This window comes from Amphibalanus amphitrite, unplaced genomic scaffold (genome assembly GCF_019059575.1).
Source record: "Amphibalanus amphitrite isolate SeventyFive unplaced genomic scaffold, NRLGWU_Aamphi_draft 001686F_arrow, whole genome shotgun sequence".
NCBI lineage: Eukaryota > Metazoa > Arthropoda > Thecostraca > Balanomorpha > Balanidae > Amphibalanus > Amphibalanus amphitrite.
In genome coordinates this window covers 1-127,964 of record NW_024883179.1, presented here as the reverse complement: position 1 = coordinate 127,964, position 127,964 = coordinate 1, and the positions used below count along the sequence as shown (strand labels likewise).

Here is a 127,964-nt window from a genome sequence, read left to right as displayed (position 1 = left end):
GATGAACCTACAATTTTGATACAATTTTGATACACAGAAATAAAATATGAAAGGCAAACCATCCATTTCATAATTTATCTGCAAATAAATTTGGTAAATTCTACATTTTAATAAATTTTTGTCGATAAAACATGGGGTTCAAGAAAGACTCGAAATTCAAATATGCAAATAAGGAAACAGTATTACATCCAGAGACAAATGTGCGGGTTATCTGTGGTATCTGGAAACGAAAAATGACAAGATACGTATGCCATTTTTTACCTCACAAATGGCATTCGTGAGTTTTTAAAAAAATAGTTTGACTGTCGTCTTTACATTCCAGGCACACTATGAATTTCATTTTATAAGACTTGGCGTACGTGCAACAATGTTGTCGCATATTACGCACCTGGCCCCACCCCGGTCTAGTTTCAGGGCAGCCGAATAAATACCAATCCTCAAAGCTTACGTCTCCAGTGCATGCTGTTCAACATTCGGCATCGCCAGCTTTTCACAACTTCCATGTGGTAGAATAAATGCATCTGGAAATACGACGTGCTACTGTCTATTCATTATTCCTTCATGGCATGTCAAGGTTATTTCAAGACATTTGAAGCGCCTCATATGATTTAATGCGAATGCGATGGAGAACAAGGGAGGGCAGTCTAGCCCAAAGAGAAGGGGTTGAAAGATCAAACATCCTTGAAATATGGAAAGGTTTGCACTGCTTCGCTTTGAAGTCAGGATATTCGAACGTGATACTGTTGCAGATGCCAACACATTCACACCATTCGAGACGCCAGGTTATCCCGAACATGCATATCAACTGCGATCCCGAGTTATTAATTCAATTACCGACCTCTGCCGTAGCATTCATTGAGATTGATAAGACTTGTGATATTCGCAGGCCTCGACTATCGCGACTTTGGTTATCTGTCTGGGATCCAATGACAATCGATTTGTTTGCTTCGTACTTGCTAACAAGTGTCAGCCATGCTATACGAAACGTTATCATAGACAGTGGTTTTGACTGATGCACGGGGCGCACATGGTCATCATGGACCCATCAAATTAGGTTTGACGAATTTATGTAAGACATGTGCAAGTATGTAAGACATATTCCCATGCATCAAAAAAGTAACCAGCGACTAAATACATGCCGAGGGAAATACATTGCACATGTAAGATAAGCTGATTCACAACAGATATAGATCGAAGCACCACAATCAGTACAATATGGCGTGGAAACATTGTTAAGTGTTTGAAGTGCTTTGGCACATTCGTATTGAATGTCTAAAATGCCTAATGGAGTTGTACCCTCAGGTGCTTCTTCGTTACACATAGGATATAGGTGACAACCACATCACAACCAGAGGCAAATGTTCGGTCTGTTCTAGCTTGTATCAGCAACATCTCCAACAGTGTAAGCAATAAATAAAAAGCACCAATTCAATCATGCTATGCTTGTTGTCTTGCAGTACAGCTGCTTTACAGTAGCATCGCAACCGCAACACCGCTGGACCATCACGGAAACCGAACTACAGGATTATCGATGATTTGGGGTTTGAGACATCCGGAGAGCAAGATTTATCGGCGCCCATTACCGAAACCTTGCAGTAAAACAAACATGCAGCCTGAAAATGAGCCCATCATTTGTTTGCACAATATACAATTTCTACGACTAAGGGGCAACGGCAATGGCCATTTCTGGCCCTTACTAGTCACTAGGGTGTGTCGATAGTCGCAGATTCGCGTTAGACAAAGATATAAATTGGCGCGAGCATGCCAAAACACTAGCCCTGCAGTTGGTTTTGCGTAAAAATGCGATTTGACGAGGCTCGGGCAGGTCGAAGTTACAGCAAAAAAGTCGCAGTCGACGGTGCTGCCACCTACATTGCCAATAACGGGCACTATCATATCGTGATAATTGGGGTAGTTTCAAATGAGAAATGACTTCTATTTTTGTTCAAACTGCTTAAAGGGACTGTCCCACCTTAACATTAGATTTGAGTTGAGATAGCCATCTTGATGGACGTTCTTTGAAAATCAGTGCCGTGAAAACCGTTTCTCCAGCAATTACTTCATCGCAAAGAAATTTGAGTTTGATTTTGACATCTGTGCAAATAAGTGCCACAATGTATTGGTATAGGCACTTAAATCTGATGACGTCATCAGGCTTTCGAACGTCCGTTAAATGTTTGACTAAAACGTTTTGTAGCACGCGGTGGTATATGCTGCGTTGCGCGCAACAAATGCCGCACTTTTAAATAAAGTCGCTAGGAACAGCGGAGATCCCAAAAAGTAAACAAAAGTAAAAGTCTAATATCTTGAAAACCGGTGAATATTTTTCGGTGAAATTTGGTAGATATTCGTTTTCGCTCTTTCTGAACCGAGCGACATCACTTTCATGCCAATTCATAAACTTTTTTAAAGGTGGGAGGGTCCCTTTAAGAAGAAATAAAACGTTTCGGAAACACACTTTTTTCCCAAATATCGCGTTCCATTTTTTCCTGTTGAGTTGTTAGGAAAGTGGTAAATTTCAAGGTTGACGGCTAAAAAACGAAACAGGAGGAACAGAGCAGGAATCACCAAGACGTGTGCCGCGCCGATGCTGTAGCCTGTAGATAAGGGGTGAGCAACAGAACCAGCATACCTAACGATTTTGATTAGTGATAGATATTTTTCTCTAAATGGAAGACTATTAGTAACTCAGGCAAGCCTTCTAATATAGGTATCGACAGGGTTGCGGTAAAAGGTACAATCGATGGCACATTACAATTATTCTGAGTTGGGTAACAACACTCTTCAGATACCTACCATCAACAACCTCGCTATCTCCTATATGGGAGCTATATCATCTGATTCCAGCGCCCTGAAAACAAACAGGTTATTACCAAAAATCTCAATATTAGCGCCTACCGACATACGCTGAATGACGCTATCAATACCCGACATTTGTAAAAGGTGATTCGCCACACAGCCCGCCGGCGTCTGAGGGGTTGAATAAGTGAGCCAGATTGCCAGCGAGTCACCGCTGAACTACCGGGCATAACAAAACGGACGATGCGACATGACTCAGAGATCATCACAGACGCAACGAAAAATGTAACCGAAGGCCATCTGAGCTGTTGTTGTTGTTGTTGTTGTGTGTTCCCTCCAGCCGCGTCACCGCGGTGTAGCCGTGCGGCTCTGGAGGTCCCTCACGGCGGCCGCCAGGGCCGCCACCTCTCCGTCGTCGCGGACGTCTTCCGGGTTCAGGAAAATCGTTCCGTTCATCCGGAGACGCCAGCCCATGAGGGCCGGGCACCGGAAGAAGAAGTGCCGGGGCGTGTGGCCTCCTCCCGGCACACGGTGCACCGGCCCGCCGCACAGTCGGTGTCAGGGCACTGGCGGCAATCATCGGAAGGGTTCCGTCCAATCCGGTGAAGGTATTGGCGGGATCCTGACCAGTGGCCCGCGCGGAGCTGGTGGACGTCGACGGCCGACGATCTGTCCCCCGTCGCGGCCGGCGGCGGCAGCCGGTTCTCCATCAGGGTCCGGTACCAGCCCTCCGGCCAGGCGGCGATGGTGCGGTCGCGGGCCAGTCTGGCGGCCGCGCGGTGGGCGGTAGCGACGTCCACCGGGACCGCCGCCTGGGGGAGCGCGGTCGCCTCCTTGGCGATCTGGTCGGCGCGCTCGTTTCCGTCGACGCCGCAATGGGACGGCACCCACTGTAGGTGGATCCGGCGGGACGGACCGGCCAGGGCCGCTAGTTCGGTCCAGATGGCGGCTCCTAGCAGGGTCTTCTGGGACGCCGGGCCCTCTCTCAGCGTCGCGAGGGCCGACTGCGAATCCGAGCAGATGGTGATCGGCGCGCTCGGCTGGTGCGGGTGGTCGCGCAGGTGGTTCAGGGCCGCGCGGAGTGTGACCATCTCCGCCCTGAAGCTCGAGCAGAGTTGACCGGCAGGGACGCGTAGCTCGTCGGTTGCACCGTCCGGCCACTCCACAAAGGCTCCTGCTCCTCCGCTGCGGACTCCCGCATCCGCCGACCCATCCGTCCAAACCCAGATGGCTTGCTGGGGGAGGGACGCTAGGTGTCTCTGCGCCGCCTGGTGCAGTTCGTCAGGTGGGGCGTCCCGCCGCAACGCTCCGATGTCCAGGGAGAATGTGACGTGTGGGCAGGCGGCCACCTACCACGGCGGCGCGCGGGCGGGCAGCAGGGGCTCGATCGTGAGCACGATCCCAGCAGCCCGCCAGGTGTCGTGCCCCACCCCGCCCCATCTGAGCTCGTGCGGAACCCTCGTTCAGATACGTAATATCGCTATCTGCCACCTCGCGGTTCCCTTGTCAAGCCGAACTCATAGGCGGCGGAACGGGGAGGGCACCGCGGCACCGTGCCCCCTTTGATTTTGGCATTTTAACATTAGCCCTATGGGCGTTGCATGGAATGAATGGGACCAAAAGTCGGCAGTGCCCCCCTTAATTGAAGGTATTCCGCCGCTACTGGCCGAACTGATGACACGCAATGGCCAGTCAGTCACAGCTCAGCTTCCTGCGGAACACAGGAAGACACATTCAGTGAGAGTCGGTGGTCATTGATTGTGTCAATATTATTGACATGGTGACTAAAGAACGGTTATATTGCGCCAATACTGTTGCCAGTAGCAACACCACCAATCTTTTGAACTAAAACCACTTGACATCGGTAAAAAGAAACCCTCTAGCTTTTTTTCAAGCAATCCGTGAAATAGAGGGGATTAGAAAAACCGAAAACCCAAATATTAGCACTAGATAACATAGATCTTAAATTTTGGCCAACATTTTTAAAGCATAGGTACATCAGAGGAGCTGTTGGCGGCTTACCGTCGCGTCTGTGATGATCTCTGAGTCATGTCGCATCGTCCGTTTTGTTACCCCCGGTAGTTCAGCGGTGAGTCGCTGGCAATCTGGCTCACTGATTCAACCCCTCCGACGCCGGCGGGCTGTGTGGCGAATCACCTTTTACAAATGTTGGGCATTGATAGCGTCATTCAGCATATGTCGGTAGGCGCTAATACAGAGATTTTTGATGATAACCTGTTTGTTTTCAGGGCGCTGGAATCAGATGAAATAGCTCCCATATAGGAGATAGTGAGGTTGTTGATGGTAGGTATCTGAAGAGTGTTGTTTCCCAACTCAGAATAATTGTAATTTGCCATCGATTGTACCTTTTACCGCAACCCTGTCGATACCTATATTAGAAGGCTTGCCTGAGTTACTAATAGTCTTTCATTTAGAGAAAAATATCTATCACTAATCAAAATCGTTAGGTATGCTGGTTCTGTTGCTCACCCCTTATCTACAGGCTACAGCATCGGCGCGGCACACGTCTTGGTGATTCCTGCTCTGTTCCTCCTGTTTCGTTTTTTAGCCGTCAACCTTGAAATTTACCACTTTCCTAACAACTCAACAGGAAAAAATGGAACGCGATATTTGGGAAAAATGTATGTTTCCGAATTGTTTTATTTCTTCTTAAGCAGTTTGAACAAAAATAGAAGTCATTTCTCATTTGAAACTACCCCAATTATAACGATATGATAGTGCCCGTTATTGGCAATGTAGGTGGCAGCACCGTCGACTGCGACTTTTTCGCTGTAACTTCGACCTGCCCGAGCCTCGTCAAATCGCATTTCTACGCAAAACCAACTGCAGGGCTAGTGTTTTGGCATGCTCCCGCCAATTTATATCTTTGTCTAACGCGAATCTGTGAGAAAAACCCCTCTGTCGACACACCCTACTAGTCACCACCGCTAAAATGTTACGTACATCATTTATAACATTAGAAGAACATTAGAGACATTAGAAGAACTGAGAAAATACAGGGTGTCTAGCATGCATCTATGCAATTACTTATGGACAAAAATATTGGAAGCATGTCAGGAAATGAAGAAAGCAAGCACACTTGGTGCATGGTCGGTGCTAGCCAATATACGGCGCAGCCCATGTTTATGCAAATAATTACACGAAGTTATCCAGGAATACCGAGCTTAAGAGGAAAAGCGGAAAAATTGGTGACACAGATTGAAGATTCCTTCGGTAATATCCCTGTTAGACGTACCGAGCCATCAGATTGTTAAGTGCCCATCAAACATTAGTTAAACTTGATATATCACAAGTGTACACTTGCAACATCACTCAGCATGATGCAGTTTAGTTTCTTTATGCGACATCTTTTTGGAAAAAAAAATATTAATAAAGCTCAGGATGGTATGTCGATCATGGTGTTTGAGCTTTAGGTGCAACTGGATCGCATCGGTCTTTGTCGTCTTTGGTATGAACACTGAAAATTTATCAGTAGCTATATGCTTGAATGAAAATGCATCTAAATGACATACCCATGATTCGGCTTCACGAAGTGCTTCTACATGATACCATGGTACTATTGTGTGACACTATACGAAAACATGCTAGTTTAGACTAATGTGAAGAAGAATCATTTTCTAGCCCATCAGAATGCGATGGGGATAAAAACGATGGGAAACACGATGGTATTTCTGAACCATCGTAGCTAATGTGCTCGGATGTTCATGTCGAAGGTCACCTGGTGATCCCTGTTACCACACACTGGGGCGTTTTTACGGTGCCGCGTATCATTACCGCCTGCCATCACGTTGAAAATCTCGATCCTGTGGAAGACCTCAGGTCATGAAGTGCAGACTGATCTGAAAAAGGGGCATTCCATGTCAACCGGGACAGCCAAAATCGGCCACCTCTGCGATTTTGTTCAAACTTGGCATACTTATTGGCTATTGGGTGAAACCTCTGAGGGTGAAAGGATTTTGTCATATGCCCTCGGGGTACAGAGATACAAGTCGCTAAACTTCTGCTTTTTGAGCAGAATTGGACGTGTATTGCAATCTTGAAAGATCTATAGCTTCAACATTTTTGAAGCTATTAATTTCAAACAAACTGAAACGTGTACGTAAAGAGTTATGCTAGTAAATTTTGACAACTTTCACATTTTTTGGTGATTTTGAATTTATTTTATTTTGAATTAATTTCTTAAAATGTAATTTGTGAAAAATGGGTACCCTTCGATTTTGCTCAAATTTAGATATTGTGTTACACTACACGTAAGGCACACGTGCTGAGAAAATTAGAGTGGGCCAACGATAACTTTGGATGTTATAGCAACAAGAAGTGCAGCGTTCACGCGCAGTGGAAGGGAGCGGATTTCGCCAACCCCACCTGTTTTTCGCTAATAACTCACACCATAATTATTATATTAATGTCAAACTTTCAGTATCTGTCCAGAATCGAATTGCAAATCCTCCCGTGCAAGAAATAGGTAAATCGGTCCACAACTTGTCTAGTAATAGCGGTGTAAAGTCAAACATTCCTGCCGGAGCGGCTTGGCGGCCGGCGCCGGCCGTTGCCGCCTGAATGGTAGACTGTGCCGGCGCGGGACGGTTCCATCTTTGCACCGCGCTTCTTACCGCTGATTATGATGGATTCGTGTCAAATTTTGTGTGAAGACCTAAAAATGTACAGGCAATCTAATGTTCAAATAAATGCGAAAATCTACTGGTAAAATTAAATTATTAGGGTGCAAACACAATATGTGACTATGACGTTTCCCGCGTTGGCCGATCCCCGCCTCTGCCGGCGACATCTTACTCTTAGCAAGCCACTAACTGCCAAATTTATTGTAAGATTAACTAGAGATTCTCATAACACTACAAATGTCGTATAAAGGAAGAAATAGGAAAATCGGCCAGTATCTCTTAGAGCTATGGGTGTATAAACGCAAAATAGTCACTAAAGCAAATTTGATCACGTTTAACCTCATTTGATCTTGAATATATTGATCTAGGGCCATGAAATTGACACACGTGACACGATAAAGTTCCCCACCGCCCCACCTACAATTCAAATTCCTTTTTTATACCTTTTTTGGGTAAACCGGGCTTTTCTCCCCTAGCGCTGGGAGAGTCAGGCGTATTTTCTTTTTGCAACCAAAGAGAGGCGCTGCCCGGAGAATGCCCAATTTCATCATTAAAAAACTGGCTTACGATGACCAGCTATCTTCGTGGCTTAGTAGTAAGTGTGCCGAGTGTACCCACCTCGAAATCTAAAGGTCGCTGGCTCGCAGTGGGTCAGCCTGAAGTGTTTAACACGCATTTGTTTTTTAAGTAGCATCTGGCCAGCCGGCAACTGTCGTGAGGGCTAATGTTCGTATCTAGGTAGCATTTGGCCAGTCGGCAACTGCCGTGATGGCTGTATATATTTACGCGTGTTAGATTAGGTTAGGTCAGGTCAGGTTAGGTTTGCTTTGGTTTGGGGTAGAAAGAAGCATCTCCGGGTAGCGCCTCTACTTGGTTGCTAAAACGAAACACGCGAGTGCCAGACATTACGAAGTCCAAAAGACAGTTACGTAGACGTCGGCCCATTCTGGATTTTTTATATGATGTAGCTGATGTATAGGAGAATAAAATATGTAAAAATCAGCAAAATCGAAGGGTACCCATTTTTCAGAAATCAAAATTTATTTTTTGAATTTTAATAAAGTTCACTAATTAGTTAATTACGTCAATATTGTTATCCTCAAATTAAAGCCTGACCTATTCCCTCCATTTCACACTTTGTCTCGTGGTGATATGTCTAAAACTTCAATAGTTATGACGCTTTAAAGATGATAATGTGCCTTGCCTAAGTCAATGTTTGATGACGTGTATCTCGGAAACGTGACGTCATATCTTGACAAAAATATGTCTCCTTTCTTTTCACATATAGATGAGTAGTTTCACAAAGTTTCGCAAAAATCGGAGGAAGTGAGGTTCAAAATGATCATTTTTTGTCCCACTTGACGTGGAATGCCCCAAAACGAATGCCATGTATGATGTCATAACAAACTGTTCCATTCGTAAGCTCGGCACTTAAAAACCCACCCCAAAGAAACCAGCATCATCCGACCATCGCGACTGGATGCATCAACCTCAACTTCACCAGCTACGAAGTGTCGAGACAGTCGGAGCGGTCACTTCGGCTGATAGTAATGGTCGAAAAATACTTTGCAAATGACAACGATGCGACATTCCATTTCGTCGCTTGACCTATCAAATGTTCTTACAATAAAAATGTATAAACTTATTTTTATCCTAATTCTCAAGCTGGATACTCTTCAACAAAGTTTTCTTCGATGTCACTGAATTTAATTGCTTTGTGCTCTTTTATGAAAAAAAATCTAGAACAGACCTGACCTGACAAAACAGTAACGTACCAAAAGCCGTTCAAAAGTCAGACTTTTTTTGTCGAATTCATGTTTCTTCTCTTTGGACCGGTACAAGAGAAAGCTCAGGACCCATCCATGGAGGGAGTAAATATTGCCATCTATCCTGAATTTCCTGATCGGGGGGTTTGAGCTTACCTGCAAAACGAGCCGCGTTTATCCAATGGCCCGATTCTAGGCACATTCTCGCCTGATAAAACATCTACACAAAGTTGACCAAACAAATGAAAAAAAGAACAAACGCTCTACTGGGAACTCAGAATGACTTCACATGAAGGGTTGCATAACTGTATGAACGATTCAAGAGATACGTACCAGGTAGAATTCGGCACCATTCTGTCTCGATGCCATGTCTTTACCATTTTTGATTTTACTTTACCTTACGCAATACATACCTCACATCTGAATGAGCAATACTAGTTAGTTACTTCATTCACGCTTTGCAACTGGGGTTCTCTGCTCTCTTCGTACATGGGGGTCTTACGAGAGGGCATAATGGAACACAACATTTTGGTGGTATCTACGTACCTTCAGCATTTTGTTTATTCGGCGAAATGATAGCACACGAATCATGACAATATTTACAGAAGCATAATGCTAGTGAATGCGAGTACTGGATATTACGTCTCGAGGTCTGAAACGCATGACGTTGATGTACCTCATCGTTTTGCACGTATTTGTAATGCACGCTCGTGCCTTAGCTCGTAGCTTTAATTGTAGCTGTCCACCGGTTTCTGGATACTGTTTCATATATCGTGCATTCCTAGCAATTGGAAAGTTCCTCTACCTTATGAGTGTTTCAATAAGTTCAAACAAATGAAAAATGTCACAAAATATGAATAAAAAGTGCTCGCTTCGTTTACGGTATCTCTACCCATCTAACACTGAACATGACACAAAGTCACACCCGGCCGTGGCCGCGCCGGCCGCCGAGACCGTCCCGTCTGCCGGCGGCCGTAGGTCGCCATCAAAAATGTCTGTTAGCTCGCCCCCGGCGGCTCTGCTCGGCATGGCTAGGGCCACCTCTTCAGCCCTGCCTGGTGGGTCTGCACTGCTGTCGCGGTGGCCAGCTCTCAGAACATGCGCGGGCGCTTGTTGGGAAAGTCGTCTCCTTCGGCCTCCCTGCCTCGGCCCCCTCTGGGAGCGCCCCGGAAGCCCCCTCGACCGCCGCGGAAGCCTCCCGGGGCGCCCCCACGACCGCGGCCGCCATAGCCCTGATCCATCCCGGCGCCCTGCACGCGCGGCGGCACAGAATGCCAGGCACGCGCGGGGACGGGGAGAAAAAGAGAGAGAACACGACCAACGTCAACTTGGGGTGACGGCAGCGAGGCCGACCGGAGCGGGTACGGTACATTTCCCCCTCCCCGACTCCAGAAACAGAACAGACGCAGTCGCCATTCTACTCTCAGGGCTTTGCTTTATGTCTCTGGGTTGGACCAGTTGTAAAATATAATAGAAAATAGTCGAATCCAAAATAAAATGTGTAACAGACCTCAGAATGCATTTCACGTTGTTCCCAAGTCACCGTCAATACGTTTTCTTTTTAAGGAATGAAATGTTAATGTGATGAAATGCCTCAAATTGCATACGGGTGGTAATATGGAGATGATCGTGTTGATAAATTGCATTTTTTTGACCCATTGAGGAAAAAACTTTCCATATTTAGTAGTATTTTCAGTGTTACAAGAATTTGAAAGTCCTCCTACTTTGCGCGAAATACATAATCTCACACATGCACCATCTCACAATGTTGCTTAGATATGGAGCGGCATTCGTAGTGTAGCGAGACATGCTTCTTGCCTAAGGAACTAGATAGGAACAACGCAGAAAAATCTGCTTCTTCAGAGGCAGCGATTAAAACAGGTTTCGAGATCCTTGCTCGGATTTCATCAGCTGGTACTTTGAAGGGATAGACATGAAACGAGTAAGATCTAGCCCCAAGTTCCATAATCGTGTTGCTACTATGAGTGCGAGTTCTGCGATGTTCAACGTTCATGCATGCCCAAAAGAGGACGGGTATGTGCGCATGCCTAATAATGCGTCTATACCAAAACCCAGTAATGTTTATATTCGCCCGAAATGCAACCACTGTTCTAAAATATTATTTTGGTTGAGTGAGCTAAAGCAGAAAAATACTAGGATGAGAAAAAAGGAAGTAAAAATATACCTGAAGTATTTCGAAAAAGGGCGTAGCGCCATTTTTTAGGCCAATTAATTAAGCAAGATCTTGATAGGACAGGATAAAGCCGGATATTAGGATCTTGACAGAAGCTGAGAGAAAAGGATGTGGATGCATCAATGCAACCTTGCTGTTCGAATGCATGAAACATTTTTCACAGATGAAATAATACCACTTTTCCTGATTTTCGGTATGAAAATATTGAATATTTTCCTTATTAGGTGATTTCCCACCCAAAATTCTGAAAAATCGAGCAGTATGCAACCGTAACTCCCCAGTAAAGTACATAAAATGGCTACTATAAATATGATCACTTAGCCTCTAAACCCAGCGATGCATGACATTCGGTGTGGACTCTCACTCGAGAGGAAGCCAAAAGAAATAACAACAACAATGAAAAAAGGAAGAAACGGAGACAAAAATGATGCACAGAATACCCAATCAAAACGGTGGAATGGAAAGGAGATTGGCAGGTATAACAATGTGAAGAAAAACCAGGAGCATCGTAATGTTTTACGCTGCATCCAGTAGGTATTGAGTATAATCCTGATACGTGATAATAGCAGCCAAGGTAAGGAACTCTTCCCATTCGATCCAGATAAGACGCTTAAGAAACCTTTTGCCATTAACCCGGCAGTTGCTGGGGTATTTCGCCACCCACCGTTTGCTGGGGGGGGGGGGGGGGGGCGTTAAACGCCCCCAGCCGATAACTCGAGAACCAATAGACGCAGCGAAACGCACGAGGCGGCAAACGAAAGAACGCGACGAGACGCTTCAGATGAGTACTTTAAAGTTGAATTTTGAGGTCACAGGTCAGGTCAAGGTCAGGTCAAACACCTGAAATCGGGCTTTCAGTAGCATGGACTTCAGGACTTCGCAATGGGCGCCTCTCGTCATAAACTCTGTCAAAACGGTGCGCAATCCATCATATAAGGCCTACAAGAGTGTCAGCTCCATATAGGGGTCAGTCAAGCATAGGTCAGGGTCAAGGTCAGGTCAACCGGGCAGGCACATATCCCCGAAAATCAAAACTGATATTCGCATCCTGTGACACATGTTTTATGGGTAATTTGGGGCGTAGAACACGATGGTGACATTCATTTAACCATATGTGTACGTGTTTGGCTAAAAAAGTTCAATTTAAGAAATGCATGTATCATGGTCGTGAAGTAGTCACGGGAAATTGCCAAGATTCAGTTCAAGATTTTGGAAAATTCGGAACGACAATCAACAATCGAAGATATCCATTTGATTGTTCATGGTATTGGCAGTCTAATGGCGTTTACGGCATGTCTGTATGTCTATTCTGTGATTTTATATGATTTTTTGAACATATGCCGTTTTTGGTCGAAAACTCAGAAATCATGACGTCACTAAAACCTCGATATCTCAAAATTTTCTGACCGATTTTTTTGAAACTTTGTCACAATAAACTTCAATTAATTCCCTACAAGTACCCAAAATTTGGCGCGCCTGCGGCGCGCCGTTTTTATGCTATGGCCCGGCGAAAAAAGTGGGGGCGTTTAACGCCCCCCCCCCCCCCAGCAACTCGCGGGTTAAGCATGGCTGATTTGAGATTCAGGGCGCAAGAGCTCATTGAAGAGCGTGATTTCAAATGTCTGACATGCTGGTTGTCATTAAACCCGCCTGTGTCATTTCCCCTTTGGATTATACTTTGTTGAGCCCCGAGAAATATAATGGCGACTGAAGTTCTCAATCTACAGCTAAACCATTTGAAGATGGGCATACAAATAGCCCTTAAGAAAATGTTATCATAAGTCTGTTCTGTTTCTGGAGCGTCATATAACACTGTTATCAGCTGAGCAGAGCACTGCAACATAAATGTTCAGTCAGATTATACAAATACTATGACGTAATAACATACAATGTACGATTCAATACCATAGCATACATTCAAATAAATGAATGTCATTAAACAACATCACTAAGATATATAAATTGTTCAGAGCTTGCAAAGGACACCCTACAGCGAGAAGTATAGTTCCATTGGACCGGGTTAATGTCAATGCTTTGAGTTCTTTAGTCAAGTGGAGGACGGACATGTAAAGACTTCATTAGAACATGGGCCTTGTTTTTCCTTCATTTCCATGTACGAGCGATGCAAGGATGTAAACAAATGTTAGGTTATCTTTCTTTCTTCACTAAGCACGGAATGTAGCGCATACGTTCTCTACCTTTTCTCACCACTTCCACATCATCGTCAATCATGGTAGAGGTTATTTTCACTTTGTGCTTATCTGATCAGTCACATCGTGTCAGACAATTACACGGCATTTTCCTCATAACACCACCATTATAATGGTCGTCGCAAGTGGAGACATAGTTCCACAGTTGTGCATTTCCAGTCATTTCAATGTTGATCAACCCTCGTATCAATAATCATCGCCAATGAATCTCGATAAATACGCCCATCGGGTCCATAAAATAGTTTCACCAGACCTCAGTCAGGGGGTATCAATTGGTCATTTCCAGCCCAGATTCTTAGGAATCAAGTCCACGTTTGTTACATGGACGAAGCTTATCAATGAAAAGACCTTCATGTAAGTAGTTATGTGTAATGCTTTGTTTTCATAAGATAGGCGCTTTCAACCACATCCGATCTGAAAAGTTTCGTGCATCAGTCAAATCCGTGCAGCCATAGCTAAAGGCCAATCTACGATGCTAAACATTGTCGCTCATTTTGGGACCGAACACATTTGAAGCTCATTTATTAGCTGTCAACTATTTTAAGGATAAAAAATAACCTCAGTGTAGCCCGAAACGAATAAGAATCACTACCAGATGAAGCAGGGTTGCTAATTCATTTTGGACCCCTACGAAGTGCCTGTTAATTACTCCCAAAAGCTCAAATCCGATATCATCCAAAATTACACCTAAGATGTGATTTGATTACTGTTGATTGGGATCGGTGTACAAGAGTGTAAACTAAAACAGCAACATCATCTCGAGCGGTGGACGTGTTGGAGTATTTGACAATTCCATACGGTGGCTGCACGGATTTGGCAAAATGCGTAGATAATAAGGTAAATTATGCACGATTCATATCGAGCTTCGTTTTCTTCGCAACCATGGACGTCTGTACACCCATCGACAACCGCGTTCCTGATAGTCATTTCATTTCTCGGAGTAAATGACATCCCAAAGCACCATCAACTTTTCAGGGAGCATATAGTTCATCACCATTGAAAAGCATTCATATGGTTCCATGTCGTGAATAAGCTTATTTGCGTCCCCTAAACGTTGAAGTCATACGTTTGGCCATCACCGCAAAGGGTGATCTGAACCGGCTTGCATCCAGCGTCTCGCTCAATGTCCATTCAGCTCTTTAGGTTTCAGATGGATTGCTTTTCCATAATATAAAGGAGCTCCAAGGAACTATCATTCTCGCTGGCGAATAATAATTATTGACACAACTGCTGGGTACCAGCGCTATGAAAACAACGGGTGTCCTTGACAAGCTCTGCATCCGACATATCGAAGCCCCGCCCAGTTTCATGCACTGTTGCTCTCCATCACAAGGAGACGAAAATGAAACCGGTAAGAGTACACCCTGGTAAACAATTGACTCCCATCCCTCTGGAGTGTCAAGGACGCTCCAAAAGTGGAAAACAAATATTGGTTTATGAGCTCATTACGGATATTTTGCGTACAGTTCCGGGGAGCTGCATCAAAATGCTTTTCAGTAAGGACCCCAAAAAGGCAAACCTACTGATATAATTTGCCTCAGTCAAAGCTTGTAAGAGCTGACGGTTTGTTTGGGTGTGTGGGTGGCACGGCCGAAGTGCGGCCAGTGCCGTTTGGTCTGGGTTGGACACCTACCTGACCGCCTCCGCGACCTCCGCCGCGACCGAGACCGCCACCTGAAACACGGCACAGGTCAGCAGCTGCGACACCAGACACAAGCATTCGTGGTAAGACTAACCTCGGACTGAAACATGGCACACGTCAGCTGCACACGCGGTACAACATAGAGATCCTGTACACGGCACAGGATCGCAGACTGAAACACGACTCGCAGCAGTAGTCAAAACAGAGAATCGAGCCAGAGGCAGCAAAGACCTTGTTGGCTGACCCCAGACAAACTGAATTAGTAGTACGGGATGAACGTATTTTCTGAACAACCATTAAAAACCAATCGCTAGGGTTACAAATGAACAGCCGCCCACCACACATCATTAGACAGCACTCTGAATAGCCGTACCGTGCGCGTCGAAGCCTCCGGGCGCTCCGGCGGGCGGGGTGCCCCAGCCGGGCGGCGCCTGGCCGTAGCCGCCGGCGGCGGGCGGCACCTGGTCACCGCCGGCGGCCGGTGGTGCGCGCTGGTCGCCCCACATGGCCTGCTCCGACTGGTCTAGCAGACTGTTCAGCTCGTTCGCCTGCAACACAGCAAATACGCGGTCACAGTGTGAAAACTCAGAGAATTTGCGCAATGGGCTTTCAACTGGACGACACTGATCTAGGGGAAAACGTAAATGGCCAGTTGTAAGCAGCGTTATTACACATATCTCAGCTGAAAGCTGCAGCAGAACTCACCTGCATGAAAAGTTTGTTCTCCTGCTGGCGGCGCTTCAGGTCGTCCTCGGACTGGCGCATGCGCGCCTGCATCGACTCCTGGCGGCGCTGCATCTCCTCCTCCATACGGCGACGCTCCTGCTCGCGCTGCGCCTGGCGCGCGTCCCAGTCACTCTTGGTGCGCTCCTGCTCCATCTCCCTGCGGCGCAGCTGCTCGCGCAGGATCTCCGTCTCGTGCTGGCGGCGCGCAAACTCCATCTGGTCGCGCAGCTTCTCCATCTCCAGTTTGATCTCCTGGTCGAGCTGTTCGCGGCGCTGCTTCTCCATCTCGTACAGCTGCTTCCAGCGAGCGCCGTACTCTGCCTCGAACGAGCCCTCCTGCCCGAACCGCGGGCCCACAGAGCGCTCGCGCCGGTAGTCGTGGTACTTCTTGGGCAGGACTTTCTCACTGAGTCCCTCCTCCTCCTCCTCTTCCTTCAGAGTCTCCACTTCGATAGGGCACAAACTCCTGAAACGAGCCATAATGCCAATGATTAGAAGTCTCCACATTGACGAAACACACAGCTGTAACCAGCAACACATCGTCAATGAATACGAATTTCCTTTTTTTTCAACAAACCATCACACAAAATTGCATACAAGTTGAGTTCGCACAGCCGTGGTGAAAAAAGGCGATAAATACAGGTAGAGTGAAATATTCTCAGCAACAATGAAAGCTGGAAAGTCTCCAGAAGGATACACAGAAACAGTGTGTCCCGATTGCACTCACTCTGTGATGAAGAAGCTGTTTTCTGTGCACTTGCTGAGGCACGCCTGAGCGCAAGGCTTCTTGGCGAACTCGATGATTCCCTCGCCGGTGGATTTTCCGCGCTCGTCCACGATAACAGTGGCTCGCTCCAGCTGCAATCAAACACAGATTAAATAACTGAGCAACATACATGTAAAGTGGGAGCATCTTGAGAACCTTTCATAGAAGTGAGCTGCAGTGACTGCATGGTACTAGAAACCATGAAACAAATAAGAAAAGGTCACCTTAGATCTCAGACAGAATATAATTGTCCAATGTCCAATCACCAAGGAACCAGCTGGGGAGATTATTTCAAAAGACCACATCACCACAAAAAACCCAAGGCATGTTACTACTAAAACCTCAGTAATATCTTCTCCGTCACGTTACCCCATAGCCGCACGCTCAGTAGTCGCCACTCACCTCGCCGAACACGGAGAAGGCCAGCTCGAGCAGCTCGTTGCTGACCCAGGGCGAGAGCCGCTTCACCTTGAGGCTGCTGCCCATCGAGGAGAAGCGCACCTTGAGCAGCCGGCCGTTACGCATGGTGCCGTTCAGGGCCTGGCGCGCCTTCTCCGCGTTCTCACGGTAGTCCTGTGAAGAGGAGACCGGGACTCAGGGCATTGCAGGCTGACGGTTACAATGCACCCCAACGCACCATTCACGATCAATGTTGAATAGTCAAACAATCAAATTTACGAGTGCTGATAACGATACACTACTGATAACGATACTAGTTACTACAACGGAGTTTACCCGACCGTGCTACTGATGGAATCCGGAAACCCAATGAACATCAGTAACCATGTTTTGCCTGATCCTCTTACCAGCTTGACGAATCCGAACGCCTTCTCCAGGTTCAGGTACGGCTCGGCGATCTCTCCGAAGACCTTGAACATCTCCTGGAACTCGTCCATGGTGGTGTCGTCGGTCAGGTTGCCGACGAACAGGCGGCACTTGTTGGTGAACTTCTTCTTCTCCTTCTCGGCCACAGGCAGGTCATACGTCGGACCGGCGATGGCCTGCAGCTTCTCCATCATACGCTCCTGAAACGGGCCGGCCCAACATCAAACCAGATGCTAAACAAAAAAATTGGATGGATTTTGTCCGTGGTTTCAACTGGTTTGACTCTAGTTGACACTGCCCCCCGTGCAGTGCAGCGATTGGGCCTTTTCATTTTGGTTGTTATAGTTCAGACATAAGGGCAGATAGGAGCAAAGCTCTTGAATCTTTTTTTTTTCTTTCAACAATATCACTATCATGCAGGGCTTTGTGTTAGAACACAACTGAAATGTTTGGGGATAGCCGAGGAAAGGTTAGCATTGGAACTTGGAAGGTACACATTACTCCAAGGGATGTCTGTTCCAGATATTCTGATAAATAAATTGACATGTTTGATGTTGTTGTCAACAAAATGAGAACAAATCTTTAATTTCGGGTAAATATTGATCGCCGGTCCCGTAACTCGTCGGTAGAGATTTGGACTCCGTGTGGTGAGAGCGAACGTACCAGTTGCAAAAGTCCGAGGTTCGAGGCGCGACGGCCGCTCATTGTTTAAAACATTCTGGGCAGGTATGGTTGCAGTTTGTGGCAAGCCACAACCTGTGAGAGTTTGTGGCAAGCCACAACCTGTGAGGGGGCCGGCCATACCTACGTGGCTATGTGAGTGCGAATCATCAGTTATTGTGCATACAGGCTATGTTCAAACTCTAAATTCTGCCATAGACTAGGAATTTTGCGATCAGTAGGTAGAAGGTAGGGCCAACACAACAAGCTGGCCTCTGCTTAGCAGGGGCTCTGTCCTTGTGAATCCTTCCACTAAAAAGGTTCTGACTTATTTGGTTCTGACCAATTCTGACAAATGGATACAAATTTGGTAAAAATTGAATTATGAATAAGAAAATGTTATCTTTTCCATGATATGGAAAATATCTTTCAAACCACCGTAAAAAAAAAAAAAAATCATTTTTTTATTGCAGTTTCAAATATCAACAGTGAAGCAATTTCAAAATTCATCATTTTTAGGTACAGCCTCTGCAAAACATTCCCAAATCATTTTCCATAAATTTTATCATAAGAGCTGGTTCAAAAGTTCAAGAAATAATAATAAGTAAACCTTGGCAGAAGCATGGGTAAATGAAAACTGCCAATATTTTTCCTGCTGTTGATTTGATGATTATGCCTTTATCAATACCAGATAAGTCAGATTTAAGATTATAAGAGTCTTTTTGATTTTGTATTATTGGAAGCTAGCACTGACGAAGATATGTTCTAAACGCGTTTGCAAAGGCTTTCTATAATACAGTACCTTTATATTTGCATCAACTCCTGTAACCAGAGCAATCATTTATCAGACTCCCAGAATTATGATGTACCTAATTGAGCAACAGATACCTAGCTGATCAGCAACTTGCAAGAAAGGCAACATAATTAAAGCTTATTGGAGTGAAAGCTTTATGTCCAGTTTTTAATATAGCCACACTTTTGTGACTTATAATGGATACCAGCCTATGAGGTTAATGAATGATAGTTTTTTTTTAACAGATCATAAAAGCTGCATCACATCATGTCTCAGACTTTATAAATAAGCACTAAAACTCTGGTGTTGCTAATGATGTATGGGCACATGGAACTACACATCTGCACTTTTTAGGGGAGGGGGAGAGCTGTTCTAGAGCAGTTTTGATCCTGATTGTTATTGGTGTAAGGAAGAGCCACTACCTACTTAAGACTTGCCAGATCGCAAAGTATCACAGAAGTGAAGGTGCAGCGACAGCCATAGGAGTTACTCTACACCATCTAGCACCAGCTCAATTGGACAGACACCAGCATGCACCAACTCACCTGTTTAACTCAGGTACAACCAAAACCAAACAAAGCATGGAAATACAAAAGTTTGCTCATTGCTAATAGTTATCCCTTGCAGTGTTCACCAGCCAGCCCTTAGCCCTGCGGCCTGCACGATCATCTCAATGCACAAAATGAGCTTTGCACTGCAGCCAGTAAATTGATGAGAACTGAAAGACGACAGCCTGTGGCGGTATCAAAATGACACCAACTTGAACTGTTGTAACAGTAAATTGCAATTCAATACCAGATGGCCAATCTGAATCACATGCACACTTTAATAGCAACATTATACTCACCTCAGGGTTCCTGGGGCCACCTCCACGGCCACCACGGAATCCTCCTCGTCCTCTGAACTCTCCGCCTCCACCACGTCCTCCACGGTGCTCGCCGCCACCGCGTCCGCCGCGGAAGTCTCCGCCTCCACGGCCTCCCCTGAAATCACCACCTCCTCCGCGTCCTCCCCTGAAATCACCGCCTCCTCCGCGGCCTCCCCTAAATTCACCGCCTCCTCCACGTCCTCCCCTAAATTCACCACGGCCGCGACCTCGTCCCCGGCCGCGTCCACGAGCTGGGGAACCTCCATGATCTCCGTTAGCATTCTCTTGCGGCATCTGAACGTCCGTGTCAGCCATTATTACACAGATAAATAGGCAATAAGTAAATAAAACACCAAATATCAATATTAACGATCACCGGCTTCACCCGCCTCCACCACCGAGCAACGCCGCAAACGAGAGGAAGAAAATGGCGTCGATAAAAGCGATCTACCATTTTCTAGTATAATTTAGTTGAGATTTTGTTTTCAAAAACTTTTGAATATTTCAAATTGAAAGGTACTTTTTTTTTTGTTTTTTTTTTTAATTTTCTATTTTGTTTGAAATTAAATAAAAGAGGGGTAAAGAATGGGTTACGATTTGTAAAAAATATCATTTTGATAGAAGGGCTAGCATATGGCTAGTATAAACTTGGTAGAAGCTGCCAAGTAGAGATGCAACTTTTCATACCCAAGCTTTGCTGCTTGGTATTCCTAGCATTACTGCACCGAGTAGTAAAGTAATCTTGACTGCACCAAAACATACAGCCAAGGCTGAAGGCCCTAACATACAACTAAGATTGGTCCCAGCTCACGCCTCACATATAAGTCGAACATCAAGCGGGCTACCACCACCGTTCCGCGCTTCTATCCTCAGGATACGGAAATCCTTCTCCTCCACGCCGCAACCCCTCCGGACTGGACAGGCAACTTTATCTCACGCGGGCTGCTCCCTTAGAGCGGCACCGCTGCCCCCAAGGCCCAAGGGAGCGCACCCCGTAGCCGAGTGCAGTGAGTACCTTGGGGCTGGGTGGCCTGTCCTGACGGGCTCAGCCCCGCACAGTGATGCAAATAGGGGTCACGAGTGGCCATAAATACCCAAAAGTCAAGTTTACCAAATCGAGTTAATTGCGATATGGCCGAGTAGACGAATGTTTGGGGCATCTGAAATGACATGGTTTTCATGTTTTTGTCAAAACCGGCCTCGTGTATAATCGTCAGAAGTCGTGACATTTTCTATGTCGTAAAATGACTGTCAGACACTCGCAAGTTCAAACGCCGCTGGTTTGCGTTCATTTCGTACAAATTGAAAAAATATGCATGGGAATGATCCCCAAAGTCTTCTGCTTCTAATGCCGGGTCACAAAAAGCCGTATCTCATTCGCTTTGGCGGTAATCTGACTATTTATCATCATGTTGCAATCGCAGTTTTTTACTAAGAAAAAAAAAAATGTTTTCGTTTCACCTACAGCACTTTACACAGTGTGTGCCCGTTAGTCCACCATACCATAGCCTTCCCTAATCATTTCTGAGTCGCATCGTGAAAGAAATAAGGTGCTAGCACAGGGCTGACCTGCGCTACAGAGGGTTTTGTCCGGGCGGGCGGGTGCCGCAGTGGGCGCGCGGTGGGCAGGTGGGTGCCGCCGCGCGGCGTCCGGGCGGCGCGGCGGCGCGGCCGTCCGGGCCGCCCGCTGCGCCGCGGCACCCGACCGTGCCGGACGAAAACTTCTGTAGCGCCGGTCAGCCCTGTGCAAGCGCCTTAATTCTTTCACTATGCGACTCAGAAATGATTAGGGAATGCTATGATATGGTGCACTAACGGGCACACACTGTGTGAAGTGCTGTAGGTGAATTGAAAGCAAATATTTTTGGTAAAAAACTGCGGTTGCAACATGATTACAAATAGTTAGCTCACCGCCAAACCAAAATAGATACGGCTTTTTATGACGTGGCATTAGAAGCAGCAGGTTTCGAAGATCATTTTCATGTATACTTTTTGCAGTTGGTATGACATGAACGCACGCCAGCGGCACTTGAATTTCAAGTACAGTCTGTCTTAAAAGTACCGCGCAAAGTGACGGTGGATCCATCAAGCCTGACTGAGGTAGGGCCTGCTATAATTTGAAAGTCACCGAACCAATTGACCTAGGGAATGGACGAGGATGTCAATTGCTTCGGTGACTCAAATTTAGTAGGCCCTTCCTCGGTCAGGCATGATGGATCCACCGTCACTTTGCGCGGTACTTTTAAGACAGACTGTACCTGACAGTCATTTTACGACATCGAAAATGTCTCGACTTCTGACAATCATACACGAGGCCGGTTTTTACAAAAACATTAAAATCATACTTTTTCAGACACCCCAAACATTTGCCTGACTGACCATATTACGATTTATTCGATTAAGTGAACTTGAATTTTGGGCCTTTTTCGTATTTTTGGCCACTCGTGAACCCCATTTGCATCACTGTGCCCCGGCGACTCACTAGGGTGCCTGCCCAGACCAATGTCTCCCCCTATATCCTATTATCCTTCCGGCTCTGAAATGGTCTCGTCAGACCGAAAGGGCCTAACCCAACAAAACAAACAAACAAACAAACAAACAAACACACGGGCTACCACGGTTATTCGCTGTTGTTGGTGACCGATCTGTTCCATCTTCCGTCGTAACGGTCGACGTTTCAGCAACCATTGCGTTCTTCGATATCAAATCCCCACAAATCACGCAATCTCACCTCTTGATAGCAAGTCTCCGCAGGTCTCTGTCTCCTCTAACGCCACCAAAAACCATTCACTGCCATAACGGATGATAATGGATTTATATTCTGTTCCGGCCACGGCGCCCCTCACAAGAACAGATGAGCACGAATCAAACAGGCACAGCGCACCGTTGCTCAGGTCGCTGGTTTTTCTGCCCCAGCCGCGGCCAGAGGCAAACACCGGGCAGCTGTTGAACCGCCCTCAGACGCAGACACCTAACAGTGGGTCGCGGTCAGATGCGGGCACCCACACTCGCAACCCGCAGTCTGCAATCTGCAGTGAACGCTGTACAGTGCACATCTTCATGGCAGAGTCGGACTCAACACCACACACATCCCGTCGCTCTCAACAGTCAAACGTCCACAGGTACAAAACGGTCACCGTCGTCAAACACGCTTTAGAACGCACTGCCTCTCAGCTCACGTCAGTCCCGACTCGCCTTATCCTTCTCCATCCTCAACCACAAGGCCAACTACAGGTAGAGGCTGGCGGCAAACACGATGTCCCTCTTCATCAGTCGAATGCCCTCGCTGAACTTGTTCTCGAGATCTGTGTTGCCGATGCCCTTAGCGGCCTGTACCATCTGACGAAGCAGCTCCTCCAGGCGACGCATGCAGCGGATGATGCTGCCTGAAAAAAACGGAAAGGGGAAGAGTGAACAAGTGCAAGAGGCGCAGTGAGGCGACCGAGGTTTAGCTGAACAAACGCTGTTATGAAACGGGACAGACGTTCCGCGCCTCGCTGATTCAGATCATTTTCAAAGTATCTGGCTGACTGATGAACCACCCAGGCAGATCAGGGGGCAGTTGCAAGTTGCAACGATATAGCCTGCCATTTTATCGGTGATATGTGAGTAGGTGGTTGTCCGGCCCGTCTACCAAATCATAACATGAAATTGGCCTTTTTATCGAGAGGACACTAAAGGTAGCTTGAAACTGTTTTCCCCAATCCAGCTTCAATATCATAACAGTACCCAAACATAAATCGCCCAAGCAGCCTCATACTTCCCCGAACGTCACGGCCATTTGGCGGTCATCGCCAAATGACCACTGCAGTGGCTTTGGCATGCCCTATTAAGTCCCAATAAGCAAAAGCATGCAAACAGCGCCATCACCAGCGGCCAGTCCTCCCCAAATACCTTCGAACGCGTCTGTCATCTTGCAGAGTTCTGCGAAGCTGGATCCCTGACACCAGGCGTTGACCACGTCCATCATGGCCGGCTTGAACTGGCCCACGTAGCTCTCTTCGTCCAGTTCCAGCTTGGAGTCCACGCTCACCCGCGCTATCCGACGCGCCAGCTCCTGTGGCAAATGGTACATGAGTGAGAGATATTACTACCCTCTAATGGAGCTCATTTCACAGTTTATAACTGTGTGCCAGAACATCCCTGTCTGGTAGTCGAGCGGTCCTATTATTTCGGACAAACACTTTACGGAAACATTGCTGTAGCTTCTCTTGTGCTGGGAATATCATAGCATGAGATACATCGCTACTGCCGCCGCATACTAGGAGCGGGCATACCGAAGTAAGTGGTATTAACCAAAGAGAGCATGCGTTGAAACACAAGCCACTAACGCGGATATCAGGCAATCCCTTTGAGATGCCAGTCACAGTGATCTAACATACCTGCATCTGTCGCAGCGCGCCTGACAGCTGGTCCTGTAGCTTGGGCGCGTCGTTGGACTTTTCGTCGAACGTGAAGCAGGACATGAGCGCTACCGACTGCGGCACCGACAGGTCGTTGAACATGCCGTTGAAGATCATCTCCGTGATCAGCAGCTCGTCGGCACTGTAAATGAAGTAAGAATGAGCTTGAAATGTCGCTTGGAGGTGGATGGTAGCATAATACAGGACTTATTGGATACAGGACAATAAGTCCAGTGGTTGCTGAGATACGAGCCTCACAGAAGCGTGACCACAGTCGGCCATGCTCATAAATTTCGATCAGCCTTGGCAAAGAAGGCTGCTGTCCGATCAGACTAATCGTCCCACATCCTACCATATTATTATTGACGAGGCTTTCGGCCTTGCTTTCGGCTGCCCAAGTCCCTCCAGCTAGTTCTCATCGCCCACTGACCTGCTCAGTTCGCACGCCACGCGGCCCTTGACCTCGATAACGCCTGCGGCAGTGCAGTAGCCGAGCCGGCGCAGCACGCGCTTCCGACACTTTAGCTCGTCCATCTGCAGTAGGGACTTGGCGCGGCGCAGCTCCAGCTTGGCCGCCTTCAGCTCGTTACTCAGCTGGGGGGAGGAGAGGCGGGAGCTCGTCAGTGGGTGGGCGATGATGGACAAAGATTATAAATCAAAACAACACAACGATCTACAACTGTAACTGCATTTGTAAACGAGCCATAGCAAAACAAATAGGTACCAATCACTTCCTCAGCCATGTGTATATCACGATTGCAAACCTTGATTGGTTCAATTTGACTGAATAGAACCTTCGGCCAGTGTTTTTCAACCTGAAGCTCCTGCTTATATATCACCAACCTGCTCTTCTGCTTATATTTTACTTATTTCACCTTTCTCAATCCATCCTCATTGATCCACTCACCTCCATTTTCTCGACATACTGGTTGTAGAGCTCGTCCAGCCGCGGATCGTCGTGCAGTGGATGGGAGAACAGCCGGCGCTCGAACGACTCGATCTTGTCCACCAGCGATACAAACTCGCGGTCCTTAATGCCCATGTCTTTGACGGCGTCCAGGCGAGGGATGCCGGTCGGGAAGCGGCGCTTCATCTCCTGATGGGTGAGAGGGGAGGGGTGAAAAGAGAAACAAGCAACGGTAGATGTGGGGAGGGAAAAGGACACGGAGGGACTCGGAGGGAGACATTGGAGCGGGTCGTAATCCAGGATGTGACACTGGGGGCTACGCTGGTCGCTCCAGTCTCCAGTCGCCACGCGTAGCACCGCGAATAAAGGGACAGCTCAATTCATCTTCACGAATAACGCAGCTTACATCGCTCCGCTCTAAATCACCCTCCCCGCCCCCCAAAACCGTGCACACGCATTAAACGAGCACAGAGCACGTACGGTATCTACAAGCCATCGATGCAATCTCATCAATCATTGACTCCAGCAACTCTATCTACCACAGCGAGTCTATCAGCTTACCTTGATGGTCTTGAGCACGATCATGCGGTTGTCGAGCGGCCTGAGGTCCTGCGGATATTTGAGTCGGACGGCGCTGATCTCGTGGATCAGGTGGACGAGCACCGGTACCACCACCATCTCGCCCTTCTGGTCGGCCGCTGCGGTGGAGAGAGACGGGAGGGAGGTCAGGTCAGAGCGGCGGGAGTGTAAATCAGGCCAGCTGATCAGGTCCGCTCAGCGGTCAGAAGCGTGTAATGTTCGTTCTGCCGTATCACCCGGGAGACTTAGCATTCCTGTAGACACGAACGAAAGAGATGCTATACAATCCCCAGAAGATCGATACAAATTATGTTGTACGGATCAGCTAGCATCGGCTCAAACTTCTCATACTCTTCAATGCAGACTGCCATTATCCCGCATAAAACAAACGAGTTTAAATTCCCTTGAAAAAAGGACCCGGCGCACCACCCAAATGATCTCTCTCAACTCCAAACCCACGAATTGCTCCCATCCCTTCCCCTTTCCCCACGGCATCACTGGCGACACTCACGTGGCGGCTCGAGCAGCGCGGTCTCCTTCAGCTGTGCCGTCTCCTTGGACACGTGCATCAGCACGTCGACCACGTACGTGGAGCCGCCCTCCAGCGGGTTGTCCGTCTTCTTCTGGTCCTCCTTCTTGTAGTTGATGACGATACACCAGCCAAAGTCCTTGTCGTCGGTTTGAACCTGTCGGGAAGATGGCGATTGTGACGGGGACAGGCGCCGGGCTAAGGTGAGCTGAGGCGGAATTATTTGATGCTCATATTCACAGTAAAAAAGCGGACATATTGATACGGCTTCTGAACGAATGAAAACAAGGAAAAATCAGTGCGAATTGGTTGTTATCATCATATTCCACAGAAACGACACTAATCCCACAGAAGCTTCAGCTCAACCAGCCGTATCCCAGTCCACTCAGCCCTTTCAACCTCAGCCCTTTCAACACATTTCTCCTCTGCCCGCGGCCGCCACCCTAACCTCCCCGACCTTTCACACTTACGTGTACCACTCGGCCGGGGTTCAGGAAGGGTACGATATACTTGGGCAGCGTGATGTACTTCTGGAAGTCCTTCTTCAGCATGTCCAGCTGCTGGCGCAGTTTCCAGTAGGCCGCGACCTCCGGCTCTCTCTCTATGGTCATACTGTCGTGACTGAAGCGGGCCTTCTTCACGCCTGGAGGGAAAGGGCGGTGTGGTTAGCTGACCGGGTAGGTGAGGTTGATGGGGGACGGTGGGTTGGATCGAGGAGGGTAGCTCGAAAGGTCACAGACGGTTCGTGTGGGCAAATTGGATGGCATCTTTGCAACAAACAGCTACATGCACCACAATACAAATCCACTGAAAAATCAATGCCATTCGTGTCTGAATCTACACATTTCATTTGCACGATTCGGAATGGGGATAATGACTGTCTGACTCGTCCCAGCCGCGCTACCCTCGTGCCCACTCACGGTCACAGAGTCCCGGTATGGCGGCGTAGTTCTGGAACTGGAAGAAGGAGCGCTCCAGCATGTACTCCGGGTTGATCTCTTCCACTCGCAGCAGGTTCAGCACCTGAAGGTGGGCGAGAGAGGGGGAGCACGTAGGGTCAGACAATGGCTGCGATACTCGTGTTTTGTCACTTTGTGTAGTGAATTCTGCGAAGTTTGGGTCCACAGAGCGGCACCTAAATTTTGAGACCACCAAATTATTATCTACAAAATCTCAATATCAGCTCTCAGCTTCAGGCAACTGCCAAGTCATGTGATGCGATGGTCACGTCATGTTAGCAACGCAACGGCAGACGCAATGGCAGGGTCCAAACTAAAAACTGTAAGATGACAAAAATGCTCAGCCCAACGCAACCTTAACCTATTCCGTTCACCACCACCCGCCCCTCCGCCACTGCTACTCACCATGTTGTAGGTGAGGTGGAAGGCCGAGTTGAGCGGGTCCGCCTGGCCCTTCACCAGGTTCTTGCCCACGGCCGGCGACATGTTCTCGTCCACCATCAGGATGACGATACCCTTGTCGTCCTTACCACGTCGTCCAGCGCGGCCCGACATCTGAATGTACTCGCCCGAGGACAGCTAGAGGCGGGCGGATAGTGAGATGGTCAGAGCACGGGGACGGCGATACGCAGGCACACAGAACAGAACGATCATAAAGAATAACGGAACCTATCTGCAGTGCATACTCATCAGAACGAACTAGACACAAAGCAGTTAACGAACAGCGCAAAACAATTTTTTTTGCCAGCGCCAACATACTCGTAGATAATATGGAGAGACAGTGCCCTGCACATTCCACCAACCACCCCGTCCGCATTAGCGGGGCTGCATAAGATCATCTTCCTCCACCCTTTAAAACAGACAGGCACTCACCCAGCGGACGTCCTTGCCGTCGAACTTCCGGCAGCCGGTGAAGAGGACCGTGCGCGCCGGCATGTTGAGGCCCATGGCGAACGTCTCCGTGGCAAACAGCGCCTTGATCAGACCCTCGCCGAATAAAATCTCAATCGTCTCCTGAAATGGATGGGGCGGCATGTCAGCAGCTGCAGTGGTGCAGCTCGTGGTGGATCCTGACACCAAAAATGCACAGGGATTCCCCATAGACCACATAAGCCCGACTTTGTCGGCGAACAACGGGGGCCGCCAGGCGCCGTAATGGATGAGAGGTGAGAATCTTACTTACATGCTCACTTTCAGGATGGTTAGCTCAGGCTGCCGTGGTAGGGTTAGATCAGCCTCAGGGTCCTATCTACCTTTATAATAGGCAGCAATCTGCCGTGGTGGGGCTGGTATTGTTCCCATGATCCTACCTTCAGGATGGGCAGTAGACCGCGCCCGGGATCCTACCTTCAGGATGGGCAGCAGTCCGCCGTAGTGGGGTTGGCATTTTCCCCGGGATCCTACCCTCAATACGGGTAGAAGTACGCGCCCGGGATCCTACCTTCAGGATGGGCAGCAGTCCGCCGTGGTGGATGCCGATGCCGCGCCGCAGCAGCGGCAGCACGTGCTCCACCTGCGGCAGCTGGCGGTCCTCCTCTGACAGCACGTCCATGGCGTTGTTGAACACCTCCTCCACCAGCTTCTTCTCGTCACCTGGGCACAGAGGAAGAGGAAGAGGTTGCTGTCACAAATGAGACACAAACTAAGATGACGGGATTGGAGGATGGGGAGGCGAACATGGAGGAAATACGAGACAGTCACTTGCTAGCATCGATAAACCGAGATTCTCAAACGCCTCCTAGCACGCGACGCAGGTGTAGCTGGACTTTGACAGTGTGTATATCAAAGCACGGAAGAATAATCTTTCCTCCGTTCGCTTACCCGTGTTGAAATCCAGCTTGGCCATCTGCAGGGCGTACGCCTCGCACTCCTTCTTGCTGAAGCTGAAGACAATGACGGGTGCCAGGTTCCGCTCCATCACCATCTTGATGATCTTGTAGACGTTGGTGCCCTCCTTGGAGCCCGGCTTGCCGCCGGGACCGCGGCTCTTGCGAGCAGCGTCACTAGGCGCCGCGAGTCCGGCCATGGCCGCCGAAAAGTTGTCCTCGCGGAAATTACCCTGAGGCAGGGAGAAAAGAAGGTGTTACCAAGGAGTTCCACGTAGACATAGTTGCGATCCCAGGAGTTTGTATATGCATGAGTCATTAAGTTAATCATTGCGATTTCCAATCATGATTTAATGCTAGGTACCTACATAACAAGATTATACACTGATTTTACCATCCAAAATATCTATGGTAGCTTCATGTCTCCTCAAAAGATCATTTCAAAGACATCGTAAAATGTGCTCAGGGAAAATAACTCTGGCCACTCAATCAACCATCAAGGTCGGAACGCACCGCCCCACTAACACGGACAATAACCATAAGACAGGACGGGAAGAGGGCTCTCTCCAGTCTATCCATAGCTCAGCACGCCTCTCGATCCCTGAGAGCGGACTCTCCATCCCTTCACTCGTGAGTCCACCCCTGGCTCCGTCCCTCCCGTACCTGTTCGTCGACCACCAGGTGAATTCCGTCGCCGCCCGATGGGTAGATGTAGTGCTGCAGCGGCGTCGGTCGGTAGTCGGTGTATACCACGTGACACGGCTGCTTGTGCAGGTATGTGATCCACTCGGCGAACTAGGGACAACAGCAGAGGTCACGTCATTACGGAGAGCATGAGGAAAAAACATGACACGATTGTTCCACCAGTAAATTTTTGGTGAAATGAAATGTTGAATGTATAAATTATTACGAAACCATCTCATTAATATTTTTAATGTTTCATGATAGTGATGATATGAGGGTTAAGGGCGCCCGCGGAAGTGCGGTGGCCATCGGCGCCCAAGGTTTTCAACGTTTCAGTGCGTGATTAAACTTAATATTTTATCTGATACTAACACGTAAGCAAATGCTATAATCGAATACAGTCACTCACGACGAAAATCATCACATTTGTCTGCTTGACATCACGTCCAAGCAATAATATGATGCCGCAGCTATGGCCAATTTTTCAATGTCCAACAACGCCAATCATTTCACACCGTCATTCGCGTTCATGCCAGCTCTTCTCACAATCTCCACTTGGTGCTCACCTGTCTGGCGTTGGGTATGGTGGCCGAGAGGAACACGTAGTGCACCGAGTCGGGCAGCAGGATGATGGTCTCCTCCCAGACGTAGCCGCGCGACTTGTCCCGCATGTAGTGGATCTCGTCAAACACCACCCAGGCCACCTCGCGCATCACCTCCGAGCCGCGGTACAGCATGCTGCGCAGAATCTGACGGGAAGAAACAGGCCAACCAGGCAAGATCAGAAACAAACATTCAGATATCATCTCTGAGCCGCGGTACAGCATACTGCGCAGGATCTGACGGAGAGAAGCGGTTAGAAACAGTCAGAAGAGTCACAGAGGGAAGACAGATGTCACCTCCGAGCCGCGGTACAGCATGCTGCGCAAATCTGACGCGGAGAGGCGGTCAGAAACGATTAGACATAAATAAAAGGAGACGTGGCAAACAACTAACAGCGCATAATTTGACGATCAAACGGGACGGTGACAGAAATCGCTCGCACTCAAACTAGCTCCAGTAACATTACCAACTCAGAGGGCACGGCGCAACACGAAACCTCCCCACCTTCCCACCCACCCCCCCTCTCCAAATGAAAACTATACGTGGCGTGGTCAGTAATGCGCCAAAAAAGTCAAACTGATTTAGGAAAGCTCAAGAATACAAGAAAACTAGTGAACTGACTAAATGACGGACGGCTTAATACAAAGACCGCGGCAAAACGACCTCCGAGACCCCCACCCACCTCCGTGGTCATGATGAGGCAGGAGGCCGACGGGTTGATGGTGACGTCGCCCGTCATCAGACCCACGTCCTGGAACTCTTCGCTGAACTCGCGGTACTTCTGGTTACTCAGCGCCTTAATCGGAGTCGTGTAGATCACTCGCTGTTTGTCGCGTAAAGACAGAGCGATCGCGTACCTGAACGGGAGGAGAGGGAACAGGTTGGTCAACAGCAGGCTTTGGGAATACGTAAGGACATGAAAGGGAAACTGAATATATAACCTAGCGTAGATATCATGACGAAAACGTAATGAAAATGGAACCTATGAGAACAAAATCGGCATTACCGCAAAACAAATTTGAACACATTTTTTTCACTCGTGTTATATTGTAACATCACCCGTAAAACATATCGAGCTGTAGCTTTTGTCAACAATCTGTCACCATTCCAAGTCATCACAAGATCAACAGCTACCCAGTCAGCCCTCTACATCCATCCCCCGTATCCCACCCGCCCTTCACTCACTCTGCCACCACCGTTTTCCCGGCGGAGGTATGTGCCGACACCAGTACCGACTGGTTACTCTCCAGGCACAGAACGGCTTCCTTCTGAAAGGGATCCAGCACGAACGGGTACTGTTTGGGCGGGTCGCGCGTGGGCGCCACCAGTGGTATGTACTCCTGGTCAGGAGGCACGCACACTTCGTGCACACACGATTCTATGGTGTCGATCGTGTGCACCTGGATACGCGGCATCTGCTCTGCCAGTCTGGAACGGTGGGGTAAAGGGGGTGAGTTAGAAATACGGTGCTATGCGGGACCGTGTACCCTGCTAGTGCTATGAGTTCTAAAAGGATGCAAAGTTTATCTGCATTAGCCTAGCGTATGTTCAGACAAAGGTTACAGCCGATACGGCCGATTTAGAGCTAACACAAAAATATATGAATGTTGAAAGGAACAATACTGAACTTAGCTTGAAATAGGATGCAAATCACCTCCCCTTAATATTATTAGGTACTGAGATTGGGCTAAGTACACAAGAAGTCAAATGTTGCACAAAAGTGTGGCCTCACTTGGCATCATCCACTCCTCCTTCCTCTTCCACTTTGAACTTCTTTGTTTCTTCTTCTTCATCTCCACTGGCCTCCTCGGCAGACCTCTTTCCAGAGGTGAGCTGCTGCAGCAGATCGTCCACCGAGGGCTCCCTGAGACATTGATAGGGCACGTCAGCTCCGCAAAGTGTTAAGTGTTTACTGTTAACTGTGCAACACCCAAAGTTTGTGCAGTCTAATTAATGTAACTAAGTTCTAGTTATGTCAACTGAAAAGATTTTTGCAATCAAAACAAACCCTAGGGTACTAAGGCTTATTCTTCACTTGGTCACCTCAAGTCAGGTCAGATAAGTAATCAATTGCTTACATGACCCTGCCAGGCCTACTGGAGCATGCTACACTAAATGCGAAAAACTTACTCTTCTTCTGTAGGTTCTTGTTTTGTCTTCCCCTTTTTAGATGCATTATCTGCTTTGGTAGATGGCTTACTATCAAAAACGGCAAACAGATCTTCATCCATTGTTAAGACTCCCTGAAATGGTAAACATGCCAGCATGTAACTGTCATATGTAAACACAAAATAACTCCTCAGCTGCACGCCGTTTACTCGTGTAGTGAACTAGTGAGGATTTTACGTGCGGCATCACGAGTCCCCACGTGACACTGCACTGGGCTATGAAGCTGGTGCGACGCCGCTTTACCGTGTGAGAGACAGCAGGGCTGGTTAGAGAGCCATCGGCCTATTATGACAAAATTTGTCCCAATGGATAACTGAGCGGCTGTTAGCCTGGGTGCCTCGCTAAGTGGTGCTTGTTGTGAATGACACCCTGGATCAATCAGTAACCACCCGACCCTGCCTGCGCCCGGTTCACCGGTGGATAGGTAGGTAATTAATTGAATCGAAAGTTTTACAAATCCAAAAATGTGTTTGACGTGGCCCCAGTTCAAGACCACCGCGCGCAAGGCACTGCACGCGACTGCACTTGGTGCACGGTCGACTGCTAATAAATTGTAAAATGCATTCGCGAATGAAGAAAACAGCAGGCTATGAAATAATCTAAGCCAATGAATGACAAGAATACATTTTTAGAGGTCAATTGTTATGACAATTTGCTGATATTTGCCGTACAGTCTGCCTTTTGAACAGAAGTTGGAATCTTGATCAAAAGCTCAGTTGCGTAGGAATTGTCGACAAATGAGGCTTATCCAGGAATATTAACACATCATATGATTGATGATTTGTTTTTTATTTTAAAAACTTTTTAATCGCTCAATGAATTAATGAATAAATTAGTGTTAATTGTATCAGAAAACGTTTTCAACAAAATCTTACAAAAAACTAAATTGGCCTCATGACAGTTAACGCTGCGCATGTGTTACATTTCCATTGCATGGTGACTTGCTGTTTACACCTTCAATTTCAATTTACCCCTTGCAATTTCAATTTACCGGCAATTTGTGTGGGTATCATATTTATTGAAATACCGGAAATACATATAGGTAGCCTTCGGAAATACCAATCGGGACTCCCAAGGACCTGCAAAGTAGGTTACATTTGGAGAGTTTATTCATCACTTGCTGTTGCCTGTTGGTGTCAGTGTTGGGTATTTCGATTATTGTTACCAGTTTTTTTTTTACCCAGTTCATTGTCATTATTTGTATTATATGAAAAGTTAACACTGCCAACAATGCCAATATTGTTATGACTTTCACTTATTTGCTACCCATCGGCAACAATTACAAAGGCTATAATATCGTCACGGTTCACCTCAGTAGGCGGAACTATGGTCAAGCGTACCCATTTTCGGGAACGCATTTTCGTTCCCATGTTTGGGAACGATAAACCCAAATATGGGAACGCCATGTAGGCATTATTTAAAACAAGAAAAAGAACTGTTAAATGACGTCCAAAAAATATAAAACGATCGTGAACCGCCTGATAGTTGTCTCAATATTGTTGGGAAAGAGTTTGATATTGTAAGGCCCATCGTAGTTTCAAATCGTTCCCCTATTTCTAAAGCAGTCCATCACCCGGGCCGCGAGCCCAAATTTGGGAACGCTGTCGTACACTGGCGCTGCAAGCGTTCCTTATTATGGGAACGGCGTACCCAAAATTGGGAACGATTTCACCGACGCCTTTCAGGGGCTCTTTTCATTAACAAGCATCACGTCCAACGCCGCAAATTATTGTTAACGCAACAATCATCAGATGACCTTTCCGGCAAGACCGTTGCATGTTTCGCCCGGTCTTCTGCGCTTTTATTCCCGTCGATCTCGCAGCGGGCACGCCCCCCTCTGCAGGATTACGTAATCCACAACGCTCAGCGATGTTCAACAAGGTCTTCCATACCTATATCCACCGTCCGCGCCGAGGGTGGAGACATGTCAAGCACCTGTCTGCTAATCACCGAGAGTTGACGAGCACAAGAAGTATCCAAAAATGGGAACGCTGAATATGTTACACCCTCAAAACACCTAGTCCCAATGAAAATCTAGTTTTTTCCTTTCTTAATGAGTGTAAGTGGCAAAAGGCCTGGTAGGATGGGCACGACGTATGATCGAAATCAGCATAAAAATTATAAATAAGCCACACAGAGCGACCTATATCAGAGAAATTCCCCCAACCGATCATGCTTAGAAACGCCGAAGACAAAAACCACGCTCATGACACTGCTTATAAAACAACGCTAAACAGCTAGCATCCAAATAAAATATGTCTTTCAGGGCTGATAAAATACAGCTGAATGATTTTAAACCACTGAAACTGAGTTTACAACAGTAGTTCGGTAAAATCACTGACGTTCCACGCGGTCGATCGCCCCGACACCAAATGTCAACAATATTACCTCGGGACTGTCCGCGTGTTCGCTTGCATATGTCATCATCTGGTGTCGCTAGAATGAAACTTCATAACCAGGCGAAAATTATTATACTTGACCTCAAAATGTAAAAAATGCTTCATTTTCCTTAAACTTGCATGTTAAATGTCGTATAACCCATATTTCCACCATTCTGTCATTTTTAAAAAATCATTAAAAATATCATTCCACGGTCAATTTCCTTGTTCCACGGTCAGATTAAAGATAACTTTATGGAGATTTAGTAGATACTTAAATCAGCGTGCACTTTTTTGAGACGTGATGCACTTTTGAGTTTTAGTGGGCGAACGGCCGAAAAATTGCCTTCCGTTCTCATAAATGGGAACGCCCGTTCCCATATTTGGGAACTCCGTTCCCAAAAATGGGAACGTTCCTATATTTGGGTACTCATGACCATAGTTCCGCCTACTGACCTGTAAGATGTCAGATCATTGAGGTGATGACATTTTGCAACTGCTGTTATGCATCGTCTGTGATATAAAAAAGAGGGAATGAAGAGGTGAATTGATACTGGCTTTCATAATCATGAGGGGGGTGACAAGGCTTGAGTACAACAAGCTTTTTGAAGAAAACAGGAATGAACATAAGGGCATTGACATGACAAGAAACTGAAAGTAAAGGAGCCAGATACCTACAAACCAAGAACAATGGGCAATGGCCTTCACAATTTGCACAGTACAGCTTTGGAACTCCCTGCTGCAAGATGGGATTGCTACTGAAACTGATCATAGATTCATGAAGAGATGACTGGCACTCAGCACTGGGCGCCGTCACAACCATTCCTGAGCAATTTGTCTTTGAATCAGTGTCTAGTACCTATGACCAATGTGGGCACTGGGCACCAAATAGATCAGTGTCTAATCCTAGTCCACGAAACCTTGAACTTGAACTTGACGGTTTTGAGGAATTGCCTTTGCAACGGCTCCTCCTTTTCTTTTTAAACTTTAACTTAAACTATCGCGCTATGAGTTGGTACGGGGTGCTTAACAAGTATTGAGCTCTTTTTGCCTTTTAGTTCTTAGGGTCCACATGCTGTACAAAATCTGTTTCTTTTCTTCCATATTCCTTCTTTCCTTATCAAATAGAAATCTCATTATAACTTCTTCTTTGTCTTCCAAGTATGGCTGTTGTAATTCACGATGATTCACCCTAACTTCATTTAATATTGGACATTCTAGCAAGAAATGATTAATATCTTCATTTTCCGCTTCACACAAGGCACAGTTCGTTCTTTCTTTAGTAAACTTCTTCCTTGCGTTCAGAGGGAGAGTATCCGTCCTCGCTTGAAAGAGGATTCTTGATTGCGGGGTGTTGTCATAAACATCATCCTCTTTTATCTTCAGCTTCCATCTCTTGTATACCTTCAAACTTGTTTTAGTCTCTACTTCCTCTTTCCATCTTTTATCGTCCCAACTAATCATCTTCTTATTTAGTTCTTCTTTCTTCATGTTTCTAAGGTCGCCTTGGTTTAGATTTAGGGTTTCTAAGTGTGTGATAATCATCCTCGCCCATTTCGTACCCTTTTCTTCTAATTGAGTTTCTATCACTTCCTTCAATAGTTGGTTATTTCCTTGTAGAGTGCTTCTAACATACTGTAGATGTCCTTTGATTACTCTTGTTTTCATCGCCGAAGCTCCAATTTCACCTCGGAGGGCACAGTTGGCTGTGTATTTCGGTGCACCAAGTATCTGCCGATATACTCCGTTTTCTATAACTTCCAGCTTCTTGACCTCTTCTTCTGTTACGTGGAATATATTGACACCATATAATATGGATGGCAGAGCAAGGCTCTTCCAGAAGGTTTTCCCTATCAGCAGTTTGTTGCAACTTCTTGCGACCACCCCATACGTCATATTTGCCATTCTTTGAGCTTTTTGTATCATCTGCCTTTTCTGCTCTTTGAACATATTCCTCTGATTTCCGATCTTCACACCAAGATACTTCAACTTGTCTGCCGTGGGTATTCCTTCTACTTCCTCCGGCTGTTCTTTACAGTTAAATATCAATACAGCACTTTTGTCTTTGTTTATATCTAGACCACACTTCTTACTCACTTCATTTAAAACTTTTATCAGTAGCTGTGTTTCTTGCAGTGAAGCTGCCAGTATCAATCCATCATCCGCAAAGAACAGTATTGGAATGTAAAACTTCTCGTTTCTGAAACCAAGAGTTGTCTTTTGTATTTCTCTGGTGATTATATATGTGACAATCTTGAATAAGGCTGTGGAGCCGGTACACCCTTGTCGGATTCCGCTTGTCACGTCCAACTTTTCTGTTGTGTCATCATTCAAGCTGATAAGTGTTGAGTCGCCTTGGTAAATATCTGCTACGGCATCGATAACTTTAGGATGAATCTTATACGTCATCAAAGCACTTATCATCTCACTTCTTTTCACTGAATCGAATGCTTTTCTGTAATCGATAGATGTAACATAGAGTGGGGTCTTTCTTTTGTAGCTTTCTTCTACACAATAGTTCAGTATGAAGAGGTTGTCTTCAATCTTTCCCCCTTTCGTGAATCCAGCTTGGGTTTCAATTACAGCATCATTTTCTCTCAAGTGTTCTTCAATTTCATTCTTCATCAGGGTCATGAACATTTTGTACGCTACATTTGTAAGTGCTATGGGCCTTAAATCCTTCGCTGTTGGGCGTGGCACCTTCTTTATCATTCTTGTCTTTGATGTCTTCCAATCACTCATTTTCCTGTTTTCTCCCACTTCTCTCTTCAGACAGCTTGTTAGTATCTTCACTCCATTCCTTGTTTTAAGGAGTGCTTTGTACATCTCTGTTTTCAGTCCATCTGGGCCTGCTGATGTCTTGCTTTTCATGTTTTGCACACATCTCTGAACTTTTTCTTCACTTATGATTGGTTCAGTCATTGGCTCCAGGCCTCTGGTAGCAGTTTGGGCCATCTCTTCATGATCTTGTAGTGGTCTTCTGACATTGCTAGATTGCTCCTCATTCTCTAATGCTCTGATATATTCATTTTTGCTTTCTTCATTCCATATCTGACTTATATCATTTGCATGCTTTTGGTATACAGTCTTCCAATATCTTATAAGTTCTTCCTTTTCTGCTTTTTTCCCCAGCTTTTGTCCATCTGAGGTGAACAGGTTTGTTTCCTCATTCTTTTTTAAATCCCTTCTCCTTAGGCTATCAATGTTCTTCCATAGAGCTTTGCTTTTGTTTGTGCTGCATTTTATTTCATTGGTTATCTTCTTCTCATGTATACCCATCTGCTCCTTGATCAGGGATTGTACATGTCTTTTCTGTTTCAGATACAATATTTCCAATGCCTCGACTTCTTCCTGAGATTGGGCATTTCGCTTTTTCCTGTTTATTTCTTTTCTTTTCTTGATTTCTTTTTTTATTTCTTTTGTCATCCATGGAGGTTCTTTCACTTGTACTTGTGAGTTCAGAACTCTCCTTATATATCTGGCTTTTAGCTTGTCTTCTGCAGTATTTTGCATAGTTCTATTTAACATCTCCATTGTTTGCATCTCTTCATCTTGTACCCTTCTGCATACTTCCTCTGCAAACTCTTTCAGTGCCTCTTCATCAGTCTTGTAGTATTCTACTGTTTTTTCTTTCCCCTGGGAGAAATTGAGATTCTTACCATCTGGTAGCCTCATGCTCACAGTGATCATATTGTGATCTGAGAGATCAAACTTTTCTCTGTCTTCATCTATGTTCATTTCTTCAAACCATTTGTAACATTTATCATTTACTATTACAAAATCAATCACACTTTGCTGTTCTTTTCTCTGCCATGTTATCTGTCCCTTGCATCTTTCATCCATGTTTAGTAAAATTAGTGCATGATCATTCATCCATTCAAGAACTGTTTTTCCATTGTCATCTTCTTTTTGCTTTCCCAGTCCACTAATGTGTCCGTTGAAGTCACCTAGTATCATAAGTGCTTCCTGCTCTTCTCTGGTTTTCATAATTATTTTCTCCACTTCCTTTTTCATTCTGTCATTTCGTACTTTGTCTTCGTGTTTGTTAACAACAGAGAAATAAACTATCACTATATACATTGTTTCTCTAGCTATATCCACCTTTGCACAGAGAATATCACTGCTTGTAGTTTGTACCTTCGTTACATTGAAGAGATCTTTGGATTTGTACATAAGGAGCAAACCGCCTCCTTTCTTGTCTTTCATGTCTCGCATACTATCAACTTTATTTATGCCCTTTGATAATTGGACTTTTTCATATTTTTGCTGAGTTTCCGTAAGGCATATGAAATCACAGTCTGTTTGTAGGAGCTGTTCTAGCTCTATCACCTTTGGTTTTGTTAAACCTTGCACATTGACTAAATTTATAATGATCCTTTTCACATCTCTATCTTCTTTCTTTTTTGATCTATCTGTTTTTACTGGCTCTCTCTTTGCCTTTCTCTCTGCACCTCTCCCTCTTTCTTTTGTAGCTTCCCATTTTTTATGTACCATGTGTGATCACCAGCAGCTCTTTTGACCTTCAGTTCTTCCCTCAGTCTCATGTCCTGGTCTCTTTCCATCTTTGTCATATCTCGTGATATGCCTACTCGCTTTTTCCATGGGTTTTCTTCATCCTTCAGATTTTTGGCGCTTGCCAAAATGTTCTTCTTTTCACTTTCATTTGTAAGTTTCACCAGCAGGGGACGTTTTCTTTCACTTTCTCTCTTTCCCATTCGGACCACACTTTCAATCTTGACGTCTGTCACTTTCAGGGATCCTTCAAACAGGTCACAGCACTTCACCATGTCATCGGATTGTCTTTCTTTCGGGTCTTCTTTTGTTGACTCGGGTACATTGTAGAGCACAATGTTGTTCTTTCTTTTGTTCCGTTCTTCAAGTTCTTCCATGTGCTTGCCCATTTCATGTGATACCCTTTCCAGAGTGCATTTCACAGTTTCTTCTTTGAGTTCGGTTTTGAATAGTTCCCACTTGTCTTCCAGCGACTGGACCCTTTTCTTGAGATCTTTGTTCTCTGCTGCCAGTGCCTTGATTCTGTCATCCAGTTGTTTTATTTCCGAGCGACACATCTTACAGAACCATTGCTCTTCTTCATATTTCTTCAAAATTTTGTAGAACTCGGCACTCAGGCTTTGGCATCCAGCGTGATACCATGCGCCACATCTGTCGCATTTGATTCCATTGTCTCTCTCTCTTACAATCTTCTCACATGTTCCACAGTTCTCTTTCTCATTTCGTTCACTGTTATCTCTTTCTCTCATGGTTTATCTCTCATCTACTTCTGGAGTAGTAAGAAGGCTTTTTAACTATTATAAGAGCTCAATACACACCCCTTACCTTTGCGCGATATCCACCCCTCCCTCTCCAACCATATCCAACCTGGCTTAACCTATATCTCTCTGTATTGTGCAGCTCTTTGTCCTGCAGCTCCTGTCTCCTAAGTCGCATCATTTCTTCTCATCAAAGTTCTTTGGAAGTTTTAAGCTTTCATTTTGCTTGGTTTCAATTGTAGCTGTTCTTCCTTGTGTTTTCATTTATTCTTTGCATATTTTCATCAAATATATTCCCTTTAAATTGTTGACTAAATTTTTGTCCACCCAAATCTTTGGCAGCAAAGAGTTGTTCATCCTACCACACCAGTCAGTATCTATGACATACCTAGTCTGTACAATTTGCATTTTGTGACCCCCTCATCCCCCACACCTAGCTTGCTTTTGCAAGCTATTTTGGAATGTCCCAGAGGCCTGCCATCATGGAGTTAGATCCAACAGGATCCTGCCCTCCCCCCTTACTAAGACTATGAGATGGCACTCTCCAGCCTCTACCTTGTGATGATGGGGGTGTGGAAGGGTGACAAGATGTTTGCCTCAACAGTCAACCCAGCCACCAGCATATGAATGAATCCTTATCCCTTCCTCCTAGGTATGTGAGATTCACTACAAGTCATGTCTAACACCCCTTCTAAATGTCCAGTCCAATCACCATGATAGGGACCAACAACCCCAGCATCACTTACCTAACTATATGGAAACTCGGTGTAGGAATGCCAATGACAAAAGGCTAGATGTTTTCCTAAGCCAGGAGCAGACAGCTTATTTTCCCCACGGTCCAACCAGGCCAACCACCCTACTAATAACACAGTTATAAGACTCAAGGGATAGTAATTCAATCCACACTTCTGTCATACTTCACTGCCAAGTTGAGGGCGTCATAGCCATGGGGGTAATGTTGTTATGAAATGGACAAACATTCATGGACGAAGGTTTGCAGAGGAAGATTCGTGCTTTCAAATTTATTCAAAGAAATGCATACCCCTTCGGCTGAACATCCACGTACATGGGTGAAGATTTGGGGTCGTGAAGATCTGCTGATGAAGAATTATTGAAGATCTGCAGACGAAAGATTGCTTAGAAGGAGAAATATGATGGGTGACCAAATGCGTTACGAACAAATGTGGAGATCAGGCCAAGCTATGTGGATACAGAGAAGTTTGGAAATAACAATATGGATACAAAGGCGGGAAGAAGATGAGCCTGTTTCAGATGGCAATTATGATAATAAGTGTCATTTTGAAAGGTTGGCGTTTCAGGCAATGTTTCTGAGATCCTCTCTAGTGGCATTGTTACACATAGGTATCCAATATCATAGGTCGGCGCTATCATGAAAAATTATAACATTTTTGTTTGTTCCTCAGATTTCCTTAGTCTCCGACTCTCCTGCCTCCTCTGTTCCTCTAAAACAGCAAAAGCATTGCTGTTACTCTGAAGTCTTGTTGATGCTATATGTTTTGATATACTGCTTTGATATATTGACGAATATTCGTACTTCTAACTATACACTATCCACTATCGAATCCTTACTAACTGAAGCGCCCGTTTGTTCCAGCGTCAGTCATGTTCCTCACACGCTCTGAATATGACCGCGGCGTCAACACCTTCTCTCCCGAGGGACGACTCTTTCAGGTGAGTTACAGAACGCCGGTCGCGCTGGGCGGGGCGGGCTTCGTGCCGAAGGCGAGTCTATCGATAACTGTATCGGTACCTATATTAGTAACTCCTAGTTGACATGTTTGGAATGATGAACCAGGAGGCATTTTGTGTGTTGTTACTTTATTTTATAGTGATATGATAGCTCACAGTGGTAGCTAGCTTACTTCTCTCGCCTCACGTCTGCTCTGTGACGGTGACTTGCTTCTTTTTCTGAAGATCCCAGCTTTCGTAACGGAGCTTTTGATACATATGTTGAGCGTCGAAGTTAGATTCGGTATCAGATAAGCAATTACCTATTTAACCAAGTGTCAGTGACTGCATTTAACGTTTGACTTGAAGACAAATGTATTTGATCGGTATCGAGTCTTCTTAGAAAGAAGGTGCGACGATGGCTATTGGAGCAAGATTTTATTAAATTATATATTATATCTGCCGACACAAACTTGGTCACACTGAATGCTTCTTCTGTTGCTGGTGTTGGAATTAGCCTTCCATCGCCGGAAACGGGCAAACTTACGATCAACACACACCTATCTATAAGGCGAAGACTCATTGTTCGCAACCTTCAGCAACAGTTTAAACGGACTTGCTCGTATACGCTGGGTAAGGGCATTTGACCTCTCGAGCTCAATAGTTCGTGGAAGATGCTCGATGCGTTGTTTCATCTTGAGATGGTTATGTGGAGGCGTCGGGTAAAAGCGGATATGTGTTATGGTGCGCCCCACATAGAGTGCCCGTCTAATCCAGAAGGCTATGGGTTGACAGTCGTTACCGCCTATTCGGGTGGCTCTTCAGGCGCCCGCTCGAGGTCCCGGCGCGCGATTGTCCGCTGATCTGAAGGAGAGCGACAGTGTTATGTGCTGCATTCAGATGTCGCTCTAACTCGACACTGGTCGTAGGGGTCGGTTGGAAATACTGTGCGCCGATTGTTTGCAAGAAACTTTTTTTGTTTTGCTTAATTATACAAGCAAAACAAAAATAGATGTAACTGAAGTTCAAAGCTACCTGGCATTGAACCTTGCCGTACGCTCATAAAACTATGTGAAATGCACTTACGATGTTTATCGATATCCTTTTCAGTTTGCCCTGGATTATGTTTTTGTGTTGTGTTTCCATGAGTGCGCAGTTCATGCTTGGAGTTCCATGTGGCTTGTTCTAAAACAGTGGAAAGGGACAGGAATGAACGATAAGTAGTGATTGATCAATCGGGCCACAGTGAATACTGTATTGGTCAGGGGTGCGGAGCCGGAGCCGGAGCCGGCACATTTTGCCCGGAGCCGGAGCCGGAGCCGCCATGGCATTTCACCCGGAGCCGGAGCTGTCTGAAATTTCCACGGCTCCGCATCCCTGCGCATAGGGGATGTACTGAGTCGGAGCCGGAGCCGCCGGAGCCGGACCATTTTACTCGGAGCCGGAGCCGGAGCCGGAGCCGCCATGACATTTCACCCGGAGCCGGAGCCGGAGCTGGAGCCGATTTTTTTTTTCTCCGGAGCCGGAGCCGTCTGAAATTTTCACGGCTCTGCATCACTGGTATTGGCTATTTTCTTAAATTTAAGCCCACTGTTCGTCGTTCGCTCTGAATTATACTGAGCGCTTACATACTATCGTTAGCTGCAGTGCCTGCAGTTAGATGCGTAATTATTCGCATGTTGTCGTTTTTAGATAGAAATAATCATTCCCATAGGCGGCGAAAGGTTAATGGCAGCTGGAGCTCAATTAATTCCGTCCATATTATACGTAATCAAACATGCTCAAATATGCCAGGATTAGCTTAGCAGCGCCGATGCGTTTAGAAACGTATCGTCCTTTGATGTTGAACAAATTCCAGGCTGCTTTTCAGGCGTGTTTTCATCGAACTCATCAACCATGCCTTATCAGCTTATTTACACTTACAGCTGCTGGCTAGTTACCGTGCAATCTTATACAGAGTAGATGAAACACGATATGAATCTGGCTGTGATTTCATAAAGTGAATAATTTATTCCGACATTTTGCGACACAAGTATTTATCAAAGCGATATCTGAGCACACTGCCACTGGTTACGATGGAAAGTGGTTTAGACCGTTAACGCGCTGCGTGTAATTGCCGATTCGCTGGTCGTATCCCTTCGGTGTATTGGCGACTCTTGGCCCACTGATCCGCTTTCGAGCACGGTCTTTCCTGCACGGCTCTGCATAATTTATTCCGACATTTTGCGACACAAGTATTTATCAAAGCGATATCTGAGCACACTGCCACTGGTTACGCAGTCCATGGCAGGTGTAGATTGTAGAGCACTAGTCGTGCATCGCATCTTTTACGACATTGGGCGCATCTGTTCCCCGGGGTTATATTTGGCATTGCTGTGTCTTGCCCGTAGACCCCGAGATGTCGTCCGTTGTTTGCAGCAAAGACAGTTGTGTCGTCTGTTCACTGAGTCGGGTGCGGTCTCCCCGTGGGGTTACGGGACCGGTCGGTGGGCACTGGGCACCCCTATGTCGGTCGCGCCCCGAAGCGATGGTGGCAGGCTAGTCTGATCGTACTTCTGTCAATTGTACGGTGTCCTTTTCGCTCGTCTACCGGGCTAGAGAAGCGTTGCCTGTCACACTACTTCTCCAAACCACTAGCAAATGATGCATGGCCGAATAATGGCCGAATAATGGCTCTGCTATCGGTGTGGTATTGCTGTGGATTTTCCTCAAAAACACCCTCGTACTCGCCAATAGAACCTAATCTATATGGAGAACCTACGTTATTGTTTGACATTTGTTTATAAATGCTGATTATGCTCTAGTATTTGGAAGCCATTGCCGTGGCATCGTGCCGTGGTATCGTGTTCGCGTATTCATCTCTACTACAAGTGTATCTTGTTACTGCTGGGCACTGGAACCTGACTGCCGGCCGTAGCTCGATAGCTAGCATCTCTGCTGGCTGATAATGCATATATACTCTGGTTTCCAGTGATATGTGTGATTTGTTCCGAGTGCTATGGGCTGTATCGATTTGTGCGGGGATCGGGCAGGTCGTGCTTACTTTTCTGGTTCGTATGTGGCAGCTTCTATCAGTCGCGTAATAAGCTAGCTAACTACATTCTTTATGCTTAACTATGATAAATTGGTCCGCCTATATAGTAATGACTCCAGGACCTGATCACAACGCCATACTGTTCTCTTTACGAGAAGTAGGGGAAGGTGGGGTAAGACGGCCCAGCGGGGCAAGACGGACCACCAGCCCTCCCGGCTGAACCGCTGCTGGTATCTACTGCTTTATGCACTCACTATGTTTGTTTTCCTTCGTAACAATGGCCACCTTGAGCTCATGCTGCTAGGATGCATAGCTTTTGAGTTATTGAGAAAAATGTTGTGTTTCGTCAAACCGATCTAATATAAGAGGTCTACGGGTGATTCAATTACGGCGCCTCTCTTGCATGATTAGTTTCTATTTTGCACTTAACTGTGAAGAACAAAGTTATAAACTTAGTTATAGTCACACTTTAGGAAAGTCAAGGTCTTGCAATGTTGGGCTATTTGACATATACGTCATGATAATGACAGAATTTAGAATAGGGGCAAGACGGACCACCGTGGTTCATCTTACCCTGTGGTGGTCCATTGTACCCTGCATATGGGAAATTCTTTTCCAAAACATTGACACAAGTTTAAGTAAGCTAATTTTTCAGGAAGGAGTCTTTGTTGCATGTGAGCCATGCCTGCAAGTGCTCAGTTAGCATGCATTCATGCCAAACGACAATCAACACACATATTCCCAGCTTTTAGCTGCACTTCAATCACACATGAGTAAAGAATAAAGGCTCATTTTGTTATTTTACCATTTTGGTTACTTTTTCTTACAAGGGTACAGAGCAGAAGTGTAACACACATGAACGGATAGCAGGCACTGCTGGGTGGTTCGTCTTACCCCACGTTTTTTCTTGTCTGAGTTTTTGACATGTCCCTCTTTAAGAGCATCCACCACCTAGATGTCTTTAATTTGAAATTTAGTCTTTACACATATCAACAGAGGAAGGATTGAGCATTCCGAAGACTATGAATAATATGAATTACGAGAGCAGTGTAGCAAGATATGCGGCCTCAAACCTTAGCTGGTCCGTCTTACCCCACCTTCCCCTACGGTTACCATCACCAGCATTTTGTCATTCTCACGAATAGTACGATCACCACCACCAACCACCATCCCGTCCTTCTCAGGTCGAGTACGCCATCGAGGCCATCAAACTGGGCTCCACGGCGATCGGCATCCAGACGTCGGAGGGCGTGGTGCTCGCCGTCGAGAAGCGCGTCACCTCTCCTCTCATGGAGCCCACAACACTAGAGAAGATCGTCGAGATCGATAAACACATCGGTAGGTGTTCAGAGACGCTCCTGGTTGGGATTGAACGGAAAATATATGTTTTCTTTTATTATCAACGTGCTAGGCTTGTCGTGGGAAATAGTCAGTTAAGCAGTGACTCGCTTTTAGTTTTGAGGATTGGCGTCTTTTCGTATCGGAATGAATGATGCTCTACTCCAAACAAGTTTGAATAGTATTTTCAACTGTCATGTTTAGCTGCCTCATGAGTCTTCAATTAGGTATCATTAGTGATTAAACATACTAAGTTAGGTACGCGCTCAGTCAGAGGAGCCGTGCGCCGTAGCCGAAGCCAGGTGACCCGTACTGATTTTGTTGGCCCGTGCTGATCGCTTTGACCGGTATGCAAGGGTGCGACCCGGTGACCCTCTCTGACCCACTTCTGACCCGCTGCCCGTCCGTCAGGCTGCGCCGTCTCGGGTCTGATCGCCGACTCCCGGACCATGATTGACCGGGCCCGTGTGGAGGCGCAGAACCACTGGTTCCTCTACAACGAGCGCATGAAGGTCGAGTCGGTGGCGCTGGCCGTCTCCAACCTGGCCATCCAGTTCGGCGACGCTGACGCCGAAACTGCCATGGTGCGTATCTGCCCCCCCCCCCCTCCTTCTACAGGAGAGGGTCGAGTGAGTATTGGACAGAGGGTTCATGGGCTATTGGACAAGCTTGAGGCTAGTTTGATAGAAAACATCGTAGGCCGGTTTGCAAAACACGTTTTCTTGCGTTGAATTTGTTCAACAATGGAGTCCTGATTTGCAGCTGGATAATGTGGGAAGCAGTCGGAAATGGCTGATACTCGCATGTGTCTTCGCATGTGACCGATCTCTTGTTACATTCTTCAATACAAATCGTCGTTTAGCCTAAGAATGCTGCTTTTTATTGACACGAAGCGCCTGTTTATCTTTATATATGGAGCCGGTCAAATCATCGTTTTTTGTTGATGCTTCTCCGCAGTCTGCGCTGCCGCTTTTTTGTTAGTCTAAACTGCCCACTGTGATTCAGGAGTAGCACCGGATGGCGCGTGACTGGGCGCTGTGGGCGACATGATCTTCCCCTCTGCCTCTTACCATATGACTTTTTTCTCTTCGTGTGACCCTCGACTGACCGCGCTCCCTGAGACCTAGACTGACCTGCCTGTGAGCTATCCCCTCTTCCGGACCCTTTGACTTAGTTATTATGACGTCTCCGGTCTCATTGACCCTCTGACCCCGGCTGACCTCTCTGTAACCCATCGTGACCTCTCCATGACCTTATGACCTTTTCTTACCTGCCTGAAAGCTCACTCTTCCCTGTGACCTAGTCTTACTTGCCTGTGACCGTGCTCGCTCGTCTAACCTATCCTGACGATGGCTACGTTTCCATGGCACAATCTAAGCCGATTTTGAAAAATGGATTTGCTCCATCATAGCATTTAGGCGTAATTAGAAATGTGAATATAGGATTAGGTGCTAGCTAAAACCATATATACGCTCATTTTTTTGTGAATATAGGATTAGGTGCTAGCTAAAACCATATATACGCTCATTTTTTTGCATAAGGTAAATAGTTTCCGAGAAAAACGTACGTGAAATTTCACTAAATCGATTTAGACGTGTCATGGAAACGTAGTGAATATGTGACTTTGTCTGACTCGCCTGTGCTCTCTGCCAGTCGCGGCCGTTCGGCGTTGCGATGCTGTTTGGCGGTATCGATGAAAATGGCGCCCAGCTGTACCACATGGACCCGTCGGGCACATTTGTGCGGTACAGCGCAAAGGCCATCGGCTCGGGTAGCGAGGGCGCACAGCAGAGTCTCGAGGAGACCTACCACAAGGTGAGAAATATGGAGGGAGGGAGGATTGGAGCTCAGTTGGTAGAGCAGCGGACTCAACGTAGTGAGAGCTTACTTCTCGACTTGACATTTTACGAAACATTCGGAATCGGAGAGGGACGGGTCAGTCTATTCAGTCTGCAGAACACCGCGCCTACTCTTGGCGATAACCTTGTCTAGGTTAAGACATCGGTGATCAATGATCACCCGTTCTTAGTGCTGCTTATTCTAAATCCAAACTACTTGAGGTGAACGGACAGTGGCACGCTCGTCCCTCAACTTGCAACAGTATCTGAATGTTCGGTGGTGCTGAATAGCTTGCCGGTTTGTAAGGCTTTGCTTGTGCTGTATCGTTTTCTTAGAATCCTCAGCTGTCTCAGTTGTGTGTTCTTGTGCACCGATCGCCCTCTGTCAAAGGGCCTTCTGATCGTTGCTTCCATTGGGAGTGTGCAAAGTAAGTCACCTAACAACGGGGAGAGGGTAAGGATGATCCGGTGTATGACACCTGTTTAAAGGGTTCCTCGAATAAAGGATAACTGTTGTAGCTGGTAATGTGCCTGCCCTTTTCGAGTTATTCATCCTTGCAAACACGTAATGTTATAAGCAGTTGGATACAGCCGTCAAAATGCGTTTTCAGTCTTTTCCCCTAATGTGAATGTTTCGGGAGCAAGTTATCAGTACTGTTGAGTTCGTACACCAGCAATGGATTGGGTTGGACTGCCTCAACGTTGTCAGGTCTATATACGCTTCATTTGCCCGTTGACCCTCTTCTAAAACCTGATGAACACCCAGTGGGTGATCTTTTACCGTCTACCTTCGGAGTTTGGGAGTTTTGGAGAACTAAACGTCAGTCTTTGCAGTTGAATGGCGGCGCAGTCATATGAAATCGTCACCCAAGGTCAACGAAGGGCCTTTGGTGACGAAAGTGTATTGTGGAGGACGCCAGTCGCTCCTCGGACAATAGATGCCAATGTTTCAATGGAATTAATGCAGTTTAATTGCTTCACGGCTGCGTCAGGGGATTAGGGTTCTGTTGTGTTTCATTGTGGAATAATGCGATGAGCTTTATGCTTTGTGTTGTAAATAACCTCGTTCAATGCATGAAGCGCCGGGAGAGTTTAAATCGAGCGTGAACTTCAGATACTAGCTAGGTAATTCACGACAATGGTGTCCAACATGCTCGTTGTTTTAGGAATGGCTAGGTGCCGTTTGTAAGAAAGATGCGCGAATTTTGGATCTGCGTGCTGTTATTTTATGCGATTTTTAGTTTAATGCAAGAGTATTTGTGTCTCAATTTTCCCTTTCGATACGATCGTCACCCTTTCTTATATTTTAACGATGTGCAGCATGAGCATTTAGCGCGACGGACCGCCGGAATCATCCCTTTAATCATTTGCCGGTAAAACGGAGCTCTGTGGAGCTTCGAAGAAGCTTCAATGTTTCAATGTATTTGTAAACCGTCCTTGCCCAGGTGTATTTCGTAAGCCACATGCCAATGACCGGTCCCGTCCAAATCCGTACCGCCAGACCTGCCCCGCTCCTGTACTGATTATCGCAAAAGGTGTTGGCGTGTTCAGTCCCGTGCTGCCGGGCGACTCACTCAGCTGGGGACGGGGCGGTGTAGGCGGCGGCGGCGGCGGCGGGGCCGGGGGCGGCCGCCGCCCGTCGGTCCAGACAGTGCCGGCCGAACCAATCTCCCAGAGATGGTTGACGTGTAGGACGAGGGACGGTCCTGTCGTCGCGGGAACAGGCCCCGGTTGGACACCCTGCTGTCGCGTCGGCTTTGTCCGCGGGTCCGTGTTGGGGTGAACACTCCCTGCGCGCCTAGAATTGTGTCTGAGGAGAACCAGGGAGGTGTCGGTGTAGACACGCACGGAAAGTGGAAAATTCGTAATTAGGTAACATAGTGAGAGGGCCAACGCAAAATGATGGGTCTTAAGTTTTATTTCCCGTTTTCTTTGATCAGACAAACGGAGACAGGAAAAATCAAGGCCATTGTAATAACAATGGCTTTGATCTGGTTTTCAAAGATATTCTTTCTGGTTATTTTGTAGTTTCGAAAGCAATTAGCCAAAAACGTTATCAACGACAGTGATTTTTGCACGAGTTTACTGCCGTTCTTTAGTAGCGCCCCGGCGACGGAGACAGGTATCCCCCCCCCCCCCACCCCACCCAGGCGTCTCACCACCCCTCCCGTCGTCTCGCCATCCCTCTCCGGCCGCAGGGTCCGTCTGGTCGTGACCCAAACTCAGTGACGCTGCCCCTTCGGCGGCGGCGACATTAAGCCGACCGGTGCGGCTTCAGTGGAATAGACCGGTCGCCGTCTGAAAGGCCGGTCTATTTGTGTTGCCGCAAGCCGTGGATATTGCCTACCTCTCCGGCATTCTCGAAGTGTGCGTTGCACCACTTGCAGTCCCCGGGGGGGGGGGGGTGTCGGGACACGGGGGGCAGACTCCAGTCGCAGCGTGACGCACCTTGGGCTGGAGAATGCGCATTATAGCGGGACGCTACTATCGAATCACCTGTCTTTATTCTAATCGCGTGTCTATTCACCTGCCAACGCATAAACAATCACCGGTCCCCGCGTTGGTTGTGTTCTCGCTATCCGATCGTTCGTTCCATAATGCTCCATTCCCGTGATATTCATACGGTTTCCGGTTGCGCCGCTGCTAATGACTCGTTGGGATATTGCTCTGGTTTCGTCTCTCCCACGGACGGATCTCGCGGTCGTTAGTCAGTTGTGCCGACTGGGATTGTCGTCTAATGCGGTGTCATCACTCACAATCAGCGGGACGGGGCGGAATCCGCGGGGAGCGCACGTCCCGGTCAGTTTACAGTTGGGTACCGCTACAGCGAACTTGCAGACATTCGCCCACTGTCTGCCGGCCATGGCAGTTGTCACGCACCCAAACTCCTGCGGTAGTCGTGGGCGGTAATTTTGTTTTATGGATCTTTCCTGAACCAACTGTACCATCTATCACGACAGGTCACTGGTGTCTATGTTTTGCAACTCAACATGGTCTTCGTGAATTTTATTTCATGTAATAATGAACCAATTTATCATCACTGGTGTCGACAAATCTGATCGCACTGACTGTCGAGCACAAATATTTCCAGCACTTTGCAGAAATGAGCAGACCTTTCTTCAAACCGCTTAAAATGTTGAAGAAGAAAAAATAGCAAACGTTTCTATCTGTTGCATCACCGCTGACCCGCCCTCTCGTCTCTGTTCCCAGTCGATCACGCTGAAGGAGGCGCTCAAGTCTGCGCTGACCATCCTGAAGCAGGTGATGGAGGAGAAGTTGAACGCCTCCAACGTCGAACTGGCCACCATCACACCCGAGAACAATTTCCAGATGTACTCGAAAGAGCAGCTCGAGACGCTCATCGCCAACATCTGAGCTGTGTGCGACCGTCACGTGACCATCTGAGGTGTTTTGGGGGACTGTGAAGACTCACACTGGCTGACAGTGGCTCGGACCTATATTGGGTCGGACTTGGGAGGTGTGCTCCCAGCGCCTCGCACGTGTCTTGCGTTGGAGTTCCGTTGACGCCGCTAATACATTGTCCTGTCGTACGGTGTGTTTGGGTTTGTGTTTGTTTGGTGAAAAAGGGGCGATATGCTGAAGGGGAGCATGGTCCGATGGAAAAAGTGCGACGGTGGAGGGAATCTGAGGGTGGCAAGTGACGGGAAAGGTAAAAAAGTGCCGTAAGCTCATGTGTGCGGCGCTTGGTAGTCTGTAGATACAAAAGTACCGGTGCTGAAAAATGTGCATCCAATCTAACAAAACGATTATTGGGGATGTCGATGAGCGTAAAAAAAAAAACATTTTGCCTCTAACAGCCATTTCATGTAGCTGAGCTTGAGCCAATGCTCTTCGATCCTATTAACGGCATTTTTAAGATTGAGCTTTGGGTGCTCAGCCATCTGTGCTGATGGATATTTTACTAGGTATCTATCGACAAAGAAAATGCATTTAATTCAGTGATGAGGAATGGCCGTCCCGCTTCAGAAGTATTTTAGTTTTAAGTATGTTTTATCTTATTTAATGAAGGGCGCTTTCGCTTAGCCTTGCACGAACCAATTGGGATGGGCTAAAAATTGGAATATCGTCACATGCATCAGCTTGTCCCGAGAAAACATACACGAGAACCAAACGTGGTCACGCGTGTGCTATGCATGTCGTAAAAAAGCTATGTCATTGCGATCACTACCAGCAATGCGAGCATTCAGCCCATATTTCGGTGAATAAAGGCGCTGATGAGTGACCGCGTCCACTTTTGGCGCCTTTTTACTGTGGCTATGAGGACGGATTGTCGACATACAGTGGGACGGAAACGGACGGAGATGCGGCTCGCTAACCACATATCGCTCGTGGAGTGTGAAAGGAACGGCCAATGGGGTGTCAATAGAGTGAGTGGGTTGATCAGAAGCGTATTATAGGCCCAGTGTACTCGTTACATCTGGCATACGGCGCCGACAGCCCAGCTCCCCCAGCTACGACCACCGTTCGTCGGAAAGTCATTTCATCCACAAAAGAAACGAGATTTGCCATTCGAAAGCTGACGGTGAGCTGATTTCAAAAATGTAAGTTTTATCAGAAGCGTTCGATAGCCTTTTTCAAAAAATTGTGTTTAAAATGTAATAGATACTCTTTTGCTCAACAAGCAAACCATAGGCATGTTTTTTCGTGTTAGTGAAAGGGAATGCCGAAAAAACTATAGCGAACAATTATCCTCAAATATTTATATGCGTCTCCCACGCCCGATAATAAGGCGCAATCACACAACCCAGTCTCACGATGGACCAAAGTCAGCCAGACAGAAGCGTGAAATGACCCTTATCTACTCTCAGACCCGGTGCTCTCGGCCCGTCTGACCGACCACGGAATGACAGCACGTTGAATAAAAGATATATATAGGTAATATACTACGTTTTTACAAACACGCAATTGCTTAGAAAGGCCATCGAACGATTTTGATAAAAATTCATTTTGGAATCAGCTCACCGTCAGCTTTCGAATGCAAATGCTATATTTTGTTTCTTTTGTGAATGAAATGACTTTTCGACGAACCGCGCGACGGGGTGAATTGTAGGTAGTGGAGGAGGGGGGGGGGGGAACCGAATGAAGTATATTTCATCAATTGATAAGCAAGAATGTCGGGCACGACTGTAGGTACTCGGCTCCTTTTCGAACGGTTTTGCTGCTGATGCGTGTTACATTCGGCTACTTACGATTCCGTCGCTAGATGTCACTGGTAGTCAGCGCCTGAAGGCATGTTGTGCCGCATGGCACGTAGTCCCGCGCTGGCGCGGCGGAGCGGCGACGTTCGGCCGGAGTTTCTGAGGCGGCGTTTGATTTTGTCGATCGTTGGCATCTTTTTCCAGTTTTGACATGATTCGATGCTTTTCGTAAAGCGAACATGCTCTCGTTTTTACCACGAAGCTCTAGCGCAATAAGAGTCTAGCTCAGTGAGAGATAAAACGGGTAAAACGGTGAGCCGGTTCGTACCAAACGAACCCGTTCGGCGTATGCACTATGCAGTTATTCAATGGGTTTGGAGAGGGTTAGAAAATATCCGTAGATCTCTTAGAAGGTAAGCCAAACCTATCAGATGAAACTTGGAAGCCATTGACTGTCCAAATAAGCTAAAGATGCATATAGGTACAACATAGTTGGGGTAAGAACTACGGGAACAGTAGCCGAACTGCATACGGAAAAGCGAAAGTTTATTTTGCAGGTATTAGATAGTTTGCTGGGATTTACTCTTTTTTATTCTTTTTTTGCGTTTTTTTTTTAGTAGGTGTTATTGTGGAGTTGGGAAGAAAGTCCTAAAAAACGCTATTAAATATGATACTAACCGAAATGTTACCGAAATGTTACAACCGTAATAAGATCGATGACCAGTGGCGAGGAGCCGCAGAAGCTCTCTTCCTCTCCCTTACTCTTCCTGCCTCTCTCTCTCTCTCTCTCTCTCTCTCTCTCTCTCTCTCTCTCTCTCTCTCTCTCTCTCTCTCTCTCTCTCTCTCTCTCATACGACACAGCTCTTTCGGCGAGTAAGGGTAGACGGGAAATGCGCTGACGTATATGAGGCTAACTACACCTGCAATACCGTGATGCATGAGGCTGGAATGAAACATAGAACCCATGTGGGTTCTAACTTCTAATATTCGCACGATTTTCGCTCCTGTATAATAAGGTGAACACAGAGATAGCATGGACAATGATGTCATAGATTTATGTGAACTCTTGATAGCATAAAAAACTGGTGTCTATGTTTTATCTAATTTTCATGGAAGATCATGTTAACTACAATAAACTTTTCATCTGACTCCTTGCTTAGCGCTCGATAAACTCTGCGTTGTGGCATTTATTTCTTGTGCTGAAAACATCTAAGCTCAGGAGAACACGCGTATGCCTATATCACGTGACGCTTGGAATTTTTCGATAGATCGGATTGGATCGGATTGGATCGGATAGATCGGGGATCGGATCAAGGATCGGATAGATTTGTTCCATTCTCCCATTCTCCATTCTTTTAAATAGATGAGCATCGCATATCACGTCATAACATCCTTAAATATTCACAATAATAGGTTTAGTCGCTTATTATATGTAAGAGCTCAGTGAAGAGCCCTTTGCCGCACAAAGAAGAAGCACTAAGCGCAAAGAAGTAACTACTTGTTACATGCCTCCAATCCGGACATATTTGTACCTACACGTCCTCCATCAACAATAAGCGATGTCGAACCGTTCCAAACCTGATGGTACTGGTATGGCTGTTTCCGAGCAAATGGAAACGCTTGTTCACAGACAGCAGTCGCGAAACTACAAGGGCTCAATGCTAAATGTCGCCTTTTTAAACCCCACCAGCTCGCAAAATGAGGTACTTGTGAACGCTCCTGGCGAGGGCGACCTGACGATGAAGTCGTCCAAGCTCTACACACGGGCTTTGGGTCGGCAGCCGAGCAGGAAACTGAAGTCCAAGTCCAGTGGTGAGGTGGACACTCCCGTCCAAACCAGGAAACTGTCGACTCTGCCCAGTAACGTGATCACCGTACGCTCCAGCATCGAGAAGAGGGACTCATCGCGCATGATGACCCGCTGGGACGAGGACCTGCACAAGTTTGTCTGCACGCTCACAGAATCCTCGCGCTTCAACGGCTTCATCATGTTGATGATCATCTTCAACACGGTGGTGCTGGCGGTGGAGACCAGTCCGACACTGCGCTACGAGTACGAAATGGCTCTGGCGATCGTCGATCAGAGTTTGCTAGCAATATACACTGTGGAGGCTATCCTCCGCATCTACGCCGAACCTAAAAACTACTGGCTTCAGGTGTCCAACCTGTTCGATTTCTTGCTGGTCGTCGTGTCTCTCTGTCAGCCTGTGATTGAGATGTTCGTGAAGGGAGCCGGCGGCGTCATGGTGTTCCGCATGTTCAGGGCGCTGAAGGCGCTGCGGACACTGCGCAGCGTCAGCTTCTCGACCAACCTGCAGGTGCTGGTGTCGGCGCTGATCGACACGATCCGCCGCTACGTGGTCAGCGTCATCATCCTCCTCGTCTTCATCATGTTCCTGTTCGGTGTGGTCGGCTACTACCTGTTCGGCAGCAACAAGTTCGCGGCGGACGAGGCGGCGCGAGAGGACTGGGGCACGCTCGGACGCGCGATGCTCTCGCTGTTCACCTACGTCACCGCGGACGGCTGGACGGCCGTGCAGGATAACATCGACGGCGCCGACATGACTGGCAAGTGGAGCCGCCTCTACACCATCGGCTTCATCTGCATCGGCCACTTCATCATGACCAACGTCTTCATCGGCATCATCATCATGAACATCAGCGAGGCTACCGAGACGTTTCGCCAGGAGCGGCGCCGTGAGCGTGAGCTGGCAGTCAGGCGAAAGAAGGCGTTCATGATGCAGCGTCAGCGCGAAGATATCAACCGTATGATGGAGAAACAGCGCCGCGGCAACTGGAGTAACTTCTACGAGATGGTGCAGAGCTTCCAGGAGTCGCTCAACCACGACGACTACACGACAGTACAGGACATGTGCACCAACCCGGTCTGGATCCTGTCGCTGCTCAACACGCTCGACCTGCAGGATCAGACGCTGGAGAACCTGATGAACCTCTACTTTGAGCTGCTGCACACCCTAGCCAAGATGTCGGAGGCGGAAGGGAAGTCCGATGCGAAACCAGACCCGTGAGACATAGGAGTGACGAAATATGAGCGCTGAATGTCACGATTTTCTTCAATTTGTCACACTGTGAGAATAAGCATCATACGTGCTTATGTTGTTCACTGTCTTCTTTCTCATTAATTGACAATGGTTGTGCTTAGGGTGGTGGCAACCCATTCCATGCCTCCGAACATTGTGTTATGATAAAGTCACGCATTTGTTTCATGTTGACTGTTGCTACCTTGATCATTGTTGAGATGACGCTGCCACGAAAGCAGTTTGTATTTTAGGAAGCACTATTGGACCTTTGGTGCAAAGTGCGCAACTGACTATATTACTGGCAAAGCCGTTCCAAGAACACGTTCGTTTACGCCCAGCAGATGCCCAAAATGGAGATGCGAATGCATGTGACGAGGCCGTGCGATTGACATTATGCGCATTGCGCACCCACATACTGCAGCATAACTATACTCTGTTCCTTTCAAGTTTGCAGCCGAAGTGCCCTGCTGAAGGCAGTGCGTGATTTCTGTATATACAGCTCTTGCATTTTAAGACGCAAATTCGAGTGGAGGAGCGATCTGCCGAAGAAACTCCGACTGCAAACTTGATATGGAACAGACTATAGTCTTATGCTAGCAGAATATGCATTCGACGAGAACAAATGTAAGTAACGTTTGATGGGTGTAAAGGACCCCGCTGGTTAATCAATGCGGTCAGTAGATGCTTCCATGTATATAAGTAAATAATTTTTGTGCTGCATTTGGCTTTGTGACACACTTTTCGTGACCTAATCTTTATCTAGTTTCTCTTTGGGACCAAGCATCACCTGGCGAATCATCAATATCACTTAGCGCGCTGGACATATAGCACACCATCCTGTGTTGACACTACATCTTCACACCAATTCTGGCCTTTCCCGCGGAGCTCGGGTGCCGGTCTGGTGCGGCGGCGCGGCGGCCGGGCTCGGCTCCGACCGCTCTCCGCCGCCGAGCCCACTCACAGGGACGATGGCAGCGGCGGCGGCGGCGGCGGCGGCGGCGGCGGTGGCGGCGGCGATGGCGCTCTTTACCCTGAGCTGTGTCCCTGCTGCCGTCGAAGGTGGCCGAGTTAACCTGGAGGCAGTTCGGCACTCCTATAGCCCCTCAGAATTGGTAAGAGATTGGTGCATTTATTTATTGAACATAATCGGCACTCTTCTACAAACACGTGGTTAACATGAGCATCTGTCATTCAGCAGTGCTCATTTCTACATGGTGCCTATGTGAGCTTAACTCCACAGCAGCTTAAGCACAGCGAATCTTAGAAGAAAAATGTAAGATGACGGATGCCGTTGAACGTTACACACGGTAGTAAGATTAACTATCCTTATGCCATGTCGACCGGTTAATCAAGGGGAGGTAACTATGAACGATAAATGTTTTTAGCAAAGCCTTTATTACATCGATGAAGTTTTGCATCCTTGTTTGCATCAGTGTTTGCCTGGAATCACTTCACGACGTTTACAAAAAAACATTTTGATTGCATTAGTACCTATTTATCAGGCGAATTTAGCCGTTTTCTCCCGATTTTGCATGCCGATTTATGCATCAGGTATTGACTAAGTGTCATTTCTAATCTTCCTCAGGTAAGAAACAGAAACCAGTGAACAAGGCTACTCAATAAAGCCGAAATATTTGGTTTTTAACAATTTTTTACCTCAGTGTAGCCCGAAACGAATACGATTTATGCATGTTAAGCTTATGACGCTTGCACTTTTTGGACACGCGCTACGCACTCCTTATCGACCCGGTCCAGCTCAGACCCCTCAAGGCATCCCGCACCTCGCGCATCCTTGATCTATCCCCGCGTTCGATGTCTCTCGGACGACGAAGATTCTACGCCGTCCGGCCAATCCCGTTCAAGGTCAGCGGGGGCTTGGCTGCGGTTATGGAACGGGATTGGCCGGACGACGTAGAATCTTTGCCGTCCAAGAGACATCGAACGCGGGCTATGTATAAGCTGTGGAAATTTCATCGCGCAAGGCGCAACGGTCTGACCTTTAATCCGCGCTATGGGTCACCATGTCGGGACCTCGGTAACAGACAGATGCGCCCACTTTAAATACCTATAGTTACGCTGATGGGTGGAGCAGATTTTGACGACATTTCATCTTTTTGATTTTACGAGCGCATCCACCTGGTGACCACTTTCAATTGTCTTTCAGGACCACGACCTTGGCCATGGGCGTCGAAACCGGGGGGGACGGGGGGGACGCGTCCCCCCCAGTCGAGGAATCCGGGGGGGACGTCCCCCGCAAAAATATCCCCATGAATGATTTAAAAAGTGACCTACGACATTGGTGTATTGTCGTTTTGGGATGAAATTGCGGATACCTACTCGTATACAAATTGAATCTGTGAATTGCTGACACTGTACCCTTGCTTACAGGGCTGCGGAGTAGATGATTTTGGTGACTCCGACTCCGGCTTAAAAAAAAAAAACGCTCGGAGTCCCCACTCCATCTCCGACCACGGCATCCCTCGGCACGCATCGGAGTGAAAAAAAAAAACATGTGGTGATGCTTTTGTATCTTTGAACGTTTCTTGGCACATTAAAAGATAACATTGCCTACGAGGTGCAGCTCTGGACTGTCCGTCCCAGGTCCTCGATAGGGAGCCAAAGCTCCACTTGTAGGGGCGACCATATCCAACAAGGGCTGAAGATCTGTCCCAAAGTCTCAGAGTGCAGTAGGACAACAGCTTGCAGAGACCACACATTTTACATAGGATATTCGTAATAGTCAAGACCTTTAGCTCACTCTCAAACGGCCCTCTTCCCGTTCGAGGCCATCCGACAGCAGAAGGTCTCACTATGGCCTTTGAACGCTTGATGCTTGAGGGTGAGAGGACCTCGTCCTGGTCTGAGAGAGCCCAGGAGGACGTAATGCTCAGTATCCCCCTACATTGGTCTTACCATGACCCCTACAATCACCACAGCCAACAGAATCTCCAGCTCTTATTCGACCCATCCTCGGGGATGACGTTGACTCTGACTTCAGAGTTGAAGTCTGTTACGATTTTGGTGACTCCAACTCCGTATCCGACCAAAACCATTGACTACGACCGAAGTCGACTCCGACCCCGCAGTCCTGCAGCTACACTGCACAGAAGTTGGAAAAAAGCTGTACCTATGGTTGACAGCGGTTTACAGAGGACCACACGATTTTTTAGAGGCAGGGCTGCTGGACTTGGTGACCAAACCCTAACTGTCCTGGTATCAAACTTATTACGCGGGATGCAAAATTTATGCGTATTAGGACTGTTTTGCCAAGAGTTTTTGCCAATTTTCGCGGCGCTTCGCGCCGCCAGTTCATGCACAGGTAGAAAAGAGTGTGACTAATAACGCCTCCACGCGAGAACATGAGAACATGTGCATTGTGTACGCGTTACAAGTAGTGCATAGGCCTGAAATTGTACGGTAAACTAACTAACTTTTGGGTTTTTAGTCAGCCAATCCGTCCCCCCCTGTCAAAAATCCGTGGCGACGCCCCTGACCTTGGCATATCAGGATCGCGATCATGAAGATAGCTCTTTTATCAGCACAGTCAGTCACATTGAAAATAAATTTCTGTCCTTTGGGATCGGGCGACCGGCCACGCGGCACTATGAATTTATTTGACGTCATGTTCGACATGTTTCGAGTTGTGGTGAGCTGAACTCGACTGAAAGGACGTTAGGAACAGAAATGACACGAAGGGTGTAGCAGTAGCCATGTTATTTGCCTTCCCCTTTCACACGCTCTGTATGATGGAGGCCGGTAGTGGCAACAAATGAAAAATAACATCAGCTATGAAATTTGTCAACGCAGGAATTGAACCTAATATGCCGACACTTTTGACACGTTGACACTTTTGTTGTTTATCGGTACGCCAGCAAAATGCGTTTGCATACACTGGTTCGAGGAGAGAATGCAGTCTGTGAGGCACTTTAAACTTAAAAATGTTCTGCGACGGCTTCATTCATACCTTTTAGAGTCAGTATGAATAAATGAGCTAGTTAAGGAGGGCATTTCTTTTTGTTACGCTGCTGGCGGCATGCCGCATGCTTGTGGTTGTTTCTTTGCAAACGCCTGTGTCCAAGCCATCTATATCGATGACCAGCGAGCGAGGGTGCGCAGCTCCCAAGCGAGATGAAACTTGGTTTAAGGGGAAAATTGGTTAGTGACCCGAATTATCCAGTGGTGGATATATCCACCATCTCCAGATGTACTAAGCTAATATACTATAACAGGCGATATAATAGCGGATATAATAGGCAGATACACTAGCGAAAAGAACTATGCTTGCATGCGTTTAAGTTGATAATCCAGGCCATGACCCAGTGAATGACTTATCCATCAATGCAAATAATAGGTATATGAATATTCATGAGGTAGCGGGTAATAGAAAAAAATTATTGCCCGATGTGATATCACTGTAGCCTGAAGGGAAAACCGAAACATGCGTTATTGCCCGAGGCGTAACAGAGGGTAATAATGCTTGTTGAGGTCTTCGCCCGAGAGCTACATTGGGGTCACAGAGGGTAAGAATTTTTAATATTGACCCTATACCCCATACAGTATTTATTCTATTATATGGCCCACCCCAACTCGCTAATAAATATCGTAACCCATTTACGCCCTTCGTTGCGTTTTCGCAACGCAAGCAAGCGTCGACGTGATCGAAGCTTGAGAAGTGTTTAAAAGAGACTCACCGATGAGACAAGTTTCAGCGTGTGTAGCATGGTTATGCGCATGATGCTACGCAGTTACAAGTTTGTGCGGCCGGTAAGTTATTGCCTAGAGCTCCCAGAGTGAAGTCGAAGGTTTTGTGAGTGATGACGTCACGAAAAACAAGATAAGTAGGCTAAGTGCTTAATAATATCGTAATGAAAATTGTGCAAACATATTCTGCAGAGTCCCTACAATAGCGTAGATATGCATTTTGTTAAGAAATAATGCTACAAAAAGGGTTTGTGACTATTTTCAAATATGACTACGGTCGCGTTGCGGGAACGCAACGAAGGGCACATGGGAAAGACAGCGGTGTTGCGAAAACGCAACGATGGGCACATTGGCAGGGTAGCGGAAGTATGAATATCAACAATAGACTTCACTCGTGATACGCTATGGGTTCTCTCTCTCTCTCCCCCATCTTCCTCCCTCTCCTCCTCGTTCCCCAACTCTCTCTCCCTCCCTCCCTCCCCCCCCTCTCTCTCTCTCTCTCTCTCTCTCTCTCTCTCTCTCTCTCTCTCTCTCTCTCTCTCTTTCTTTCTCTCATTTTGTAGCCATGAGGCTGTAGCCGTGGAACATCTTCAATTAAGGGGGGGGGAGCACTGCTGACTTTTGGTCCCATTCTTTCCATTTCCATTTCCATGCAACGCCTATAGGGATAATGTTAAAATGGCAAAATCAAGGGGGCATGGTGCCCCGGTGCCCCCTCCTCCCCCCCCCCCCCCCGCTCCGCCGCCTATGCCATGAGGGACGTGTATAGGTATGTTAAGTGCAAGGTGCGTTCGCACGTAAAATGTTGCGACACATTTCATATTTGCTGGCTCAGACAGGCACAAACACTCCTTTCTTTTTCTCTCGCAGATTATCGGCCTCGGGCTGTTCGTTCACTAAGCAATGTGTTCCCATGCATCTGAAAATCGCATGGTAGGAAAAGGACCCATGCATCAAACAATCGGCGACGCTAACGGAGCTGAGAGATAATTAGGTCCTTTGGAAATTGGATCTACTATGTACATTGTGCATATGGGTAATGAGGGTGTCTGGGAAAAAAATTATTTTTAGGATTCATAACTCGCATAGATTCATAAGCTGCTTGATGTGGAGTATACGCTTGTTTTCTTCCTTTGATAGGCTTTTATCTAATCAGACCATTTTTAGAGCTAGCAGGATTATTGGAATTAGGGGAGACATTTGTCTGAGCGGACACGGTTAATCGTAGACTGGAGACTGAGCCCAGCCAGTGGGCAGGCCACCCATGACCCACCCCCTTCCCCCTCCCAAGCACTCACTGCACCCGGCTACAGGCGCGCTCCTATGTGAGCTGCCAGATTGCGATATACGTTGCCGGTCCAGCCCGGAACAGGGGGTTGAGGCGTGGAGGAGGATTCAACTATCCGGAAGATGGGAAGGACGGATTGACATCGAATCACCATTCTGTCCTGGCATTGTCTCGAGAAAGAGGTTACACGTGAAGGTCGCTGAGAGTGGGGCCATGATAATTTTGGATTAGGTGTAAACATGATAAGCTGGGAGTCGATTTGCTGTGATGCGCTACGCCTTACGCGGGCAATTTGTTAGAGCCGGATCGGTCCTTTTTTTTCTTTTTGCTGAGAGTGGGTACGACTAACCTGCAATGGAATTTAACTTTACTCCTAGGAGGGTGGTTAAGAATGATTGCGGATATACGCGCATACGTGAGGCACTGGTTTACTCCCAATCCTCCGTTTAATTGTATTCAGTGTGGGGTCTGATAGGTGGGGGTAATGGCTCTGTCTAGCTTCCAAAAAGAAAGCACCACCCTGGATACGTGTCGACCACAACTTTAAATGAACAGCAAGGACAAAGTAAATGGTTGATAATGACCGTGTTGCCATCTCCCCGTTCGCGAATCATGAAGCTATGCTTCATCACTGAGGCTCTTAGGCGGGTTATAGAGCATGACGGGATGTGGGTTCCGCATTTTCAAGCAATAGTTTTCGACGGTTGATTGATGTTTTGTCAAAACATATTAGCATATACGGCCATTCAGTGTACTTTATGTCCGTCTGATGTGCCCGTCGTTGCGTTTTCGCAACACTGATGGCGCCCGGTGTGCCCTTCGTTGCGATTTCGCAACGCATGTTTTTTACGTTTCTCTCGAAAAACTTTTGCTGCAGGTAAAAATTAGTTTCGATTCCATGCAAGGCCCTGGTAGGAGCATAACATATTTTGATTTCGTCGATTTTCATGATGGTCAATATTCCTGGGCATAAATGGGTTAAATATCTCGCCGCTCAGAAAAATAAAATCAAAAAGATTTCACACACGCGTGGCCAGATTATTATTGACCGTTGTCATGGTGTCACTGACAAAAAATGTATTCCTTCAGAAGGAAATTAATTTGTTGTATTCCTTCAGAAGGAAATTAAATTGTTGCGGTCAGCAGTCAAAATTATTACACACCCAGTTAACCTACGAGCGTAATAATATATTTCATTTTCATCATGGATTAGACTGCCCGTCTGATGTTTGTTAACCATGCCTCTACCAGTCTGAAATGGGTCTAACTTTATTACCGCGCCTTTCATTTGCAGCCTCGATAGTAGAGCTAATCGTCATCTGTTTGGGACGTCAAATCTGCCAAATATGTTCGCTAATGGTGTTTTGATGTTATCTGACATGAATGTAAGTAAACATGCAAATTACAAACAGCGACATTAGTCAGACTCCATTTGCAAATCAGCGTGCTGCTGCACCCTCTCTAAAGATATTAAATGTTATATTCTGCTTTAATTTGTTTAATATTTTGACGCATTAACCCTCGCATGTGTAGGAGGAGGGGGGTCGGATGGACCCCCCCATGGTTTTTCGCGAATAACTCGCGTAAAAAGCGGACGATCGCAACGAAACTTTCAGTACCCTCGCATTGATCAATTTTACACCTACCCTGAAAATTTCATGACCCTGACTTAAATGACCTTTGACCTGTGACCTCTTTTCCGAGACCATGTTTGGCCGGAATCGTGATTTCGCGTATGTCGGCTCGCACTAGCCGCGTGTTTGCAAGCTTTTCGTGGTTTCAAACGTTCAAACATGTGATTCGATGTTACTCCCGTGTGTGTCAAGGTCACCTGAAGGTCAGGTCAGGTCATTGACCTTTGGTGACCTCGGGTGACCTCGGGTCACTTTTTCGAGTTTTACATGTTTCTAGGCTAGTTTTTGGAGCTGAATTCGAATTTAGCAACCATTTGAACATTTACGAAGTAGTTTTGGTAACTTCGTAACATGTTACGAAGCTGTCAGAGGCGGTTGACACGTATTACGAATACCCGTCACGACGCCTACTGGATGACCTGACCTGACCTGACCCGACCTGGTCTAAATGCTTCAAGACATCATCTGTGATCAAAACTAACACGATATTCGTGATCAGCACCCCGAAAAACCCCTTAGCAGTCACACTTTACGACTTTCTAACAGGTCCCGATTTTACCGACTTTGGGTCATTGACCTGACCTGGAAGGTCAACCAATGACCTAGGACCTTAAAATTGGGTATCATCGGCTTTCTCTCGTCACGGGCAACACGCTCGTTTTTTTCCGCGAAGCTCTAGCTCGATCAGGGGCCAAACGGCAAGGGGGGGGTCCAACCGACCCCCCCCCCTACACATTAGAAGCTGGCAGACGCCGCACACATGCGAGGGTTAAGGGCCCGGAGCAATGAAGGACCAAAGTGAGCAATGATGCAAGTCGCTCGCTGATCAGTTTCAAAACACTTTGATCGAATACTTTGATGCGTACTCTAATCATTTTGCTATTGCGCACGGTTGACGTATAATTCTGATGGCTCAATCAGTGAGTATAAGAACGATAACAAGTTGACAGATTTATAATTACAGTTTCACTTTATTACCCATTCAGTGCGCTAGTAGGCGGGCACGTGAATGGCGCTGTGATTCGGATGCAACGAATGATAGAATAGATATACATATGTGAAAGCCAGTCTGGTTTCCAGAAACACGTTCCCTTTGATTAGACGAAATCATTTCAGCATAAGATTAGTGACTTTATTTAGGCTCGGCTGTTAGGCAGTGTTGGTTCTTCGACATTAGCCACGCTGTATTGCAATGTGCTAAACACCTTAAATGATAACTAATAGCTTTCCAATGTTTCACAGCTTTTTTGCTAACCAGAGACAAGTACCATTTTGCGTTCATTATAGCATATGGCATAACTTAACTACCTATATTGTGACGATATAACAGTCAGATCAAAAGGGATGACAGCCCTTTACATGTTTCATTGATGTTATCATAAACTGTTTCATTTAGCTGGACGCATGCATGAATACATGCATGCAATATGCATGCATAAAGAAAGGGATATAGGGTTCATGCAGAAGGCATCTGCACGTTTCACGCATGAGTGGGAAAGATATTCCAGAAGCTGGTATGGTGATGTTATGTAAGGTTTGTGACACATTATAGCGCGACATTTACACTACCACAAAAGAACCCATAATGGTCGCATGTGATGATAGAAACGTCTATAATTTCATTGCGGCTGTCATATGGTATCACCTGTTTCTGTTTTTCTCTGCGAATATGTAATGTATAGCTAGTGTGTCCTTTGTGCTCCGTATGATTTTCGTAGCTATAGAACCCATGAAACTTCTTTGTCTCTTATTTTCAAGACACCTTGCTTAAAGGTAGTGTGCCAGCTTTCTTGGACCATATGGAGTTAATGACCCGGATAAGGAGAACCGGATTTTTAGAACTTATCCATACCTTCAAAACTTATGGAAACGTCTTAAATTCTTCAAATTTTGAGTACCCCAGTGCGAAATTCGCCCCGACGGGTTGTCGGTCGTACCCCAACCACATTTCACACCACTATGAACAATAAATGCACATACTAAAATCGCTATTACCGATAGGCTCATCCAATCAAGTTTCGATAAACCCGTTCATCATCATCTCCTGCGGTTTCGAACACGCCTGTTAGGTGGCTTCTGATTCTCGTCGAGGTCGGAATTTCCAAATACGCGTGGTGCGTCGGGCCGCGCGCTCTGACTTCGGCCAAGAAAAATGCGTCAGCTGATCATTGTCATTTCTGCCACTTGCGTGTGGTGTAATGGGGTCATAACTTAAGAGACGGCTGTTTCATATCAATTATTTTACATGAAATCATATTTCAAACCACAAATTAATGTTCGACAGCCAAATTTAAGAAACAATACCAATACAGGCTTACAGTTTAAGGCTCGACATTGTGTTGTCTACGATTAGACAGCTGATAACTCATTCCCGTACGTCGTATGGTCGTAACACTATAATGACCTTTGCTTATTGTCACAAGTGCGCCGCATTCGCGATTGTTGCCCGACGCCTGTTTGCAGGTGAGCCCACTACAGTTGTTATACATATCTAAAAACCGATAAATTTTTAGGCGAAAAAGGCACTATTCCAGGTCCATTTTTGATTTTTTTTTGCGATATTAGGTAAAAACAGAAGCTTCTTATCCTAGGAAAAATAAAACGGGAAATCTTTCAAAGGTGGCACACTACCTTTAAGTTCGTAGTTTCTCTCCCTCGCCCATGTAAGGGGGGGGGGTTGGTGCAACCCCCCCTGAGGTTTTTCGGAAATAGTGCAAAAACGGCGGCGCGCAGCGCCGCCAAATTTTGGGTACCTTATGGGGCAAACCTTGCGCATCTTTTGATAAAAAAAATTTGACCGGGTCATGTCAGGTCACGGAGTTATGACGTCACAAAGGGAACAGCCTCCGGCCGGATTTTCACAAACTGAGTGCCAACGCCCGAGGTTTCCTGCCGGTGGTACGGACATCGGTTGATGGATCGTGATGAAACTTCCCATGCATGTTGGGGCAAGTATTGGCTATCATATGGTATAAGAAACTTGACCGGGTCAGGTCAGGTCACGGAGCTATGACGTCACAAGAGGAACAGCGTCCGGTACTATTTTTGAAAAGCGCCCGAACCACTATTTTGCTAATTCTTGTCACCTCAATGGGAATATGCAGCAATATTAGCTTCTATAGGGAGCAAATGGACCTTCCAAATCCAAAAATACAATCAGATTTCAAAAATTTAAATTTTGATTTTTCGAATTTCTGCCGCTGACTGTGACCTTGCCGACTTCCGGCGCTCCCAACGCGCCATTTTTAGAGCTAGGGAAACGAAATACATACCAAACGATAGAGAATTGATCAAGGAACACGATAGTGAAGGTTTCAAGTCGATATCTCCCACCATTTTACCGCAATTGCCGCAGAAAGTTGAAAAAAGTCTATTTTTCCGAAAATTTGACCTTTGACCGGTCAAAAGTAGGTCAAATGTTGACCTAGGACCAAAAAATCTACCACCAATCGCGAGATCTCGGCGAGAGCAATCCGTTGGTCTTTTCCGCTAAGCTCTACGACGCTCCGTTTTCAAACGCCAAGGGGGGTCGCACCAACCCCCCCCCCCTGCATGGGCGAAGGTGGCAGATCGCCGTTTACGGGCGAGGGTTAACCCTCGCCCGTAAACGGCGATCTGCCACCTTCGCCCATGCAGGGGGGGGGGGGTTGGTTCGACCCCCCCCCCTTGGCGTTTGAAAACGGAGCGTCGTAGAGCTTAGCGGAAAAGACCAACGGATTGCTCTCGCCGAGATCTCGCGATTGGTGGTAGATTTTTTGGTCCTAGGTCAACATTTGACCTACTTTTGACCGGTCAAAGGTCAAATTTTCGGAAAAATACTTTTTTTTCAACTTTCCGCGGCGATTGCGGCAAAATGGTGGGAGATATCGACTTGAAACCTTCACTATCGTGTTCCTTGATCAATTCTCTATCGTTTGGTATGTATTTCGTTTCCCTAGCTCTAAAACTGGCGCGTTGGGAGCGCCGGAAGTCGGCAAGGTCACAGTCGGCGGCAGAAATTCGAAAAATCAAAATTTAAATTTTTGAAATCTGATTGTATTTGTTAATTTGTGAGGTCCATTTGCTCCTCAATTCCCATTGAGGTGACAAGAATTAGCAAAATAGTGGTTCGGGCGCTTTTCAAAAATAGTACCGGACGCTGTTCCTCTTGTGACGTCATAGCTCCGTGACCTGACCTGACCCGGTCAAATTTCTTATACCATATGATAGCCAATACTTGCCTCAACATGCATGGGAAGTTTCATCACGATCCATCAACCGATGTCCGTACCACCGGCAGGAAACCTCGGGCGTTGGCACTCAGTTTGTGAAAATCCGGCCGGAGGCTGTTCCCTTTGTGACGTCATAACTCCGTGACCTGACATGACCCGGTCAAATTTTTTTTATCAAAAGATGCGCAAGGTTTGCCCCATAAGGTACCCAAAATTTGGCGGCGCTGCGCGCCGCCGTTTTTGCACTATTTCCGAAAAACCTCAGGGGGGTTGCACCAACCCCCCCCCCCCTACATGGGCGAGGGTTAAGACATGGTCAGGTATGTATGAAGGTTCGATGTATTCATGTATGACAATTGACATGATATTGCACCGTTAAACGGCAAATACAAAAGGAACCGGGGCCGTATTCACGTCGACTTCGTAAGTCGATTTTCTTTCGTAAGTATAATTTGGTATTCACGTCGACACTTCTTAAGTTTTTATCAACGGAGTTCACGTGATTAAAAAAATTTACTTAAGAAGTAGGTCAAACTTAAGAAAATTCTTACGAAAATGATCGACGTGAATACGGCCCCAGATCTTAATAGAATGCAACACACTGAATAAATATCAGTATCAATTACAGATAGCAACATTTAGTTGTAGGTGGGCTTGTAGGCGGGCTGGTAGGCGGGCTTGTAGGCGGGCTTGTAGGCGGGCTGGTGGGACGGAGCGGCGTACGAAGCGGGCTTGTAGCTTGGCTTGTAGCTGGGCTTGTACTCGTCGTAGCGGGCCTCGCCCTCGTAGGTCACCTCGGCGTTGTAGCCTCCGTAGCCCTGCTGGTCAGCCACGTACTTGACCGTCTGCACACGGCCGTCGGGCAGGTTGACCGAGTAGTAGCCGTTGACGTTCTTGGCGTCGCTGTTCTCGTTTTGCGAGAAGACGGCGCCCGAGTAGTGGTCGTTGACGGCGTAGTCGAACTGGTACGGCTGAGCGGGCTCCTTGTAGGACGGCTGGTGGTAGGCCGGGGCCGGGTGGTAGGCCGGCCGGGGGCTGTAGGGGGTGGAGGGGGCGGCGGCAGCCACGGCCACCAGGGCAGCAACGACGAAGAACTGCAAAAGGAACAGCAGGCATAGGTTAGCTATTGGCTTAGCGCCATCATCCATATGCTTTTGCTCAATAGTTTGCAGTACTCAAGACCTATAGTTATTGCCAGTTGGCCAGCATGCTCACAGGTGTACGACCTAGTTATATGTAGTTGTTAGGTAGTCTTGCGAGTAGCTGTATATGAGGTTATTTCAATGCGTATTGTCCGCACTGAGCGGAGGGAGCTAACCTTCATGTTTGCAGATTCGGTCTTTGGCGACTGATACTGTGAACGGCGGACCCGCCTGCCTTTATACCAGCCAGCGACCGTAACCTTGGTTGGACGGAGGGAGGGCGGGGCTGAAATGAATAACCAGCTCGGGAGGCTGAACGGCCGTGTGATAGCGGCAGACCAGAATGACTTACGAATGACCGAGACTTTGGTACGAATGACTTTCATTTGCATACTTTATTTTTATTGACAAAATAGGCCGCAAGTTGACCTTAAACCACTGACATAGGCAAAGAAAATATAATAGTAGCGTTTCAATCATCCTACAACCCTGATTAGTGTAGCCGAAGGCCTCAAAATGATCGTTAGGTCGGTGCAATCATAAAGAACACTGAAGACGTACGCACAATTTTTGCTGAGATCCGTCATCTGTGTAGTGGTTAGTGTTACCTCACAGAGAAAATGACCATTTTTCGATATATACGCAAACCTTATCCTCATGGCCTAAAAATCCGCCTTACACTTCACAAGTTTATCAATCAGTGGCTCAAACCTAACGACCTAACATTTCGTCATTTGTCATTGCATGCGATGAAAGCACCCAGATGCACTTGATACTGATCAGCTTTATTTATTAGGAGTCTCAAGAAATTTACCAATGGTATGTACATACCAGAAAACCAGGGAAAATATGTGATGGAAATACCGGTAATATTTCAATAATTTGCTATCATGCGATGCGGAATGACAAAATATCCAATAAGCTAGCATTATTCCGATAATGGACCAGACATCATGTACACCACGGCTATTTTACGAGAACTTATGTCATTTGGTATACCTCAGTCCCCAGACACTTCTGAAAGCAGTATCAGCTCTATATTTGCAACTTTATTACATAAATCAATGTTCATGATATGTTGCGTTTAATTTTTTTTTTGGCACAGATGCAAACACCATAAATGAGAAAATGTATATGTAAGCCCAACAAATAACATCATCCGTACTTCTCATTTGTTTAACGGTCTTTTCCGCACATTTCCTCAAGCTGAGTTAGGCAAACTTGAAATAAATTATGACAGGAAGCTTCACATATTTATAAAAAGAAAAAGACATGACAAGGCCAGTGCTTTCAATTCCCAATCCCAATACACATACACAGAAAGCAGAAAGTTTTCATTGCGAAGAAATTTGTCATTTTCTCCTTCATTCTTTTTCCACTCCTCCCACACATCATTTCCGTGCATCGCCTTTTTTATTCTCCCACATCCTTCCACCCTCTCCTTGGTCCAGTACCGGGTCGGAACTCGGATTGGTCTCCGAGGAGCTCCACGTGAGCACGGGCCGCTCACCGACCAATTACCAACAATTGTGTTACCGACGGACCCTCGGCACGGCCCCTGGAGGTCACTCACCGACGACCGCCGGAAGAAAAAGACCGATACGGTGATGGTACAGGGGTTGGCATGTAGGAATCTTGCATTTAAAAGAGAAGCTCTTTATTTAGATGAAGTGTTTGCTATTGCAACAACTGAATGATAACCGCTGATTTATTTTATTGCATATTTATTTTTTATGCATTTTCGGGATTTTATTGACCACTGATATTTTCGTCGCAGTGGATAAGCCATTTTCCAATTAAATATTTGCAGCACGAGTCTAAAAACCAGAATTTAGAAGATGCGCTTGGCACATCCTCAGTGTTCGGTTTGGGTCTTTGATTTCGACCCCAACCATCAACAGTGTCACACTGTCACAGAGACCGTTTGGACTGACTGAGCGCTGGTTTCCACTGTCCCCAGGTGAAGAAGCGCGCTGACCTGTCGTTGCACCAGCTGGCGCACGGGGTCAGCGCCATCGTGACCCGACAGGGCGCCGTGGTGGCCGGACCGCCTGTGTCCAGCGCCCTACAGGCCGGGCCGCAGGTGAGCCAACGAACTGCTATGTATAATGTTCGTCGTTCGTATGATGTGTCGATATGTCGTTGTATTTCAGCGTGTAAGCCGTGAGACAGCGAGGATAGTGCCATGGGACCGTCACTAGTGTGGAACAGCCAGTAGGCCGGTTGCTAGTGGAACAGTTTCGAGACATTTCTATCGCAAGTGGGGTTGTCACAACTCAAAAGCGACGCTGCCATCCGTGCGTTGGAATCTGTGATAAGGGTGTCCATGAGTGTAGGGATGTTTACTGTTAACTCGCGAGCAGTAAACATTGATTATGTTACCAGTCCGCCAGCAATGATCCTGTGGTCAGTGTCAGGTGGGTCTGGGATTTCTTGACAAGTCTATGTCTATGACCTCTGTGTCCTTTGACAGTTCCAAGGCCTACGTTTTTTTTTGCCAACTTCCCTGACTGCTGTTGTGATGCGTGCTACTGAGCCGGCACGAGCTATGCCGGCGCAGTCAGCTGACAGCTGTTGCCAGCCGCCGCGGCGCCGGCCGGCGCCTGATGGTAGGCTGTGCCGCCCGGCAGCTTCCGGCGTCCTTGAGTAAAGAGTATTGTTGTGCAGTCGTCAGCCGGACTCAATACAGTTAACATCGGGAGTGCGCGTGTGCATCTGGGGCGGTGGAATCGCGACGATAATTAATTTGCTATCGAACCATTATTAACGTAGACTTAAATGTAAAACCATAACATGGCGCGATCGGTATAATTTACTTTTTATCATTAAATATAGCATTTTTTTCGTCGGTTTTCGCGCGCGTTTCTCGCAATGGCGGAGAAAGACAAGCCGGTGGACCTGGGAGCCCTCACCAAACTCCTCGCCCAGCAACTGGAGCTGGCTCAAGAAGCTCAGCGACAAAGCCAGCAGCGGGAGGAGCGTATGGTGGCCGTAATGGAACGGATGTGGGTCGGGCCGGCGGCAGGGGCCGGCGCTGCAGCCACGGCGGCTACTGCAGCGGCCACCCCAGCCGATACGAACGCAGCCGTCAATCTACCGCCCAGACTGCCGGCATCAGCGACTCCCGCTCCACAGTTGTCGTCATCGGCGTCACTGAAGGAGTTTGAATCCTGGCGACAGAAATTTCACGGCTACAGTCTGCTGACTGGCGTCAACAGGCTAGCCCAGCCCGAGCAGAAGGCAGCCCTACTCGCTCTGCTTGATGACGATTGGACCAGGGTGGTCAGGTACGGCCTGCCGATCCCCGAAGACGCTGACATGAACACCATCATCACGGCGATGCAGACGCATCTGCGCCGCCAGCGTAACGTCATCATCGATCGGAGAGATTTTTACATGCGAGCACAGGAAGCGGGCGAAACAGTGGACGATTTTCTCTGTGGGTTGAAAGAGATTGCATCGTTCTGTGATTTCTGTCACCACTGCCAGGACAACAGGTTCAGAGATCGAGTCGTTGTCGGCACGCGAGACGAGGAAGCACGCCGCAGAATGTTGGAAGAGCCGGATCTCACGCTTCAGAAGGCAGTGGATATCGCCCGAGCGTCAGAGAATGCCGCCTCCAACAGCTCAGCCATCCGTGAACCAGCTGGCTCGACCCTGGCGAGGGTCTCTCAGTGCCAGCGCAGCCGCGGTCGCCCGAGGGACCGGTCGACAGAGAAGACGTGCCCCCGCTGTGGTGGTGAAGTTCACCGTAGCGCCGGCGACTGCAGGGCCGTCAAGAGGACCTGCCGAGCCTGTGGCAAGGTAGGCCACTTCGCGTCTGTCTGCCGCGGTCGCAGCGCCAGTCGCTCGCGCGCTCCGGCGGCGAGCACAGACCGGACCCAGCGGAGGTCCGATGGAGGCAGACGTGTGTCGCTCGTCACAATGAAGGCGCGAGCGGCATCTGCACCTGCCAGACAGACAGTGGACCAGCAGCACCGAGACTGCATGATCCAAGGCCTGCACACGACGCGTGCTCCGCAGATCCAGATTCTGCTGCATCGGAGTGACGGTCGCAGGCAGCAAACGACATGGACGCCAGATACAGGCGCTGAGGTGTCTGTTATCTCTCAGGAGGCAGCGAAGCAGATGGGCATCAACGTCAAGAAGCTGACGCCGCCCTCTGGAAGCCTGTTCGCCGCAGACGGACGAGAACTGCCCTGCCTGGGAGCGTGCCAAGTCGCACTGCAGCTGGGAAGCATCAAGAGGACGATAGCCGTCTCTGTGGTGAAGAAGCTGCACAGCTCGCTGCTGTCGTGGCACGACGCTGTTCGACTGGGAATACTGCACAAGGAGTTCCCACAGCAGATCCGTTCTGCCATCTCAGACGAGGAGGAGACCTCCAGACCAGCTCCAGCAGTCTGCTCCCTGAAGACCATGCCAGGGAAGAGCAAGATACCCCGCAGAGTGGTCAAACGAGGCTCTGCTCCTGCACTTGAAGACGCCGGGAAGGCGCAGAAGGTGCACCCGCTGAAGCCGACGTGGGATGCAAGCAAAGGCGTGCCATCGGCTGAAGAACGACGGAAGCACTTCTCAGCGATGAAGGAAGCCTTCCCACGAGTGTTTGACGTCACCTCGAAGCTGCGCAAGATGTCCGGAGGCTCAATGGCCATCGAGTTGACTGAAGACGCCACACCAGTGTCCGTCTCCACAGCTCGCAGTGTACCGTTCTGCTGGCGTGACGACATTCGGCGCCAGCTGGATGAGCTGCTGGAGAGTGACGTGATCGAGTCGGTGGAGCATCCGACCGAGTGGTGCCACCCCATCGTGCCGGTGGCAAAGCGGTCGCCGGACGGCACGGTCTCTGGCTGCCGTCTGACGGTCGACCTCACCAAGCTGAACCGATTCGTCAAGAGGCCAGCGTACCCAGTCAGGTCGCCGCACGACGCTGTGGCCTCGATCGGCAGCGGGGCAAACTTCTACACGAAGCTGGATAGCAAGTCTGGCTACCACCAGATCCCCATCCGCGAGGAGGACCAGGACAAAACGTGCTTCATCACGCCATGGGGCCGTTTCCGCTACAAACGTGCCGTCATGGGTCTGATCTCGTCAGGAGACGAGTACAACCGAAGAGGCGACGCTGCTCTCGGTGACATCCCTCAGACATGCAAAGTCGTAGACGATATTCTGGCGTACGACTCGAGCTACTCAGCTCACCTGGAGCACGTGTGGAACATCCTGCAGAGATGTGATGACCACGGGATGACTCTGAACCCAGACAAGTGCTCCTTCGCCGGGAATGAGGTGGAGTTCTGCGGATTCAAGATCAACCAGACAGGCTACACCGCAGACGACAAGAAGGTGCGAGCCATCGCGGAGTTTCCGCAGCCGGCGTGCCTCACGGACCTCAGATCGTTTCTTGGTCTCGTGAACCAGCTGGGTGACTTCTCACCAGACGTCTCGGCCGCCGCCGAGCCTCTGAGACACCTCCTACGACCGAAGAACGAGTGGGTGTGGACGCCGCTGCACTCAAAAGCCTTCAGTGACGTGAAGAAGGCGCTGGTCTCGCCACCAGTCCTCGACTTCTTTGACCCGCGGCGCCGGACAGTCCTGGAGACCGACGCCGCACGCCTGCGAGGGCTGGGTTTCTGTCTGCGGCAGCAGGATGCAGATGGACGATGGAAACTGATCCAGTGTGGGTCTCGTTTCCTGACCGATGTGGAGTCCCGCTACGCCGTCTGCGAGATTGAGATGCTGGCAGTTGCATGGGCTTGTCGGAAGTGCAGCATGTACCTCTCGGGCATGCAGCAGTTCGAGGTGGTCACAGACCACCGACCGCTCGTTCCAGTGCTGAACTCCAAGAGCCTCATCGACATCGACAACCCGCGACTGCAACGGCTACGGCAACGTCTCACGCCGTTCAACTTCGTCGCTGTCTGGCGGCAAGGGAAACTGCACGCGATCCCGGATGCGCTCTCCCGGGCACCGGTGGACACTCCGACTCCAGACGACGAAGAGGCGGAGAAGGAGGAAGCCCACCAGATCGCAAGCCTGATCGCCAGGCTCACCGCGGCTGATCCGACCGAGGAAGACTCACTGTTCCCGGACGCTACTCTGCAGAGGGTTCGGGCGGCGTCTGAGCGTGATGCAGAGCTCAGCGCCCTCCGAGACGTGGTCTTGGCTGGCTTTCCAGACCACAAGTCGCAGCTGGAGCCGACGCTGCGGCCCTACTGGACAGCTAGAGACCGTCTCGCCGTGGACGGCAGCCTGTTGGTATGCGGGCAGCGACTCCTGATTCCTCAGAGTCTGCGTCGGGAGACGCTCGAGCGGCTTCACGCCAGCCATCAAGGTGTGGAGCGCACCAAGCGTCGGGCTAGACAAGTTTTCTACTGGCCCGGGCTTGACCAGGACATCGCTAACCTCGTCGCAGCGTGCAAGTCCTGCCAGATGTATCTTCCGAGCCAGCAAAAGGAACCGCTAGTCTCCGAGGCGGTGCCAACTCGAGTCTTCGAGGCCGTCTCAGCGGACTATTTTTCGTGGGCTGGTCGAACGTATCTCGTATACGTAGACCGCCTCTCTGGATGGCCGTTCGTCTTCCACTGCTCTGGAGAGACGTCGGCGAAGGACCTGGTGTCCAGCCTGAGGGTCGCCTTCGCGGCCACTGGGGTACCCCAGACTATGCGAACGGACGGAGGGCCGCAGTTCGGAGCCCGTCACACCCGCGACTTCCTGCGACGGTGGGGAGTGACCCACGAGATCTCCACCCCGCATTTTCCTCAGTCAAACGGACATGCGGAATCTGCAGTGAAGGCAGTGAAGAGGCTCGTGCAGAAGGTCAGCGACCGAGGCAACCTGGACAATGACGCGTTCGCGCACGGCCTCTTGGAGCTGCGGAACGCGCCTCGGGCCGATGGCCGCTCCCCTGCCCAGATTCTGTACGGCCACCCGCTGCGCTCTACCGTGCCAGCTCATCACCGAGCGTTTGCCGAGGTGTGGCAGCGCGCGGCAGAGGAGTGTGATGAGAGAGCAGCCGCTCTGAAGTCCCAGACCGCAGAGCGCTACGACGCGAGCGCCCGCTCGCTGAAACCTCTGCGCATCGGTCAACAGGTTCTCCTGCAAGATCCGAAGACTGGCTTGTGGGACCGGACAGGCGTCGTCGTTGGCATCGGCAGCCGCCGAGACTACCTCGCTCGCCTGCCAAGCGGCCGCACCTACTGGCGGAATCGACGATACCTCCGCCCGCTGCGGCTGATGGTGACCACGTCACCCGATGGCAGCCGAGACGCCATCACCGAAGACGGCGACAGCGCCCGAACCAGGACCGCCGACAGCGGGACCCCAGCCGCTGACAAACTCCCCCGCAGCCGCCCTGGCGGAGCGACCCCCGCGCCTGACGCCTCTGTGAGGCGCAGCAAACGACTTCGTCGACAGCCTAAGAGGCTGACTGTGACTTGGTCGGACCCAGTGTACGAGTTTGTGTAGCCATCGTGCGCTGGCACGCGCGTTGGTACGTTTGTGTTTGTCGGAGGCACCGTTTTTGTTCTTGAGACGTGTTGTCTCCCCCACGTCTGGGGGGAGGTGTTGTGATGCGTGCTACTGAGCCGGCACGAGCTATGCCGGCGCAGTCAGCTGACAGCTGTTGCCAGCCGCCGCGGCGCCGGCCGGCGCCTGATGGTAGGCTGTGCCGCCCGGCAGCTTCCGGCGTCCTTGAGTAAAGAGTATTGTTGTGCAGTCGTCAGCCGGACTCAATACAGTTAACATCGGGAGTGCGCGTGTGCATCTGGGGCGGTGGAATCGCGACGATAATTAATTTGCTATCGAACCATTATTAACGTAGACTTAAATGTAAAACCATAACAGACTGCTACTGACCTAATTTTCAGTCGTATCTTGTTATCGTCAGCCATACATGAGGCTCCTTCTTCATAGGAAGCAAGATATATTCTCGGATAAAGATGTTATCCCCACCTTACCTACCGCTTCGGTAGCCAAAAGCATTAGCTAGCATTTATACCTTAGTTTGTTATGAAAACGCAAAATGTATAGCATAGAAAAGACAAACCTTGCGAGGAAAATCGCAATGTAGTATTTGGGTTACCACCGATTGATTAACCTTTCCCAGGAATAAAATCGGCGTTATTTTGTTTCCGGCAGTTCCGCCCCGGCGGGGCAGGCAGCAGAGAGCAGGACCTGGTCAACTGGCACTGCTTCTTCAACGCCGTCTCCTGCTTCAGGAAGCGGCGGAGCGACCCGATGATGGCCGGCATCGGTCCAGGACATCGGGCTCGAGACAGCGCCATCACTGGCAGCAAGGTCTTCAACAAGGGCAGCGGCATGGCCAGCTTCAGCGGAGGCAGGGACTTCGGCGGCACCCGCGGCGTCAGGGGAGGCGCTAGAGGCGACGTTGTCACCAAAGGAGCGCAGAGGATTGGTGCCGATAATAACATTGGCGCTGGAAGGGTTGGTGCTGGTTTCACCAGCAGCTCCACCGGCGGTGACCGCACCATAGGCGGCTGGGGTCTAGCTCTGAATGCGGCCAGAGCGCAGGGGATCAGGCGCCGCCTCTAGTGGACGATGAATGCTTGGCAAAGGGGTGTAAACAAGCCCGGAAGAAACGAGCTTCTGCTGTGGTGTCAGAGTCGGTCTGCTCTAGAACATCACCAGTCTTCATAAAGGGCTTGATAAATCAAATTACCTGGAGGCACTGGCTGAATACGGGCATACCCTGTTTAGCAAAGTTTTCCGTGTTATGTTAAACAGGCTTGACTTTCATCGGCGTCAAGAAACTTATTCTGACATGGACTTTGTAAATATGTTAACTATGGCGAAGCTGAGGTAGATGGGATTATGTATATGACCTTTTTCGAGCTACTTCTTTCATACTTGAAGATAGTAATGGCCACAATAATAAGTAGATTTTTTATTCATTTGTATTTGTAATTATTTATCAGAACGTCAACTGGCACTTGGCCCACTCAAAAAAGGTGTAAAAATTACGGTTAATACATCCTATCAGCACAACCTACTTGAAACATATAGCACCATGTCTTGGATACCGAATAGCTAGTAGATAAAGAAACTGTACACGTTGTATAATTAGTGATGTGTTTGTATATGTTGTGGACTTTCGTGTCGTTGACTTCAGGCCCGGTCAGCCCTAGTGAGGGCGGGTATCAACCTCTGCCGGTCCAAAGTTTGCTCTCTTCACCCCCTGTGTACGGACTGTCAGAGCTGATTTGTTCTGTAATTTATTTTCCTCGGAGATCAGGGTTCTTTTTTCTCTTCAGTTGTACGCGAAGGCTTCGAGCTCCTTGCTTCCGTGGAATATTCGTTCGCTGATGTTCAGCGCATTCGGTTTTCTTTTCCCCATTTTCACTTGGTTTTAAGTCATCCACCCATCCAAAAGTCACGGAATTTCTTTCTAGTCGATCTTCTAAACCCATCTTCAGACTTGTCAACTCTAAACGCTTCAGAACAGGAGCCGGCGATCACGACCTGAAACGACCTAACTCCGTTTAGCTGATGCTGAGTGACGCTCATCAAGAATCGTACGTCGTCATTTGTAGGTGACTGACGGTGCCGAATAATAACGTTTTTAGCTTCTCTTTATCCATTTGAAAAAAATGATGCATGTATCTCAGCCAGGTTGTCATCAATATATTTTTTGGGCAGCTTTTTAGTGAAAAAGGAAGCTATAACTAGCTCGATTAGTTTCACTCTACATTGAGGCCTATCGTAGAGAAAAAACGGCCGGTATAGTTGACTGTACAGAATGATGTTCTACTTTTCACAGGCAACCAATTGCCTGGAGTGGTAGGCTGTGCCGCATCACACGGGCTGAGTAACCAAGGCTCCCCATCGACACGCTTAATTGCGTGATAAACGGCACAACTTTAGTGTCCCAGTCAACTGATAGCTTCTGAGGAGTGGAACATCGTTCTGTAGTCAACTGTACATACAGGTATAGATTTGACAGATCGTTAATCTCCGTCCAGCATATCTCCCCTGACAACTGCCCACACTCAACCCACCTCCATTCGCCAGCGGATGTGGGCAAGCTTACCACACAGAGGCACAAGCGGGGGTGGTGGTAACAACGGTCCCAGAAGGATCAACCAATCAGGGAGGCGGCAAAAGGAGGAACCGCGGTAATAGGTGACCCGTGAGCTGTTTCCGCCTGGGCAACCTGCCCCAGGGAGATGACAGCTCGTAGGTATCATGATCAACATTCAACCTACTCCGATCATCGCGCACAAAAATGCAAAGATGTAGCTGTGTAGGTTTTCAGCGGTGCTCGAAATTTTCAGCTATGGCGAAAAGGCAGAGCACAGTGTTGGCGGCTGGAATATACGGAGAGAACTGACAGCAGCGTCATCTTTTCCGGGCGTTTTAGCTCGCGGTGGGAGCGCAGGGGCGAGGTCAGGATGGAGCGGACAGTACCGAGCCCATATAGGTCCAAGGTCATCTTATTCTACTTATCATATTTACGCTCTGACTGCAGTAAAGCGTGTAACCGTATGTCGAGACCAATTGATAAAAATAGAAACTAGCAGCACATTGCATCAAAATGACACATTGCGACTGCCACCGAAGAATAATTTTTAGTTTGTACCTGTGAATGGAATGCTCGTTCGACCGTTGCAATGCTACATCCATTACCCATCTTAAAAGTTGCTGAATGTTCTTCGGTTCATCGGTCCTTGCATGTCACTACGGTACTGCTATTATTGAAGACCACTGATGTCTCCTATAGTCTTATCTCTGTACTAAGGATCCTACACACCTGGGAACGGTCAGACCCCAGCACTGGTCACGAGTGGCACCCACGGGTCGGTCCGTGACAGTCATGGGACATTCACGGGCTCTGACAGCACGCCCCAATCGTCAACCGTGAACGAGCTGATAATGTGAAGCGGGGCCAATGCAGTGGAGCCGTCAGCATCCATAAAGTAACAAACTATATAACAGCCTTATAACGTCATTTTGCAATACAAGATTCACGTCTCGTGTTTGAAGCTACCATCATACCAGCTCAATCACGAAGTGATTTTTGCCGTGATCACGCATGACATGAAAGAGAACGCTTATCGCTGATTTGCGTTAAAACCACTTTGCTGTGATCACCCATCGTGGTAAAATATAGGCCACGGAGATACGCACGGGCAGAGCTGTAGGGCGGACACCGCGGGCGCCTGCTCAGATGGGTTCGCCGTATAGTATGGTTCGCCCCCTCTCCGATCAGGCATAGTCAGACGTCTATAAGAGCGCCGTCCGGGGGCGAGGTCACGGCGAGGTCACCGTGGAGGTCACGGGGTCTGACCCCGGCACGACACCCGGGCTCTGCACCCCTCCCTAGCCGCGGGGAGGGGCGGGGGAGGGGGAGGGGAGGGAGCGCGGCCCTGCCCCACTGATCGGGCAGACACCAGGCGCCCCCAGCTGGGTGTCGTGCGCGAACAGAGTGCTCAGCTGACTGGGCGCGGCTTACAGACGAAAGGGGAGGTCGTAAGATCACACGGTCACGCATCACTAATCTCTCACGCCACTGGTGCTCTCATCTGTGCACGCCGCACGGGTCACATTGACAAAACAGGCATGAGCGCGAACTCAGCCTGCTTGCTAGTTATTACCTCTCCTATCATGTCCTCGCAATACCATGTCCTCCTATTGTCTTCGCAGTCACCTTTGCAACGTTGCGCAATATCTGACCCAGCCTCACCCTGACTTTGCTCTGGGCTCGCGAGATGGACAATAATTCTGTGCCGTATTTGGGAGCATATATCGGGCACCGCCCGGTGACCCAGAAGATCAGCCGGTGTTGTATGTACCTATGCCTGGGTCACGGGCCCACGCCGGTCACATTCGATGGAATTTACAGTGTCCACTGAGACATATTGTCACAGGTGTGCGACCGGTGCTCACATGACCGAGGCGAACTGTTAAACACGGCCCAGTAGCTGTAGCTTGATGATAAATGTGTGACCTTATGAGGTCATTGCACCTGACATGTTTTCCGCTGCAATATGACGGTATTGTTAATTTGTGTTGCAAGTTACATATATGTAATCCAAATAATGCAGAAAATAGGAGACAATTTACTTATAGGTTAAAGTAACCTACTCAGCATGATCATAATCAGAAGCATCATCATCAGCAGCAGCAGCAGCAGCAGCAGCAGCAGCAGCAGCAGAAGTAACAACAACAGCAATAACCCGCGCCGGGCCGGTGCTCTGAGATTCCGCGCCGGGCCGGGGGGGGGGGTGTCTGAACACCCCCCCCCTTCTAACTCGGCTCCTGGGCCACATAGCGACACGCGGTAAGCGGCAATCGAAAGAACGTCCAAAATAAGGACGAAAACACTTCAGTCATTTTTTGGGTCAGGTCAAAGGTCAGGTCACCAGAGGTCACCAAAGGTAAAATGTTGACTATTTCAACATTTTGGAAACTGCCAACGGCTATCTCGGGAACCAATAGAGCTACAGCGCCGCGGAAAAGCGCATTATAGCCCTTTTACAGACCTTTCTGAGTAATGTTCTCAGATTTGACCTCAGGTCAACGGTTTAGCCTCCAGAGGGCAAAAACTCCAAAAATAGCCGTTTTTACGAAAAGTGGTTTTCGGCAATAACTTTTGACTCAAAAGAGCCATGGCATTACTTTAGCCAGCATCGTGTTCCTCTCGTCGAGACGCGTCGAATGAACTATGATTTGACCTTGAAAGGTCAACTTGAAAGTTTGACTTCAGGTCAAGGTCATGACCTGACCGGAAAAGGTCATGTTGCATATCAGTCGATCCGCAACGTCGAGCCGAACACATCTAAGGCGTTTTCAGCGCTCTAGCACGCCTCTATCAGAAGTTATTAGCGAAAAACTGTTAGATTCTGTTCGTGACCTGAGATTCGTGACACCCCCCCCCCCCGGCCCGGCATGGGCTAACATAGCAAAAATTGATGCACCGATGAACGGCATTGCAATCTCTTCTATTACCATAATTTGCTAATTTTAGAACTTGAGTTTTTCTTTATAATTCCAATCAGTCTGTGTAGGTGCATAACATAAATTTGCCAGGACATAACTCAAAAGATGCTTAACCAGCTGCAAATGACGTTATCTATGCTTTTAAACCTTGATGATGGATAGCGTTAACGTGACGGCTCATTAGTCGTATATCATTTGCATATCCCTTGCATTTGCTTCTGTAAACGGCGTGCACGTGCCCAGTGAAGCACAGGAACACAGCTGCTGATCTGATGAGGACACAATAAATCCTTTCACGCATGGGTGGGTGACCATGGCGTCAAACTGTGGTCACACCTTCCTCTGGGAAAAGGGAGACAGTGAGATAGCTACCCGGCAGACCGGTGTAATGTACCGATGTAAGACGCAATCTGTCACACTGCTACACACTTACACGTTCTAATAACACTCCGATGTAGAATATCAATGATGAATAGTTAGCTAAAACCAGCTGCATCTGACTGGGGGAGGGATCTCACTTAACCCTCGCCCGTATAGGGGGGGGGGGGGTCGAACGGACCCCCCATGGTTTTTCGCGAATAACTCGCGTAAAAAGCGGCCGATCGCAACGAAACTTTCAGTACCCTCGCGTTGATCAATTTTACACCTACCCTGAAAATTTCATGACCCTGACCCCAATGACCTTTGACCTGTGACCTACTTTTCGAGACCATGTTTGGCCGGAATCGCGATTCTGCGTATGTCGGCTCGCATTAGCCGCGCGTTTGCAGTCTTTTCGTGGTTTCAAGCAATGAAACATGTGATATGATGTTGCCCCCATGCATTAGGGTTGGTGTCAAGGTGTCACCTGAAGGTCAGGTCAGGTCATTGACCTTTGGTGACATCGGTCCACTTTTGCGAGTTTTACATGTTTCTAGGCCAGTTTTTGGAGCTGAATTCGAATTTAGCAACCATATGAACATTTACGAAGTAGTTTTGGTGCCTTCGTAACATGTTACGAAGCTGTCAGAGGCGGTTGACACCTACTAGGAATACCCGGCAGGACTCCTACTGGTTGACCTGACCTGACCTGACCCGACCTGGACTAAATGCATAAAGATATCATCTGTGATCAAAACTAACATGATATTCGTGATCAGCGCCCCGAAAAACTCCATAGCAGCCACACTTTACGACGTTCTAACAGGTCCCGATTTTCCCGACTTTTGGGTCATTGACCTGACCTGCAAGGTCAACCAATGACCTAGAACCTTAAAATTAGGTATCATCGGCTTCCTCTCGTCACGGGCAACACGCTCGTTTTTTTTTCCGCGAAGCTCTAGCTCGATCAGGGGCGAAACGGCAAGGGGGGGTCCAACGGACCCCCCCCCCTTATACGTTCGCAGCTGGAAAAACACCAATACGGGCGAGGGTTAATAACATGCATTTTGCCAACGTCTGTCATTTTTAGATTCCATTTTCGTATTTTGTTGTTGCCAATTTGATGTCCATTTTGTCAGACAACGTAAGACCTGGGGAACCATGTGTAACACCAATAAATTACTGTTCGGCGGTGCTTAGGCCTTTCTAGTCATTGTCTGTTTCATTGACGCCGTACATTGCAAACGGCTGTCGTGCAAATTTCATGTTTGTTTGCAAACATAAATTTAGCAGAATTTACTGAAAACACTAAATGATCATTTCATTTCTTGACTCCATATTTAACTTCAATTCAGTTGCAACTTTTGCATCAAAGTGGAAAAGGTACATTCTAAGGGTTATTTAGATTGTCACAAATAAATTCAAATAATTCATACAAAGAAAATACCGCTGAACTAAAAAAAGATATATTCGACCAATCAGAAAAAAAATTGTCACCACTAATCCCTGCACCCCAACTTGATATCTATATCGTTGTCACGTATAGGTAGGGGAATTTCCATCACGCTGCATTGTGATCGGAATGCTAACTGGACATGAGCACGTGAGAGGACTACTGCTACAACTCGAGACCGGTTGCACGAATTGAGCCGACTGTTCGAACCACTGCCGTGTAGTCAGCCAGCTCGTAATTGGTACATTTGTCTTTCAATGAACTTTCAATAAAAATCTGTCATCCTTATCCTTCATCCTTGGTTGGATACCAGACTTCCTCACAAAAGAATATCAACCGTAACGTGTTCCACATCTACCTGTTCAGCCCCGCCCTCCCTCGGCTCCAACCCAAGGTTACGGTCGCTGGCTGGTATAAAGGCAGGCCGGTCCGCCGTTCACAGTATCAGTCGTCAAAGACACAATCTGCAAGCATGAAGGTCAGTAGTCATTGGTCAACCAAAATTGATAGTCCAAGTGAGGTCTTCTAGACCAGTCTTTGAAGAGCTATACCTTCCCACTCAATTTGCCACGTATATTGCACAACCTGCTCACATAGCCTTTTGAGCGTTTTTAGCGTTTCCTGAAAGTCATTCATCATGTGCAAATTTGCTTAATTGTGGAGATATTAGAAACCACAGGTTGAACTAACTACATTGTTATCCTTTGCTTTGCAGTTCTTCGTCGTTGCTGCCCTGGTGGCCGTGGCTGCCGCCGCCCCCTCCACCCCCTACAGCCCACGGCCGGCCTACCACCCGGCCCCGGCCTACCACCAGCCGTCCTACAAGGAGCCCGCTCAGCCGTACCAGTTCGACTACGCCGTCAACGACCACTACTCGGGCGCCGTCTTCTCGCAGAACGAGAACAGCGACGCTAGCAACGTCAACGGCTACTACTCGGTCAACCTGCCCGACGGCCGTGTGCAGACGGTCAAGTACGTGGCTGACCAGCAGGGCTACGGAGGCTACAACGCCGAGGTGACCTACGAGGGCGAGGCCCGCTACGACGAGTACAAGCCCAGCTACAAGCCCAGCTACAAGCCCGCTTCGTACGCCGCTCCGTCTTATAAGCCCGCCTACCAGCCCGCTTACAAGCCCGCCTACCAGCCCTCCTACAAGCCCGCCTACCAGCCCGCCTACAAGCCTGCTTACAACTAAGTGATTCCTTTCTTATTGCTTCACAGTGTTATTTATGCCATATGATTCAACGAATGATTGATCGTATGCGTGATTTGCTGGTGAAAAGAGAAATATATTTTTGATTTTGAATCTCTTGCTTCATCTGAGAATCAGCGAGCACTTGGTCTATAAGTTTCACTCATGGGTCAGAGCCTTTTGATTTATCTTATACCATGCTGTTCCATGACAAGTTTAAGAGAACAGTCAAAAAAAAAAAAAAAAAACGTTCAATGCACTCCACCCCAAATCATTGATTTCGATCGCCACACATGCATCCGCCCCCTGATGTTTTGTCAAAACATGGGGAGAAGTAATGAAGAGGAACAATGCATAATCAGCTACCCTGAAAAATCCTTTTCTAGCCTGCATTGCGTTTGATATATCGCACCGATGATAGGGATTAAGGGTGACGTTGGTCTTTGCGGTCTCCCTGGTGCACCGCCGGGGCTGAGGCGGAGTACAATGGACACTGGACGGGCCATCCAGACCCGTTAACGGCCATCACACCGCACGAGAGTATGTACATACGCCAGGCCCCCAAGGAGCTACTCAATACTCATGTCGGATTATGGCAACCGCCCAGACCCGAACTAGGGGATTGAGGCATGGGGCGACCAACATGGAAAATTATTTGTGCACCCTTTGGGTGGAAGGGAGAGGATCAGAGCAAAACACGGCAAATGTGTCCGGAGAGGCATCTCCACCTCCACCTCCAGAGAGGTTCAGGCATCGCATCTAAACTAGAATTCGTGATCTGTTTGTTGCTTTTACTTTTTGAATGGAAGGAATGGTAACGGGACACAATTAAGATGAGTAGCGATACTACTGTAATTGGCACTTATGAGACTGGAGAATCCACTTCAAAGGGGACAACCACTGGTACCCAAACACTAACCGCTAGAAAAAAAGATATAATTGAACTTGTCATCGCAAACCGGCATGATTCGGAAAGACAAAATGTCGAACGCAGGATATCGAAAAGTACCTAAGTATATCGAGCGCATAATATTGAGAAGACCCAATATCAAGTGCAGAATATCGAGAAAAACGTTATTGAACAAAGTATATATATTGACAATACAAAATATTGAAAAGACAAGACATCGAAAACACAAATTTTAAACAAATGTTAAAAAATCATGAAGCAAGTATCAATTACTTCAGGCATTTTTAAACCTCGCCGGACCTATTGGTTTTCTACATATGCGCCGGACGAGGGGGGGGGGGGGGGCGGGTACGACCCCCCTCGCCGTTTCGCCCTGGTGGAGCTAGCGCGTCGCGGAAATAAGGAGCGTGTGCGCCGTTACGAGACGCAGAGATTGATACTCAATTTTAAGGTCCTAGCTGAACCGGTGACCTCTACGGTCAGGTGAAGTGCCCCAAGGTACAGTTGCGTTTTTGGTGGATAACTTCGCAGAAAACGGCCACAGAGCCGCGATTTTCTCAGCATCGTGTTCGCCTCGCTCAGGCACGTCGAATGATATGCTTTTTGTTTGGATGACGTCAAGCTAGGAGGTTGACCTCAGCTCACGGTCAGGTCAGCGCCCCCAGGTCACGAAGTTGGTCGAATGAGGTCATGTTGCATATCATTCGATTAGGCAGGTCTACCTGAGTCCAATGGTGGCTTTCCCGACTCGCTAGCTCAATTAGATCGGAAGTTATTGACGAAAAACCAATATGACTCTAATGACGTCATAAATGACGTCACGCAAGGTCAACATTGCAAAAGTGATGCATCGAACCTTGCAAGGAGTGCATCAAATCACGATTCTGTGTGCTTGAGACAGTTGGAGATCGTTTCCGGCGCCAGAAAAACAGTTTTCATTTTTCCACATTGACTTATGGTGAGGTCACGAAAATGACCTGACCTCATATGACCTTAAGGAAAAATCCGAGATATACAAGTTGTGAGGCTCGTAATGGATACTAGTTCCTACAAGTTTCATTTCCCTGTGAAAGCTCCTCTGGCAGTAAGGGCGTTGCAAAGTTGCGATATCTGAAGACCGTGCAGAGGTTCACTTATGACGTCATAGGTCAGTGACCTGACATAGCCCATTAATGTGGTTGGTATGAAAAGATCTGGCTTGAATCAAAGGTCAGGTATGCCAAGTTTCAGCTCTCTATCGCCAGCGTGTTCGGAACTATCGCGAAAAAACCTATGGGAGGGTGCGGCACCCGCCCCCCCCCCCCTTGGCTGGCGGCGAGGGTCAAGACAGGTTACAGGTCAGTTTGGGTCAGTTCAAAGTTAGCCCGCGCCCTGTAGGGAGAAATGGGCAAAGTAGCCCCCCCCCCATTCTTTTTCTGTCGATAGCTCCTAAAGTTTTGCATGTATTAGCCGTTTGCACGACAGCTATTTGATACACATTTGGTGCGCATTAGGTGCAGGTATGGTCAAATTAGGTGCAGATTTGGTCAAATTAGATTCAGTGTGTTTCTTAAAAGTTATCAATTTGGGTTGCACAGATGCTTATATATACCTCATTTGTCAAATTATCAGACATTATTCTCGATTAAAACACTGAAATAAGTTCGAGATATGAAGGGTCATGTTGTAAAAGAGATTTTGTGCATATTTGGTCAAATTAGGTGCATTGGCCAGATAGCTCGGCTCGAAAACGGCTTTGTCAACAAACTTGCTGGACTCCTCTGGGCATCGACTTTACAACTTGAGCTAAAATGTTTTTCAGAAGCTATGCTAAGTTAGCCATAAATGACGTTAAAAACGTCATTTTCTACCAATTTCAACCCAAAATAGTTTTTGCAGGAAGACCTGCCACGCCATACAGCTTTGAGGGTACACAATATTCTGTACAAATGGTGTGAAATTGATAAAGTTGCAAAACTGCTTTCTCGGATATTGGAAATTTAGAACTTAATTAACATTTATTATTTGAAAAAGTTTTTGCTTGAAATTAGCATTGTAACAATTTTTTCTGCAGTAACTTTTAGCCAAAGAATTTAGAATGACAAAAATTTAACCAATAGCGTGCTTCTTTCATCAAGACGCGTCGAATGAACTTGTTATATTTTCTTTTGATCTTGTGATAATTTTGCCTGGAAAGATCCTATATGAAAAAGTTAGCCTAAGGCCTACGTTCATAGCCTGACCGGAAAAGGTCACGTTGCATATAAGGCGATCTACGTCGTTGAGCTATACCCATTCAAGGTGCTTTTATCGTTCTAGCATGCCTGTCAACAATATCGCTAACAATTGCTGGAAGGCTTTTATGAAGAGCCAGGTGACCTCTTGACTTAGCATTGAAAACCTGATGGCTGGTCCTAACAAAAAAAAAGGTGCAGAGAAGATGAAGGATAAGGTGTAAAGAAAGTGGTGGCGAGTAGCGCCGCCGTATATTGATAGTTTGCGTTCGATATTTTGCCCGTTCGATATTCTGCTTTTTATTTTTCGCCACGACTACAATATGCCTCCATGTTATGTGATCCGATATTTTGCGCTTCGATATTTTGTCTACTTCGATTATTACTTCGATTACTACTTCGATTCGATAATACATATGCCTCAATGTTTGGTGATTCAATGTTTCGCGTTTCGATATTTTGTCAGGACCCTTCCGTGCCCAGTTTCACCAGGTGCGGTTAACTCAATTTGGGGTAAAATACCAAACTAACCCCACTACATAACTACAAATATACTACCCCAAAATTAAGATTACATAACTTGGTGAGATTGGTCGAAGTGCCCAACCTCATCAAGTTGGGTTAACACAATTTTGGGGTAGTATATTCATTATTTGTAGTTATGTAGTGGGGTTAGTTTGGTATTCTACCCCAAATAAATTGTATTCCATTGTTCACTCCTTCAAAAAATATTCAATATTAAAACTAACTAAAATGCCAACGAGCTCCAATAAATCAACGAAATTTCATTCTAACCGTACTAATACGCTGTTTCGTAGCGGATGGTCTGAAATATAACATAACTTAGCTAACCCGTAAAAATAAAGTTCAATTGTCAAGCAGATTGTGTATTATAACACAACAGGACCATACACACCAAAGCACATACATATTTGTATAAATATCACTTTCAGATCATAACTGCATGTCTTTAGTTGTAGGCGGGCTTGTAGGCCGGCTTGTAGGCGGGCTGGTAGGCGGGCTTGTAGGCGGGCTTGTAGGCAGGCTGGTGGGACGGAGTGGCGTACGAAGCGGGCTTGTAGCTGGGCTTGTAGCTGGGCTTGTACTCGTCGTAGCGGGGCTCGCCCTCGTAGGTCACCTCGGCGTTGTAGCCTCCGTAGCCCTGCTGGTCAGCCACGTACTTGACCGTCTGCACACGGCCGTCGGGCAGGTTGACCGAGTAGTAGCCGTTGACGTTCTTGGCGTCGCTGTTCTCGTTCTGCGAGAAGACGGCGCCCGAGTAGTGGTCGTTGACGGCGTAGTCGAACTGGTACGGCTGAGCGGGCTCCTTGTAGGACGGCTGGTGGTAGGCGGGGGCCGGTGCGTAGGCCGGGGCCGGGTGGTAGGCCGGCCGGGGGCTGTAGGGGGTGGAGGGGGCGGCGGCAGCCACGGCCACCAGGGCAGCAACGACGAAGAACTGCAATGGTAAAAACAGAAGTTATACATCGGTGGTTTTAGGAAGTTCTTTACAACATCATCTTCTAAGATCAATTCACTTCAACAGTTGAAATAGCTGACTTAAACTCAGAAATGAGTCGGATGATCATGAGCATGAGCTGAGCATAGCATGAAGGATTCAACCGTATGTTAGGCCCAACCACTAGAGAAATGACACTTAGCAGGAGCCAGGAGCAACACTGAGCGGAGGGAACTGACCTTCATGTTTGCAGATTGGGTCTTTGACGACTGATACTGTGAACGGCGGACCGGCCTGCCTTTATACCAGCCAGCGACCGTAACCTTGGGAATTGGAGGGAGGGCGGGGCCGAACAGTTACATTGGGACGACGTATATGATGATGTGAAAAGGAAATGCCTTGTAGCATATTTCTTTCGACCTTTAAGTACATATTTTACCGTTTAATCTCTCTGTCGATCAATTATTTTATTTGACTTTGAAATATGTCTCGAGTTAATTATTTTTTCTTCTGCCGAGAATGACATAAAGTTGACATCGGATGTGTACATTGCATGGTTAAGATGGTGACTTAATATATTTTTATGAATATTTGTTCAACAAGGTACGGGATGATGCATAAACGCAAAAGCTGAAAGATGACAAGTCAATTCTGCAGCAACGCGGCAATTATTTTTCAGCGTTAAGAAACTACTTTTTTACTTTCATCTGCAAACTGTTTTAACAGTCTGTTAACCCGCGCTCTGGTGGGGTCTGTTTATAACGCGACCTGGTGGGGGTAGGGGGCTATTTTTTGCCCCCCCCGTATCTCCGAAACTACTGGACGGATCCGCAAAATTCAAACGGCGTTCGATAGCCCTGTCAAATTTGTTGAGGGAAAACAAATTTCATTGACCTCGGGGTCACCGATGACGTCACAGGTCAGGTCAAAGATAAAATGTTTCACCGTTCACGGGTCTTCTAGGGAATGCGCTATAACACCGAAGAAAACGCATTTTGTCGAGAATCAGCGATAGGGCGTCAGTTGCCTAGTACATCTGTTGTTATAAGAGGTCACTGACAATACCAGGTCAGGTCACAGGTCAGGTCACCAAGGGTCACAGGTCAGGTCACATGAACCTAACTTAAGGTACTAAGGTTGTGCGATGCATGTTTTATGGCCAATTTTTCATTTCCAACTCAATGGTGTTGGTTATAAGACTATCAGGTACGGCTTAGGTCACTTTCTGGTGAAGGTCAGGTCGAGGTGAGGTCAAAAAAGGTCAAATTTAAAAGTTGATAGTTTTGGATAAAATGGGAATTGATTCGATGCAGCTCGTCACGGGGAGTCTAATGGTGGTCTTTGTTTTGCGCTACGGGGTCTAGAATTGCTACAAATTGAGTTTGAAAATTTGACGTCATCAATTTTGAACAGTTTTTTTCGCTATAACTTCGCCAAAATAAGAGGTATCAATCTGAAATTTGGTATGTGGATAGAAGGTGGTAAGAACTATTACATATATTCCGGTTTTTGCGAAATTCAAAAAACTTTTTGGATTTTTCGGCTATTATATTCAAAAAATCTATTTTTTGATTTTTGGGGGGTCAAAATCCAAAAATTTCAAAAATCCGAGATAACAGTTTTGTAGCCCTGTCAATTCTACAGCTTTTATGTCAAAAAACGTTTTTCTGTATTTGTAAAGCTATTGTTCTGACAGCTCTTCCCGCGAAACCCTTTTTTGGGTCGAAAACGGCAGAACATGACGTCACTCTGACGTCATTTCCGGCCAACCTATCATAGCCTTTGGAAAAATTTTTGGTCACAATGTGTAAAATTGATGTCCGGGAGGGTACTGAAAGTTTGGTGACGATCGGCGCAGCGGTTCTGGAGATATATTGAAAAGTCTGGAGGGGGGGCAAAAAATAGCCCCCCCCCCACCAGGGCGCGGGTTAACCAATCAATCATAAGAATTCGTCTAGCTATACCAATTGTATAACTAATTATAATGCATAGTTACATTGGGAGACTGCTGAACCCCTAGGGGTTTTGGCAGATATCGTAAAATGACGGCGCCTAGCCCCGCCATATTTAGTATACCCTATGGGACATTCTTTTGTCACCTTCCCTAAAAATTTCAGGTCAGGTCACCGAGTCATAAGAATCGGAACAAGTTCAGGGTAGAATTGGAATAATTTAGCGGCAACGGAATGACAATTTTTTTCATGAATTGCGTGAGCACGTGCCACTTGGCGTCACGATATTTGGGTTATGAATTTGAGACGTGACCTAGGAACTTTGGGCCCCAGTGGCGTCAGGTCAGGTCACCAGTTAACGACATTGTGAAAATGGCACTGAAAATCGAATATTTTGCCCGCAAAGCCTAGAGCTTTGCAATTGCATACATTTGATATAAACTTGCTGGATGCACTACGCTCATAGCATGTATCCCGGCGTTTAAAACACGGTAACCCTAGGTCATCTAGATGTCATGCCGAATTCTAGGGAAAATTTTACGAATTACTCAAATTGTAAAAATATGAGAGCTATCCGCTCCATTTGAACATCTTTGTGTTGTACTTCATCAGTTGATATCCATGTGTGGCTAGGTTTATGTTTATGTTTGCAGCAAGAACGCTACGGTCACATCAATGGAGGTCATATTGACGTACGTTTTTACTGTTAAGCTGGCGCAAAATGAAGTTAGACCTTTAGAAATGGTGTCATTTTACTCCTTCTGATCAGCCAGGTCGAATGACATATGACATGATGCAATTTTATGAGCTTACAAACTTATGGATTTTAAAGCAAGACTGGCAAAAAAGAAAGAAGAGAAAAACGAAATCAAGGCGTCAAAAGTTTACGAGACCCATAGCCAACTCAAGTTGTTGGGAATTGGTCATTTGAGTCATGAAACAACCTAACTATGTAAATAATAAGGCCATATCTCCCAAGCTAAGGACCACAGAAACTTGAAATTTTCAGTAGACGCTGCACTCACTAATTGCTTGTAGTTGTGAATACTTTGCTTCTCTCTTAATATTATACTAGCAGCAGGCTTATTCCACCTATGTTCGCCTTTTGTTTTGTTTGTCTATTAGGCGAGAGCCCCGTGGCAAAGCGGCCACCCATCGTTTTAACCCTCCACAGCTGGTGTCAGCTCCTATATTTATGGTTGCCAAGTATACTTCTCTTATACATGTACTTCTCTTGTACTTCTCTCTTGTATACATGTACTTCTCTTCGCAGTCCTTTGAGAGAGCCAGACTTGGATTTCCGGCCCATCGCCATTGTTCTGTGATGCATGGAAAAGCCTTTCTTGCCAGGTTACTAACTATTTTTACGATTTTTGAATGTTGTTTCAATCCAAAACCGTATGGAATTTAGTTAAGGGATCTCGTTCATGCATTAGTGGTAATTGTGGATGTCATTTAGCAATTTTAATGTTATATGCTCCACTACTAGCTGAGGTGGAATATTTTTGTTTTGGACGATATGCTTGGGAAAGTGGACGGGGCTAAGTGGCCAGCTCCGAATTGGCCACGAATTGTTTTCATCTGGAAAACAAACGTTATTATTATTGAAATATGTCGCCATGCATTCATCTCGGCCACTTTTCAGTTAGATAAGTTACCAAACAATGCAACTAAATGTTTTTCCATGAATGTTCTTTCTTTGTTTACCTACAGGTGGGAAGATGACAAATTAAACACCCATCCTCGTCTAAACCTTGTCACCATCAAATACCCTAGTCGTACATGAGGCAACTATTCTGTTTCTCACATCGGGACTTTAGAAGTCGCATGTGCAGGCCGCTTTGCTCTGCAGGGTATGAGGTAAAGTGGCCAAAACGCATGGCTTAAAGTTTTGCCAATATCTCCCATATTTGACCACCTTTGGAAATGAAACGCAATTGAAATAAAAGGCAATTTGATAGGGATCACATTGGTATAGAAAGAATCTTTCCACGTTAAAAAAAATAAAGCGTCGGCATCGAAAAATCGTTAGGATGACCGCTTTCCCCCAACTCTTCCCTACCTGGGACTGCCGCGACTTATCATTAGTTTTCCGGTGTTAACGATAAGGTACTGTGTGGCGCTGGGATGGGGGAGGGAGCACTCCTGGTCACCTGTTCAAGGGTTGCGGTGTAGAAAAAAGATAGAAAAGCAGTTATTCGAAAAATCAAGCATGAAACATCTCATTCCAAAGATGGCTTATTAAAGGGAGATAATGACCTTTTTCCACAAAATCTGAGTTAGGACCATTTTCTGACAAAACACAACAAGTTATAATGTAAATTAAAACCATTTTGCTCAATTCGGTACCTTGCCGCAAATATCTCAACTTGAAGTCACGTTAGCGGGGAGCGCTGAAAATGACCGTTGAATAAGTACTTACATCACTTTTTGGTACTTGCATGTAATTTTGTAAAATGAGCGTATTCTTTACATTTGATCTTCATCACATCTAGTTAGTTAATGGTCGTCTATAGTGCCTTCAAAAGATATTCATGGTTTGGGGTTGGTTTATGTCTAAATTTACGCAACTATTTTTCCTGTTCATCATCTGACGCCATATGCTGCTATTTTAGTAGCAACGACTCAATTTTGAATCGGTCCCGCCGACTGCACAATAAAAGAAGATAGATACAACACTTTTGCGGCATCACTGAAAAACTTATGCAGTACTGTTATCAAAATTCTCATAACACCGTTCGACAAACCTGAAGTCTTTTTGAAATAAATATGCTTGTATTTTTCGCTTCAGGCTCTGACGCCAAAATAATGAATTTCGTAGTCGCAATCGCAAGATTTGGCTGCGTTTCTGGCGCATGCCGTTCATTTGTGGCGCAAAATAATACTTGGAAACAAAGAAGAGTAGGCACTATGTACCCCCGAATTAGAATCTAATTAATTCTAAACCGAATTAACTCTAATTCAAATTAGAATCCTTACAACCAAGCAACGACAAGGCGATAACATAAACAAAAACCCAAGCGTCGCTGTTTGAAACAAAAGCGCCATATACTGCGACTTTTTTATAGAGAAGGACAACGCATTTCGGTGGGTGTTACAAGTACTGCAAGTACTGCTTCTTTTTTGCAAAAATAAAAACCTTTTTCACATACGAAAATGTGCTAGGAAATTTTCATATCTTATAGAAACTACAGTAGAAATAGTATAGATGTCGAGTAATTTTTATTTAAGAAAAAAGAAAGCTCATTATCTCCCTTTAAGCGCAGGAAAATTACTGGGGATGGCAGCTCCCATCAGGCGAGGGGAGCCCAATTAAAGCCTCTGAGGGTCTCGGCAAATATCATTCTGGTCATAGCGGCTTTGAGCGAAGTTAAAGCAGACCCACATCGTCTAAACTAAAGCTCATGATAATCCTGTTAGTTTTTCCCGTTCTCCATAAAAAATCGTATTGTGTCTCTTTGATAAGCATAATGAATAAATCGATTCGAAATTGATATATTTCTGGTCTCACAAATATTTACACATGATGGACAACGATCAGGTGGTATCACTAATAACATAAATAAAAGATACTTTAAAACTTTTAGTTGTAGGCCGGTTTGTAGGCGGGCTGGTAGGCGGGCTTGTAGGCGGGCTTGTAGGCGGGCTTGTAGGCAGGCTTGTAGGCGGGCTGGTAGGACGGAGCGGGGTACGAAGCGGGCTTGTAGCTGGGCTTGTAGCTGGGCTTGTACTCGTCGTAGCGGGCCTCGCCCTCGTAGGTCACCTCGGCGTTGTAGCCTCCGTAGCCCTGCTGGTCAGCCACGTACTTGACCGTCTGCACACGGCCGTCGGGCAGGTTGACCGAGTAGTAGCCGTTGACGTTCTTGGCGTCGCTGTTCTCGTTCTGCGAGAAGACGGCGCCCGAGTAGTGGTCGTTGACGGCGTAGTCGAACTGGTACGGCTGAGCGGGCTCCTTGTAGGACGGCTGGTGGTAGGCGGGGGCCGGGTGGTAGGCCGGCCGGGGGCTGTAGGGGGTGGAGGGGGCGGCGGCAGCCACGGCCACCAGGGCAGCAACGACGAAGAACTGCAACGGTAAAACAGAAGTTAGTTAATGAGGTTTCAATAGATCTTTTGAATGTCATACTCAATGTCTTTGCCTACTTTAACAGTCAAACTAACTTCACGGCTAAAAATAAAATGTGGTAGGTACACAAATCGAAAATCGCTGAACGAAGCATACGAGTAGAATATGAGTGTATGCTAATCCCAATAACTAGTGTGGAGATGCCAGGAAAAAGGCATCTAATGGAAGCCGCACTGAGCGAAGGAAACTGACCTTCATGTTTGCAGATTCGGTCTTTGGCGACTGATACTGTGAACGGCGGACCCGCCTGCCTTTATACCAGCCAGCGACCGTAACCTTGGGTTGGAGGGTGGGAGGGGCCGAACACTGTACAATAGAAGTTCTGGTTCGGCGTACACTGAAAACTTTTTTACACCTTCCTCGGGTGTAAACACCTCAGGAGGGTGTAGCTGAAATTCTGCGTTTTTTACCCTCGTCTGAGGTGTAATATTTACACTCAAATAAAGTGTAACAAGACACTCGCCCGGGGCGTTGACTTTGCACGTTTACACTCTCCAGGCGGATGAAAAAGGCGGGTACACTCGTGATTGACCTTTTACTGTAGTGTTACACCTAGAGCAGAACACGCCTTCCGAGTGTATATATCGATCCGATTTCGGGTGTTGTTGATTCCAGATCCCTTCCCCTTTCCTCCCCCTTTCCCCTGCACCGGTCGCGCTCACGCTCTTTACGAAGAATAAACACCAGTATAATGTCAGAATATTTTAACGTTTATTGGACGTTGATCCGTGCAACAAGTACATGAAACGGTGAGTCCTCTGCAGATATGAACCGGGGCTAGGCGTTCGAGTCCAGCGCCTTCGAGCGCGCTCGAAAAAGATAGCGATGTTCATGATGTACATACAGCTCGTCCTGCATGTTCGCCATTGTTTGGAATTTGACGATCTTCTCCCTTTCGACCCAAAGTGCGCCATCTGCGATGGTGGACGGTCCGTTCGTTGTCGCAGGGCCAAAAACGACCTGCTCCTCACGCATCGCGAGTAGGTGTTCGAGTTCCTTCTCTGAAACACACATGGGAAGCGAAATTACTCATACTTGCCGCTGCCAGAAAGTTTAAACCGCGCCCGGGTGGGCCTCTCAGCCAACTTCGCCATGGGGGGAGGGGGCACACCAGGTTATCTAAGAAAGTATAGCTAAGACGCAGACAAAAGCAACAGATACCTCGTTATAGATCGTTCAGAATCATTCAGGTCATTTTTTGATCAGGTCATTGCTGAAGTCACTGGAGAGTGGAGGTCTCCAAACGTAAAAATTTCACGAACTTCTAGTAGTAAACAAGGATGAAGCAAAAACCATTAATCCTAGTGCCATAAATATCATCAAGAGAAGCAGAGCAGAGCCAGCACCACGGCGCGCCTCATTTTTCCCATCCCTGCATTACAAATTAGCTTTGGAAATCACGCACGTCCTAATTTTTCAAGAAAAAGTATTATCTCGAAAATACTGTCATCTACTTACCCGTTCCGGAGCAGGTGGGCCTTCCTCAATGCTCAATAGTCACACCAGCTCAGCACACTAACAACCACGTTCGTTGAAGCACAATGGCGCACTGAAACTGAAAGCCACGTGGGTGCGAGCGGCGTCACGCGCATGCGCCTTGGCCGTCCGGTACATTACACTTCAGAGCAGTGTTGAGCCAATACAAAAATGCGGCAATCGCAGATCAAGGATCCTTTGTCAATAACACAGCACACATGAAGCGCGATCATCTACACTTGTAAGGTGGGCAAACAAAATATTTCCTCTGGGGTATATTCTTGCGGCGGCTGGTTGCTTGACGGTGACAACTCGGTAACGCAACGAACAGTGCACTGACGCGCTCGGCAGCCTCGACGGTAGCATTCCGAGATGGGCGGATCAAAACAAAACGAAATCGGCTCGGTGAAAAATGGAAGCGCTACGTCACAACTTAATTGTGAAGGATTCAGGAAAAGGGCGGGCAAATAAAGGAAAGTTTTACTGGGGTAGGAAAGGTAGGTTACATTAGTATACGCACGGGTGAAGGTAAAAAAAGGAACAAGACCACGAATTCATAACATTCTCCCCACTCGAAGTTCTATGAACTTCGAAAACCGGTTACAATTGCACACGGTAAAACACGACACTTCAACACAACAAAACACAACACTTCACTGCGAGCGGCGCGCTAACAGTCACCATCGCAGGCCTACTCGCCGGCGGCCTCCAGCGCGTAGAGTTTGTTGACAGGGCGCCGCGTGTTCCTGCCGCGCAGCACTATCACCGCGGCGCGAGCCTGCCCGTCCGGCCCACGCAGCAGCTCGGCGACGCGGGCCAACGGCCACCCGCCGCGCGGCCCCTCGTCTCGCGCCAGGACGACGTCGCCGACGCCGGGGACACGACTCGGCCGGCCGCGCGGAGAGGTGCTCCAGCACCGCAGGGCACTCAGGTACTCAGATATCCATCGCCGGTTGAGGTGGTCGCACACTCGCCTCCGATGTCTCCAGGCCCTGGTGATTGGAGACTCGTTCAGAGATGGACAGAGAACCCCATTGATAGCAGTAACACCGAACAAGAAGTGGGCGGGTGTGAGAACATTCTCTCCGTCATCCTGAGTGAGAGGTCGCAAATTGATCGCAAAAGCCAGCTCATATAGAGTAACCGACAGCTCCTCGAAGCTGAGATGGCACAGGTGCAGTGTTATTCTCAGAGCCTTCTTGGTAACTCCTACAAGTCGTTCCCAATATCCCCCCCACCACGGGGCCGATTCGGGGATAAACTTCCACGTCACAGAGTGGGGAAGGTGACCGGTCAGCGCGTGAAATGTGCGAGCGTTATCGCTGTAGACCAGAATGGGGGTGCCTCGCAGTGCAAAGAAGCGCCTTAATGCAATGATGAGGTCAGACGACGCTTGAGAGCGGACGAGTTCTAGGTGTACCGCTCGTGAGGTGGCACAGGTGATTAACAAAATCCATACCTTCTTCTGGTGCCCGTCCACATACAGTGGCCCCATGAAGTCAACTCCCACTTTGGAGAACGGTCGTGCAGGCTGGGTCCTGAACGTCGGCAGCGCACCCTCCGGCGATCGGTACGGCAGGCCGCGGTATCTCCGGCATCGGGTGCAGGTGTCGACGACACGGCGAACAGCTCGCCGCCTCACCATGTACTCTGCGGCAGCTACAGCGAGCGTCACGCGGGTGCCCTGGTGGAAACACCTCCGATGAGCGTCATCAATCACCAGGGTGGTTACGTGCGCGAACTCTGGTAAAATGATAACAGGGGCTTCGTTTGTGCGCGGCACCGACTCTAGGATTCCGTCCAGGCTCAGCTGGGGGCGAAGCTTTGCGAGGCACGATCTTACCGGGAGAGGTTGGCAAGCGCGGAGAGCCTCGAGCTCCAATCCGAAGTGCCTCTCTTGCGCTTCCCCGATCAGCAGCCGCAGTGCGCGCCTCCTCTCTTCGGTGGTCAGCTGCGAAGAATCCACTCTCTCCGCTCGGGGTCTGCGGGCATTGTCAACGAACCTCAATACCCAGGCGTAGCGGTTCACCGCCTGCTTCAACGACGAACATTCAGTCACATCGAACAGAGATACGGTCGGCGGCCGCTCTGAGTCCCGACTCACAGTGCAGGCCTCCACACGTCTCGACTCACCAGTCTTGGTCGGCTTCAGCTCCTGAATCGCGTCAGCGCTGGGCTCAGCTGGAACAGGCAACACATCAACAGTGTCCACGCCATCAACGATAAACTTCGGTCCGTGCCACCACATGGCACTCTTCGCCAGTGACTCGAGAGACATACCTCTTGTGCCGAGGTCCGCTGGGTTCTCCTCACCCCTGACGTGTCGCCACTGGTCCGCGCGCGAGAGCTGGAGGATGGCCGAGACGCGATTCTCCACGAAGAGCTTCCGTGGCCTCCCACAGGAGATCCAGTAGATGACGTCCATAGAGTCTGTCCAAAAGTACACTGTAGGAGACGACATGTTCAACGACTTCCTAACGAAATCCATCAAACGCGCCCCAATCAAGGCCCCCATCAGCTCCAGGCGGGGGATGGTCAGCTGGGTGGAGAGGGGGGCGAGTCGGCTCCGGGCGATCAGGAGCTTCGCCTCCCCACCCTGCACAGCATACACAGCGGCACAGAAGGCGACGGCTGAGGCATCACAGAACACGTGATACGTCGCTTCCTCCGATAAGGTCATGGTACACGGTCGGGGAAACCATATCAGCTGACGGGCTGAGGCCCACCAGGCTCTGACCTCTGCCTGAAGTGCTTCCGGCAGCCTCTCCTCCCACACGCCGGGCGGCATAGTCCTCCAAGTCTCCTGGAAGAGGACCTTTCCACGAATGATCCATGGCACGAGTACACCAAGCGGGTCAAACGGTCGTGATAAAGCAGACAACAGCTGACTTTTGGTTACAGGACAGGTCGACTCTGGGACAACCACAGCGAGCTCATCACGAGTGGTGCTCCACATCAGACCCAGGACAGGCGCATCCTCACACACGTCCCCGGTCACTCGCGTCTTGTGCAGAGACATTCCAGCCTCCTGGAATATCACGCGAGTCTTCTCCATCGCTCTGCAGGCTTCATCCTTGCTAGAGAAGGTGAGACATATGTCATCCATATACAGACCGGAGCGCACCTTATCGCACAGGTCCTGCTCCGCGCTCTGGTACCTGAGGTGGGTGTTAACAGTCTGCAGCAGCATATACGGCGAACACTTCAAACCAAATGGTACTCTCTGGAACCTCAGCACACGATCCAGCCAAAAGAACTGCAGGTAAGGTCTGTCCTCTAGGCGTACAAGAATCTGGTGAAACGCGGCCTGGATGTCCGTCTGACAGGCCACCGGACCTCTGCGAAAGTACAGCAGGACAGCGGGCACTCGACTGAGCAGATTCTCACCAGACTCCAAGTACGAGTTGAGACTGTAGCCGCTGCCGTCAACTGCCGAGCCGTCGTACACCACGCGGAGTTTGCCGTTCCGATGCACCCCGTGGTGCGGTAGGTAGAACGCAGACTCTCGATCCTCAGCGATGGGCGCGTCCTCGATGACGCCGGTCTTCCTCAGGTTGGCCAGGTGACTGTCGTACTCGTCGAACTCCTCTGCGGTCAGCTTCTCGGTCATACGGCGGGTGCGACTCTCTGCAACAGCCAGGTTAGCGACGGGGCGACGGTCCGACTTCCACAACAACGACATCTCGTAGCGATTCGCAGCAGGAACCCAGGTAGGTTCTTCGAAGTTAGGCTTACAGGTACTCACTTCATCTTGGGCGACCCCCACGGCGTCCAGTGTCCACATCTGCTCCACGGTTTGGCATCGGTAGACGTGTCGGCGCGCTGGTTGCTGCTGGCTCGGCGCTGCTCCGTGCAGCACGTGTCCGAAGATCGTCTCGATCAGTCTGAGAGCTGGTGAGACCTGGACATGGTTCCACAGCACAACATGGTACATCTGATCCAGGCCGATCAACAGATCAACAGGTCCCCCCTGGTAATCATCAGCCAGCTTCACACCACTTGGGAGCGACAAAAAGTCGGGTTTTCTGTCATTTACAGGCGCACACAAGCGATCACTCTTCCAGAACTGGAGCTCCTTTCCCTCACCTGTGTGACGGCTCCTCAAGGTCACCTTGACCTGGTCATAGGTGCGTGCCTCCTCAACACGCTCAGGGAATCCAATACAGGCGAATGTCCCCTGTCCCAGTACCGCCAGCCCGAGCTCTTCAGCGACAGAGGCCCTGATGAATGAAGAGTCTGATCCCCCATCAATCATGACACGGACCTGTTTAGTGCCCAGGGGCCCAACAGCATCAACCAGTACAGTTTGGTTGTAGCACACTTGGCCATGCATGTCATTGCCAACACAGTCAGCACTCACCGCTGCCGAACAGTGCTGCCACCTATAGCCGGGCTGCCAAGTTTGACGAACATCATACACGGGCTGCTTACCAGCAGGCGGATCCATGCCAGCGCCAGGTGCAGGAGCAGCAGGCAGAGCAGATGCGTGCGCATGAGCCTGAGGTGCCGCAGCAGCATGCCCAGAAGCCGCTGGAGGTGCGGCTACACGAGCAGGGACTGCAGGCAGCGCAGCAGCAGGAGCGGCATGCAGAGACGTGTGATGTGCAGCACCGCACACCGTGCATGACCTGCTTTTGCACTGACGAACAAGGTGGGGTCCGAGACATTGGTAACACAACCCAGCTCTCCTCACTACTGCCCATCTTTCCTCCACAGACATCCTCTGATAAGCAAAACATTTGTTCAGGCCATGCTTGTACTTAGTACATGCTGCACAAGTCCATACACTGGCTGGGGCTGGGCTGACTCGACTCTGACTGACCGCAAGAGCACTCACTGTGGGTGGGGAGCCTCTCTCCTGGGCTGTTGGACGCTTACTGCAGAAGCCAGCCTCCTCTCGGATGTTCATCTCTCTCTGGAGAAACTGCAGGAACTCCTCCAGTCCTGGAGACGGCTGATGCTGCCGCGCCCACTCCAGTCTCCACGGCTCAGGCAGTTTTCCTTTTGCTATGGGTAGAAGCAGGCTGGAAAAACTGTCACAGCCGACTCCCATCGCTGTTAGAGTCCTCACGTGAGACGTCAGATGATCAACAAAAGACCTCATCGAGGTCAAGTCATCGGTTGCACACGGCATGTTCAGCAGCCCCTTAATTATCTCCTCTTTTACTCTCTCCGTTTGACAAAACCTGTCCTTCAATGTGTCCACAGCAGAGTCGTAACACACGTCAGACACTGGTATGCCCTTGATACACTGTAGTGCAAGACCAGACAGGTGACTCTTAAGTAAGACAAATTTCTGTACAGTTGCGTACCTTGGGTTGGTGTGTACAGCAACTTCGTAGAGGTCCCAAAACTCTGACCACTGCAGGAAGTCCCCACTGAACACTGGCAACTTGACGTCAGACACCCTGAGATCTGTGACATCAGACTGAGTTGGGGCGGGGGGAGCCACTACAGCACTCTCAACCCTGATCAGCTGACGCCGAGCCTTGAACACCTCTTCCCTCAGAGTATCAATATGAGACGTCTCATCGGGTACACCCTTAGAACTGAGCACACCCTGCAGTGACACCATCTGCTCCTCCAGCTGACTCAAAACATGGATTTTGTAAGCCAGATCATCTTGATCCACAGATCCTGCTCTGTACTCTTTTAAATCATTGACCAGCTTTGTAGCCTTACCTCGAAGCTTCGTCCTCTCCTTTACCAACGCTTCTTCAGTCATCTTCTCCATCTTGCACTGAATATCAATGCCCAAACAAGCACAGCAAAATCACAGTTGAAATTAAAATCAAGGCGGGTGTTATCCGGCCCGCGGAGGACTATGTAAGGTGGGCAAACAAAATATTTCCTCTGGGGTATATTCTTGCGGCGGCTGGTTGCTTGACGGTGACAACTCGGTAACGCAACGAACAGTGCACTGACGCGCTCGGCAGCCTCGACGGCAGCATTCCGAGATGGGCGGATCAAAACAAAACGAAATCGGCTCGGTGAAAAATGGAAGCGCTACGTCACAACTTAATTGTGAAGGATTCAGGAAAAGGGCGGGCAAATAAAGGAAAGTTTTACTGGGGTAGGAAAGGTAGGTTACATTAGTATACGCACGGGTGAAGGTAAAAAAAGGAACAAGACCACGAATTCATAACAACACTACAGGAAGGTGTTATTCGTAAATGAACAAAAGCTAGGTGTTAAAGTTCAGAATTGCACTTCCATAAGGTGTTGCATGAGTGTGATTTGCACACCAACGAGGTGTAATTTCGCTTTGATCAGTTTCTAAGCGTAATTGCCGTGTTATAGACCTGCGTATAGTGCTCAGTCTGCTATTTACACCTTTAGGTGGTGTAAATACGGCGATGTGAGTGCAAAAATGCTTTCAGTGTATATATGAAGATGCAGAGAAAAGGAATTGTGTGTGATGGAACTTGTTTTGACTCTAAGGTGCGATATTTTTATGTGCTCTCTGTCGATTAATTGTTTCTCTTTCTTTTCGTTTTTATTTTCTAGCGTACTTGTCTGGGTTGACTTTTTCGCTAAGGACAATGCGTAAAATGCCAGCATTCATGCTAGTCAGTCGCTATATGTTATTGAAGATACATTTGATGCAGTGACAATCAGTCAGTCAATCAGGCATACGTCCGTCATACATACGTCATATAACCCTCGCATGTGCAGGAGAGGGGGTCGGATGGACCCCCCCATGGTTTTTCGCGAATAACTCGCGCAAAAAGCGGCCGATCGCAACGAAACTTTCAGTACACTCGAGTTGATCAATTTTACACCTCCCCTGAAAATTTCATGACCCTGACCCAAGTGACCTTTGACCTGTGACCTATTTCTCGAGGCCATGTTTGGCCGGAATCGCGATTCGGCGTATGTCGGCTCGCATTAGCCGCGCGTTTGCAAGCTTCTCGTGGTTTCAAACGCTCAAACATGAGATTTGATGTTGCTCCCATGCATTTGGGTGGATGTCAAGGCCACCTGAATGTCAGGTCAGGTCACTGACCTTTGGTGACCTCGGTTCACTTTTTCGAGCTGTACATGTTTCTAGGCTAGTTTTTGGAGCTGAATTCGAATTTAGCAACCATTTGAACATTTACGAAGTAGTTTTGGTGCCTTCGTAACATGTTACGAAGCTGTCAGAGGCGGTTGACACGTACTACGAAATCCCGTCACGACCCCTACTGGTTGACCTGACCTGACCTGACCTGACCTGGTCTAAATGCATGAAGACATCATCCATGATCAAAACTAACACGATATTCGTGATCAGCACCCCGAAAAACCCCTTAGCAGCCACACTTTACGACTATCTCACTGGCCCCGATTTTCCCAACTTTGGGTCATTGACCTGACCTGGAAGGTCAACCAGAAACCTAGGACCTTAAAATTGGGTATCATCGGCTTCCACTCATCACGGGCACTACGCTCGTGTTTTCCGCGAAGCTCTAGCTCGATCAGGGGCCAAACGGCAAGGGGGGAGGTCCAACCGACCCCCCTTAACATTAGAAGCTGGCAAACGCCGCTTACATGCGAGGGATAAGATACACGTCCTCGCTTGGCAGAAACTAAAAGAATTTCGAAATGTTACAATGATGGAAGACCAGAAATAAAATTGCGGTAACGTTACGGGCGTTTTTTCTAACTAGGCACTGCAGCTGATTTATAGTGACAGTCATGGATCAAAATAAATGACACACCATGCACGCGACGATGAAGGCGGCACATCACCATGTAGTTACGTTCTATTTCATATTTTTATATCTAAATATGCACGGCTTTGTTCTCGTTTCTACTTCAGAAAAATGACATAAGTTTTTATTTTATGCCTTTCCTGATAATTTTAGAAAATATTTTTTTTTTGTATTTTGTCAAGACGTCTATCTTCCTGCTGGTGTTGCGTGAGCGTAAATCTTGAAAGATAGCAAGTCTGTTCTTTAGCAAGTTGACCATATCAGTTTAACCCTCGCCGGACCTATACGTTTTCTACATACCTACACGACGGCTAGGAGAGGCGGGTACTAGCCCCCTCGCCGCTTCACTCCTGATGGAGCTACACCCTCGCAGAAAAACAACTGTGTGCGCTGTTACGAGACGCAGCGACTGGTACCAGATTTTAAGGTCTCAGATTAGCCGGTAACCTCTGAGGTCAGGTCAAGTGGCCCAAGACATTGATTCGGTTTTTTATTAAATAACTTCGCAAAAACAGCCGCAGAGCCGCGATGTTAGCAGTATCGGTTTGCCTTGCTCAGGCGCGTCGAATGGGCTACTTTTTGCTTCGGATGAGGTCAATTAAGGTGTTGACCTCGGGTCAAAATCAGGTCAGAGCCCCAGGTCACGAAGCTGGTCGAAGGAGGTCATATAGCATATCATTCGATTTAGCAGATCTTTCTGAGTTTATTGTTGACTTTCCTGACTCCCTACCGCAATTTGCTTAGGTGTTATTAACGAAAGCTATTATGACCCTAGTGACGTCATAAATGACATCACACAAGGTCAACAATGCAAAAGCGAAGTATCTGGCCTGGCAAGGAGTGCATGAAACCCCGATTCTGTATGCTTGAGATAGTACATATGAGATCGTTACCGGCGCCAAAATAGCAGTTTTTATTTTCCCCGTTGACATATATGGTCAGGCCACGTGACCGACCTGAACTCATGTGACCTGCAGGAAAAATCCGATATACACGTTGTGAAACTTCTGGATGATACTACTTTCTACATGTTTCATATCCTTATGAAAGCCTCTCCGGCACTGAGGGTGTTGCGAAGTTACGACAATTTAGGACAGTGCAGAGGTATAATTATGACGCCATAGCTGAATGACCTGACCTGACCTGAAAATGTATGTGGTGTCAAAAGATTCGGATGGAATCAAAGATCAGGTATGCCGAGTTTCGGCTCTTTTTCGCCGGTGTATTTCGAGATATAGCGGAAAAATATGAGTGGGGGGGGGGCGGTATCCACTCCCCCCTCGGCCGGCAATGGCTAGGTTACCGTCGTGCCACGTGCCACGTGAAAGGTCAAGGGTGTTTAAGTTGTTTTGATGAAGCAGCGTTTCTGCTATGCGTGTAAATCAGTTGCCGCTGGGGTGATTAACTTCCGGTAATTTGTTAGGGTAGTTGCACCTCTTCTACCAAGCATCGGATACTCTCGATACGTGTGGGTGACTCCCCTGCCCCTAGCAAATGCAAAATAAAGAGTTGTGAATATTGTTTCAGTTACAATAACTCGGCAAATAGTGGGTTGATTGCACTGAAACTGTTCATGCACGTAGCACCCCACCGGAAAATGCATATCGAAACGTAACGGTTGGAGTGATATACTGCACGTGCGCACGTGCATGGGTATATTTCAGAGGCCTCTTGCACCAAACTACCTAGCTAGGTAAAATCGAAAAACCGGTTTCAGAATAAGCTAATCTAACGGTGGTATATTTGTTCGCAATAGCCCAATACATACTCCTACATGTGCTTGCTAAATTTTGCACGCAAATTGTTACAATTGAGGCTTGGACTGGGTATACGTTGCAAAATAATCCAAGCATTGGTGCAAGAGGATTTTGGTGCAAGAGGCCTCGGATCTCGAGAACGGATGGGCTGATTGCGTTCAAAGTTGGTATGCGGGTCGGTTAGGGAACGGCGAGTATTGTGCCGTACAAAATTCAGATCAGACCCAATTTGCAGGTGTGCACGTGCAGAGCGGTGCTTCCATATATCACGAACGACTGGGCCAATTGTGCTCAAATTTGGCACACTGCTATAAACCGATTAGTGGGGTGCCGTTCACAAGTCAGTTGGAAGCTCAAGCACCCCTCCCACTGGCCATGATCACATCAATGCCAAATATAAGAATATTGGAAGACAAAATACAAATTAGGTACAAGTCATGGTCATGGCGTAACACTAAAACTCTCAAAAGCGCTCTAACTCGTTCAGCTTTCTCTCAGCCACAATGCCCGTCTGGCACACGGACATGTCATGCTTGTGAGTCTGGTCTTAAAGGTAAATGCTTAACTTCTGGGGTAGTCTACAAAATCACCTGTGCGCTGTGCAAAGTAAGGGGGGAGGATGTCACATACATAGGAGAGACAAAAAGACCCATCAGGCTGCGATTTAACGAACACCTTAGAAACGCTAAAAACAAAACACCGGATACGCCCACCGGAGATCATTTTACCGTCACTCATCAGGAGTATCTTGACACTTCAGGGAACACACCTTTATCGGTAGAAATCCTGCAAAAGACAAGTGACCATCCACACAGAAAAATATGTGAATCTATCCAAATTCGCAAACACAGACCGGTTCTCAACCGAAACATATCTTCTTGGCACATTTTGTAGCTGTTATCACTCGCCGCAGACATCATGCCTACGCACATTCATAAGTCAGTAATTCATACCTAAGTATTTTGTGCCAAATGTGTATCATGGAAAGCAAAGTGTTACCTTTATAGTGATAGGATGAGGTTAAGTGTGTTTTTTCATGTTTCCATGCAGATATGTGCGAATGTAACGATTACTTGAGTGTACCCATTACCAAGTGTGAAAGTGCCTGTCATTCTTATCACGCGAAAAGTAGAAAGATAGAAACTGACGATGATTCGACTTGTACCTAATTTGTATTTTGTCTTCCAATATTCTTATATTTGGCATTGATGTGATCATGGCCCGTGGCCGAAAATTCATCTAAAACAAAATTACATGAATGAAAAGTATAATTTTGTAAGGAGGTCATTCAAAAAACAATTAAACGATTAAAATAAATGTCTTACATTCAGCAAGCACTTAACGAATTAAAAGGTGTTGAACCCCTCCCACTAGCGCATGTGACGGGTTCACTCCCTCGCTCGCTCGTTTGTCGCCCCAAAAGGCATGTTACGGGCTTATTTTCTCTGGAAATCATGCTCCTCTTCATGCTCCTATCCATGCTCCTATCATAAACACAATGAAATAAGTGCACCAAAATGTATGTATTCTTTTTGTACTCACAACTATTTACACATGACGGACAGTAAGCAGATGATATCACAAATGATATAAATAAAGAAACGTTTTAAAGCATTTAGTTGTAGGCCGGCTTGTAGGCGGGCTGGTAGGCGGGCTTGTAGGCGGGCTTGTAAGCGGGCTTGTAGGCGGGCTGGTAGGACGGAGCGGCGTACGAAGCGGGCTTGTAGCTGGGCTTGTAGCTGGGCTTGTACTCGTCGTAGCGGGGCTCGCCCTCGTAGGTCACCTCGGCGTTGTAGCCTCCGTAGCCCTGCTGGTCAGCCACGTACTTGACCGTCTGCACACGGCCGTCGGGCAGGTTGACCGAGTAGTAGCCGTTGACGTTCTTGGCGTCGCTGTTCTCGTTCTGCGAGAAGACGGCGCCCGAGTAGTGGTCGTTGACGGCGTAGTCGAACTGGTACGGCTGAGCGGGCTCCTTGTAGGACGGCTGGTGGTAGGCCGGGGCCGGGTGGTAGGCCGGCCGGGGGCTGTAGGGGGTGGAGGGGGCGGCGGCAGCCACGGCCACCAGGGCAGCAACGACGAAGAACTGGAAGACAAAGATAAAAGTTAGACGTGTGTGGCTTAAATTTTAGATATTCGTATTCCTTCATTCTAGCTCTGAACGTCCAGAAGAACATCTAAGAAAAGAAAGAGTAAAATGTGTGGTCTATAAGGTGGTCGACTAATGTGGCTGCCTTTACAAAGCACTAGTAAATAACTCATCATGTAAATGACAGACCAAGCACATAACACCAGCCGCAATACGCTGAGGAGAGGAAACTGACCTTCATGTTTGCAGATTGGGTCTTTGGCGACTGATACTGTGAACGGCGGACCGGCCTGCCTTTATACCAGTCCGGTAGCGTAACCTTGAATCGGTGGGAGGGCGGGGCGAAGCGCCGGTCGGTCTACTGCCCTATGCGAGACATCGGCCACATAGCGGACGGTTGCAAAGATAGAATGAACCCAATCGTCTTCCTGCCAGGGGCAGATCTAGGACTTCGATAGGGTGGGGGCAGTCAAGCACAGGGGCGGCACATTTTCCGCCTGCGGGGGCGGCATTCATAGGGTCTGTTCCAGTCCAGCGGAAAAAAAACGAGTTTGACGGCCGTCACGAGACGCAGCGATTGATATTCAAATTTAGGGTCTCAGGTCATCTGGTGACCTCTGGTCAGGTAACTTACCCTAAAGTCGGGTTTTTGTTTTTGGCAAATAATTTTGCAGACAAATGGCCACGGAGCAAAATTTAGGCATAATCGTATTCCTCTCAAGCTGCGTCGAATGTTGTGGGTACTTTTTGTTCGATAAATGTCACAATCAAGATTGACACAAAGGCCGTCAGGTCAAGCCCCCTTAGGAGTCTCAGGACACTGTTCGGACTAGGTCAGGTTGCATATCAATCGATTTGGAAGCTCATTGCAATCACAATGGTGCCTTTCCCGACTCTAGCTTAATTTGGTCGAAAGTTACTAACGAAAAACGATTATGACCCAAAAGAACGTCCTCTGTGACGTTCTCTGTGACGTCAAAAAAGTAAAAAATGCCAAAATAAGGCACGGAATCATTTGACGAGCGTATGAAAACACATTTCTATGCGTCTTTGGGCGGATTCTAGAATACCTATATGTTGCAAAAAGAGCAAGTTCAGTATTTCCCGCATAGGTTTATAATGGGGGAGGTCACGTGACTGACCTGAACCAAGATGGATTGTACGAAAAACCCAAGATATACGAAGTATGAGTACCCGGGAGCTCGTTACTTTCTGAAAATGTCATCATTCTCGCCGACACTTAGCCTGGCGTTGGCGGCGTTGCGAAGTTGCGATATTTGATTTTTTGACAGTGCATGCACTGTCAGTGCAACCTCTGCAGTGCACAGACTGCAGAGGTTTACTTATAACCTTTAGAGGTTTATGCATCGGTCAGTGACCTGACCATAGGTGGAGAGTTGTGCTAAACTGTGGGTGCACGAGCTCTCCCAATTCCACGCCGGCTTGGCTTTGAAGCCGCAACAGACTGTGGAGGTCAAGGTCACCGCTAGGGCGGCGGCGGATTTGCTGCGCCCGAGCACCCACCGTTCGGCACAATTATCCACCTATGGACCTGAAGTAACCTGAAAATGAATCAGGTGTCATAAGGTCTGGTTTGGATGGGGGCTCACGTAGGCCAACTTTCAGCTCTCTATCGAAGGAAAACGGCTCCGGAGCAGTCACGAAAAAAATCGTAAGGGGTGCAACTTCCCCTCCTCCCTCGGCCCGCGAGGGTTAAGAAGGGGTTAGTCTGGCTTCAGGGACGTCGCTACGAGTTCAGAGGGAGCTACTTTCATTTCAGAGGGCGGCACTGTATCTCAGGGTCTTGGCTAATGAATTTCGACTAGGGGGCAAACCAGACCTCAGAAGCCAGAATGACACCACGTAACATACATATACCGTATACACTGCATGTAACATGCACAGGCTAGGATACAAAATTTCTGCCCAAACATAAGTATTCGTACACCTATTTCTACCGAGGGGTTAAGAGGCCAGCGTAAGGCGCTCGAAAGCCCAGGACGAGCCCTCGGAGGCTAGCATGGGGCACTCAGAGGCCGCTTTGGGGACCCTAAAAGGCCAACTGTGGGGGGGGGGGCGTGTGGGGTTAAAAGCCCGCACGTAGGCCTTGTAAGACCAACGGAGTAGGGCCTTCTGAGGCCATATAGGGCCCTATGATGACAATTTGGGCCCTCTTAGGCCAGTATGAGCCTGGGCCCTCTTTGGTCGGTGTGGGGCCCTCTGTGGACAGTGTTGGACACTCTGAGGCCAGCGTGGGCCCCCTGTCTTCTGAAAACTGAGATTGGTGCTGACTGCTGAGTCCTCAGAAGCCAGCGCGGGGTCTTCATAGACTGGCGCTGGGCCATCAGAGGCCACATTGAAGGCATCGACAGCCAGAATTCAGCACTTATGCATGATTGGGCCTTAGAGGTCGGACTGAGGCCCTGGAGGGCGACATGGAGCCATCAGAGGAATTCATAGCCCGAGTTGGACCCTCCTAAAGCTTAGGGTATCAGCCCTCAACCAGCGCAAGACTCTAGGCAGATCGATATCTGCTCTGAGGCTGACGTGAGGCTCTCGGGGACCATCTTGAGCCCTCAAGGATCTAAGACCGGAGATAGGATCTACAGGGGCCGATGTCGAGCCTCCGAAGCCTGTGCAGGGTCCTCAGAGGTCGACGACATGAAGTTCTTAGAGACCGAGCTATGACCAGCGTGACCTCTCAGTGACCAGCATGGCCTCTACCAGTCTGTGCAGGAGCCTGTAGAAGTCACTAGAAAGGTCACCAAAGGCACCAAAATTCAACAATGGCTTTAAAAGAAGACATAGTGAGTGATGAAAGAGTGTATTATGTAATGCCTTCAGCCCAACAACACGGATCAGTTTACGCACAGCATGACCTTTTTCGGTTATAGCATGCACAGCTGACTATAGTTCATAGTACTATAGGTCCTACTATAGATAATTTAACGCCTCTCGATACGAGAGACAATTACGGTAAAAACTGTGCCTACCATACGTGGAGTGAGTAGATATACAGGGTGATCCAAAAAAATTGGAACCCCTAACTTAAAATGTCTGTAAGTCCGAAAGTTTTTACTTTATTGACAAATTGCAAACATCATTAGAAAGAGCGTTCAATTCTCTATAAAACCAAGTTAATTGAACTTAACTATTACTATAAATAATACCCTAGTTATATGCCTATAAAATTTGTGTCACGAAACTCAGTGAAACGGTTTTCAACACATCCGCAAATCAGTGATTTGCGGTTTCGGCTGTTCTGACCATGTCGCATGTCGGAGGTTCATGAATAAACATAGCTCATTCACGTGCTATTGTAATTAATTTAAATTTCAACAGGAGCAAAAAAATGTCATTCGGTGCTCCGTGCCACACGGCCCACTCAGTGGTCGAGTTTCAGGAACAGGCCTGCCCGGCCTTCATCGAGCCAGATGCCTGGCCACCGAAGAGTCCTGTCCTCAACCCTTTTAACTTATTCGTGTGGAGCGAACTGGAGCGAATGGTGTACAGAGGTCAAGAGGATCAGCACCATCGAGGAGCTGAAGGAAAGGCTGACGGCCTGCTGGGACCAGTTGTCCCAGAGACTGCTGGCCCGCGCAGTTGGAGCCGTCCGCAAGCGGCTGTAGGCCTGCGTGACGGCCCACGGAGCTCGGTTTGAGCACATGCTGAGATGAACAGCGGAAGCTAGGATGCGTGTATCTGTTTTATTGTGTGCTTCCGCGTAAACTCTTATGTAATAAAATTGAATGTGGATGTGGTATTATTCGTAAAAAACAACAGATGGAGTGCTAACGGATTTCAGTGCATTGTTAACAATTGGCGATTTCGTTTCACTCAGTTTTCTGACGCTCATTCCGAAACCTAACAGTGTGTCAATACTTCAGCATACATGCACCAACTTGACATGATTTTATAGAGAATTGAGCGTTCTTTCTTATGATGTTTGCAAATTGTCAATAAAATGAATACTTTTGGACTTAAAGACATTTTAAGTTAGGGGTTCCAAATTTTTTGGATCACCCTGTACGTAAAGGAATGGAACAAATGCTTCTGCAAGATCCGTCTATTTTGGCAGTTTTTGCTCTCAGTGTGGGCCAAATTGTTGAACTGAGCTCGAATCTAAGGACAACGCAGAGGGAGCTTCCAAGGATCTATCAAATGTATTGTTCCGTGACGCTTTAACCCTATTCCTGGCGGGCTCCGCCGGGACAAGAAACTGGCGGGGGGGGGGGGCGATTCGGCCCCCCCTGAGATTTCGAGAACGAAGCAAGATAGCGACAAGCGGTAAACGGCATCGGATACGCATGGACAAGGTCTACAATTTTTACTAAGGTCATTTTCAGGTTAGGTCAAAGATGACGTCACAGGGGTCGAAAAAGTCAAAATGGCGGCGCTAGATATGGAGAGAGTTTTTCTCGAATAACTTTCGAATTAGTCAAGATAGGAACAAACTAAGGGCATCATCTTGATCCTCTCGTCAATCCGCATCGAATGATATATATGTTGACCTCGAAAGGTCAAGGTCAAAGGTTGACCTCAGGTCACGTGACCTCGAGGTCATCATGTATATCATTCGATGCGTCTTGACGAGCTGAACACAATGAGACCATCCACGCGTCTGTATCTTGTTCCTGTACGGAGTTATTGGCCAAAAACCTTTGGTGACCTTTGATGACGTCACATGACCTCACAGCTGCCCAACAGCAAAACAGACCTCAAGGTAGTGAAGGTTGATCGTATATGAAGTCATGTATGGTATATGGGGCCATTCCGACCCGTTTTAGTGGTAAAAACAGGGAGTTGATTTTTCCCCCATTGACTTATAATGGGGAGGTCGCGAAACTGACCTGACCCTAGGTCACCGATATCAAAATTCCGAGATATACAAATTGCACATACTGGTACCCTAACTAAAGCCTGAAGAGAAGAAATTGATCGGTCAAAAACTCTAGCTCTGGCGTGATTGCAAACTTTTCTGAGGTAGGGTCACCAAACCGCCTCTGGTGACCTGACCTGAGGTCAGATCAACTCAAAATTTTCAGACATGTTGCGTAGAAGCCTTATAGGAAAAGTCAGAAAATTTGAGCTTCCTAGCTCAACGCGTTTGGGAGAAATAACCAAAAAACCTCAGGGGGGCTCCTGAGGCCCCCCCGCCAGGAATAGGGTTAACACTTACGGTTCACGAGCTATGCGCCCGGATGCGAGGGAAAAATTGGCAAAGTTGGCTAGGAACCGCACCCGGTCTCGGGTAAAGTGGGTTACCAGTTACCACTGGGGCCCCTAAAGTTAAGATAGGACCCCTTCTTAATTCCCATGTTTGGCCTCCTCCCCTTTCCAACATATTAATACGCCACTTGATGACCTGCCCTACTATACATATATCCCGAAAAGGAACCACCCTCAGTTTGTTTTTCAATAGAAAAACACAATATAGTGTTTGTCTAATGAAGAAACAACCTTAGGGTATTAGACAAACGGCTATTGGCCGTGTAAACACTGGCGCCAAAATGAGAAAGTGAAACAGCAAATTTGATTGACACCGGGTTCAACAACTAATTTTATGCTGGATAATACTTGAAGCGCCTTATTTACTCCGACTGGGTGGGAAAAATCTCGCCACTTCGGGACAACCGGAGGGCGGCACTATGACTTCAGAGGCGGCACTATGACTTCAGAGGGCGGCGTTATGACTTCAGAGGGCGGCGCAATGACTTCAAGGACCTTCACGAAGACTAGAGGGCGGCGCTATGACTTCAGAGGGCGGCGCTATGACTTCAGAGGGCGGCGCTATGACTTCAGAGGGCGTCGCAATGACTTTAAGGAGCTTCACGAAGATTGCGGAGGGCGGCACTATGACTTCAGAGGGCGGCACTACGAGTACAGAGGGCGGCACTACGACTTCCGAGGGCGGCATTTCGACTTCCGAGAGCGGCACTTCTACTTCAAAGGGTAGCAATATGACTTTAAGTAGCGGTACTTCGAATTAAGGGGCGGCACTCTGACTTCAGGAAGAGAAGCGACATTCTCTGAGGGATAAATATAAATTCAGATAGTTACTATCAGAGAGTATTATGAAATGAGCTTCAAAGAAATGGTCATTTCCGTAAAATGCACTTCATCACGTATCGAAAAAAGCCGCCTCTCCGCCGCCTTCAGCGGCGGAGGGGCGGCATTTTTCGATAGGCGGGGCATCGGCCCCCAGCGGCCCCCCCTGGATCCGCCCCTGCTTCCTGCCTATAACAAAAAGTATAGGGGCTTCTAGATTAGGGTGGATGGGCCTGCGTGAGGTCCTGATAGGTATGCCAAGATAAAGCCCCTCAAGTTTAGGTAATGGACTCACGAGGAATTGTTGTAAATGTAATCACCGGACTCCCATAGGGACACTCTCTGAGGATGTCATGATTTATTATCAAACGCTGTTAATGCGCTGATCGGATGGCCCACACACAAGCTTCTAATGATGCCATGCCTTAGGCAGGGGAGAGCGGGGCAGTGCATGGGGCACATTTGTTTCTGGAAATTTATGGGAACACGAGCGGCTGCCCATGCTCGAGGTAAATTATAAAATAACATGTCTATCACTGCCGCCCTCCGTTCACTGTAGAAGAAAACACTGAACCTGCTATTATGTTTGATAAAAACGTTAGGTTGTATCATTTGTGCATCTTTCAAACTTTTTTTTTCAACGCACCCGTCCTGACTCCAAAATGCAGTACAGCAAAATTCACGGCGAAGAAGCTCACTCTATTCACGGAATTGTTGCAAGCTTGCTTGTTTAAAAAGTGCTATTTTTCAACGAGAAATTTTGAAATAGATTACAAAAAAACGTTTTGGGGTAGGTTCGTGTCGCATACACCCCATTTGCTTTCGTTTTTGCGATTTATGACTTAACCCGCGACCTGGTGGGGGGGGGGGGCTATTTTTTGCCCCCCCTCCAGACTTTTCGATATATCTCCAGAACCGCTGCGCCGATCGTCACCAAACTTTCAGTACCCTCCCGGACATCAATTTTACACATTGTGACCAAAAAATTTTTTCCAAAGGCTATGATAGGTTGGCCGGAAATTACGTCAGAGTGACGTCATGTTCTGCCGTTTTCGACCCAAAAAAGGGTTTCGCGGGAAGAGCTGTCAGGCCTATAGCTTTGCAAATACAGAAAAATGATAAAGACATAAAAGCTGTAGAATGAACAGGGCTACAAAACTGTCATCTCGGATTTTTGAAATTTTCGGATTTTGACCCCCAAAAATCAAAAAAATAATTTTTTTTGGACATAATAATCGAAAAATCCAAAAAGGTTTTTGATTTTCGCAAAAACCGGAATATATGTGATAGTCCTTACCACCTTCCATCCACATACCAAATTTGAGATTGATACCTCTTTTTTTGACGAAGTTATAGCGGAAAAACTGTTACAAATTGATGACGTCAAAATTTCAAACTCATTTTTTAGCAATTCTAGACCCCGTAGCGCAAAACAAAGACCACCATTAGACTCCCCGTGACGAGCTGCATCGAATCAATACCCATTTTATGCAAAACTACCAACTTTAAAATTTGACCTTTTTTGGCCTGACCTTGACCTGACCTTGACCTGCACTTCACCAGAAAGTGACCTAAGCCGTACCTGATAGTCTTATAACCAACACCATTGAGTTGGGAATGAAAAATTGGCCATAAAACATGCATCACACAACCTTAGTAAAGTTAGGCTCATGTGACCTGACCCGTGACCCTTGGTGACCTGACCTGTGACCTGACCTGGTATTGTCAGTGACCTCTAATAGCAACATATCTACTAGGCAACTGACGCCCTATCGCTGATTCTAGACAAAATGCGTTTTCCTCGGTGTTATAGCGCATTCCCTAGAAGACCCGTGAACCGTGAAACATTCCATCTTTGACCTGACCTGTGACGTCATCGGTGACCTCGAGGTCATTGAAATTTGGTTTCCTTCGACAAATTTGACAGGCCTTTCGAACGCCGTTTGAATTTTGCGGATCCGTCCAGTAGTTTCGGAGATACGAGGGGGGGGGGCAAAAAATAGCCCCCCCCCACCAGGTCGCGTTATAAACAGACCCCACCAGGGCGCGGGTTAAATCTGTAGTAGGTTTCATTTATGACGCTCGCTTGACTCAGTCTCGGCTGCTTGCGACGTCGTGACAATTCACGCGACCTTGGCGAGGTCACAGACGTGGACCGATGGCCGGAAGCTGGCACATTCTTGTTGGCCAGCTCATTCTTTCTACATTTGCTGTGCAATACATTCTTGTCGAAAAGAATCTAGTGAAATACCCCATTGCCAATTTCTTTTGGTAAATTTCTGGTAATGCCTGGTAACCCATCAAACCTTGCGCAAGTGCACGAAAGTGCCCCGTCCTTTGTACTCGTATATACGAAAGTGCCCCATACGGGGGCAGTTTTGTGCAATGGTAGATTTATTAAAAGTCATTTTTGTTATCGAGGGGGTACCCAAAAGTAACGGGAATCGTTCTCTGTAGGCTAAGCCAGTTGTAGTTCGGCATTGCCCTGCTAGGGGCAAACCAGTCTGGCCCCTGGGACTTAGTCTGCACCGTGAGGTGACGAAATAAAGAGGCGCGGCCGCGTGGCGCACGTATTTATTGAAGCACTCCCGCCTGATCCGTCGTTTTTTTTTATGCATCCTAGCGGAACTGAGCAACAACGCGCATCTGTGAAATTTTGTTTCCTGCTGGGGAAGTCCGCGACTGAACGGTTCCAATGCTTCAAGTAGCATACAAATATGCTGCCGTGAGCAAGACACGGGTTTATGAATGATTTTTGCACTTCAAAAGTGGTCAAATGTTATCCCAAAAGCGCCCCCCCAAAAAAACGTGTCAAGTGAAGTCAAGACAAGGCTGATTTGTTTTTTCGATGCAAAGGGAAGTGTGCAAAAGGAAATTGTTCCTCCCTGGTCAAACTGCCAATCAGACGTTTTACTTGGACGTTCTGCGGCGTGTGTGAAACACGGTGAGACGAAAACTCCCCGACAGGTGGCGAAGCGGGGAGTGGTGATTTCATCGCGACAGTGTGCCAGCGCACACCGCCTTGAGTGTCAGACAATTTTGGACAACAAAAAAATGCACGACCCCACGGATCCACCCTCCCTGTTCACCGGATTTGGCACCCTGTGACCTTTTTCTGGTCCCCAGAATGAAAAAGACCTCAAGAGAAACCATTTCGACGACTTTGATAAGGTAAAAGCAAAAACGACGATGGCTTTGCAAGGCATCACCTTGCAAGAGTTCCAGAGCTGCTTTGAGAGCTGGAAAACGCGTCTGCATAGGTGCATTGTCTCGCAGGGACAGTACTTTAAGAATGACATGAGTGACGATGTGTAGAGATCAGTGAATAAACAGATATGAAACAATTCCCGTTTCTTTTGGGTAACCCTCGTAGAAGCGATAATGTTAGAGGATAACTTTTAACCCTCGCCCGCACATGGGGGGGGGTTGCCACCCCCCCAGGCAGTCTTTCTGCTCTGCACTAAACATTTTTAGAGCTAGAAGGCTGATTTTTCGTATAGCTGCTCCTCTATCCTTTCTTGATGTCCACTGAAAATTTCAAGTTTCTGTGATGTTTGGTTTTGGAGATATGACCTTGTTTTTCAGGTCATGTCATGACCCAAATGGCCAATTCTCAACATCTTGCGTTTGCCATGGGCCTTGTGAGCTTTTGACACCCTGATTTCGGCCTTTTTTGCCAGTCTTACCTCCCACCTATCATGGAACATGTTGTTCGACGATGTACAGGGGTCAAGGTCAGGGTCAAGGTCAACCTAGGTCATCTAAGATAATTGCGTTTTAGGCAAGCTGAATTTACTTTTTGTGAAGTTTTTTGACTGCATTTTTGGTAAAAGCTTCTCAGATCATGATTTCATGTGATATGGACCCAAAAACAATCGGTGCACACATCAGTATACACACAGACACACACAGACATACAAACACATATAATTGACCTTGACCTAACTTGACCTGAAATGACCTCAGCAGCAAAATTCTGGTCGGATAGTGTGACAAAGAGGTTCTAGCTGGCTTGGCACCAGAAAACAGCATCGTCATCGGTATTTGATAAGCAGCGCACTTGATATCCAACGGTGACCCAAAACAGCAACATTTTTTAGTTTGACCTGACCTGGAAGGTCAATGACTGACCTGAGAAGGTAAAACTGGGTATCATTGGATTCGTCTCTTCCCAAAGAATCTTTTTGGTCTTTACTGCTAAGCTCTATCTCCAACAGGAACGAAATGGCGCGGGGGGGATGGCAACCACCCCCCCCCATGTGCGTTCTAGGATGGGAAAATGGCATGTGCGGGCGAGGGTTAATAAAGAAAAATATCGACAATAGTTCCATTCCATACCGCAATCAACAATTTTATCATTGCACCACCCAAATATCAGATATATGGATTTATCCATTCTTTTTTTTTTGCACAAATATGCCCCAATCTCTCCATCCCATTTTGCCTGAAAAGGTTAAATCTCTCCACCCCATTTTAACTGAAAAGTTAAATCACCAGTACGCAGACTCATCAGCTGTTTCAAGTATGTTAAACACAGGCGGCCAATACCACACTAAGATGGGAGCTACGATGATGGTCGTAGCGCCCCACGGGGGGGGGCTATTCATAGCCCCCTCTCGTTTTTCTGCAATAGGTAACTTCTAAACCGCTAAACACATCGACACGAAACTTTCAGTACCTTCGGCTACATCCATTTGACACCTGGTTTCAAAATATGAACTTCGTAGCTACCACAGATCGGCCGAAAATGACGTCAGAGTGACGTCATGTTCGGCCGATTTCGACGCAAAACATTGAACTACGCCATTGCTCTAAAGAACTCAGCTTTTAAGCTAGATCCAATTTCTTTGTGTGAAAGGACGTGAGGGCCTGGTGAGGGCTATCAAAGTGCTATCTCGGATGTCCAAAATCCTGAAAATTTTGATTTTTTTTTATAAGTTTCAAAATTTATATTTTCATCTTTCTTTAAAAAGTGTTTGACTTTTTCAAAAAAAAAAACGGAATATATATATAAAATACATATATGATAAATACATGTCCATGATATACTCCAGCAAGTTTTAGCCGGATATCTTCAAAAATAGCCAATTTATACGCATTATAGCAAGAATTTTACCGTTACGAATTTTTCAAATCAATTTTCAGTATGTATTTGACATCGCACACCAATATACAGGGTGATTTTTAATTGTTAAAAAGTAAACGTCAATGGTGGTCCCTAAATCGAAAAATCTTGTGCAAAAAAGCAATGCACGTGATAGATAAATCTGGGACATTTTGCATGGTGTCATGATTTGTCCCTTTTAAAGGAAATAGTTCACATTTTAACATGGGTTTTTAACTGGAATAGCAGTTCCGTAGCTTGGGCTGAGACGAGCATAAATCAGGAGCTTTTACAGCCCAACGATCACCCTAGGCAAAGATATTCTATTTCTCGTCCCGAAAAAGGTGCCTTGCGTTGAGGTTGTGTGCCTTGCATATATTTTCATCCAGTATGAAACGAGCATGGGTCCCGAAAATTCTTCAGAAACGCTCCAGTAACAAAAGAAAATTATTCAGAAAATTCTTCAGAGGCGCTCCAGTAACAAAAGCATGAGCCAGATTGCCCAAATGCCGGTGGCCGCGATAATTTCTCTAGCTTCTGAAGAATTTTCGGGACCCATGCTCTTTTCATACTGGATCGCGTGTGCCTTACAGAAACTGAAAAATTCTTCCTATATCAAAAATATAGAAAATAATATTTTGTTATAAAAAGGTTTTATTTTCTTTGCTGATCATTTTGAACATAAAAAATCATAAATCCATTGAAAAATAATAATTTCGTGAAAGTGAACTATTTCCTTTAACCGAAGGCCTCGGCTCCAACGGAGCCTGAAAATGTCTCACCAATCGGGCACGCATGGTCCATCGCCGTTCAGTAAAGAACGACACAAAACGGTGATTTTGAAGCGTTGAGGCAGTACGAAGCATACGATCATCAAGGATATACCTCAGAAAGACGTTAAATAATGCACGAACAGGCTTGTAGTCATAAATAACCTTAAAACGGTCCATCTAGCGTATGTGCAGCCTCTGAAGAATCAGTCTTTAGGGACAAACAAAAACAGCGAATCAGACACCACCAGGGTCGCCAGTAGCAAAATCCTCGACCTGCCCTTTCTAGACTTCTAGTTTTTGGTCCCAGGTGTGGCAGATATAACAAGAAAACATTGGAAATATCTGGCAGAGCTGAAAATGGGTGATAGAAGCCTTTTCAGTCCGCCTAATGAGCATGGGAGTCCATGGTGCTGTTCAACACGTGCTCAGGCGGGCTGATTCGTGTTGGTGAGAGAGAGGGCAACTTCAAGCACAAGTAAAATACACGATGGACGTTCCTTCACATCGTGTCTGCCTGAAATCAAAATGTCCCAGAATGCTCGTCATGCTGGTATATAATTTTACAATATATATTTGCATTTTAACGCCACTAAACCTCATTACTTTTTAACAAGTAAAAAAATCACCCTGTAAATAGCACCATCGTGCTCCTGACCTCGAACTGCATTCAATAGACACCCTTTTTTGTATCAAATTCTAACTTTTGACTAAAATGTGACCTTCTTTTACCTGAAAGTCGCCTGACCTCAGCTAAATTCAACTTAAAATGACCTCAAATGACATAAACGACACGGAATACGAAATCTATGGCCTAAATGGACATCTGTAAACCTAAACATGTGACACGTGACCTATTTATGATATAAGATTTCCGTGACCTGTGATGACCTGACCCTGACCTGAAAATCAAAGTACAAGTTGGGTACCCTCCGGGTATCTAAAGCATCTATTCTCAAGTGTATAAACCAAAAATGAGCCTTATCTGACTTGTAAGCCGGCGGCCAGAGCCCAAAATGTGAACAAGCCAAACATCGATAATTTTTGCTTTGACCTGACCTGTGACGTCATCGGTGACCTCGAGGTCAATAAAGTTAGCTTTCGCTCGACAGTTTTCCGGGGCTATCAGACGCCGTTTGAATTTTGGCCATCGGCCCATTAGTTTCGTGGTTAGGAGGGGGCTATGAATAGCTCCCCCCGCCCCCAGTAGGGCGTGTTATACGCAGACCCCAATGGGGCGCGGGTTACTGTCTGATATTGACAATATCTCGTCTTGGCGTTATGATTCCCGAGTGACTGATAGCATAGCTATTCATCTTTTTAGTATTTATTGGAACGGTAGCCGTAGGGTAAAGAACCACCATAGGCTATTTGTGGCGAATGGAAATAAATGAGCCTTACAGAATGCAAAGTACCTATTATTTATACCGCACACATGTAGCTGGAAATCAATGTAATCTGCCGGGAAATCACATCCGAGAGCATGAGTATCCGCGAATACCATGTGCTACAGATTAGTGCCGCGTCGAGAGCAGATAATGCCGTGCTTGAGGAGAGCTAAACCTAGCTGAGTGGCGTCTGAACCCGTCCCGCACCTGAGGCAGCTGTAAAAGGGCATCTGCACACAACCGAGATAAGAGCTCAATGCGTGGCAGCGGTCAGCGACCGACTGATACTAATCCCGGGAGGAACAGAACATGAAAAGAGTGGGTAACGTTTGGGAATAACGACAGGAAAGCAGAGGATACTATGCCAAACTATCATAAAAATGGTGTCATGAGTGGAAACGAAAGACATCTCTTGATACATCTGAAACGAAAGTAAACTACACAATATGAAAAAATAGTCCAACGATTTGTGACAGTTAGTTGTATAGTCTTATCTGCAGCATTTGAACAAGATTGAGGACTGGAACTTGGAAACTATCAATGCATGAAGTGTGTTTTTCATGTTTTGTGATGCTGCCCGAAGTACAACAAAGTCAGTAAAAAGAAGTCAAAAGCCAGCCAGGAGCTCCACCACGGGTTTGGAATTGATGGAGGGATGCCTCGATCAAAATTGTACACTTTTATCCATTTATAGACTGCACAATGGAAGTGAACTTACTGGGGGGGGGGGGAATCCGGACCCCTGTGAGGGGTGGTGGAGCCCTCAGCGCTAGCATATTCCTAGCGTTTACTGTTGCCAGTCATGCTGCTCGAATCGTGTCGTGATGTCGTCTAGCCGGGAGCTCCCAGTCGGGCAATATGAGTAAAAAAGTGTAGATTGTCAAAAACTTTGCTAAGCGTGGGTTTCGATCTATCTCGAAACAATGTCCATCGGAATCATTGCTGCAGTTTGCACAAAAGTTATGGACGGTTAAAAAAAAAAACTCACGCTCTCGACCTCAGCACTGTTCTGCAAAAATAGGATAGCCCTAATACGCCCCAGAACATAGTTGCTCTTTCTCTTTTCGCATAACTACTGATTAATTGATTTAGCAATAATCCTTGAGCTATGTTGGACTCTGTCCTAATTGCTCAGGACTATAATTACTGTCCTTGCCACGGGATAAGCCACTCAGCATCAATATTTTTATCCTCATTTGTCACATTCTCTTTCTTTCTCAGTTACCCCACCTTGACAAAGCCGCATTGATCTCCGAGATGAGTTTTGCGTTATCCCTCCTCATCACTGTCATCCTCATCGTTGGACTTGCAAGCATACTATTTTTCATGGTTCTTCAATGTGCACTCGTGCATGTCTGCGCGCTGTTCCGTACCGCACGGCGAAAAAGTAAGCCAATTATGGTCCAGTTGCAGCCTAATCCCGCGCATTGTTCTGCTCTCGGATGTGCGTACTGCTGCGGGGGGGGGGGGGACGGGGGGGGGGGGTGCCCAGCAGTGGTGCACAAACGGTCTTGCTGCAGAATTATTCCGTCATTCCTATCAGCAGCTGGACGACAGTAGCGAACCGGTTTTAAAACGAGCGACTCAAAGAAAAGAATTAACGAAAATTACCGGACCGGTCTAGGCCCGCCTACAGGTCCGTTGCTCATCAGCCTCGAACATGCACCGACATACGTTTACTCCTTCATAAAATTACACCTTCTCCTTTGTCCCATTACATGTTACATACAATTTGTACGATTGCAAGAATAACTACATCAGGAGTGTTTTACTGTTTTACTAAAATCACTTGCCTCTTCAATTAACAAGAGGAGAGGGAGAGGGAGAAAGACAGAGAGGAGCAGAAGGAAAGAGACAAAGAGGGAGAGAGATACAGATAAGAGAGAGAGAGAGAGAGAGAGAGAGAGAGAGAGAGAGAGAGAGAGAGAGAGAGAGAGAGAGAGAGAGAGAGAGAGAGAGAGAGAGAGATGGTGGAGAGAGAGAAAGAGAGAGAGAGAGAGAGAGGGAGAGAGAGAGAGAGAGAGAGAGAGAGAGAGAGAGAGAGAGAGAGAGAGAGAGAGAGAGAGAGAGAGAGAGAGAGAGAGAGAGAGAGAGAGAGAGAGAGAGAGAGAGAGAGAGAGAGAGAGAGAGAGAGAGAGAGAGAGAGAGAGAGAGAGAGAGAGAGAGAGAGAGAGAGAGAGAGAGAGAGAGAGAGAGAGAGAGAGAGAGAGAGAGAGAGAGAGGAGAGAGAGAGAGAGAGAGAGAGAGAGAGAGAGAGAGAGAGAGAGAGAGAGAGAGAGAGAGAGAGAGAGAGAGAAAGAGAAGGGCAATCAAATATTTTTTGCATGAAGTTACATACAAGTGAAAAAGAGTGGAAACATCGAAGCCGCTGAGACTCGAAACGTTACTTGGAGCGTTTACTTGAGTAGATTCGAAATGGCTCTTCCTGCAACCAGCGACCAAAAACGAATGTACACCTTTTTTGTTTAGTCAAATCTACGAGTGCATAGTTATGGCACGCCAACCAAAGATGAAATTCGGGAATATTAGCATTTTCCAACTTCCAATACGCTTCCATGCTCACGCTTCCATGGTTAACGATGACATGAAAATTGGTCACAATTTACATAGATGCCAAAGTTGAATGTGCCCATCGAAGCCGGACACAGCCTGGCCCACTCCACTGACTTCAACTGGCTGTGGCTGCTCACACCAACTGCATACCATCTCCGTCAGGAGTCTCAAATATCGAGCGCCGGAGCGACTTGAATTCCGGCTCTCGCTACCGGGAGTCCGGTGCTCTACCAAGTACCAACAGAGCTGCCGATGGGACTGATGCGTTCCTTTTTGAATTTGGAGTAGGATGGTGTCGATTTGTGTATATACAATTACTTAGATGCCTCGGTAGAGTACCTATGCAGTATGTAGTGTTGCATGTAGCAAGGTCGCTTTTGAAGCGCGTCGCTAATTACGATTATGTCGTACGGAAATAGTTCACTGCTGGTTATGAAAAAGGTTATAAGTGAACTGGATGACGCAAAAGGAGAAGTGCCTCTGCTAAAGTATTTAATTTCACTTCATCACTATAGCTAGGCATGGGGATGCATACATTCGCAGAAAAGCAATACATGCATACTTGCATAGGTCACTTACCTGACCCCAACCTTGCCATCAATAGAATATCTATTTATCAATGGACAGGACGATAACATCTGAGTAACATTTGATTCCAAGCTTGTTTTTCAACATTGCATTCCATTCAGTTTAACATCTGGTCTACATAGGATTATTTCTTTTATAACGTCATGAGTTAATGACCTGACATGAGCCGGCCATTTTTGTTTTCACCAGAAAATCAGCTGGGGATGCTAAGATAAAGCATCCGGCAAACAAAACCCTTATGTGTTGAAAGCCGTTGGAAGGGATAGGTTGCGCCATGTTACATTTATGATATTGTTCTGACCCGGAGTCGGAATTGTAGTCAAAGTTAGAATCAGCGTCAAAGACGAGCTAATAAAACCTTGCGTCGGAGTCGGAACAGAATTACGCTACTGCAACTGTGAAAACCTGATTCAAACTGTTCAGTCCTCAGTCTCACTTTTTCTTGTCTGTCATCGTGAGCAATTAAAGATATGGTTAATGGCCTTAGCTATTTCGAATGGTGAGTTTCAAATTTATTAGGTGCATGCTTCAAATGTCAAACTGGTTTATACAACGTAATGACGTTTTAATGGTAGTTGGCTAAAAAGAGTGCGGACATGACTGTGCACTTATTAGGAATATCATTTTATACGGATGGAAGTTAATCCAGGATAAGCTGGATTATATGAGAATGACATTCAGGCAATAATTAATATCGTCAAGCTGAAAGCAAATTAGACCGCTAGCTCGATGAATAGGCATGGCGCTTTACCGCTGTCTGCTGATGGTATTTCAGTCATTCATTAGCTACTCGTACGTCTCTTTGTGATGCCCAATTTCTTCTGACTGACCGGCAGCCTGTTGCGAACAGAGGCCAGGTTCAGGGCCACAGGCTTCTCGTGCGCCGTAATTTTACACATGGACTATGTGGGAATTTCGTCGAACGGTGTTCATGTGTCTGCCTTGAATAGTACTGAGCTTTTTATTGAATAGTTTTGCTGCAAAATGTGCATTGCACAATTATGAAGGGGTTGAATTGTTCAGAACTACGTAAGATAAGTGCATTTGATGCTAAGATCAACTCCGTTCAAACACCCTTACAAAAAAGTTCTCAAAAAGTTTTAACACGAATAAACATCTAACTTGGGAATTGAACTTGCAGTGCTGAGGTCACGTAGACTGCATGAGTAACGTTAAGATCTGAAAACTCTAGTTTTTATTGCAGGTTTTATTGTATGTTTATACAGTTCAGTACATAACCGAGGCGTAAGGTGTACGTATCACCGTCGTAAACACGACCACCAAACCACACGTGGGAGAGTGCCGTGCCTTGAGTGAGGCCGGCCGGCCGGCGGGGCCGGAGGTTGTTTCTAGGTGACGGGAGGTGATTTTCTATGCACTGCCACTGGCAGTGAGAGTGCCAAGGGGTAGAGAATCGATGGTTTTTGTTAGTTATGGAAGTTTATTTTATTTTCATTTGTTATTTAGTCGGACCTCTCTCCAACGGCCTCATGTCCCAATTATAGGAGAGAGCACCTGCTCCTCCCTCCGCCCTATTCCCCACCCCCCAGGCTACGGCTGAAGTGGGAGCCTACCCCAAACCTGGTGACGCAGCCGGGGACGACGCCCGCGGAACGGGCGGAACCGGGAATCGAACCCGAAACCCGGCACCGCCCGCACCGCGGGTCGACGCCTTAACCGACTGCGCCACCAGGGCCACTTAATGATTGATGTGGGCCTCGTTAGCAATCGATATGAGGTATTCACCCTCATTTAACTACATACAATCTCAGTCCACGATGCTGCTGCTTGTGCAGTCATTTTGGCAGGAATGGTGCACGCTTGGCTAGTTTTATGGATTGACAAGCGATTCAGCGTTTACCATGCAATGTAAAATATGTGGCCATAGCCCATTGATGTACTCGTTTATGGTCACTCTGTAGAAGCAACACCTCGATGACTTCAAACACGTGTTGAATAAATCATTTATTAGCGCTCACATTTGCCGTTCCGGGTGTCAGAAGATGGTTTCCTTACGGATTGAACTTCCCTTCTAACCTGCTTTCGCGTTTTGGCGTATCACGGTCTCGACTTCTATCTCGTCCCTTTGTCGGTTCTTGCTTCCTTTCCGTATCTGCTACATGCTGAAAGACCGACCCGAAGGGCAGATAGAAGGAGACTGGAAGGACGTAGGACAGGTGGTATTGGGCAGTGGGTGGGTGGGGAATTGCTCTGGCGTGACGTTGTCGGGCGGATGTTCAAACAACAGGCTGTTGCGGCGTTGCCGTTCCGCGAAATACAAAGCGCATAATATAGTTAATATTGATTTCGTGGTGGTAGGGCAGTGTACAAGACCGGCTAATATTCGATAAGTATTAAATAATAAAGCAATTTTCCCATAAACTTGTTTTCAGGCTGCGCTCCCTAGATATATAATAAACTCTGGCCGCTCGACGTGCCATCTATGCTCCCGTGTACGGGCACTCTCCGCGCGGGGCCAGTAGCACCCGCCCGTCGGTGTGCGTGGGCCGGCCGGTAGACACCCTTCCGTCCGGCGCTAATGTTCCGTGCTGCATCGCGTTGCACAGCACGGTGCCATTATTTCGTTTTCGTTTTCAATTGTAACATTTTTTTATA

At 47.5% G+C, this 127,964-nt stretch overlaps 11 protein-coding genes across 22 annotated transcripts; 3 read left to right on the top strand and 8 right to left on the bottom strand.

Annotated features, from left to right (window-relative positions):
- Positions 1-9,734: 9,734 nt before the first annotated feature.
- On the bottom strand, positions 9,735-20,320 carry LOC122374632 (hrp65 protein-like). Its single transcript, XM_043353478.1, has 8 exons — positions 19,872-20,320; positions 17,553-17,771; positions 17,149-17,319; positions 16,708-16,838; positions 15,960-16,446; positions 15,628-15,802; positions 15,246-15,286; positions 9,735-10,458 (listed from the first exon to the last, which is right to left on the bottom strand). Exons 1-8 carry the CDS (start codon positions 20,205-20,207, stop codon positions 10,300-10,302), a joined length of 1,719 nt encoding a protein of 572 aa, XP_043209413.1. The 5' UTR covers positions 20,208-20,320; the 3' UTR covers positions 9,735-10,299.
- Positions 20,321-22,688: 2,368 nt separating this feature from the next.
- On the bottom strand, positions 22,689-33,111 carry LOC122374641 (exosome RNA helicase MTR4-like). 2 transcript variants are annotated; one of them, XM_043353499.1, is made up of 20 exons: positions 33,006-33,111; positions 32,513-32,625; positions 32,115-32,246; positions 31,568-31,810; positions 31,065-31,239; positions 30,346-30,528; positions 29,759-29,890; positions 29,091-29,328; positions 28,711-28,862; positions 28,143-28,283; positions 27,675-27,848; positions 27,231-27,333; positions 26,781-26,953; positions 26,293-26,467; positions 25,764-25,900; positions 25,203-25,391; positions 24,726-24,889; positions 24,275-24,437; positions 23,787-23,949; positions 22,689-23,278 (listed from the first exon to the last, which is right to left on the bottom strand). In XM_043353499.1, the coding sequence occupies exons 2-20, from the start codon at positions 32,611-32,613 to the stop codon at positions 23,121-23,123; spliced, it is 3,096 nt and encodes a 1,031-aa protein (XP_043209434.1). In that variant the 5' UTR covers positions 32,614-32,625; positions 33,006-33,111; the 3' UTR covers positions 22,689-23,120. The 2 variants fall into 2 exon arrangements, with proteins under 2 accessions (XP_043209434.1, XP_043209435.1); XM_043353500.1 differs by lacking the exon at positions 33,006-33,111 and adding an exon at positions 32,946-33,005.
- A 227-nt stretch (positions 33,112-33,338) lies between these two features.
- LOC122374640 (proteasome subunit alpha type-5-like) lies at positions 33,339-51,649 on the top strand. 5 transcript variants are annotated; one of them, XM_043353494.1, is made up of 6 exons: positions 33,339-33,637; positions 41,815-41,891; positions 46,107-46,260; positions 46,672-46,844; positions 47,914-48,075; positions 51,309-51,649. In XM_043353494.1, the coding sequence occupies exons 2-6, from the start codon at positions 41,823-41,825 to the stop codon at positions 51,471-51,473; spliced, it is 723 nt and encodes a 240-aa protein (XP_043209429.1). In that variant the 5' UTR covers positions 33,339-33,637; positions 41,815-41,822; the 3' UTR covers positions 51,474-51,649. The 5 variants fall into 5 exon arrangements, with proteins under 5 accessions (XP_043209429.1, XP_043209432.1, XP_043209431.1 ...); XM_043353497.1 differs by having other exon boundaries at positions 33,466-33,487; XM_043353496.1 differs by having other exon boundaries at positions 33,486-33,553.
- LOC122374639 lies at positions 35,855-38,962 on the bottom strand. The gene is made up of 2 exons (XM_043353492.1): positions 37,853-38,962; positions 35,855-36,824 (listed from the first exon to the last, which is right to left on the bottom strand). The coding sequence occupies exons 1-2, from the start codon at positions 37,932-37,934 to the stop codon at positions 35,956-35,958; spliced, it is 951 nt and encodes a 316-aa protein (XP_043209427.1). The 5' UTR covers positions 37,935-38,962; the 3' UTR covers positions 35,855-35,955.
- Positions 51,650-54,534: 2,885 nt separating the features above from the next.
- Positions 54,535-56,617, top strand: LOC122374638 (cation channel sperm-associated protein 3-like). The gene has a single exon (XM_043353491.1). It carries the CDS (start codon positions 54,817-54,819, stop codon positions 56,284-56,286), a length of 1,470 nt encoding a protein of 489 aa, XP_043209426.1. The 5' UTR covers positions 54,535-54,816; the 3' UTR covers positions 56,287-56,617.
- An 11,836-nt stretch (positions 56,618-68,453) lies between these two features.
- LOC122374637 (cuticle protein 7-like) lies at positions 68,454-69,514 on the bottom strand. The gene is made up of 2 exons (XM_043353490.1): positions 69,451-69,514; positions 68,454-69,226 (listed from the first exon to the last, which is right to left on the bottom strand). Exons 1-2 carry the CDS (start codon positions 69,454-69,456, stop codon positions 68,771-68,773), a joined length of 462 nt encoding a protein of 153 aa, XP_043209425.1. The 5' UTR covers positions 69,457-69,514; the 3' UTR covers positions 68,454-68,770.
- A 14,996-nt stretch (positions 69,515-84,510) lies between these two features.
- Positions 84,511-85,344, top strand: LOC122374631 (adhesive plaque matrix protein-like). Its single transcript, XM_043353476.1, has 2 exons — positions 84,511-84,516; positions 84,754-85,344. The coding sequence occupies exons 1-2, from the start codon at positions 84,511-84,513 to the stop codon at positions 85,231-85,233; spliced, it is 486 nt and encodes a 161-aa protein (XP_043209411.1). The 3' UTR covers positions 85,234-85,344.
- Positions 85,345-89,224: 3,880 nt separating this feature from the next.
- On the bottom strand, positions 89,225-90,077 carry LOC122374635 (cuticle protein 7-like). The gene is made up of 2 exons (XM_043353488.1): positions 90,049-90,077; positions 89,225-89,809 (listed from the first exon to the last, which is right to left on the bottom strand). The coding sequence occupies exons 1-2, from the start codon at positions 90,052-90,054 to the stop codon at positions 89,324-89,326; spliced, it is 492 nt and encodes a 163-aa protein (XP_043209423.1). The 5' UTR covers positions 90,055-90,077; the 3' UTR covers positions 89,225-89,323.
- Positions 90,078-95,289: 5,212 nt separating this feature from the next.
- On the bottom strand, positions 95,290-96,140 carry LOC122374636 (cuticle protein 7-like). Its single transcript, XM_043353489.1, has 2 exons — positions 96,077-96,140; positions 95,290-95,824 (listed from the first exon to the last, which is right to left on the bottom strand). The coding sequence occupies exons 1-2, from the start codon at positions 96,080-96,082 to the stop codon at positions 95,345-95,347; spliced, it is 486 nt and encodes a 161-aa protein (XP_043209424.1). The 5' UTR covers positions 96,083-96,140; the 3' UTR covers positions 95,290-95,344.
- Positions 96,141-97,622: 1,482 nt separating this feature from the next.
- LOC122374634 lies at positions 97,623-103,501 on the bottom strand. Of its 7 annotated transcripts, XM_043353480.1 has the most exons (4): positions 103,043-103,501; positions 102,673-102,775; positions 99,204-102,384; positions 97,623-99,044 (listed from the first exon to the last, which is right to left on the bottom strand). In XM_043353480.1, exons 1-4 carry the CDS (start codon positions 103,092-103,094, stop codon positions 98,052-98,054), a joined length of 4,329 nt encoding a protein of 1,442 aa, XP_043209415.1. In that variant the 5' UTR covers positions 103,095-103,501; the 3' UTR covers positions 97,623-98,051. The 7 variants fall into 7 exon arrangements, with proteins under 7 accessions (XP_043209415.1, XP_043209418.1, XP_043209417.1 ...); XM_043353483.1 differs by lacking the exon at positions 102,673-102,775; XM_043353482.1 differs by lacking the exon at positions 102,673-102,775 and having other exon boundaries at positions 99,204-102,367.
- Positions 103,502-108,315: 4,814 nt separating this feature from the next.
- Positions 108,316-109,220, bottom strand: LOC122374633 (adhesive plaque matrix protein-like). The gene is made up of 2 exons (XM_043353479.1): positions 109,133-109,220; positions 108,316-108,894 (listed from the first exon to the last, which is right to left on the bottom strand). Exons 1-2 carry the CDS (start codon positions 109,136-109,138, stop codon positions 108,427-108,429), a joined length of 474 nt encoding a protein of 157 aa, XP_043209414.1. The 5' UTR covers positions 109,139-109,220; the 3' UTR covers positions 108,316-108,426.
- Positions 109,221-127,964: the final 18,744 nt, after the last annotated feature.

Bases quoted from the DNA above. Each gene is read 5' to 3' on its own strand.
- LOC122374632 (XM_043353478.1), bottom strand. From the start codon at position 20,207: ATGGCTGACACGGACGTTCAGATGCCGCAAGAGAATGCTAACGGAGAT. The intron at 17,772-19,871 runs GTGAGTATAATG...GGCCCGTTTCAG, and splicing joins GTGGCCCCAGGAACCCTGAG to GAGCGTATGATGGAGAAGCT. The intron at 15,803-15,959 runs GTGAGTTCTGCT...GCTGTGTTGCAG, and splicing joins AGAACAAACTTTTCATGCAG to GCGAACGAGCTGAACAGTCT.
- LOC122374638 (XM_043353491.1), top strand. From the start codon at position 54,817: ATGTCGAACCGTTCCAAACCTGATGGTACTGGTATGGCTGTTTCCGAG.
- LOC122374639 (XM_043353492.1), bottom strand. From the start codon at position 37,934: ATGAGGAGCAATCTAGCAATGTCAGAAGACCACTACAAGATCATGAAG. The intron at 36,825-37,852 runs AATGACTGAACC...GAATGGCAAATA, and splicing joins GCTACCAGAGGCCTGGAGCC to TGACGTATGGGGTGGTCGCA.
- LOC122374641 (XM_043353499.1), bottom strand. From the start codon at position 32,613: ATGGATGAAGATCTGTTTGCCGTTTTTGATAGTAAGCCATCTACCAAA. The intron at 30,529-31,064 runs GTGGGTGGGGGT...TCTTCCCGTCAG, and splicing joins GCCTCATCATGACCACGGAG to ATTCTGCGCAGCATGCTGTA. The intron at 26,954-27,230 runs GTGAGTGGGCAC...CTTTCCCTCCAG, and splicing joins CATACCGGGACTCTGTGACC to GCGTGAAGAAGGCCCGCTTC.
- LOC122374634 (XM_043353480.1), bottom strand. From the start codon at position 103,094: ATGGAGAAGATGACTGAAGAAGCGTTGGTAAAGGAGAGGACGAAGCTT. The intron at 102,776-103,042 runs GTAAGGCTACAA...CTGATGTCACAG, and splicing joins GGAGAGGACGAAGCTTCGAG to ATCTCAGGGTGTCTGACGTC. The intron at 102,385-102,672 runs GTACGCAACTGT...CAGTTTTTCCAG, and splicing joins GCTGTACACACCAACCCAAG to CCTGCTTCTACCCATAGCAA.
- LOC122374640 (XM_043353493.1), top strand. From the start codon at position 41,457: ATGAGCCTGTTTCAGATGGCAATTATGATAATAAGTGTCATTTTGAAA. The intron at 46,261-46,671 runs GTAGGTGTTCAG...CCCGTCCGTCAG, and splicing joins CGAGATCGATAAACACATCG to GCTGCGCCGTCTCGGGTCTG. The intron at 46,845-47,913 runs GTGCGTATCTGC...GCTCTCTGCCAG, and splicing joins CTGACGCCGAAACTGCCATG to TCGCGGCCGTTCGGCGTTGC.